We start from the raw sequence: 144,179 nt of genomic DNA on the forward strand, positions 1-144,179 counted from the left end.
TCCAAGTAAACCACAGGCAAATAACTCTACACAGGACCTCAGGACTCAGATCCACCTTAGCTGCTGCTTCACTTAACAACATTTCTACTTCAGGACACTTGGCAGTTGCTCTCATAAAGCTCCTTACACCCAGGTTACTCTTGTGATGCATGTGAAGGAAACTTATTCTCACCAACAATGGTTGAAAAATACCTGTGCTTCCAGATAGGCTGTCAAACACAGCATAACCTCCCTCATCTCACCAGTGGTGGGAGCTGGCAGGAGTTGCTGCATGATCTTTGCAATGAAGAGCAACTACAAGACAGATTCTCTCCCCACTTTTTATTTTTGGTGCTCCATGTCCCAAAACCACACTAATCACAGCATTGCAGAGCTCAGTACAACTACAGGTAAAAGCACGAGCAACAGTACCCTGGTCTGGGTACCTCCCTTCTGGCTGCAGCAACTGTTTTCTGAAGGGAAAGGTCAGCATGGTTTAGGTTTGTAAGTGGTTTGCCATTTACAAAATCCACATCTTCTTGCATATTATATAGCAAGCTGTAACTCACTGGGAGGTGCAAGGGAGCTCCAGCAAGGCCAGCTGTTACACTAGGTATCAGGGAACTCTAAGTTATGGCAGGAAAAACATTTCCTTGTGGAACCCAATATATAAAAAAGTATAATGTGGTGTCTGTACAGGGGAAAACAGAAGCTACATTTCAGCAGTCAGGCTTAATTAGCAAGTTAGTTAAGTGTAACATCAGCCAAACTGTTAATCTCATTCATAACTTTTCTTCACAACTGGAAAGAAAAAATAGAAATCAAAAACTAGACGTGAGATTTTAGAAACTAGAAAAACAGATGGGAATAAAACCAATGGTACCTAAGAGACTACAATACTCTCAACTCCCATGCATCAGCTATAAAGTAAAATATACTTACTAGTGAGTATGTCAAAGAAATAGTGCTTAATATACTTACTACAGGGTATGACAAAGAAATAAACTAACAGTGTTAGCAAGGAGAAAGGGTGTGTGTCTTCAGCCTGTGCTTAGTAGGTACACAGAAAAAAAAAGCAAAATTCCTTGCTGTAGGTAAGTCTGCATGTCTTGCTGAAAATTAATTGTACTCACATTAACAACATTCAAGTGTTAATTTTTTTTCCAAAGCAGGCTTTAGCTATATTAATGAATGGAGTTTTGGTCTTGCAACTACAGGAAAGTGACTTGTTTGAGATCATACCAGGAGGTTTTCACAGAACACTGTATCTGTATTCTGTAATGGGCACATAGATATCCTATACACAGGTATATTTTTATTTACTGGAGGTGCTTTTCAGAGCTTTGTAATACCAATGCTGTTTTCTAGCCACACCAACCATTTAAAAACTAGAAGTTACTTCTCCCGGGAAAAAAACTAGGATTACATCAAAGCATTTCAGTTCCTCACAACAGCACAACAGAACTCTGTGCTTGGTTTCCAATACTAAAATTGTAACATCACAACTTTTTTATAAGAATTAAATGGAAAGAGAAATAAAGGGGGAAGAAAAAGCTTTAGAGTGTTAACTCTCCACGGCAGGAGGAAGCCAGCATGGGCATTGAGCTCAGCACACTCATTCCCTTCTCCCTGCTGAAAGGGACACAAAAAGAACTCTGGCTAAGCATTTATTTTTCTGCTAATGTGAAAGTTTTCTTTTAAAGAGGAAGCAGATTGAACAGAGCACGAGAAAAGAATTTGACTCTGGCTTATTTCCAAAGGGTTTTTTTTTCCTGATGATTCACTGTTATCACTTGTATTCACATTACAACTAGCCTCAAAAAGAAATACCCAAAACCAAAACCAACTTCCCAACACACCCAACAACAACAAAAAAATACACAGCACAAAAGCACTAAGAAATAGAGTCTTTCCTACTGCTAAATTCTGCTAATAAGCTATATAAGAAGAGGATCATGTAAGATAAGAGTGCCTGTGTTCATTCACATTTGAGTAGGAACATTGCTAAGCCTCTATATCTGGAACTTTAGGGCACATCTAAAAATGGTGAACTTCCAAGGTGTTCAACAAAATGGTGGACACCGATTGAAGTTATTTTACTTCAGCTATATAATAAAGTAGAAACCATCTAAATTTCTCTCACATCTAAAATTTTTAAATATTCATTATAGTCTTTCCAGTCTTTCTTTACTTTCAAACAGGAGTTTGTTTAGATGTCCAGAGATGAGACATAACTGCTAATTCTCTGAAAACATGAAAAATAAAAATTTTTATTTGTGGGAAACCTATCACCCTCAGTCCTAGTATCAGTCAGTTGTGAAGCTTATATAGCAATTCACAAACATTCCATTTTTACATGGATATTCAAGCTAAAAAGAGGCAAGGGAAGGCCAAAAGGAGTGCTGGTAGGGTTGCTTTGTTACTGTATGTGACTAAAAGAGAATGAGGATGGTTGCCATAGGCTTCTGTTACTTACACCTCTTGACACAACCTAGCACATAATTTCCTTCTCTGTGCCTGCAGTTACATTAAGAGACGGGAAAGGATATAATGCTAGTTTGAGTTCAAACACAAATCTATAATTTCAGTAACATTTTATATCTGCTTTCAGGAGTAGATGTAAGTTTTGCCTGTAGACATATTCCAAGGGAAAGACTGTACACCAGTAAGTTTCAACACAGCTGGAGATACACTTCAACTGATTTTTTTTCCTAGCCCAAGAGATCAGTACAAAAACTACTAAAGTACTACTAACAGAGACAGATGCAATGCCTTCTTACCCCATCCTGACCATACCATGACTTCCAGTTTATTTTTTTCACATAACAAATTTTCTGCCGTTCTTACAAGAGCTTGATCAATTCTAGCTGGAAGAAAGCTTGTACCAAACAGCAACAAGAGCTGTTTTAATATGACTGCATCTCTTCACTCTAGACGTATTTTCATACAGATTCAATATCCACAACTTTTTGTGTCAGTCACAATAGGGTTCCCAGTTCCCCTTTCATCTTCTATTTTCAGGACTCCTACCTCTAGCACTGATCATTATGTTTTGAGTTCAAACATACAATTCCCCTACCATTTTTCAGGTCCAAAGGGCTTGTGGGGTCTTTAGGAGAACCAGGCTTATTCTTTGGAAGAACAGTGAGACCCAGGCATGCAAGTGCAGTGCTGTCCTCTCTCTCTGGCATTTGCAGCCCCCGCACTCACGTGTATCTACAAAGAAACCCAGCATTATCTGGGTGCTGGTGTTTAGGGTCCCATAGACTGGCCAGCCTCTATTTGACAGTTTTATCTTTTTACTCACTTGCTTTAGAGGCAAAGAATATGAAAGAACAGTAGGCAGTGTTTCCAAAATCTCCCCACTACCTCACACCATTAGCCACGTAAAAGCTGCACGCACAAAAAGGCTGAAGAGAACAAACTGGATGATGCCAGCAGGTCAGTGGGTGACTCTTGCCAAAAGTAGTGTATTACAGATGGTTTCTAAGTCAGCTGAGTTCCCTCACCCTGAAACACTTCAAGTCATTCTTTAACCAGATGCCACCATTTTGCCCTTTTTCATTTCATTTGCCTACCTAAGCAAATTATGATGATACTTTGGTATGTTACCATCTCTGTGATTTTCTCTTCAAAATACATTTTTAGGTTGCTGGCAGACAAAATAAAGGTGTATCAGCACATGAGGCTAGGAAGGAAGAGGGGGGTTTTCAAAGTTAAAATCCAATCCCTACATTAATATAACTGGTTAAGCAGCCAAGTGTCCTGCTCTGCAATGTTTACTGTATTCTTCAGCCTCTGAAGCAGCACTGCCATGCTGGTTAATTTACATATAATGAAAAAAAGTTTAATTGTTAAGGAAGACAAACATTTTTTTCTCAAGATTTGAAGAGACCTAATGCTTCAGTGTTTGGCTTAATTAAAAAGCAAGTGGAATGGGGGAAAAGCAAACAACATATATATTAGTATATACCAGCCTAAAAAAATCTTCTGATAATAAGGAAGTTATGACCAATGTGATCAGTATGTAATATATATTCATTATAAATTATTATATCACGTTAAAAAAGGTTTTTCAAACCTATGCACAGGATCACCTGGCTCTAAAGCTGAGTAGTGAGGAAATGTCAACTCATGCAGCCTTTTTCAATTATAAATTAATAGTCATTCTACATCACATATGAGCTTCATTCTTTTGTTCTTCCTTACACAGTGATACCCTATTTCCATGCATCTTTGGTTGCTGAGGACCTTTTCCTCTCAAGTTTCCTAAACTGCTCCTCATTCACTGCACTTATAAATCATGAGCTTGTTAAAACCTGTTTTTCAGGTCCACATCAACAGCACTTAAGTAACTGTGGTAGAGGGGCTTGGGGAAAGTGATGTATTTAGACACCTCAAAATCATCACATTAAACAAACTAACATCCTACACAATTCATAAATATGAATTTATTCTCACATCACAAGCAGTGTGATGACAGGCACATCTGAAGACAGCTTTTAGGTGAGAGTAACAAGGTGAGGATTTTACCAGTAAAGACTATCTGGGACAGCTCAGTCACTCTGCTGAATCACTTCCTTCCCATTTCCTCTCACTACAGAAGGTTGCAGCTTTTTGTGTAACCTTCTGCCACAGCCTCGTGCAACTCCAGTCTCTAGACCCAGGGCACAAAAGCAGCTCAAGTGTCTTCACCATCAGCATGCAATCAAGGCCCCTCAGGTAATTCTCTGCTCCAGGAAAGAGCTCCTGAGAGGCTACTTAAGAGCTTGTTTGTAAAAGAAGAAATAAATAAGTAAATTTAAATGGCAGACACATTACTCCAACTCATGTCCAAAATTTGATCCTCATCCTTGTCAACTCAGGATGTAGGCATGTGGCTTAAAAAAAAAGTAGAGAAAAAGCACAAGGGTAAAGCACAAAGCACATTTGCCTAGAGCCTCTATTAAAGCCTTAACTAAGCACTCTGTATTTTGACCATCACCACTTAATGACCAGGTACTGAACAATTCACTCCAAGCAGCAGGAATATCAGAGCAAGCCTGATTCAGGAACACGGGGCCAGAGATGGTAAGATGTCCAAGTCCCACTGATCCCCAGATATGATGGGTACAACCAAATCCTTTATTTCACAGTGTAAGTTCACCTGAAAGTGGTAAAATAGCAGTACAGCTCTAACAGGCTTTTCAAAACCAGTTCAGAGACAAGAATATTCTAAAATTGAAAATTTTTATTTTCAAAATAAAGAATTTTGTACAGAACAGTGTAGATCTGAGTAAATCTAAATACAGCAGTCTCTGTAATATAACACAAGGGTCTGCTTTTAGCACAGTACTTTCACACTCTAGCAATCAGAAGGCAAGCCAAGCAATTAGGAGGGGAAAAAAAACCCAACCACTTTTATCTGTCAGAACATGTATTTCTAAAATGAGGTCCTTCTTCACAAAATGTACCTAGGGGGAAGAGCGCTCTCCACACCTCAGATTGCACAGCTATTCACACTATAAAAACAGACTAAGAGAGGACAGGAGATTTTCAATAGGAGAGATGATTTATGAAACAGAACTGCAAGTCTGAGACATAAATATCTGTTGTTTCTAAATTCCTCTCTCCTCCCCTCCCACACACACTGATGCAATTCCCAGAAAGGTATGAACTGTGGATCATTTTGTATACACACAGTGCAAATACTGCACAGGCACAGAAGTGTAAACCCATGATGATTCTTCGACTATTCAACTGTACATTATTTATAGCATTTCGTTCTAAACCTTATACAAAGCTTCCACAGTAGTTTCTGTAACAAAACTAAGCACATTTACACACATTATGGTTCTCTGGATGCAACTTTCATGGCACCTTCTTTTTTACAACAGCGTACAGGAGACCCCTATGTGCTCAGTGTATCAGAATTGTTCAGCTCTGTTTCTGCTGTACTTACATTTCACAAATGTCATGTGAAAGAACCTTCCACAATCACAAAGAGCCAGATACAGAAACATTCATTGCCTGTTTTCCTGATAACCAAACTAAACAAGTTACCACCTTTCATCCACTCAAAGATGGCCAACAGCCACACCAACTGCCACCCCTCTGCTTGACCAAGCCCTGGTCTGGAGGTATCCCTCTTCCTCAGGACCACTGCTGACTCTGCAAAGCAGTTCTGCAGCTGCAGCAGTGACAGGGAAAAGTGAGTCCACCAAAACAGTAATTTAACACATGGAACATTCTGTTTTAGACAGTGGTCACTACACAATGTATACAAGCACATTCCCATCACTGTCACCAGTAGGCAATGCTAGTGCTGTGGAAGCTTTCAGCAGTGGCCTTCTCTCATCTGAGCAAAAACACGAAGTGCCACGTCAAACAGCATCTACTACATTTTTAAATTCAGAGAATCTCCCTTGAAATGGCCTTTTAGTACTCTATAAAACCAAATACTAGTGCTTGGAGACTGCTCAGCTGCGACTTATAGGGCTTCCTTTTTGAACTTAAGAACATGCTGTTGTTTCAGAGAATTCTACAATTCCATTTTATCATGAAGTGCCTGTATTGCAGCAGTTGGCTGCTTTGTTCTGTGGAGAAAACCACCCAAGTTTTCAGAACATCTCTATCTTTTTGTAACCAATTTTGGAGCATAAGTAAACCTGCAGCACAGATTGCTGCATGAGTGGAACTGATGGCTTAAAGCCCCATCTCCCTTCAGGAAGAAAAAAAAGAAGTTACTATAATGAAAAAAAGGACTGATGCTATCTGATTTGACAAGTTGTCTAAAGAGAAAACAATAGCCTGTGGGTGAAGACCTGCATTAAACAACTTTCCCAAGTATGATTTACACTGAAATAAATGAAAGGTTTTTATCCTTTTTTACCCAAAAGGAAAGGGAAGCAGAGAAGGCACTTTGTAATCTCATTTGATTAAACAATTCACTGCAGGCAATAATATTACATTGGTGAAAGAACATGTAATTTAAAGGCAGTCACAGCTTCAGTCTTCCATTCCAAGTTCTTGTTTCAGACTGAAAGGCAAGTAAAAACATGAGTCAGCTTGTAGCAAACACTGAAAACTTTGGACCAATTAGTAGAAGCCCTGACAATACACACTGAGATTGAGAGCTAAAAGGCAGAGTGGATATAAAACTCGTTTCAGGTAAGATCCAGCGTATCAGAAAAATCATAGGGCAAAATCTCAGCTTCTGGAGGCAGCACAGAGTAATCTTGAGATTTACCTGACAAACTAGACTGTGGACATCTTTTCCCTCCCACTTTTTGAGATGCTTACCCCACTTAATGCAACAACATCACTGACAAAATGGCACACTCACCTTTTTAAGTAGGCATGGACATTGTCAAAGCCATGGTACTTGGCCAGATAGACCAGGACACCTGTGGCACATCGGCCATCTCGCTGTCTGCAGAAGCTACAGTTGCAGATTCCACGACATGGGGGGCACCTCCATGTCTACACAGAAGAGAGATGACAAGAAGCCCTTTTAGCTGAGATGGTATGTCAGATGTAACTCAGAACTTAGGAGAGAGCCCTGCTACACACTGAGCTCTGCAGTGAATATCAGCACTGCATAAAGTCATCTAAACCAGTACAAGAGTACAAATTCCTCAGTCTGTAGGGGATTAAGCTCTCCATTGCCTGCCTTGCACATAACCACAGGAAGCATTCCACTCTGTTTTAACTCCTACATCACAGCCCACAGCAGCAGCACTTTGTCCACAATACAGTTCCTTTCCCTAGGGTATTAAGCACTAATGCAGCGATAATACTAAAGAGAACACTATTTTGATGCTCAAACACAAGAATATTTTAGCTGCTGCTCTGTTCTCTTACTTCACTCCTGTAATTAAAACCACAGAAGTAGTAAATACAACAAGCTCTACACAACACAGTTCTGTGATTCAGGGTAAATCAAGCCAGGAGTGCACAATGTACTACAGCACTGTAAGCAGTTGTTAAAACCACTGCTGCCAGCGGCCAATACCCCTGGCTGTGGAAGTCAAGACCAAAAAGCCACCACTGAGCACTGTCCTACCGGGTCCAGCAGTGCTGTTCTGACATCCTCCCCGTATCTGTTGCGCAGGCACGGCCCACAGAACTGGCCCCGCACTCCCACGCAGTCAGGGTTACGACAGTTTGTCTTGGTGTCTACGGTTTTTTGGCGACACTGATGGCAGGTGGATCCCTAGAACACAGGAAAAACAAACAGGACATTTAAGATGGCATTTTAGATAGGAGAAAAAAAGCATTGAAAAAAATCTCTTCGGCAGCAAGCAGTGCTTATCCCGAAACAGAAAGCCACCTTGCAAGTTTGAACCAAGACTGTTTTAACACTGCATCTTCAGTGTCTGGTAATCACTTTCCCTGGGTGGTTATCACTTAGGTATTACAGTTGTTCCAGAGTGAAAGCAAGCTAATTGGCTTGGTAAAAGTCATTCTACAAATTCAGGCAAAAATAAGAAGGGACACTTCAAGATCTTGGACATATTTCTTACAAAAATCACATTCTCTCTCTCTCAGTGACAGGATGTGTATCCTATTTGATGCTAAAACAAACATAGAATAACAAAAAAATGACTTCACAAAGTACACATATCACAAAGCTGGAATATTCTTACCATGGCCCTGTTATACACTTTTTCTCTTGCAGATCCACAGATATTATCCAGCTCTTCTGCTGTTATGTCCTCAACTGGGCGCACAACATGTGGAAAAGCCATGGCACCACGGTGACCCCTCCTGGGAGTACGGGCTTCATGCTGAATAGCAAAGACACAATACTTGCAGTATTAGTTTCAGCAAAAACTACAAAAGCAAGGATCTTCACAGCAATGCTGAAGTCTCAAACACCCATCATATATCCAAGCAAGATATAACACACTTTGTACAGACATATGATCTGGATGCAGCTTTAGCATCTTTACTTGATCTGTCCCCCTCAGGGTGCAGTGATGCTACTGATCTTGCTTCACTCCTGCTGGAGTGCAAGAGGAAGTGGTTTTTCAAGGACAAGGAAGGGGAAATGGAGAGCACATACAAGATGCCTTTTTCTTTTTTTTTTTTTTTTAATTCCTCTAAGGCCATGGCATACTGATAAACCCCATCAACTCTCTATGAATCACTATTTTCTTGAAGGGAAACCTTCATACAAAACCACCCTCACAACCCACAACAGGAGAACTAGATCTTCATACCTCCAGGTATTCATCAGACATCTTTCTTCTTCTCACCAAGATGTATGGGTCATCTTCTTCCTCTTCTGGTACAACAGTAGGAGGACCTTCAATCAAGGACCTGGACCTTGTGTGAGGCCGAGAACTCCGGTCTGGGTTCCTCCTCAAGGCACATTTGGGCAACGAACGCCTTGGAAGTCGCTTTGGTCCCTGCTAATGTTTAAAAGCCCCTAATGAAACAGGTGAAAACACAGATAGCTCCTGACCCTCTACTGAATTCCTCCCCTAAAGATGCCTTCCTCTCGTCTTTTCCAAAGACACGTCTATCCCTGTCCCAGTCTGAAAACCAAAGGTAAGAAGATCCCAACCAAGTTCGCGTTAGGCATTCTGCTAGTCACTGAGAAATAGTCAAAAGCAGCAGAACCTGTGAGGAGCTGCAATTTTCAGCGTTGTTCTAATCTTCATCCAAATTACAAATACATCAGCAGTGAAATTCATTACGCTGCCGATTCACAACCCAGCCTACTTAAAAGACTAAATGCCAGGTGTTTTCAAGGCTCCAAACTCACAGAATATTCAGGTCTGAGCTGCCCTCCCTCATCTCCAGCCTTTGTATAAACACATATTTACACAGCACCTCATTTGGTTTTATTGGCCTGTGGAGACACTTAACCTTTATAAATTAATCTGTTCTGCTGTGTACCATGGCAAATCAAAAGAGAATTACAAAATGAGGATACCTGTTTTAGAAAGCAATATAATTCAAACTGGACTTTGATTTGCACAGTTTATTAAATTTTTACATTGAGAATCCTGCTTTGTAATGTCAGAATTTGACTCTTAGAAATCTGAATGCAAATCCAGTAAGTTCATACTCACATGACTGACAGCTGGCAACGATTTTCTCCCACCAAAGATACCAGAAACATTTTGCAACTCAGCCATTAGTTTTGCAAGCTAACAAGAGAAAGAAAAACGAAGCAGAGCTTTAAAAGGGTATTTATGTGCTATTACAGACTACTAGGGCAATTGGCTAAAGTACAATTACTTATAGGAAATGCAGTCATTCTTCAACTCTTTACATTTATGTCTTATTTATGTTTTAGTGACTGTAAGTAATTTGGAAATGCTCAAAACTTATTATGTCGTTAGGCTTACAGCCTATGGATTTTCATATGCCAGTAAAGTATCAGATTTATATTTTAGGAATGCAAATTCATCTTAATGCATTCACACAATTCCCATTACAGTAAATTTAAACAGAGGTCCCCCAAGAGTTGAAAGGGAGGTGGGGGAAAAGGGCCAGTCCACAGGAAGACAGAGTACTTGCCATTGCTTTGTTTTCCTTTATGTTTAAAGCTCTTCTTTCTAAAAACATAGCACCATTTTCTTCAGTGTCAGAGTCTGAATCTAGAGCAGGCATCGGTGTTTCAGGAACAGGTTCCATGCCACTCTTCCTCCTCTCTGATCTTCGAGGTGGAAACTTCATGGCTACTTTCAGAGGAACAGAGCATTTCTGCCCTCTCTGACTGATCTCACTTTCAGCACTCGCATCATTCTCATCTGAATCTGATTCCAATTTCTGTTAACAAACCAAAATGGTAGCATGTAAATCCAGGAGAGTTGCTCTGCAGTTAAATACAGTGGCAACATTTTGTCTAGGAGTAGTTTAAGAGGCTACCTTGCTGAAATCCAGACATGCAGTCCTAGTGTTCTAGTGTATTTTGGAGCAAGAAGAAAGGAGAGGGGACACAGGGATAACAACCTCTCTGGGAGACCTACATGGTTGTGCCAAACACACCAGGAAAGGGAGTGTAGTATTTGCAGCAGTCTTAGCTCTCACTTGTAGGTCTAATAGCAAAACCAGTTTGTGTGTATGGTATGAGAAAGAGAACTCAAAGGGCTCAATTTTGATAGCATTTGGCTGAAAAAAAAGCCAGTTGCAGTATGCAGTTGTCTGCACAAGGTCAAACCCAATTTTGTAAGCTGTCAAGTACAGTCATCTCACCGTATCAATGATAAAAAAGGACATTTCCTTCTAGAGCCAGCCAATGACATAATTATTAATAAAATCCCAGTATTTTCTGATCTTCAAATTCTGATGTCTTGCTTACAAATTTCCCAAGAACCAATGGTTCAGTGAGGACATAAATTATTTAGTTAAAAGCTCATTATGCAATAGGCTTTGATTTTTCTTTTTAGACACAACAAGACAGTCTTACTTTGATCAGCAGTAAGAATGGATATCAAATGGCCATTTTTATTTACACAGGGTTTTTATTAAGCAGGTATGTGATTCTGGTTGCACATTATGTGTAGTTACTGCCTTTTTTTCTATTATCTATTCCAGATTTGTCTCCTCCTTACTCTCTTTACAATTGTGTTTTAACTCAGATGTGATTTCATCCAATTAGCCATTTTTCTTTTCTACTCATTTCTTAGCATGTGCTGAAGTTATGACAAATCTGGCTTTGCCAAATGTGGAACTACTTCAGTTTCTCTTTTGAATATCAACTATTGATCTTTTTAAGCAATAAAACTGATGTAAGGAAAAGCAGGAAGGCAGATTTCACCACCTATGACTATTTCTCTACTGTTGAAAGATGCACAGCGTTCCCTGTGAAGGTCTGACTGCATGTCAAGACACACAGGAATTTTTCTGAGGCTTGCTGCAGTCCATGGGCTAGCCTAACATTTCATATTGAGGAAACCACAAATGCTAGGCTCCAACAGAGTAACATCCAGCAGGGACAGTTTTAAGAGGTATATTTCAAAATACACATGGCAGATTTTTAAAGCTCCATATCGAGTGCTCTTCATGGAGACAAAAAAAAACAACTAAACTTTAGCTACTTTAACTTTTTACTAAATGAAATGATGCTTCCTTCTGAAACACTGAACTTCAAGCTGAAGCTGGCATTACTTTCCAATTAAGAATGTGTAAGAATTTAAATATAAAATAGGAAACAAAAATCAACTGTCTTACCAATGCACCTTGAACCTCATCTTCTGAAAAGCCACAGAAAGATTCATCATCAGAGGCTTCATGAAAAATTTTTGCCAATTCTTCTTTAATATCCGACCTAAATTTGCATTTCTACAAAAAATAAAACAGCCTTTAATTTAAGTAGTATGGAAAATTTTTAACATTTATAAATACAGTACCACCAAATAACTATTTAATAAAGAAAAAAAAAAGTTAAGGCATTTCACAAGTGGTTTTAGAACCACAGCTGTAAATTACCAGGTACATTAGGTGAGGTGACATATCAAAGGCCAGAATTGATAGCTAATCTATTTTCAACAATTACCACCTAGAAGCACAAGTGAAGAGTGAAATGAAATTACAGCATATAGCACAGGTTTATAACTGCTCTACAAAAACATAAGCAGAGCAATTAGTTTTACATTATAAGCTTTACATTTCTGCAATCTTCACTAGTCCAGCACATATGATCTTATTTGTTCTTCTACTGTACTTACTGTATTTGCAAAATTATCAGAACCAAAACTGTCACAACTGTCATCAGAGGATGAGGATGTTTCCATGGGAATCAGTTTCGTATTTCGAAAGGTTGTGAAGTTTCTCCCTCCTGAACGACCTCGGCGCTACAAAAGGACAACAGCAACACCATTAACAAGAGACCTACTGCAGCACGGTAGCTTTTAAGAATATCCTTGTACTGAGGCTTAGGAAGTTTCAACATTTTAGGATGTTTAGCAACCATGAATGCAAGCCAGAAAACAAACATCAGCTTTGAAATAAATCTCAAAGTTAGGAATGACAATAGTTTTTATACTCTGATACAGTTCTGATCATTGTTACAGATCAGTTTCATTCCGTATTTAAGAATACTCTTTTTATACAAACAGGCAAGTGGAAATAAGCATATGAATCATGCCATTCCCTAGTCATCATAGCCAGTGATGGAAAAAAAGTGCAAGTACAAGAAAAGTACCTAGAAATCTACTTTGATTCACTTATTACTTTAAGTTTGAGGTAAACAAACACTCTGCAGCTCTTAAGGAAGGGCCAAAGAATCCTACCCACAGATTTGAAACAAATCCGTTCTAGACAAAGCAGCTTGCAGTTTTGCTCATTTTGCCACCGATTTAGAAGACTTTTTTTTATGGGTTTCAGGTTTTCCTTTCCCGGGAAATGTTTCTGCTGGCAGTGACGCACTGTATCCCCCGAGGCCGGCTGGCACCCTCACTGAGGCGCTGCCCCGGTTAGGAGCGCTGCACGGGCCCACCGCCCGGGCCAAACGCCGGACACACGGGGCTTAAGCAGCAGCGACCCGGGCCAGCCTGGGGCCCTCCGCCCCTCCTCAGCACGGCTCTGCGTGCGGCTTTTCGCCCCGCAGTTCCGCCGAGCACCCGAGCGCGGCCCGGCCGGCCCCGGACACAAAGGGGCGGCGCGCGGTGCCGCCCGCCGCGGCTGAGGGAGCGCGCCCGGAGCCACGCGCGGGCCGGCGGCACCGGGAGGGCCTCAGCATGGAGCAGCCCAGCCCAGGCGGCCCGGGCTAGCCAGGGGCTCGCAAACGCGCCCGTCCCAGCCGGCGCCTCTCCCCGCCCCCGCTAAAATGGTGCCGCCGCGCACACACGCGGCCGGGCCGACCCCTGTGCTCCTTCCCGCCCGTCCCGTCCCTGCCGCGCGGGGCCGCTCCCCACAACACCGCCCCACGACCGGCCCCGCGCCCTCGGCGAGGCGGGGGCGATGGGCACATGGCTCCGGGCCGCCAGCTCCCCGCCGAGCGCGGCTCTCAAGCCGAGTTTCCTACCCCAGTTAGGCGGGCAAGGGCACCGCCATGCACGGGGCGCCCGAGCACCGCGGCGGGGCAGGAGACCCGGAGCTGCCGGCCCGAGTGGTGGGGATGCCCCGACATCCCTCTCCCTGAGGTGCCCAAACTAAAGACCCCCCCCACCCGACCCCACCAGCCTTCCGCAGCACGGCTCAGTCCGGTTTGCCCAGGGTTTCAAGACCCCGGAGCGCCACGAGAGCGGCGGCAAGCGCCACAGCCTCCCCCCCGCTCTCCGTAGCAGCAGCGACCCGCGGCCGGAGGGCGGGCAGCGGCGGCCGCGGGCGCGCTCACCTGCGGGCGCGGCGGGGCCATGCTGGCGGCGGCGGGCGAGCGCGGGAAATGAAGGTTCGCGCCAAAGCGGCCGGACCGCGGGGGGCGGGGCCGGCGGCGCCTTTCCCGCGTTGCCGCCCGCGTCCTGGCAGATGCAGCGCACACCCCCGCGGGGTCGGGCACCGGCGGGGCCCCCTGCGCCCGCCCGCCCGCCTCTGCTAAGGAGCTCGTCAGGTCTCCCGGGATGCCCCCGAAGGGACCACTGAGGAGGCCCCCTTTATTTTTTTTTCTATTCGCGGTGTAGGCTTTGTGGAGCTGCAAGGGCCTGGCCTGTGGCGCGAAAAGCTCCCGGGCGGAACGTGGCGGGACTCGGCTGCAGAAGGGGGGCGGGCGCCGGGGGCCGCGCCCCTGCCCTGCCGGAGCCAGCTGGGAACCATCCGTGTTTTTTAGCTCTCCTTTTTTTGGTTTTAAATAATTTTATATGCCAAACCTAGGTTGGCTACACTCTGAAATAAACTCCCTAAACCTGGCAGTTTTCAAGGGCGGTGGGGCTTATCCACGAAATAAAGCCAAGGGTCCGCGTGCTGGCTGCCCCAGCAGTGCCCGCAGCCGGCACCGCCTGCCAAGCAGCGTGGTACGAGCGCAGTGCCAGAACAGCCGCCCGCAGCGCAGGCTGCCCGCAGTCCCGCGGGGAATGGGGGATCACTCTCCAGGGCCCCTCAGATCAGCGTTAGGAGACTCAAGATCCGCCGCCCCTGCTCCTCGGGTAACAGCAGTTGAACAGAATTTTACAGAGAAGTTGGCTGCCTTGCCCTCTGAAATCACAATACTATTTGAAGACAGGCCAGAAGAAAATAGATCAGTCATTTTAAACCATTTTTGGTAACATGTATAATAGCACATTAAATCAAGTACAGCCCTTAAGCACAGCAAAATAACAGCTACGTGGTATTTGGCAGCAATAGTAACGGGAGAAGCCCTGAAGAAGCTGTGTGGGATTTGTGGCCCTGGTGTTCGCTATAATCCTCTGTTTATGCTGTGGTTTGAGCAGGGCTGGATAGCAGTGCAAGTGTTGCTGCTCAGCATTTCCAGGTGCCTCCCTGGCAGCAGGCGAGTCCCGCTGCAATCAGCGGGAGGCGGGAGGCCGCGTGCAGGTGCAGACCTGTGCCCGTGTAAGGCAAACCAGGAATCATCCCTGAGCCAAAGCCTCTAAATAGCCTACAGCACAATAGGGTACAAGAGCCCTCACGGAGGTGTTCTGTTTTCCGTGGGCATTATTCTTCCTGCACGTGCTGCAGTCTGTCGTGTAAAAGAATCTCCATTTTAAATAAGCCCATAATTACACACTTACCTGCACTGCTGGCTTCTCAGCACACACAAAAGCAGATGAACTAAACCAGTTCTCCAGAGACCAGACCACACTCCATTCCTCTAAATCCACATTAGTGGAGGATTGCCACCCACCTGGCTTCCAGACAAGACAGCTCAGTTGGGAAGAGGGGAAATGTTTTTTGAATTTTGATGTACTTTTACTTCTTTCAGAAAAAGATATCTACAAATACCAGTTTACTTGCATGGAAGAAGAGATTCAGTTTATGAACAGTAAAAGCCCTTAACATCACAATTATCAGAATTTTACTAGAGAAGTAGCCAACCTTCACAGCTTTCAAGAGCATCATATGAAATGTTATGGAGTGCTGATGGCACTAACTAAAGCAGAACTTCAGACTGCAGTTACTTGTCCATTTAATGCTTAATGCAAACAGCATTCTTCCAATCTTCAAACTACATATGTACTCAAATGGCTTTCAAATTAATAGGCCAGAGCAGAGACTTTGTGGGGAATCTAGACAGGATATTTCGTGAACTGTATTGTCAGGGTTTTTTTCAATATGTGAAAAATAATTATTTTATTGAAAAATGTGTATATCAGCTCACATGATGACTGGGGAGAAGAGCTTAGGACAGGGCAAAGAGAAATGGGATGTAGTATTTTACAGATGACTGGGGAGAAGAGCTTAGGACAGGGAAAAGATAAATGGGATGTATGTGAAGGGCAGAGGCTTCCCTTCCTACAGCACACAGCAAAGGTACCAGAAAATTAAGGTCTCTGACTCAGGAGATGGTGGTTGTGACCTGTGACACTGTGATCTCCCCTGTTTTCACCTTCACAGCCTGCATGCTCCCGCTCTGCCCTGCAGGGCCCAGGTGCCCTCGGTGGATGGACACCGCAATCTTACCAACTGGCTTTACCATGATGGAAAAGTTTTTCTGTGTTTGTCAAGACATAGGCCGCACCACTGTCCTACATCTAGCTATTAACAGTAGCTAAAGACATGCAAAGCTGAACATTGCATTTTCAGCCACACTTAAGTTAGGTTAACATGAGTGGGGGAAAACATCCCTGCCTGTTCAGTCCCCCAGTCTGCAGCCTGTCCAGTGCTACCAGCAAGCTCTTCCCTCAGAGCTCACATGTCAGCAAAGATCATCTGGAGTGTTTTATCAGGTGTTTTCAAGAAAATAATCTGTTAAGGTCTCTCTGTCTTTGAAATGAGCTGTCACTACGTGGTAGCAGCCCTTGGAAGACCTGCTAGGGGAACAGGCTGGAATCATGGAGGGACATGCAGTAGATTGTGTGCAACACTTTCTGCATTTATCTGGGGGAAGCAAAGTTGTTGACATGTCAGGAGCTTCAAGCAGCAGCAAGAACATTGACCTCCAACAATAGCTCCATTGTCAGAAACTATAGCTGTGACCTTTAGTCTGCTGGGACAAAGGACAAGTGCTGTCCTCCATGTCACCCCACGGATTTCGGCTGTTGGCATTGTAACACAGCTTTTCTCTCTGGAGGCAGGACTCCTGCTGCCCTGTCCCTGGCTCTCCTACACACTTCCTATCTTAACTAGACTCAACACTCTTTATGCTCCTTTCCCCCCTTTTTTTTTCTTTAATTGAAGCAATACATTTTTACCTGCTGCTGTGAATGAGTGTTTTAGGGCACTCAAAGAATCCCTGGCAAAGGTACCAGCAAAAGTATGTTTAATATCAAATTGAAAGCTTGACAAAGTTCATTGGCAAGGTTCACTCTACTATTTACTAGATGGTTAAAGCACACAGAGAAAAATTATACTGAAGTCTAAAATCAATCTAAAACTAAAATCAACCAAAAATATCTACATGGAAAAAGGGTAAGGCTGAGAAAGAGTAAGGATAAAAAAGAGTAAGGGAGACCCTCCCATGGAGTCACTAGGTTCAGAATGGACTTCCTTGCCAAACTTAGCCCCACACTTGAAAAATGGCTTAGGCCTAAAAGTTTTAATGGCACTTAAACTTACACAGCACTTTTTTAAAGTGCTTAAAAATATTCTTATAGAATTTACTGTAGCACAACAGTAACTCAGTAATAGGCATAACTTACTTACAATTCTAAAGTACTTAAGAATCTAGGAGGGCAACATTGCTAGTACATCTGCTATGGCATACTCACACACAGACCCAAAGGACTACATACAAGGTATATACATTTGAAAAATTCCCTTTGAATTCATCAAAGTACTCACATCAGATGCCTTCCTCATCTTTCTCTCTGCATCTTCTCAGTGGGCAAAGGGTTGAATCTCGAGGAGTGGGGGTAGCCCAGGGCCCATTGCTGGTGACGGGCAGTGGTCCCCCAAGTATGGCAAACAGGAGAGTTGGCTGGCTCTGAGAGGCCCCACTCAGGGACAGGTGCTGGTCACAGCTGCAGTCCAGGAGGGCCCAAAGGGTCTCACTTAGGACTGCTCTTTATAGGCTCACAAAAGAGTTGGTTTTAGTCATAGTAATTTTCCATCCTGGCCACAATTTGGGTTGGTAATTTTCTTTAAAGGTGTGGTGACAAAAATCTTGTTCCACTTGGGCTTTTATTCAGGCAAGAATAATCAGTTTTCATTAAAAAACCAGCCTCACTACAAAACATAAGCTCCTGTGAGCAGGCAGTGTTTCTGATAAGCTCAAGAAGAGCTTAGCCCAGGTGGTTTTTGTCAAGGCCAAGGCTTAATGAGTATTTCTGAAATCACAGTATGGCCCAAGGGTGGGGATGCACCACCACACCTGCCTAAAATAGCATGTGAATACACCAGTTAATGTTTGTGTGATGCTAGTATTTATTGTGATGAGATTTGTGCAGTGACACATGTTTATAGATGCAAGCATTTAAGAGGAAAGGGAGAGTTTGGATTCTCATGGCCACAGAGTACCCACAGTATAATGCAGTAACACATATCTTAGGTCCATAGAAAAAAAATATTGCAGCCACTAATGACAGTAATTAAAAATTTCTGTAAGAGCTGTCCAATCACCTCTTCATCTGAGAAAATTATAGTGTGTTATTGAAACCATTAGTGCAATAAAATGAAGCTAAAAAACATTTTGCATTAAAATAATCAGACATTGATTTATGATGTAAATTGTAAATCTGTAACCTATAACACACACTAATTGTTTTTCTCTCTCCTGTAAGGTGTGTTTCTTGAAAAGATCTGATCAAGCATACCTATTTGTTCACATGTCACCCTCCAGTACCTCACACTACTATACAAGACATAATAAGGTGTATAATCAGGTAACCTGCTATTGATTGCAATCCAGAAAGGACACACTTGTTGTTACACAGAAGCAGGAGGATAGCCACTTTTGGAGATTTAATTACAGCTAGATCTCTACATATTTATGGAATACCTTTTTAATGTAAATACTTCAACACTATGCTCTGATAGCCAGAATCAGATTTTGTAAAATAAATATAAGTTTAAATATATAACATATACAATCAGTTTCTAGTAAGACCAACTGTACCAGCTCCATAAAATACCTCCACAATGCAATTAGTATCTTTTTCCTTTTTTCTCTCTCCAAGGAGAAATAGATTTTCTCCTTTTAATTTATCAGGCTTGTATCTCCTTGTGCTTTGCTGTGATTTTCTTGTTAGCAAAGGCTGGGTGCCAATGCATCCTGCACGTTGAATTGAAGGTGGTCATGTCCAATCCTATCTGATACCGTGTTTCTTTGAAACAAACTGGCAAGACCACAAAAATTGAAAGAATAAGAAAAGGAAAACCAAAGGAATAATACAAGTCAGTGTCAGAAAAAGTGCAGTTGATACTACATCTATTGGTGCATTAAAAGAATGGCTGAAATGTGGTCATTGTTGATAGAAACCTTAATGGTTATTCCAAAGTTAAGTCATAGCAGATCATTTGGAGCCTAGAACATTATGATGCACATTATGGGAATGTAATTACAATGCTCATTTGATTATCCTGTAGCCATTCCACAAAATGCATAGCAAAAAATGTTGATCGAAAGTAGCTGCTTTAGATATGCAGTAGTCACTTTCAAAAGTGCAAGATCCCAGCCCTTTCATTGCTGGCCTTTGATTTTTATTTTCCTTTGAAAACACAAATTACATTAAGTCACATCATAAAGAAATCACTTACAAAATATTCTGCAAATGTATAGCTGTGGAAAACAGAAGGCTATCAGGAAGTAACCAAAATACTTACTGTTGTCTGGTTTTTTGCCCTTTTATAGAAGCTTTGCCACTGCCTTTTTGCAAGTGTTGGTTTGCATTGCCTTCAGCAAGATGTGGTTGCTGGGAGAGGATGAGAGTGAGAGGAGAGGTGGTGGCACAACCTCCTCCCCAGGGATCCCTCTCCCCAGGCAGCTTTCCCAGGAGGGAGGGAGTGAGTAGAAAGCCTCCCTCAGGGCTCGTTAGTGCCTGCCAGAGGTCCCTGGGGCACAGCTCAAGTTCTCAAGCCCTTGGGATTTTTTCCACAGCATGAGGGAAATGCCCTCTTTGCTGCAGGGAGCCCTCACCTTGCCTGCTAAGGCAGGAAAAGGAATGTAAGTGTTGAGCCCCAGGTACAGTAAGCCACTGCATTCTACACAGCACAATGTCCGTGTCTCCACCCGCCAGCCCCTGCTGCCGGAGCTGCCCGGGAGGAGTCCAGGAGAGGTCCGGGAGCTGCCCGGGAGGGGACCGGGAGGTGTCCGGAGGTGTCCCGGAGGAGGCTGTGGCCCCGGGCAGGGGCTGTGGGCAGCCGCAGGGAAGGGCTGGTGGCTGTAGCCCTAGTTTGCCTTTTCTCCAGGGGGACACTGCCTGCCGGCGCCATTCCTCTGTCCTCTGAGTTGTTAATCTCAAATGCCCTGTATTTACGTTCACTCAAACGTGATCTTGGCAGACCCTTATTAGTGTTATTGCCTTAATAGACTTCTCCTCTCTAACCTCTAAATTTTTGTGACAAACTGGCTTGAACTGCTAAGCATGGCAATTCATTAGATAAGAATATTATGTAAAAACCCTTCTATGGTGGACACATATACAGAAAATAATTCTGTCAGATGTAATTTTCAGAGGTAGCACAGCTATTTGATTCCATTTAGTGACATGAGATGCCAGGAGGTCTCTCAGTTTGGGGTTTTTCCACATTTATATAAGTCACTGCCCATCTTTCCCAGCCTAAAGTAATAATAATAATTATTATTATTATTACTATGTCAAAGTGCATTCTGTAGCACAATCAAAAAACTCAATTGTATATATTTGATGTACAGTCCAATGTTCTTGGCAGCAAGTCTGCAAGTTACAGAAAGTCTTAAAATACATGGGGTTTGATCCTGAGCAGCATCAGCTGAGCTAAAGAGCAGGACAGAGGTGAGGGTGGCATGGCTGGGGGCTGTTCTCAGTGAGGCAACCTCTGCTGGTCAGCATGCTGTCGCACATGGCCAACTGCTAGAAAATAATCTGTGGGAGCAGATAAGATAGAGCAAAACTGCAGTAGCCAGTTTTTTCTTTAAAAAGGAAACCATGTCCAAAATTACCCATCCCCATTTCACAGCAAGAAAGCAGGTTCTCATGGGGCATTAGCTCAGTCAGGGCAGAGCTGGGGGGAGGCACAAATGGGCACTCTCCCCTCCCAGCTGAACGGGGACTTGCCCTGGCTGTATGTACACAAAGCAGCCTGTGTTTGCAGGCCTGGGCAGGGTTTTTGCTCCAGTGAGTCTCATATTCACGTGCTGCCCTGCTTAGCAGCAGGGTTTCATAGGAGCTTGAACTGCCAGCTGGTTCGTAGCACAGCAGCACACCTCTGACCTGCAAGCCACAGGGAACAGGCGCCTGGAGAGTGCAATGCCACCAAAGCTGCTGGTCTGGCTGTCCCTCCCTCCAGGGAGCAGCTCCCCAGGACACCTTCTCCTGATGGCAATGGCAGGAACCCCAGTGCTGCCAGGGAAACCTGTGTTATCAAGCCAATAAAAAACAGGGTCAGACCCAGCACTGGGCCACCGAGCTGAAGAAGAATGATTGCTACCCTCAGTGGTAGGTGACTCTCCATCCTCCTGTTGTTTTTCCCTATATTTTTAAAGACATCCTTAGGTATATGGGAAAGACAAAAAAAACCCAAAAAAACCCGAAAAAAACCCCCCAAAACCCCACACACTGAAAAAAACTGAACCACGTATCTTGTTGGCAGAAAAAGAAAGAAGTCTTTTTGCTCATGCTATGAAGACATCAGCTGTGGAGGTAAAGCCTGTAAAATTTCAGAAAACCAAGGACCATGATGCTGAGGTTCACCTGCTCTTCCTGTGTGAACTGAGCACTGCTTACTCCCTCTCAACCCACCCGCAGGGTCAAGAACCAATTGCAGGGGAGAGATGCTGCTGTTCACCCTGAAACTTTCCTGCTGATGTCTGGCATCCAGGGAGAGCTTGGCAGCTCTTGTGATTCCCACAAGATCCAGAGTAAAATGCTGCTGAATGAACAGAAAACTCTGTGTAAGCTCTGACAGCAAGTTTCACATTGGGGAAAACAAAAATGAAAAGAAAATCTGATTTTGTAAATATTCTCTCAATTGGACGCAAATACTCACTCACTTTGGACGTCCAGTTCGGAATCTGCCTTCATGAGCTCTTTGCTGTTTTTCATCATCCATTCCAGCAGGCATCTCAGAGCTCGCTTCTTACAGTTCAGAGCATTTTAAACCCTGGAAGAGGAAAATGCAGTACCTTTTGGGGATTAAGGAAACATCAACATCCAAGCATGGAGATATGAAGCCCAAGAGGAAGAAAAGCCAAGAAACCAAGGGGCAGCTCTATAGCAGTGGTATTTTGTGCCACTTGCAGTCAGCCATGGAGGGAGGGCATGGCAGCTGAAGCACTGCCAAGGATATGTGTGTGGATGGAGGACAGTGTGTCCAGCTCCTGGCATGCAAATCTCGACATACTGGTACTTCAATACAATTGCCTTTAACAGACTTGTAAGAAAACCCTAAGTGAACATAACCCAAAGAGCATTTTCTGAGGTGTAGTTGCCCAAGACAGTCTGATTTTACACATTGCTGTGCATGATCTTCTAGCTGCATGTTAGTAAAACATGAAAAAAGGAGGCTCAGCTTTGTAAAGTACTGGGGGTATGTCTGAAAATGTAAGCACATTTTTATTTGTAATGAATTATCATCAAGATGGGGAGTAGCTGCCTTAAAAGTGATAAAAAACAAGACAGAAAACTAAATCTTGCTAATTTTTTTTCACAAGTTCACTCACTGTTGCTTTAACCAGCAATGCTGGTACAGCAAAAGGATTTCTAATCAGTCACTAATGCATGATTGTTTAATTTTAATGGGCATGATCAATACCATCCGCTCCTTCTTTAAATGCTAATGAACACTTTAATACAACAGATGTGGACAAACAGTACATTGCAGATTAAAATTAGGCACAGCATTAAATAGCTCACAAACAGCAGAGGAATCCTGCTGGACATCTTGATGAACAACCACAGGCAGCTGATAATTCTTGGAACTGCCACCACCAGCCCACAGTATCTCAGGCTTGTACAACTACACCACCATCCTGATCACCCTAGAAGAGAAAGGTGCCTTTCCAAACTCTTGCAATTTCTTTCTTAGGATTTGTGCAGGCCCAACTGTGATTCCTGAGATGCATATCCAAATTTTAGTAGCACAAGCACATTCCTAGCAGCTACTCTCAGTTACTATTAGTTGGTATCTTCCGGCCCATTTTGGTCATGGCAAGAAATGTCAGGGAAGGATCCCCAACCTAGACAAAATCCCAGTCCCCTGCTTGTGACAGAGGAACATCCAGTGCTAGGTTGTCCGTGTCCCTCAAATTAGTGGTCAGGCTCAGTGAACCAGGGTCAGAAGCTGGGTTACTAACTAGCTTTCAGCCGGTTTGAAGCCACAAGAAAATGGCAAACGTTGTTACCAAAGGATATCACATGTAGCTGAATTCACTTCAAGGTAAAGCTTCTATTTTTTCTGCTTTTAACTGTTGTCAGAGGAAAAGGCTCTTGAGTGACAGAAATCCAAATCCTGATACTTGGTATCATTTGTGTCTTGCTCCATTGGTTTTGGTGGATCTGTGCTGAATTAATGAAATGTGAGTCCCAGTTCACTCTGGTAGGTATTGGAAACTCACCCCAGGGCTCAGCCCTCACTGGGGCTGGTGGCAGTCAGAGGAAGAAGAGCTGCATGTACCCACAGGAGTGGCCTTTGTGTGGAGCAGGGAGTTTCCATGTCCTTTAGGACACGCCGTGACAGGGCTATGGTGACAGCCCCTCACCCTGAGCAGGTGACATGCCAGCACTGCTCACCATGGTGTGCCTGCAAGGGATGGGTGCTGTGCAGCATCCTGTTCAAAGGCATCTCTAATTTACAGTTCCTTGGCTTTCAGAGGGTACCATGCATTGCTTTGGGTTCAGCTTCCTTTATCTGTTTCTTCCTTTTATTCTCTCTTGCATCTTGTGAAACCCAAACTTTTTTTTCTCCTTTTTAATTGTGTGAAATCAACTTGGAGTGAAAAGGCCACGAAGAAACTTTCTGACGCCAACTGAGTCTAAGCTGAGTCTTTGTTCTCAGCAGAGCTAAAGACCACATTAATCAGAAACTTTGCTGACCTTGTCTTTACTACCTGAATACTGAAAGACAAAAGCGACACAGTCTGGCCACATTTAAAAATTCAATTAAAAAATACCAGCTGCACAGGGATAAATATTATTATAGACCTCAGTGGGGTTAGTTGTAACTATGATAAAGGCAATCCCTTCTTCTCACTCTATTTTAATTTTTTTTCCCCCAAAAGAATAAAGCCTAGTTTTTGATTCTTCTTCTGATTAAGACAACTGTGTACGTGACAGGGTGTCTCAGTGGTGTTGGGTAACTAATGCTGGGGCTTTTAATAAGGAACAAAGTAAGAAATTCCTGAGAAAGGATGGCAAGCTGAAAGTGGAGAAGTGAAGCTACTAAAGTGGGCCTGAAGAAAAAAGTTCTTGTGTCCCTTTTTTTCAGACTATGCTGAAATATGTAACTATTCCTATAGCCCTGGCAGAAGGAGACTAGCCAAGGGGTGAAAGGACCCTGCTTAGAGCTGGACTCAGCATCTAGAAGCAAAGTGAGGTGAGGAGAGAGGTAACAGCACAACTCTCCCAAGGATGAAACTGAGAGCCTTTCATTGTGGCACCTGGCTGTGCCTTATGGATTTTATTTTTGAAATATTAAGCAAATGAGTGGATATCCAGTCAGCTGAGAACACGAGCAGCCAAACACAGGGAAGAAACCCAAATTGCAACCCTTGGTGCTGACAGTGACAGGAGGAGAGGTGGCACTCTCCCTGTCCGCTGGCAGGCCCCAGCCAGGTGGGTACCGGCTTCCGTGCAGCAAATTAAATAGGAGCAGGCATGTCTTCTCTAGGTTGAACGTTCAGTTAAATAAAGGGCCAAATTCCACTCAGAACATCCTCCGGCCCCGCCAGCTCCCCCTGGCTCTCTCCTTTCCCGGCTTGCCGGCGGCCTGCCTGTGGGGTTTCCTGGCGTGCTGCACCTTTATCCACCCGCCCTCGCTGGCTCTGCTCTCCCCTTCGCCCCTCCTGGGCTCGCTGTCACCCTGTGGGGGCATGCCAGGGATGGCCGAGGGCTGCGGAGGGGCGCGGGGGTACCTGCGGTGCTGGGAGGCCGGGGGGGCCGCCGGCAGAGCAGTCCTGCTGGGTCTGGCCGAGTGCCGCGGGGGCCCCGGGGAGCCGGTCCCGCTGCGCCGCCCGTCCGAGGAGCTGCGGGAGGCGGCGCGCTGCGAGGCGGCCCTGCCCGGGCCCGCAGGCCTGTCCCTCTCCGAAGGCGTGTCCGAGGCCGTGCTGGAGGCGCTGCTGCCTTTTGAGTTCAAGTGCAGATTGGAAAGGTTTCTCATCAAGCTGTGTGACAGGGGAGAGGAATTCCTCGAGTGGCTGATGGATGTGAGCTGCTGCGTGACGGGAGCGCGCGTCCTCCTGACGGCAGCGGCGTAGGAGTCCTGGCTGCGCAGGTAGGGCAGGTAGTGCGTGACCGTGCTGGGGCTGTGCGGGTGGCCGTGCTGCAGGGAGATGGCTTTTGCCAGCTGCTGCATGCGCAGTGTCTGCATCCACTGACTGTCGGTGCCTGGCGAGGGAATGCAAACACAGTCAGCTTTCTGTGAATCCATGGAAAACCGTCCTCAGGTTTACCGAAGGTGTGAGGTTAGGTACCAGCGTTTCTCTCGGGAACCACCCTTCCCTCCCAGCCTAGCATCAAAAAGTCCTAGATTTGAGTATGTTTCAATGTTATGGTTGAACATAATGTTGGGCTTTTAAAATAGCAAGTGATACAAATATTTCTGATGCCACTGCATAGATTACGGAGCTTAGACTAGAAGGCAGGTACCAAGCCATCCACTTGGCTGTTCAGGTGGGTTCCCACCCCAAAGTGCCTTCTGGTCATTTGAACCCAACCTGGTTTTAAACATGCCCTGTGATGCTCTTGGCAACCTCAGCAGATTTCTCCTCAGCTTTCGTTAGAAAGGAGCCTGGAGACCTCTGGAGCTGACACAGGTCACCCCAAGGTACCAGCACTGCTGCAACGTTGCCTTCCAGCTGCACCTCTCCATCTGCCACAGTCCTGCTGTTCGCAGCCCAGCACAGGGAGGAAGCAGTGCAGAGCCAGTGCAATTCCCAGCTGCGGCAGCCACATTCACCTCCTCTGGCTCCAACTTGTTTTCAAACTGCTACACACCATAAAAACCAGAGCTACTTTAGTTGTTGTTGCTACTACAAATTCAGAATTCAATCCACTTTGCATCCAGCTTCATGCAGAAAATTGTACGTGGCAAAGCCAGTGAGGCATTAGGCTTCAGCCAGGCTGGCTCAGACAGTGCATAACTGTGAGCAACTCAGGGTATTACAGTTCCCTCTACACCTACTGTCACAGCCCTGGGGCTGTAACAAAAGTTGTAGCTTTCAGAGATCACACTGAAGTGGTTTTGAAAGTCAGTCCTGTGGTTTCCATGAAAGCCTTTAGCAAATACAATAGCTGTAAATTTTCCATTTGAACTGCAAAGGCTGCCTGGTTTGCTACTTTGTGGGTAGAGCAGAGAACAGGAATTCCTCTTATCTGAGGCCACAGCTCTGGCCAAAGACCCATGGGGAGCAGCTAAAATAATTTTGTTCTAGAGAGATTTGAATTATTTGTCCTTAAAGATTGCTAATATCATTCCAACAAGAAAGCATAACCCTCTCTGCCTCTCACTGGAACACTTCATTGACCATGGGGAGTTTTGTGGGAGCTGGATAGCAGCTCTGTCCTCATTAGGATTTCTCCTGTTAAAATGTAATGGATGATCTCTTCCACTCCTCTTTTTCCCAGACTTTGTTTGAATCCAAAGAGATTTAAATCACTTCAACTTATTGTCAAGTATGTCAAAAGGAAACTGTCTTCCCTGTCATAGTGTGTATGACAGTGACACAGCAGATAGCTCCACCTGCACTTAGAGGTGAACCTCCTTTCACAGAAAGACAGATGGGAATTGCCTCCTCTGCTTCTTAACCTCCTTGAAAGTCATGGTTTCAAAAGAAACATACATGCCAAAATGTACTTGCTAGACACTATTGCCTCTGCCATTCCCCCGTGCCCTCCGACCAGGGCTGTGGATGTAAATCACAGACCTCATAAACCTGGAAACAGCAGGCTCAGGACTCAACTTTGGATCTTCATTTGTTATCAACACTCAGGTGGCCATCACATGTGCTATGGGACTAGTGCTGATGTACCTGAACAAGGGGCTCCCTGCAGGCTGTTCAGCCAACAGCAGCTGCCAGCCCAGGATCCAGCTGCCCAGCAAGGATCTCCCAGTGTGCCCTGTGGGGCTGGGAGAAGGGGCTTCTCCTTCATGTGGCCTCTGAGCCACCAACTCTGTACACTGAGTTATGTGCTCTGTGTGGTAGCCCACAGAGGTAGTTATTTTAGCCTATTAGACAGGTATTACCCTTACCTTTGTGGTTGGATTTGGAGGTCTTTTAAACCTGGGATAGGTGGTCTGGTAAAGAAGACAGGCCAGAAGGTTTGCTAGAGCTGAGGCACAGCTTTCATGCTGGCTGGTAACCCACCTCCTTTGAACAGTGCCTATTCAATTGGCTGCTGACAAAACATTAGTGCTTCCATGTAACTCCTCCAGTGTGCCAAAGGGACAGACAAGCTCTCCCACCACTCACTGAAAAAAAAGCAACCATTTCGGTTTTCAGCGGCTGAGCCAACCTGTGAAGATACACACCACACTTGGTATGGCTGCAGGGCTCCTCGCCCCAAACCAGGGTAACCTCTGTCTTCAAAGCTAATCTGGAGTAAAGATGTATCTTATAGGACGTGTTCTAGGTTTCATTTGCATTATAAAATGTAATTGTGTTGCAAATAGATCACAATTGCTCAGGAATAAGCACACCCGTGCTAGATGTGTCTGCAGTCCAAACCCAGCACCCTCAATTCACAGGGCCATTCTTCTACAGTTGCCAGTAGTGTACAAAATTGAGAAATTCCTCCTCTGCTCACTGGTGTCTTGTTCCAGCTCCTGTACTGCCCCTTGGCTGTCCCAACCCAAACATTTCTGCAGCCCTACCATGAACTCAAAGACAAAAACAGCTTGGCTAACAAACATCTTTACAAAAACAACAGCAGGTCTTAAAGGCAGAACTGTGCTAGAGTCAACTGAGGTGAGTGTGAGTCTGTCAGCAGCATAAATTTATTAGGAAATGAAAACTGCATTGTAGAGCCCACTGCATTATTAAACGTATCTCACTGAACAAATTAAGCCCCAGAAGCCATAACAAACACCATTCCAGAAGTCAGACAATGATGAGCCAGGGCTGGCTCAAATGGGCAAGCTGAGCTGTGGAAGAAGAATGCTGTGGGAAGATTTCCACAATTCCTCAGAGAAGAGCAGGATGTCAGGATCACTTGTGTCTGCCAGGCTGGCAGTATTGTACTTGTCAAAATAGCGTATCATCCGCAGGGGACTTTTTGTTTCTGAGGCTACAGCCTCAGTATGTGTGTCCCCCTGCAAGAGCACTGGCCAGAGCAAGAGCACCCACACATCTCTAACAGGAGGTGCCCTTTATCCAAGCACAACATCTGTGCAAAGCTGTGTGCTGGATGGCTGGCCAAAGCACTCAGGTTGAGTGTGAGCTTATCACCATGGACTACTTCCAGCCTGCTTCCTATAGGAGCATACAGGGCATCCCCCTTACCCTTCAGAGACAGGTAACAGGCAGTTCTAGGGGGAAAAATGGATCTGATGACCCCCAACGTAAGCAAGTTAATCAGAGACATCAGGACTGGAGGCAGCCTGCACTGCAATGATCATGCATTGGTAGTGCTTGCAGTCCTGAGGGACATGGGGCAGGTAGTTAGGCTCATGAATTTTAGGAAAACAGACTTCCAGCTCAAGGACATACTTAAAAGGATCCCCTGGTGACAAGGGAGTGGAATAGAGCTGACAGATTTTTAAGGAAGTCTTCCATAGAGTGCAAGAGCTCTCCAGGAGCCCAAGAAATTGGGCAAAGTACTCGAGAGCCTGGTGTGTCTGGGTAGGGAGGTACTGGTAGAAGTAAGGGGAAAGAAGAAAATGCACAGGAGGTGGAAACAAGGACAGGTAGCTTGGGAAGAGTATAGACATGAAGGTTGGTTGTGTAGGGATGTAATGAGAAAGGGCAAAACAAAACTGGAACTGAACCTGGCAAGGGATGCAAAGAATAACAAGAAGGGTTTCAGCTATGTTAACAAAATAAGTTCAAAGAAGGTGTACCCCCCTGATAAACAGCACTGGAAAACTGGTAAACAACAGATGGGGAGAAGACTTCATCTCAATCTTCAATATCAGCCTCTCTTCCCACACCTATCAAGTCAATGGACAGCAGGATGAGGACTGGGGAAACAAAATGCCTCCTGATCTTAACATCAGTGGACAAGGGAAGAGCTACAGATGTTACTTTTCTGGACTTCTGAAAAGCCTTTGACATGATCTCCCCCCCCAGTATCCTTCTCTGTAAATTGGGCAGAGATGGATTTGATGGGTGGACTATTAGGATAAGGAATTGGTTGAGTGGTTGCACCCAGAGGCCAACAGCTCAGAGTCCTGCTGTACATCAGTGACAAGTGGTGTCCCTGAGGGGTCCATATTGGACCAGTGCTATTTATTATCTTCATCACTGACATACAGAGGGATTGAGTGCACCCTCAGTACACCTGCAGGTGACTCCAAGCTGAGTGGGGTGGTTGACATGCATTGACATTTTGCTGTTCTCCCCATGTATGCCCTGCCCATGTCAGCAATGAAGTTCACACATGCTGACTTACCCGAGTCAGATCTGCTCCGTGAATTCCCCTCCGAATTGGGGAGCGAGGTCTGTATCAAGAGCTGCACTGCCTCAACCTCATCCTGCGCCTTGAACTTGCTCCAGCAGATAGCTTGGATGTGCCTCGTGCTTTTGGGAGCTCTAACATCACTCTGCTCAGGAAGGACACAAGTGTGAGGATGTAACAACAAACAACACACTAAGCTCTCCTATGAGGGAACTTCCACTAGGGCCTGGGAGGCAGCAGTTGTTTCAATACAGAGCCTGTTTTTCAAAACCACTTAGCTAGTTCTCAAATATTTTTAGACTCTAGATAATTTTGGCTGCTACTTGTGATTATGCTAAAAATGTGGTAGTGAATAACTGCTTCAATTCTTGTACCCTGCGGAGGAAAGATCTGAAGGCCTTCCTCTAAAACACAAAAATACATTTTACTAGTTCTACTAAAGAGGATCAAATGTGCACTGCTGGCTGCTAAAAGAGGTAGGACAAAGGTATTTTTGCAGGGGGACCCCCGACAAAATTTTCCTGGAGTATCCTTCAGTTTGCTGTTAAGGACCTATGACTCCTGTGAGAAACTTCAGCCTGAAAGAAAACTACTTCTTCACTTCTGAGAAAAGCAAGCAAGGTGCAGGATTTCCCCATTGCTCCATCACTGCCTGAATGCTTGTTCAGGACAGAGCTGGAATCTCATTTATTAACCTTCTTCTGACATGCAGAGTTAGTCTTCATAAAATCAGTACTGTAAGTAACGGCAAACTTTTTTCACAAAGCTAATTTCTATCACATCAAATTGTATTCTGGGTTTTATTCTATTTTATTCTTGATTTCTCTTTTTTTTTCTTCTGTTGCTTCTCTACTCTCCTAATTAGCACAACATTGAAAAGAGAAAAAAACAGCTTCTTTAAATAATGCAAACAACACTGACCATTACACTTCAAGCAAAAGGAGTTTTCACCCTTGGGAAGAAGAGCCATCCCAGGCAGCAGTCTGAGGCCATTGTCTCTGTAAACTTCATTCAGCTTTTGCTCTGAACTTTATATTTTACAACTAATTACAGGCTGCTGAGAACTTGATTATAGGATATAACAAAGCCAGAGGATGTTATTTCCACACCTCCTGTGTAGGTTTTGTCTTGGATCAACTATTTTATTTGTTTCTAAAAGCTTACCTCATATGTAACAACACATTCTACAGACTGGTGCTCTTCTATGCCCACAATCCATTTCTCCATTACAAACGGTGGCTGGAAAAAACATGGTGGGAGTTTTATAAGGTGCTCTTCATCTCCCAACTTGTTTCTAAATGACCCAAAGGGATTTACTACATTTGCCTCTTTTCATTCATTCCTATATTGTTAATATCAATACTTTCCTTAAAATTCTGTGAGACGAAGCAATATATTTTTTAAATATTTACTTTCTGGTTTACAAAAGGAAACTGAGAAGAGTTTTCCATATATAAAACACAGCAGATGAGACAACATGGAATATTTTCAGGGGGACATGAACCTTTTTCAGTTTTGTGTGTGTACACTTTTGGTTCTGCTAGATTTACAGAGGGAAACAAGAACAAATATCTAGAGATTCTCAAAGCAAGAACAAATATCTAGAGATTCTCAAAGATATTTATTGACAAATACAAAAATGTTGAAGTATGTGAAAAGTTAATGTCACTGTACCTAGTTGTTAGTTTATTTACCGTCATGCCTTTTTAAAGGAAAAATTGAAATGTCTAAGATTAAAATTAGACAGAAAACTAATGATAATAAAAAAACCCAATAATAATAATAATAACAAAAAAATTACAAGTGTTGTTCTAGAAGTCACTAACTATAAAAACAGTGTTAGCATTAATTAAATATTAGAATATTTTTTGGCAAATACACCTATATCACATTTTCCTTAAAATTCTGACTGTTGACAATATGCTTTTCATTTTTTCCTTTAGAAAAAAAATGGCTATAAGTTTCACCCCCAATTTTGCCACAGAAATTCACAGTTAAAAGCACTCAAGAGTTTGGGTGTTTTTACCACTACACATTAGAGCAGCATTCTAATTGGCAATCAAGCTGTATATTTTTTCAGTTAGAAATTTATTTTGTTAGCTATTATCAAGTGGAGCATATTAATAAAAACAAACAATTAAAATAATAGCTAACAAAATGCCCTCTGCATCAACAAAACTTCTGTTCCTTAGGGAAAAGCAGTCTAAATGCTTACTGGTAAATATTTACAGGCAGGTTCTGACACAGGGTAAAATGCTCAGTGACAATGAATTGCAGATGTTCAGTGCTGTACTGTCTGCGATGGGTTTCAGTCTTTGCAATCTACCGGTGCATGAAAGAGAGAGTTTTAGAACCAGACAAAAGTTCTAAAACCGCAAAAAAAAAAAAAAAAAAAAAAAAAAAAAAAAAGAAAGAGAGGAAAAAAACCAACAAAACCCCCCAGACAAATTGCATGAGGTTTCTGGAACATTTAAATTGGTTTCTTCTCTTGAAAAACTGACAAACCCCCCCCAGACAAATTGCATGAGGTTTCTGGAACATTTAAATTGGTTTCTTCTCTTGAAAAATAAAGCAATTTTTGGAACATTCTTTTCATTAAAAGGGGCAATAAATTCAGAGGATATAACATGGAATTAATAGAAGAAAATATAAATTAGTTCCTTCTCTTATTTGTCTATTGTAAACATTATTGTCAGCTTAAAGGAGAACCAAAATACCTAACTCCTATTATGATACAATTCTATTTAAAATGTGCATTTTATTTAAAAGCTGTCAAGAGATTGAGCTTCTGCAAGCACAAAAGTCGACTGCTGTGGTATTTTAATGTCTTTGTTTGAGATCTGTGAATTCGTGGAAGCTTTAAGGCTGTAAATACCTTTGTCATCTTTAAAATCTCTACATCAGGTAGGTTAGTGTTGAATGTCACATCTTTTATGTAGGTTATTGCAATTTCATCCCCGTCCATCTCCATGTACATTTTCCATTTACAATCCTATGAATAATAAAAAAAAGAGTGCTGGATTGTTAGAATACAAATAGGAAAAGAAAACCCAACAACAAAACCCAAAATGAAACAAAACTGAAAGCCGAAACAACCGAAATCTAATCCTCAATATATGAAGGGAAGAAATAACCCAGCGAGAAAGTTAAGGGACATATAGATATTTTATACATGTTTGCAGTACAGTGTTGATAATGGAAAGCTCTCAGTCTTCTTGTTCCCTCTTCTCTCGGCTCACCCTGTGAGGCAGCTGCCACCTTGACAGGTCTGGGTGTCTTCCGAGGTGTGGTGTCCCTGAATGGCCTCACCCGGACAGACAGCCTGCTGGAGCAGGTGGCCTGGGAGCTCTGCACAGCCCAGGGCACTGGAGGGATGGGAGCCATCACCGGGGGTCACAGTCAGAGCTGGCAGCCAGGCACAAGGACATTGTCTCAGTGAACTCAGGAATGAACAACCAAAGTCTGTGCAACACCTTCAAGATAATCACTCAAACATTGGGCAAAGGATGAGCTTGTTATCACAGCTCAGTTATGTCAGATACTGAGAGCCCAGCGAGGCACTGAGCATCCTCAACTTCTGCTTGCTTCCAAGTGCATTATTAATTATAAAGAAGCTCAGCTAAGAAAATAATCACAGTGAGTCTAATAAACCACAGCAATAAAAGGTATCCTTAAACAATCCCCTGAGCTGAACAGTGACAACTGGCAGCATCCTGCAGGACATCTCACATGGACTGAGTGCTGGAGCTGGGGTTCGTGTCTGTGGCCAGGGAGGCTCCCATGGAGGACCAGAGACTGCCTGTCCATGGTGCAAACCAGCCAACATTTGCTGGTCTGCCTGGAAGGTGCTTTGGGGATGAGATACTGTGCACTGAGATACTGGGGGTGAGTGCAGTGCACATAGCTCCTCCAAAACTCAGTCCCCTGAAGCACCACTCTGCCACTGAAGCAGTGTCTCCACCTCCATACAGGAAGGAGAGAATCTTCCCTTCACAAAGACAGAAGCTCCTCCAGATGTGCCAGGGGTTCAGGGGTCTGTGTCTGCCACATGCCGCCTGTAAGGCAGGTGTGGGCTTCAGCTCTTGGAGAAGGCAGACTTCACCTTGGTTTTGCTCAGAAAATGCCAAAACTTTCAGTGGGGACGACTACATGCCACCTGTAAGGCACGTGCTTCAGTGCTTGGAGAAGGCAGTCTTCACCTTGGTTTTGCTCAGAAAATGCCAAAACTTTCAGTGGGGACGCAGATGGACACTCGGGGCCACAGGCTTGTGTAAGTACTTATTTGCACAGACAAATATACAGCAGCCTAAAAAAAAGGTTTGCACAGGTGATTATCTGTGGTGTTTGTGCGTATGTCTCTCATAAGTGTAACGCAGGAGCTCAGCCCTCAGAAGGCTCAAAGCTTTCCATCACACATTGAATTGGCAATTCTAAATGAAAACTAAAATATAATAATTTCTTGCAATAAGAAATTATGTTTATGGCAGCATTTGGCCCTGTGTGTCCATCTGTCCGCTTTGAAAGCTTCCACATTTTACAGACAGAGAGGCCATGTGAGTTGGTTTTCGCACTGTCCTGGTGCGACTTTGAGTGATGGGAACTGCAGTTCAGTGGTCAGGGCACCAACCAAGCCTCAGAGGCACCAAGGCCTGTTTCCAGTTCTGCTACTGGCTTCCTGTGCAACTTGCTCAGGTGCTGAAGTCACCCAGTGCCTCCATTTCTTAATCACAGACTGTATCTCCTTGCACGTCTGTTTCCTGTCCTGTTTTTTACATTTGTGAGCTGACCCAGGGCAATGCCTGTCCTTCCCAGGCAGGTTCAGCACTCTACACAGGCTCTGACACGAGGAGGGCACGTGCTTTGAAACAGAACAGCAACAGCACAGCAAACTGTCTCTGACTCCTCCTCATCTCTCAAACTGTGCTCCTCTCCCTGCCCCAATGTTCTTGTTGCCAGACTTTTTTTCAGGAGATTCATGCTAGTGCAAATCAAACCTGAGGTTAGAGACAAGATGCTTGATGACATTTCTAAGTACTACAAAAACACCTGAGCCAAGAAAAGAAAAAAAATCAACATAAAGTATTATCCTCCAGCTAGTTCAGCACATCTCCTGCTATTGCTCAATAATAGCAGTGGCAAGCACTTGAGAGCTAGAGCTGCACCTTGTGCCAGGGCTCCCATGCCCTCCTGACTCGGGATTTTGTGCTGTGCAGACTAGATCTGACAAATATAATCTCATTTTAATAAACAAAATCAATCAACCAACCACCTCTAGAGAAAAGCTATGTACATCCAGAGTCTGACGGGGTGTGGGCACTGCCACTGTCTGTCCCCTTGCCAGATCCGCTGCACAGGCAGGATCCCTCTCCACGCAGTCATGGATCAAATTGCCCCATGCAGGGCTGGATGCCTGGGGCCTGCACAAACACTGCCTTCCCCAGCTCTGAACTGCATCTTCAGAAAAACACACACTCTCCTGTCCCTCAAATCCAGGCCCCAAACCTTTGGTCCTCTTTGGAGCCCTCTCCAGCCACTCTGTGCAGATACCAAGACACCATACTAGGATACCCTCAAAAATACTTGTCTCATTTTATTTGGAAAGCTTTTCATTTTGTGTTATTAGAAAATCATTACTGTGAAGGGAGAATGAGAGAGAGAGAAGGAGCAGATAAAGGAGAGTGAGTGGCAAGGGGATGTTGGGAAGGCAGGAAGGAAGGCAGGAAGGAAGAAGGCAGCAGGCAGGTGACTTTAGAATCAAGGCACTTAGGAAATATCTAATATCAGTAGGTGGTTACTTGTCTTACAGACCTAGTAACCATTCTGTTCAACCACACAGTAAATAATACAAGATTTTTGTGCTGTAGAAAGAAAGGGACATATTTCCCTGTTTTCTAATGGAGTTTCAGATTCTTATAATAGGAGATGCTCATCCATTGAAGCAAAAATTTGGCTAGAAAAAGCAAGCATATGAATTTCAGTTCTTTGATGAACTGTAGCCATATGACTTCTAAGATCAAAACTACATTTAGTGCCAGGCATATGTGGGAAAATAATTTGGAAATGGCTTATTCAAAGAGTCTCATTGATAGATATGCTTACACAAGTCCTTCAAAGGGACATCCCTGGATATCTTGTCATTCAAGCATTAAAATACTCCCAATATCTACCTGCTTGATTTTGATCTAAATAAAAAAAATTCAGCTTTTTGTTTTAAAAAAATTATCTAGAACTGAAAGGCACAATCTGCAAAACTTTGTGCAAAAACATTTCCAAATAACACTTTGACAAAGCAAATAAATCAACAGCCTCTGAAAATTACTGTGCAAAAGAAAAGAAAACCACACATGTATTTGAGCTGCTTCTTCTCAGCTTTGAAACAGAAAGTAAGAACACTTTAAAAATTAAGTCTCCAGCTTACTGTGGTGACAATACTCCTTTAACCCCATATGCGTTTATGTCTGCAAAAAAAACCTGAAAGGGAAATGAAAAAGATCAGGCACAGGCTCTAAACAGCAAACACATATCCTGCAATAACAGCTTAAAACCTTTGCTAGGGAGGCACTTCATTTTTCAAGGGGGCCCAAATCAAGGATTCGTTTTAAAATCAGTGGTTGCAATAAACTTTTTTTTTGTTTTTTAAAGATTGAAATAAAAATGGAAATGGCATTGTAGCAGATAACTGGATATTAGAAGAAAGCAAGATGTAGCGCAGGATGAAACAAACAAGAAAAAAAATGTTGGCCATGCTGATACTAAAAGTAGTAGCATGTTGATGATTTAGGTCCCCAGAAGCTCCTTTACATTCTTAGCTATTATCTATCTCAGCTGCTGAAACCTGCTGTTTTAAAGGCATTAGAGTTGAACATCTAGTGACAGCACTTGGGTTATTTATCATTATGTATCACCCTGCTACACTATATTTTATTATACTGGATTTAAAGGAAGATAACACAATTATGGTTAATTTGCTTCTCTTCTTTATATGTATAGTGTCATGACCCACCACAGCTTTGTCCCATGAGATATTTTTAACCAAAAAGAAATCCACAAGAAACTCTCCCTAAAAATTCCATTAATAACCTCTTGTAGCATGTATAGGTTGCAGGGTCTGGAACTAAGAATGTTTTAATCTCTTCAGCAAAACAATGTCTCATAATGATGTACAGGACTATTGCTGCACTGATGAAGAATCATACATAATTCAGCACCTTTCACTTGGCACCACTGTGATATCCTCATTAGCAGTGGCTCACAGTGGCTGTCAGATGGTGTCCATGCGAATGCAGGCATTATATTGTCTTTGAGATGTGCAGCTGCTTCCATGACACTGCCAGTATATAAAAACATGACGCCAGTTTGTTTTATTTAGTGCTAAACCTTCCAGTTTGTAAAAACAAGGCTGACACAGAGCCTGACATGAGGCAGTGAAAATAATTAGCTCTCATTTTCTCAGCCTCCTATTTCCTTCTCCCCGCTGTGTTCTCTTTCCACTAAACCACCACATGTCAGTCGAAATGGGAGGCAATTAGTGGGCTCATTTCAGTCCCCACAACTGTGCTGAAAAGAAAGTATTTATGATGGCACAATGAACAGCTGAAAGATTAAATAACATTTGCCTTTTGAAAAGAAAATGACTTCTAGCTAAATGGGCAATTTTTGATTATTCTCAAACAAGCTTAGAGTAGTTGGTTTTTAAAATACAAGAAAGGAAAATGAGTCATTTTTAGGTGAAAGAATCAAATAAAACTTGACACAGTAATGCAAATAACTGATGTTTTATTGCAAAATATGTAAATGTGTTATACCCTTAACAATGGCTGGTGTCTCAGGTCAGGGCAGGCTGCTGCCAGCCAGGCTCCAGCAAGAGAAGGTGGCTCCACCGCTGGTTTTGTTTCAGCTGTGCAGGCAGAAAAAAAGAGGGGCGGAGGGGAGGCCTTGCGAGAGAGATGGTCTTAAAATGCACAGAAACAAAGCAAGAGGAAGATATATTTATGTTATCAGTTGCCTGGGTGCCTCCTCCGAGCTGGAGCCCTTACTCCCCTGCAAGGCAACAGGCAGTGACTGGCTGCAGCTTCGCCTGCAGAAGCATGAGTCCCTTAACAGTTACGCAGAGCAGCCAGCACTACCAAAAATATCTGTCCCCTGGCAGCTCCCTTCAACATCCAGGGCTCTGGAGCACTGTGCACAGCACAGTGGCACATAATGGTAAATACCAGGCACTGCTGTGTGTGCCCCAAGAACAGGGGCTGGCAGCAGGCAAGGCGAGAGCTCGGTGATACCCCAGCATTTACCAAAAGCTGCCCCTGCCATGTGATCAGGAGCAAACGGGGGTGTTGCGGTCGTAGGCATCATCCACATGAGCAGCCTGCTTGCAACAGTGGGATGGTAAAGGTGGAAGCATGGAAAAAGAGTCCCTTCTCTAAGGGCTGCATGGGTGCCCTCCTGCACTGTCCTCCAGTGGCATTTCCTGTGGACTACTTGTTGGGACAACGTGCTGAAGCCATGCAGACACCCTGTCCCCACTGCAGCACGTGGAGTGACTGCTCAACTCTGGGACTTGTAGCTCTGCAGGACATCAGCTGAGGGAACAAAGGTGCTCAAGAGTTTGGGTAAGGCATGGCAGGATCACTGTTCTGCTGGGAACAAAGGCTTCTCTTCCAGGCTTTTGTCTGGATAGCACATGCCAAGCCTACAGATCACTGGGAACCTGTCTGCTTCTGCAGACCAATCTGCAGTATGTGAGAGATACGTGTGGAAGGCAGAAAGTTAATTCAGTGGCCAAGACATAAAAATAATCTTTAGATTAAAAAGTCTAGAAAGTCAAGTGCACAAAATACCTACCTGAAAAGTCTGTGTCTCTTCAGGACTAATGAATAATTTCTAATAGGAATCCCTGGTCTAGCACTGCCTACACAAGGATTTTTCAAGGTCTTGGCTTGAGTTTGATTTCAGTTACACATGGATGCTACAGCTGGAGCAATCCCAGTGGAGATGATGGAGTTATACCAGCTCCACCTCACACAAAACAATACATGGTCCTGAAAAGAGTCTTTGGAAGAAAATACCATGAGCTCAGATCACTTGCACTGATTCACATTCTTAGCAGACTACAATATTCTGTTCTTAATGGTGGTGGCAATATTTTAATGTGGCTGAGGTTTTATTTTACAGATTAGGTAATTTTTTGTGTTCCCTCAGTGACTACTTGATAGAATAGGAACAAATCTATGAAAATAGCACACAAACACAGCTACTCTGATTCTCGCATTACCTATTAGTCTTTAGTACTGAAAGCATTGTGCTTTGACATGGAATTAAAGAGGGAGGATTTAGAAGATGAGGTTTTGAGATAAGGACAAATAACCCCATGTTAGAAAGTCAAGGTACCTGTGGTTATTTTGCAAAGGAAGGGTTAGATAAAACCAATTCCTCCTCCATTTTTACTTACTGAAGTGGGTTAAAATACATACAGAGGATGGAGAATATAAATGACTGAAAAATTGTAGAACTGAAATTTCAAATGTTATACCACGGCTCTTGCTTTATTTTTAAGAAAGTAAAGAAAGAATTTATGAGCATTGATATAGTGGGAGGGTGGGGAGGAACAAGCAGCAGAAATGGTCTCAAGCACTTGTGAAACTGCATTCCAGTTACAACTATTTGAGTACTGTTTTTTCTTGTAGTGCCTGCATTTTGCTGGCCTGGGCTTCTCCACATGAAGAGCTGGTCACAATGTCACTTTAAAGTAGCCTTAATAGTATATTACCTTTGCCACTACACATTTAAATAATAGCATTAAAATATATCTCAGTTTGGATATTCAAGGCTAGAAAATAGTTCACACAGTTAGCAGATGGCTTTGAAGAGGCTCTGCTCCTTACCTTGTCAAATGGAGGGAGAGGTAAGTAGGGAAAAATCAGGTGGAATGGTGAGCCAACTTCAAGGCTTTGTGTTTGGATATAGGTCAAATTGTGCCACTCTCGGTAAAAAATGAAAACATTCAATGGCATAGTGAAATCTGCCCTTTTGAGGACCAAAACTAAAGAATGCATCAATAGAAGGCAAAAAGACTGTAAGGCATCCTTCTCAAGGGGTTTGGTGATTCATCAGTGTGGAGCCGACATAGCTCAGGCACCTTTCTCTGATTGGGAAATTTTAATGAGCCATCTAGGATGAGAAATCCATTGAAAATTCCCCCTGCAGTCCTGCAAATCAGCTCAAGCCACAACTGACAGGGTTTGTTGTTTTACTCGCTATCTTGGACTTAATTGGTGGTCCCCTGCTTTTTTTTTTTTATTTGTGGTGGGGCAGGGGGAAGGTCTAAATCTATCACCTTTCAGCTCATTGGGAACTGTGTACAGAAAGGTCATGAAAAGGCAGTGAATGGAAGTAACCACATAACTTGAAGTACAAGAGTTGGAAAAGAAACCTCTAAAAACCAGGTTAGCTTTGCAGTGCTCACTCCTGATGCATTCAGAGAGCACAAAGGTCAACTGAGCTTTTATCGCCTCCAAAGATGCAGCTAAAAAAGGAAGGAAACTGTAATGAAATGACTGCATCTGTCAGCTGGTGGAAACCAACATAATCCCACTACAAGATGCAGTTTAAATTAGATAAAAAATATGGGGCTGGTAAAGCTGTTTACTGGGAAGTCAATGTTTCATTCAGCATACAGAAAAGGCTGAACATTCAAATGCTGTCCTGAAGCACATCCAGCAGGACCCTTGCTAAAAGGCACTGCCATTCCTAAGGCCCTTAACTTTCTGCCTGCTGACGAAGAAAGGTGTGCTGGCTGTGCTGATGGGGCATGGTGCAGTGCCCAGGAGGGGACACCTATGCCCTGAGGAACCATCTTCACACCACAGATGGTGCTGTGCTCTTACCAGCCAAACACATCCAAATTAACTGGCACCCCTGAAATAGTTTCTGGGTCCTGGACCAGCTTCTCCAGCACTTTTATATCTGGTGGTATTGCTGTATGTCATGATGCACTCCATGGCTGCACCCACTCCACAGCTTTAGTTTGGACCTGGGGGCTTTTGTCCTCTGTGTCCATCCTGTCCTGTGCTTGGGCACAGCCACCTCCAGTGACATGGATGGCTTGATTCCAGGTGCAACTGCACTGCAATAACTAAAGGGAAGTCGGCTCGGAGACCAGCACAGAGCCAGCCTGGTGTAAAACCTCCCAGTATGACCTGTTCTCCTTACAGAGCCCTTCCTGCTGCACTGCACCACCTCCCAGCTGAGCCTAATAACCTCTCTCACTGTACACAAGTCTAGCAGCCAACACACCACCCAGGGAACACACACCCTCAATGTGTAACCTAGATTTGAGCTTATTGCCTCTTTTTCCTCATGATTAAAACAGGAGAAATGCTTCTTAGTTAGGCAGCTGGTTATAGGGACTGATTAGGGTAAAGTTCCTTTGAGAAATTTATTTTTAAACTGATGTAGGCCAGCTTTTTAGCTATAAAGATGGTGGAAGGTATGATCCCAAGTGCTTCTGCTGACCCAGTTTTACAGGAACAGACACCACTCTTTTACAAAAATGAGACAATAAAAGAAGTTTAAACCCTTCAATCCCGGTTTTCACCCTTTTCCCACTTCATTTTGGAACAAATCTAGATGGCAGCTCAAAGCAGCCTCTAGGGGAGCCAGAAGATTATGCAGGAGTTTTGAAAGAAGCAAGCTAACCAAATTTCCTATACAGTTTGTACCACACCAGTCTTTGTTAATGTTAAGTTTAATGCAAATTACTTGCCCATGTTGGCCCTAGCACCCTGCCCAAAAGCTCAAACAATCTGCTCCTTCCAGTTCACTTTTTCAAACTGGCTCTGCTGTAACGTCTTTAAAGGCAGGTACAAATTCATGTGTAGATCTCAGACAGATGTTTCCAGCCCAGACATATTCAGGTGACAAACTGTGCATTCCCTGGGACCTTAGGAATGGCATCACTAAGCACACGGGGTGCTGCAGCCAGGCAGCTGACAGGGAAGGCATGCCTGGCATGCAACCACAGCTTCAGAGGGAATGGCTTTCTTAGAAAAGGGCCCAACAGCACACAGAGCACACAGGACCAATTAGGAGCTCACAGGGAAGGCAGGACCAAATAAAAAAGGTTGTCAGAAGCCTGCAGAGGTTATGTCAACACTACACAGGCCCACAGAACTAACTCTGCCCTCTGATAACAATTCAGCTTCTGTCCCATAGACTTTGCAGACAGTCTCATTGGCACGTTTTGCTGTCATGGCTAAAACATCTACTCATCTTCACACTTAAGGAGGCATTAGTATAACATGAATTTCTCTCCAGTCTGCAGAGGTCTGTTTGCTTTTTCTCTTGCTCTTTCCTGTGGGTGGTGGCCCAACTCCCTGCACTATGGCTCACAGTCCATATTGGAAATGGAAGGGAGATATGAGTTTTTTCATGGACTTTTAGTTCCTTCAAGAGTTAGTTGTACATGGGAGAGAAAAATGCACACCTACAAAAAACCAGCTGTAGAACTGCATAGGCAACATGCATTCAAGACTACTGAGACAGTCTAAGTAATTCATATAGTGATAAAGAAGATTTTTATAGGAAAAAGAAGTACTCAGGATAAAAGAAACAAACTAATAAAGGAAATCTCCAGACAAAAAGCTTTTTAAAATTGATGAAATTATTGCAGTATGAGTACAAGTTCCTACTAAGTTCAAACCTAAATGCTTTCTCTGCAAGCACCACCAAGTACAGAAATCAAGAGACTTCTGCAAACAATATGCCCTGAAAGCAAACAGCCAGATAGCACAAGATGAAAGTCAGCCTCCCACAAGTTTAGGGTGGACACACAATGCAGATTTATCAAATACAAAAGGAAACAAATCCTGCTGTCACAACCCCTGACTCTAGCTCAGAAATGCTTTGCACACCATTTTCACATAGATGATTAATTCTAAAACCCTTGAATTCAGAGTCCATGGCAAGCTGGACAAAGCAAACAAAAAACATGGGACAAACCTCACCCATGAGAAAAAAACAATGTGGTGGAAATCCTTTGCTGGAACATCTGGAATCATCAACCCTCCTGTTACACAGGGTGTAACGAGAGATCCTTGGACCAGCTCGGCTTGGAGCTGAGGTTTGATTAGGATGTGGCACGCTGGCAATTGCTGGAGCACAGCAGTTTTGTGCAATGTGCTCCAACCACCCCTCCCTCCTTCCACAGTACCATGAGGGCACACAGTCCACCAGGACCAGTCCTGCCCAGGCAGCAGGCATGCATACCATGTATTCTCCAAACTCCTCTTGGTTGCATAAAACAGTTACCTCCTTTCTGCTGACAAAAAAGGAAATCTGCCCACCAACATCAGGCATATGCCACTGCTCAACTATCAGTGGATTTTTTTTTAAATAAATGAATTACCATTTCACACCCATTGGGATAAAAGGAACAAAATGAAATCCCAAATTACAAAAATTACAAATTGAAAAATAGTTCACAGGGAACAAAAGCTTTCAGCCAAAACTTTCTGTGCCATTCTTTTCTTCCTTGCCTGTTCTGGGGGTAAGTTCTTCATCACTGATGCAGCCCCATTTGCCACCTTGACGTTTAGTCAGCACTTTCCAAAACAAGAGAATTCTCATGCAAATTTATCTTTTGTGTCCAGAACATACTGGATCCTCTGGGTAGGGACTCTTAACCAAACCATCTGATCTAGCACTCCCAGCTTACCTTTGGACCGTTTCCCGGCTTCAAGTGATAACCAAAAACAAGTTCAAGATTCACTACTTTCTCTATGCTTTCTTCAGCTCCACCTGCAGAATCCTGCCAAAAAAACCAGGCAAAGGTGAGAATTCACATCTACCATAACCCACTGGGAGACAGGAGCACACCCTTTGGTGGCAGAAAGGATTTGCCTTTCAGGTGTCACAAGTCTGGCAGGCAGCAGAAAGGAGACATCACACTCCAAGAGGGGCAAAGGCTTCTGCATGGGTTTAGGGCTGGCAACTTAGTGGATGGCAACTGGGAGATGCTGTACACTTTCTGCTCCTGGCTGAGCTGCTCTGGCACAGTGTGCTGTCCCTGCGAACGCTGTGACAGCCTCTGCCAGTGGAATTGCAGCTGGCACAGCAAAGCAGAGCAGCAATGCTCTTCATTTTCCCCTCCAGGGAACAGAGTTCTGCTATATGAAAATTTGCTTTACGTGGATTTCACTCTATCGCTGTGCAATAAATTATGACTAAAAAAGATACTTCAGGATTTGGGGTCTAGAATTCCTTGGTTAGCTTACTGAATTAAATAAGGCAAATATCTGCTCTAGCAACACCAAAGTTCCCAAACACCCTCTCCCTTTTGCATGGGTCTTATTACTGATTATCAGAAAACTAACGGGTTAACGTAAGGGTGGCAAGACACAAAATCATCCATTCATCCTTCCCTCCTACAGCATTAGCAAACTGGGGAATTATGGGCTTATTCTGGACCAGGGGTCTGCTGTTCTTCAGTGGTGACCAGTTGGTGGCAGCAGTTTGGAGGAATGACTCTTCAAAGTAGTTTCTGATTAATGACAGCAAGCACATTGCAACCAGTTGTCGTTTAATTTAATTCTACTGGCTCCATGATACAAACTTAGAACTTCCCTGAAAACAATTTCTATTATCTTATTATTTGTTCTGATGTGACCCATTGCTGCTGTTGACTCTCCACATTTGTTACAACCCTCTGTAGAACTGCAACCTTACCCTCCATTGAATGGGGTTAAGTTGAGACATCAGAACAGTGAAATATTCATACCAGCATGAGTAGCACGTCTTATATCAACAGTGAGACTTGCCTTAATTAATGGTGGAAAATGAAATAGATTTAGGTAGTCATGGGTTAACTTCTCGATAGCAGTCTAGAAAAAAAAAATCAACAAAACCAGATGGGAGTTATTTAGTATCTCATCCTGCAAATACAAGCATGAAAAACAGCACAACCCCACACGCCCTCTGTTTTCCACTGTGGATACATTAGAGCATGTGAGAAGAGTTTAAAATATAGCCCTGTGGTAGATTGGGCCTGGTTTGTATTCAGAATCAGATCTGATTAATCAGAAAAATAAATGTTCAGGGGGCTTGTTTTTGTTGTTTTTATTTATGCTCAAATCAACCCAGGAAGCTGAGATCTTTCATTTTGGACATTATTGACTTCATTAAGTTTCAATAATTTTCCCTGTAGGCAATATAAATTAAATATATCAGTAATGGTGTGTGGCCATGGATAAAATGGCTGATGAGCAAAAGGGGAATAAATCTGTGTGACTTACAAAGCTAAATTTGTAGGACCAGCAATTACAATACAAGTATCTCTTTACTAGCAAATTGGGCTCTAAAATGATTGAGACTCTACAGAATTATAGACGCTGCTTTTATAGAATCCCTTTTCCAAAGCTGACTGCCAGAAAACTCTCTCGTGTGGCTACAGTACTAATACATTACTGCTGTCATGATCACATTTTCCAGACCGTGATTTTTTTAACTCATTACAAACATTAGACATTTAAAACACTGTTTAAAAGCAAAGTTCTAAGAGCAAAGAAACCTGTCAGTCAGCTTTAAAGTTGTCCAACTGAGTTTTGCTAGTCTAAATATGCTTTACGGTATAAATGAGATGTGGAAATGGAGAAGCTGAGATTTCAGTTCAAATAACTGTTTTGTATCTGTTTCTCCTTCAGCTAAAGAGAGTTCTCTCTGAAGATTCCCAAGTTTTTCTGCTGGGAGAATGGCCCTCCTAGGTGAAGATGCAGCAGTACTGCTGTCCAGCTCACAAGAAAACCAAGAACTACAGAACAGTATAAAGACCACAGCACATTTTCATGCCTCAAAAAATGCTCAGGTTGCTTTGAGTTCTAGATGCATATGAAACTATAATTCTGTTTATTTTAGATACCAAATATGTTCTCTATTTAGCTTTGAACTTTTTTGTTGCTAATACTACTGAAACTCCATAGACTCCATAATATTCACACTATAACTTACTGTAACATGCAATATATGCTGATAATACCTTTAAATGGATGATGTGTCCTCTGGAAACAATTCCCATCTCCTTTAAATCCTCTTCTTCTAGAAGAAGCAATTGCTTCCCAGTGATATGATGTTCCTTAAACAAGCTAGCATAGACACTCATTTCACCAGAAGCATCGCCTTAAGATAAAAGAGGTTATTCAGAAATCCACATGGCACATTATTGGAGGGGGGAAAATGAACAAATGTATATTAGTGCATAAATGCGAGCATGAAAGGACATACGAGTAGCTTTTACCTTTTCTAGTAAGTTGTTGCATCCAGAAAAACTGCAAAAAAGAGGAATCAATCTTGAAGTTCAAATTATCAAAATTTTGTATTACAGTTATTTGGAGTTCACAAGTAATTATCTTTTATAAAACAAAATTTAAAATACTTCTCACTTTGGGATAAAGGACTTGGGATTCACCAATGCAAGTGATTACTTCTTGGGCAGCTTTCCCAAACTGCCTTCCATTTTGCAGCCCCCTTTCTCAGTTTATTGTCATGAAGAACTGAAATGACCAAAGCTGAAGCTGAGAAATGTCATGTGCTAAAAGAGCTGAAGTGAAGGAGCCAGATCTTTTATGGTTTTTGTACTGGCTTTCCAGACAGTCCTTTGGGAAATGTCAGCCAAACAACCCCATGATGCATAAGACACAAAGGGAGTGCTTGATAGGACATTAACATAATTTTGACACATCACTATGTCAGAGATAAATCACTGATGTGTCTTGTTTAGCCTTTTAACTGAATAAAAAGGTATAAAGTACTCAATGCCGTTATTTTATATGAAAGAGAGATTCCACACCCCCTAAAAAGCCCTAAACTTTTTTTCAGTTAATTGCCATCCAGGTGGCAATGGGATAAAACTATAAAACATTTGAGCTTATCCTGTCCAGGATCAGGTCACTGGGCACTTCCACATTCCTTAAACAAGGACCCAGGAATTCCCTCCTGGCTGCTCTCAGTTCCCAGCTCCCACTATTTTCTGGACACTGGAGAATGTGGCTGTTTTATGAAGGTAATTCAAATCCTTAATTTGCTTCTGGTCATTTTCAGGACTTTCTGGGACACAAGTTTCACCAAACAAACAGCAGTAAAATCTCACCTAGATTTTCTGATCTGGCCTTCCCTCCCACCACGCCCACTGTAATTTGTCAGAGAGCTCCAGCATCACCAGCCTGGCCACATTAACACAAAATACTCACCACATCTTCCTCGGTCCACGCACAAATATCAAAGGAGGGCAGCAACTGTGTGAGAGATACGAATTGAAAAGAAAACCATCTGACCATTTTCCTCCCCTCCACCCAAATTTTACTTTGGTGGCTGATACTATTCTGTTCCTTTTCCCCTGCAAAGTGCAGGACTTTAGCTGCAACTCATATTGATGTACTAAACCACTGGATTCACACTGATTGTGGGCTGGCTCCAACAGCGTGTTGGCAGTGTTAAATCGATCCTGTCCCTCTCTGCAGATAAAATTACCAGCAGATCTTCAACAAAAACAACTTAGGAAGCAAAAGTAAACCATCTGATGGCAAGGGACTCTATCTGCCTCTCCTCTTGGTTCTGACACTATAGGAAGGTTTTTCCTATGGCTTTGGTCTGCAATGAAAATAATGCTGGCATTAGGACTCCCTCCCAGATGATGGATACTTTCTGCAAAAGGAAGGAAAACTTTCACTGGACAGCAGTGAAAACAGAATTTGGAGTCTGGCCACTGCAGACTGTCTTCCCACCCACGTACAGACAAGTCTCTCTTGCTTTCTGCCACTGCTGTGTAACGACTCCTGTAAGGCTGGAGGAGTGCAGCACTTCCCAGCCTCCTACACTTTGTTGGATGCAAGATGGTGTTAGCTCTTGAAGCACTAGGAACCCACGGAGGAATGGCTGCGTTAAATGAAATTCTGGGATGATTTGAAAACTGACAGAGGAGAAGATGTCACTGTAATAGTGATTGTCATTTTACTCATTCAAGTGTATTGTATCTAAAGTGTCATCCTCTTGGCATTTTTATTCAGCTTAAGGGGTTACCATTAATTGTTGTAGATCTGTATTTCGACAGTCAGCGTCTCCCAGAAGCTCAATATCATGATGTAGTTGCAAACTTTTTGATGTAGATAACAGTGATTTATGAGACACTCAGCTCAGTTACACCCGAGCCCCCATGGCTTTGTCGCCTCCTTCAGAGAGCCCTGCCACCCCCAGGGTCCCCAGACCCCACCCACCAGCCAAGCATGTCCCCATGGCAGGCCCTCACCCCGGCACCTCCAGCTGCACACTGAGTGACCTGGGCAGAACACTGTGGGGCAAGAGTAGTGCTGGGGGCAACACTAAAGGACAAGGACAAGGGAGGGCAAGTGGCAATAATGAACACACTCAGCAGTTGTTCTGAGAGTTGTGCCTTTTGTAGGTACTTAGAGTCAAACTGGCTGGTGCTGCAGCAGGAGCCTGGTACAATGATTTGTACAACTGAAAAATTTACTGCAGAAGTCCAATAATGCATTTTTAGATGTACAGTTTTTTCTGCTTCCTTCTGGTTATATTTAAACCAGAAGTGGCAGAATAGTTCTGTATTATTTCTCTCTTGTCTTTTTTTCTTAATGGGAGAATAAAGGAGAAACGTCACACAGTTAGTAATACAGAAAAGTGACTTAAACCAGCAGGCAATAAGAAACTTTTTGGAACGCTAGTGTTTTACACAGTGACACAAATGCATAAAATTTACTGTCAAAATGTTTATTGCAAAATAGAAGTTTGGAACAAAAGAGAAGCAAGGGAAAAGTTCACACCAAAGGAAAGTTTATGACACCAATTGAGGAAATTGAATACATTGTATGATTTCTTTTTGTTTGTTTGCTTTGGTTTTACACTGGAAAATCGAATCCACAGTGTGAATAAAACAAGACATGATATGTCAAGTGCAATAAAGAGAATAACTGACACTGCAAGATTTTACCACACACAAGTGTAACATTGCATGTTCCACACAAATGATATATTCAGTTTACAGCACAAGAGTCTTGGCATAGGCATTGCGCTCAGCTTTGCTTTTTCAGAAGGGAGAATGAAGTTTTCTAACATTGTGAAAATATTTTCTATTCAAATTCCATCAGTTCAAACCTGAAGTGTAAATAGCATCGACTCCTACTATTCAGTACAAAACTTCTTCAGTAGTGCAAAAGCAAGAAATGCAGTGGACTATATCTGACTTTAAAAGGCATATGAGTATTTAGCACACAATATAAAATGTTAAAAGAAAGTCATTGGTTCTATAGTTTTAAAATTAAATCTTCACACATCAGAAATCTCTGTGCAGATTTTACAGTGTACACTAAGTTGAAGCCTGGGGGAAAGGGGAAAGGTCTCTCCTCCAGATTCCTACCAGTGCATTTTAAGGGCTGTGAAAATTACTAAATGAACTTACTTTTTCTACCTGAACATTCTACATAGGACTGTAGTTAAAACCTCTGTCAAGTCAGAGGTCCTATTAAAAACCTGTAAAAGCTGCCTGATTACAGATAAAGGAAGTACACCACTAAAAACACACAGTAACACTGCTCAATACTTAACAGCTATATGCACACTACAGATCTATTGCTACTGCTGAGAGCAATACCCATCATTACTGCATCAGATATTTAACTCAGAATAAACACTTTAAAACCCAGAAGGAAAGGGAATCAACATCTAAGGAAACCTCTGGAATGATAAGCAAATGACAAGCCATGAACATGACTGTGTGACAAGAGGCGACGCCAGACCTCACCTCCAGAAAGCCCTTCCAGTCCAGAGGGGACGAGCTCCTTGTCAGGGAGCACACAACGGCTGGCAATGCAGCACACCCACACTGTACCCTAAGGCACTTGCTACTCCAAGAAATTAGTGATGACATTGTCACAAAAATGACTAGATCAACAGTTTTCCTTCAGTAATCCCATTTCCGTATTTTTTCACCACTGCTAAGGAAAGAAAAGGAGTTGGGAGTTGGACATCCTGTCTTGGTCCCAGCTGACCATTAAGCAAGCCAAAAGTCAATCCTCCCCATTCTTCTCTGAGGCCATTTACCCACCTAAGTTAATGTTTGCAGCACAGCAGCCTGGTAAATATGCCAAGTTCAGGCCTGGTTCTTACCTTTCCCCTCCATCAAATGCAGTGATATTTTTTTACTACAAATACCTTCAGGCTTTATGGAAGCCAGAGGAAATTGGGAACCCAAAAGGCCTGGCAGGGCCTATTGAGCTGAGAGGTGTACAAGGCACAGGAAGGCTTTTGGTGGCTTGTTTGGGCTTTGGCCCAGAGCAGCCAGAGAAATGCCTTCTGGGTTTGGTTAATGCTTTCATTAGCTGACACAAAATGTGGCTGTGGACTGCTGTGGAGATTTGTATAACCTGAGGATGAGACAGGTAGAAGATGGACTTGGATACACTGCAGAGCAAAATCAGGTGTGGAAGACGAAATACTCTGCCCTCCTCCAACCACCATACCTGCCCACCAGAGCCACTTTTCAAAGCCCTTATCTAGTGAGAAGCGTTTCAGAGGCAGAAACAACACAGCTTGATTCTCACATATGATAACTGGCTTGTAAACTGGAGACAACTAGTGCGAAACTCATCAGAGGAAAGTAAAAATGCAATTAATACCACTGCTTTTTTAGTAAGCATAGCCAATATTCGAAGTATAATACTATCTCAACTGCATCAGAAGAATTTGTCACGTTATCACCTTATCTACAATTCAGAGATCACCTTTGCTACTTTAAATGCATGGGGAAGTTTTAGAAGAACTTGAACTTTTCCTTAATATAGTCTCATTTGCTTTGAGAAACAACATGGGGGACAAAGGTGAAGGGGGAAAAAATCCATCTTGCTTCGTTAAAAAATATTGAACCAAGTAGGTAGAAATCACTACAAGCACATTACCACATTCTGATGATATCTGCTGATATAAGTTACAACACTTGGGTAAGCACAAAACCTTGAAGACAGACTTAAACCTTGTGATGTTGCAGCAATGAATATCTGTGTCATACTACTTAAAAACTATTTTTATTTCTGTAAAGATTAAGGAGTTAATTTACAAATTCACTTAAAACCTACACAAACATAAATGTGCATGAAGTGCTCCAAGATTGTCAAACACCAAAAAGTGCAAAATATCAATGCTAGGAACAGATTTTTTGGGGTTTTTGAATTAGACATTTACTGAACCAAATTTTGTTTTCAGTTGTACATCCCTACACTGCTTCTGTGATAATTTATGCACAATGATACACATCTTGAGACCTAAAGTGCACATATTATGTTACACAAATCCATCAAATTTCGCTGAGTGCAAAGTGGCAGTGACAAAAATAGTGTCATTGCTGTGGGGTGTTAGCAGACGTAGACTTACAAAAATAGTACAAATCTACACTGGAAAAGGCTATTTGTTCTTATATCCATTCCATTATTTGCCCTTCCAACTCTCTTTTTCTTTCAAAAATCAGGTCACTTTGATGGACCTAAGAAGTCATCCACACATGAGCCAAGAGTTTCTCTTTGGGATACTTTGAACATTTACTGCATCATTTAAATGATAATTTGATAATGAGAAAAGCTTCCAGATACAAGAGGGTTAAGTTCAAGTCAACAGGTTTGGGAGTGTTTGGAAGAAGGTTAAATGCCATCCTGCAGGAACTAAGATCCCGTGCAAAGCGAACGGAGCAGGCCAGCCTGAGCACAGCACTTGCAGGTGACTGGATCAGTGCTGATGCTTAAGGATAAAACAATTCTTTCTTTCTCACAACCCAAAGAGGTGCCCACTCTAGAAAAACTTCTTCAAAGAACTTTGCTTTGTTGAGTGAACAGGTAATGATTTCAGGCCTGCTGTTATCTAACGTATCCATTTTTCTCTAAGCTATCCACAAAACACCATAATATATAGGTTAGAGCTGTGTAACAGGCAAGCCTATAATTAAAGAAGCCACTCAAAAACAGAAGTTTTATAAAAGAAACCCTTCCAGTAATTGAGAATGGAATTTTGATGGCTTATTCCCACTACTGCTGAACTACACAATAACATCTTTCTTTTGAAATGCTGCCCTTCCTCCTTGGCAAATATTTTACAACATCTTCCTTTCTAACCTGCATCTGTGTTTGCACTGGTTTCCCTCCCTCCTTCTGCATCACCACTAAAGGGGTCATCAGGAGAAACATCCTCTCTGCTCTCAACCTAAGTGCCTGGCAGGCAATTATTGCAGCAGACTGTTAGACACTGAGTTTTATGGTAAGCTGTAACAGCAGTTGACAATACTTTGAAAGTAATGTGGCTGCAAAAAACACTTATGCAGAGTCTAGTAAATGTTCCTGACATTACTGCCAGATTCTACTACGGAGAATTTCATACAAGCCACGGTAGTAGGGCCCAAGCTGAAATGTCACAGTGGCTTCTCTTTATCCTTTCCCAAGGATGGCACACACTGTTTAGCAGATACAATAGAATCAAAATTTACAAACACCGATTTTTGCTCTCAGGTACAAGAATAAGTCCATCAAAGTTAATGAGGCTTCATGGATTCACATCAACATAACTGAAAATTAGCTTCTAGATCACAATATCTGATAATAGATGCAGAGGTCTGATTGCAGTTTACTTTGCTAGAGTGAATTATACACACATGCACATACACGTGAGGGGGAAAAAAAAGAACATTTATAGAAATCATCTACTAATAAGGATTATCTGAGCTCTGCTGCTATTTCATTTTTAAACTATATATATATATATAACTAACCCCTCTCTCCCTCCCCAAGCTTCTCTGTTCCTAGAAACTTATTAGTGACTTCCCACAATGCTGCCTTGAAAAAGGCTTTAAATTAAGAAACACAGCAAACCTCTTCACTACAACAGTAAGAAAGAATGGATGTAGAAAATAGCAAATCTGGAAGTACAAGCATATGCATATGACTGACAATTAAAGGGGTAAGGAAAATGACAAAAAACACGAAAGAAAAATTTGAAGTACATTAATGGCATTAATGGCATTGAAGTTTCTCCCAGTGTTTCCAGATCTTAAATTTATCAAGCCACAGTTTCTGTAATCAGGCACTAGGAATTACAGATATAATGATAAAATAATAATAATCTCAATTAGTTTGGAAAGTTTAGTTCCAAATTTCATCAAAGCAGAAATAAGTCAGCACAATCTAAACAAAAACAACATATCTTTCTACATACAAATATGCTCAGCCTGGTAAATATCTTTTCATTGTTGTTTGTTTTTTGTTCTTTTACAGGATTTAAACAGACCAAACTGACAGGATTCTTGTTCTAAAACTTTATTGTTTTACTTTGCTAAAACGATTTCAGGGTTAACTCTACAACTTATTTCATTCGCTGCTATCATCTGTGTCATCAAAATCATCATCATCATCATCATCGTCATCTGACCAGTCGAATTCACTGAAACCCAAAGCCATGTTGATTTTCTTCCCTTTTCTCATAGAGGTGGTTTTAGAAGAATTCTTTTTGGCTTGCATGTTTATCTGCATTCCAGAATGCAGGACAGATCCTGCTTTGTTCAGAGAGAAGATATCCCCAAAGCCCGTCATCATCAAGGCCTTCAGACTTTGGTTCATGCCAGCTACCTCCCCGTTACTTGTTGCTGTGATCTGACATGACATCTCTGCACTGTTTGACTCCTCTGTTTTAGATTCAAAGTAAGACTCCTGAGACATTCTTGCAGCAAGAGGTAAGAAAAACTATTTAAAAGGAGGAAAGGACAGAGCAAAAGTGAAAGTTAGAACCAATTTAAAAATCAAGGAAAAAGACACCACCAGATTAGTCAGCAATCAACAGAAAGCATATGATTAGTGAATCTAAACATGGAGGTCGAGTAAGAATTCATTAAAACAGATAGCATCCTTCTGGGGTCATTGTTCTTAAACCAAAATGCAAAATCACTGAGTGGCATGGCAAGAACCACAGGGAACAGAGCTTTCATGACAAAAGAAGGTTCAAACTCTTCAATCCTTCATTTTGTACAGCACAAAACAGAATATGACATTTCCCAACAAGGAAGACTCGTTCCAAGGCAATTGGAGCTGCTTAATTCAACCTTTCAGGATTGAAGAATAAATCAGGTTAGGACAAGAGAAGCCAAACAAACTCTGCAGTTTGATGCAGAAACAGCAGCCCCTAAATATAAGAAAGCAGCAGCAGACTGGTTTTGAGTGTATGCTCAAAAGGAGAGAAAGGGTAACCCTGCAACAGCCACAATCAGAAATGAGTCTCACACCAATGCAAAGGACAGGAGAACTGGCCTCCACCCTGCACCTGCACCAGCACCACACCTTCAGAAGCCATCCCAGGGACAAGCAGGCAGGGGAAGAGGGGTGGTTTTGGTCAGCTTGGCAGCTTCTTCAGCTTTTTTTTTTCCTTTAGTCGTATCAAGAGACATCTGTCAGTTGCTTGTACATCATATTAAATTTCCGCTAATCTTCACCTACAGATAATGGCATTCTCCTGACCCAGTCTGTTTGTAGTAACAAATGAAATATGCCCTCTTCAGGTTAATGATTAATGCCTCTTGAGAGTGGCCAGGCTAGTAACCTGTGACAGGTTTGCCTGGGCTTCACAGGGAATGAAAACTCAGGAGTTTCACCTTAAATTAAACTACCTACTTGTCTTGGGGTGTCAAACCGAGACACTACTAAAACAACAGCAAAGGTGCTGTGTGTGAACATCTGCACTAGCACTTCTTTCCATAGCATTTGTAAAACTACCTACCCAAAATTCATAGGTTTTCATATATTTTTTAACCTAATCAGAAAACTGACTGAAGAGTCGATGGCAGTTGATCAAAAGAAGTTACAGGGGTGATTATGGTGATGCCCTGCTTTTGTAACAGAAGAGGCTTCATGGCCAGGGTTGCTCAAAGAGTACCCATTTCTTGGTAAAACCACTTACATTGACTTATTTTCTATCATTAAAAAAGACAGCATCTGTCTTCTGTTCCACTTGAGCTTTCCCTACTTACTAAGACTATTTGCATTGTGGTTAAGTAAAGTTAGTGATCAGGGTTTAAGAAACAAAAATAAAACAAAGAAGTTGGGATGATGGGGTGCCCTAAGTAGTCTTCATGCATCCTATTGCTATGTGATGAAAGAACCTGCAGCTAAGCTTCTGTACACGTGGCTGTACAAAAACCTCCATCAACAGCCTCCTAGCTGGATCAAGGATCAGCAAAAGCTCTTCCTGATAAAAAGAAGAAATCTTTCAAAAAAAGACCTAGCACACACACTTCATTGCCAGGTATAGTCACTTTAGATCCACGGAAGAGCATCCTGGACATATGGGAAAAATTCCCTGCAAAAATCAACAAAGCTGCAAATCAGCTTTCCACTGAAATACCTATCTGGGTCACTGACTGTTCAATGTCTGAGAGTGGGTAAGCTGTGAATGGCTCATTTTGCAAGTTATAATCACATTACTTCCTCCATATTTTGTCATCTCGTTATCTGGAGAATTTAGAGTTTGTTGGGATGGGAGATGCCTTTAGTGACACTCTTATCAGAAGCCCTTAGAAATGGCTAGGGTCCACCAGTCTCTCTAAATTCCATGGTTAAATGATCACCTGCAGGTACAGGGCATCATAGGTGATATATGGATTTCATGTCTTCTCACTGTCTTCCTCTAATAAGATGTTCATCTGAGCTACATATACTACCATCACAAAGTCAAATATTCTTTCAAGAGAAGTCTCCCATTCCATGGCAACTATGGATATATTTTACTCCACCAAATGCTCCTGATTCCCTTGTGCTAGAGGCTTTTTGAGATCCACACAAAGGAATTTGCAGAGATCAGACTCAAAGGTGTCTGTTGTATAAGATGCAGCAGAAATAGGGTCAAATCCTATTGAGCAGGGAGAAATGCACAGAAGTATTTCTAAATATTTGCCTCATCCTTCCCTCATGCTGAAGCGTGTGAAGCTATACTTTACTATTTGGAGCAGGAGCAGCCTGCCACTCACAGTTACCTACGATGCAGGATGAAGCTTCTACCAATCCTTCTACCAATCCTACAACAGCTTCACCAATCCTGGAGAATCAAGTGGCAGAGACAGCTTCGCTGTTCTCCTGTCACTTGGTTTAAGTTTCTACTCCTGCACACCACTGCTGGCCTCTGGTCTTTGCTGCAGAGACAAGTGAAAAGGTGACTGCAGAACACAGAGCAGGGACAAGAGTACCAGCTAAGACACAATGAGAACTAGTTTTGACTAAGAACCAGGTTTCTGCCTAGTGGGAACTCTAAGATGTGTCACAGTTCTAGCTGCCATATCTTTACTCCTGCTTTTACAGTCAAGGTAATTTAAAGTCAAGCACTGAAGCTCCCTGTTGTAACCCTCTAGTTTGATGCTGCTGAGCAGACACTGCTTGAACTAATGGAGGGAGACAGATGCCTGACTCCCAAGGATTACAGCTTGCAAACAGAATGTTCAAAGATATTTTGCAAATGACTTACAGCTATGAATTTACAATATAGTTGTACATGCAACCAGTGCTACAAAGAAAACCCAATCTTGCTTGAAAAAGCCCTTTTTTTTGCCAGTATATCCAATTATTTCCAATAAAAGGGCTCTTTAAAAAATACATTCTGTGTAACAGCTCACTTAAGATGTATGGAAAAAACAAACCTATATTTGTCTATTAGAAGAAATTGCACCTAAATGCAATAGGACAGTTGGGTTAATGCTATGCAGAAAGACAGTTCATGCTTAGCACAATAGGCCTTAGCACAATGCTTTATTCTTGCAGCAACGCCAGCTCTAAGTGAAAAGTACAAGTCATAAGCAACTACAGCATAAAAAACCCTAGGGCCTTGCTGGTGAAAAGGTTTGCTCATTAAGGCTGTGTCTCATGCTGTGCTCAGGATAGAGGATGGCCCACAGCTCAGTTACTGGAATATGGCAAGTGTTAAAGCAGGCATAGAGATATCTACTGAAAACATACAGAATCTGCACACAGGAAAACATTTATACTCTGTGATTTCACTGCTGCATGTTCACAGCTGGAACATAAATGCAACTTCATTCAAAGAACAGCAATAAGCGATGCCTTAAAAAAAAGTCATATGTAAATGGGTCTGGCTGGAATCAAGGTTATTAGTAAGAAAAAATTGTGCACAAGAAAAATCATATGCTACTGCAATCTCAGTTTGGTATTTGTCTTAGCTAGTGCTTTAAAAACAAGTAGGTATCACAGTATTTTTTAGCAACTCTGTTGTAATGTCTCGCCATGCACTAACCCTGTGGTCCTCCCTCTGCCAATCAGTGGTTGAAGAGCATAGCATTTCATCAAGAAATTCAAGATAATGCAAGAAAGTTTTTTTGTTCAATTTACTAATATAAATGTGGGAATTCTACCAGCTGGTAACTGGCCAGTCAAAGTTATGTTAACTATAATTATGAACAAAATCTTAAATTAATACTTCAAATTTTGACCCCATTTTCACAGCACTGGAGTTTGCTTCTTCTCAAAGAAAAAGAATAGAATAAAAAAAAATCTGCGTAAATTTCACAACATGCCTTCTGGAAGATACAAATGATTCTTACATTTTAAGACCAAATCCTACATTCCATAAAGTCTACAACTTTCTAGTTGAAAAAAGAATTTATTGAATGTAAACAATTTTTAAAGCTGAGAACTCTAAATAAATCAATGGGACACTATTTAAAATGTCCATGTCACAATATGAACTATCAGTAATATGTGGTATGGAATGTATGAAATACATAGATTAAATTAAAAAAAATATATTGTTATCTGGAGTGATGCAATAAAATTGGCCCAGAGGAGCAACTAAGACCAGGAACACTATTTCCTTAGTATGTCTTGAGATTTACATAGACAAAGCTCCAAATACTTCTGACACAAGATGAAAGGTTGAATTATTGTCTACTTACAGGAGTATTTGATTGTTCAGTTAACTTCTGCTCCCACATCTTCAAACGTCTCTCCCGCTCCTTTAGTTCCTGCTCTTTAAAGCTCAGATCACGCTCCAGTTTCTTTAGTCTCTCTAAGGTTGCCTCAATTTCACATCTGCACGGAGACAATTTGTTACGTCCTGTCTTTTCCTGACAGATATAAATTGTTCATAATTCCCACCTGAATGTTAATTAAATGTGAAAGGCTGAAAAGTACAATACTAACTCAAGCAGTTCATTTAATTACCAAATGCAAAGTCTTTCACAGCTTTAGGAACAAATGGTAATGTTTATACTTCAGACCATAATACCTTCAGTTGAAGAAAAATAACATTTAAAAGAGTAAAATACCATATAACAGAAACATTTTTAAAATGAAAATGCCTTCTTTCCCCCCAACATCAAGAAACATGATCTGATCCATAAAGAAACTGCATTAAGAACTGTTAATGGGACAAGCATTAACAACACAATACAGGCACTCCAAGAAGCCCATTTGTCTGGTTTCTAACTTGGCTATGAATACTACTTGGACTTACACTCAAAATGCACAGAAGCATTTTGTAGGGGAATGTTTTCCCCACTTACCTTCCTATTTCTTTAGGTGAAGATACAAAAGCAAAAATACAAACTGTGATATGAGCCAGCCCTGCAAGTGGTTACAAATACAAGGTTCTCAAGTTTGGAACAGCTGTGAGAAGGCTTTGGCTAACTTTTTTCCACTTCTCACCATATTTGCAAAGTTATGAAAATCAGGAAGGGCAGGAAATGAAAGCAGTACTCTAAGAAAGTTGCAGATACCATCTTTATTTGGTTTCACTGCACATACTTCCCTTAATAAAGTAGTTTCCTTTGACATACTTTCTGATGGACAGTATATTTTAAACACATGAACTGAACTGCTCTTAGAAAAGAGTTTAACAAGTTTTGCACCACACAAATACACAGAAGGTGAACAACAATTCTGTCACCAAATTCAGACATATATTTTGCTTGTGGAGTAAAAAAAAGAAAAATCTCCTATTAGTATCAGAGGTTGTACCTGCATTTAACATTTCTGTGCCTTTTTGGGAGACTGTGCACTGCCTGCCACTTGTATTCTGACAGTTGTGGGAAGAGTCAATCACAGTGTTCTGCTTTTCTCCTTGAAAAAGCGAGCTCTTAAGAAGACAAGAAATCCTAAAAAGAGCTCCGAAGATAGCTATTTGGACTCTGCAAGGTTAAATATTCTGCTTAAACTTCCACGTTATTTTTTGTGTTTTAACACACTGTGAACAAAACATGCTCCTTCTGATGTTTTCAAAAAGAAAGCAGAAGGACTAACAGAGTTAGCTGTCATTTCTATTTGGGGTGGAGACTTGTTTCTGTAAATCTCCTGTCCCGGCATGGAATGATTAAACTCTTCTCCACTAAAAAAGTTCAGCCTCTCAGTGTGGGAAAATAGCATACCCAAAGAGTCTAAGCAAATCAAATAATATAAATATTCCAAATTCTATGGATTTCTCATTTTTATAAGACATCTCTGACAGACAGCATTGCTTAAAAAGTACAGTGAAAGGATTCAGAGGTCGAATAACCAGAAAATCCCACTGCAATCTTTACCACCATGCTTAATTCTACTGCAGAAATCAGCCACCTGGGGGCAAAGGCATTTATCACACTTGAGTCCTGCTGAATGAGCTGTTCTGTGTAGTGGTCAGAACAAATACCACTTGTAATTATTGTGCTTCAGATTTCAAGAAAAATTCTCTATCATATTTAGGCATGCATAAATTAAGACTGATCCCTGTGCTGGGTAGAAAGAGGTCACACATCATAATAAAGAGACAACAAGGGAACAAACTAAAAGGCACTGGACCAAAGGTCAGAAAGCGACTCGTCCCCAGACACCCATATCCCTCAGAAACCCCTTCTGTCAGGTGCAGCACATACTATGCTATCTGCTGTGGAAACTACAGAGCAATTTGAGGGCAGTTGCAAGCACTGCTTTTCTTAGTTTGTCTCTCATCATCGCTGCTACTTACACACAACTCTATAATTTTTTAAATATGTAAATTACATTCTCTTTTTAAATAATATTATGCGCTAGGGGAGTCCTGGTAACAATAGTTTTCTCTATGTCAAAAGTCTATTTTGCACTGTAATTATCTCCCTTCATTAGACAGAAACTTCTCTTAAAATAAAAGGTTAGTCTGCAAAAACAGTTGCATTCTGAAAAATAATTCCACTGCATAATGAAACTGTGTAATTAAAGAGAAAGCTACTGTACATTGCCCAGTTAATGAGTCTTACTCCATAAATGAAGCAGCTTGAAACATTATACATGGCAGGACATGTGGATTTGTTTGCTTCTGTAGTTCTGCAGTGTGAGTTTACTGGTTTTTCTAGAATAGTTTCATTCTGTGACACTGAAGAACAAATACTAATACATTACTAGAAACTATAATGATAAACATTTGCAGATTAAAAACAATGACTGGCATTTCTTTATGTGTCTTGAATTGCTACTAATACACTAATGTAAGTATCACTAATAAACTATTTTCATCATTGGAGCAGCCACTTGTGGGGAGAGGATGGAAGGAGAGATGCAGTTAGTACATATGACTAAATGCAGACAATAGGATCTCTCACTGAATTGGAACATCATTACTCCTACAATAATTTTTTCTGACTGTAGTACAAGTGCCTTGAGAAAGGGCTCCAAGAAGATCACAGAATATGAATTTAAACACAGGGCCTATGCAACTAGACCTATGCCACCCAGGCATAAGGCAATGCCCCTATATTATTAATAACAGAAAATGTGCTGAACGTGTGTGGAGCAGTTAGGAAAAAAGACACTGAATTATTTTAAGGAAATACAGAACAAGCAGATCAAAATGTGATATTAATATAAAAATGAATACCAGAAAATGTTGCAAATAAGATCCCATTATGTAGATAAGTCAAAGCATCATTTGTGTTATGAACTCCAGCAGTCATGTATAGACTCAGCCCACTCCCAGTTTTCATGCCAGCCAGTCAGTGATACTGAAGACTCCAGTTACTTGCTGTTACAGCTACAATTTTGGCATGTCTATACAAAAAAGACCTCAGCTTGCTTTTTTTTTAAGAGTGGGGAAAAACACAATCCAGCTTATCTGAGCTTTGATTTGCTTTGGTAAGTGCAGAATCCTTGTGAAAGTACAGTATCTGGATCATTAATTTGGACGTCCCTCAAAGGAACAAGCACAATTTTTGCTTTTCCCAAGCCCACCCTTCTCCAGGGCTCCGATATACAGGCTTCATTAAAATTCTCTATTTTGTGGTAATACATATCATACTTTCCCTACGCTGGTTTCACTATTTCTTTGCAAATCACTATGGGATGGGATAAAAAAAAAGGAAAAAAAAAAGAAAAAAAATTAGTAAAAACAAAGATTTTTCAACGCAGAAGTTAAAATACATTAAACTAATGTGCTAAGTTGTTTTTAGTAACAAATTTAAGTCTCTTTTAGTTTATCCTTCAGGATCACTTAATGCATCTTTCATATATTTCAGGTGGCAAATTTTTGGCATACTTTCTGTTTATTTGACTAAACATTCATGAAAGCTTCCACACAGATATGGCTTTCGCATCAGGGCAGGAAGCTGTTACCAGAATCTGGATAGGAGAGCACCCCTCCAGCTTCCAAACAAGTGCCCACATGATTTGTGCTCTTTCTGAACACTGTGTTTTCATTTCAGCTCAATTCAAAAATCATCTTTGGTCTCAGGCAAATCATGTCCCATCATGAATTTTTATTTTCTCTCTCATATTTCCTTGTCTCTAAGTAATTTATTCTTCCAGAAAAAATGTCACATTTATTTTTAACACAAGTCTCCATGGTAAGTTTTTTCATCACTTGATAGTACCAAAGAGCTTTTTGTTGCTACATGCCTTTTCATTAACACCTTTTCAGACATTCCTCGCCTGAGAAATTTAGGTGTATCAAAACAAAATTTCCAAGAAATACTTGGGCAACTTGAGTCACACTTCAAGAAACAAACTGATTAAGTAAAACACTGTTTGTTACCAAATGTCAGCTAGTACAGTTTTTATTTTCCTATACTGGCAAGTTTTAAGTAGTTATTTGCTTTCCCTAAAGGCAATTGAGTACCTGCCCATCTTTCAAATAAGTATTTTTAATATAAGAACCCTCTCACTAGGATGTACTTTTTTCCCCAACCCTCCTTGTGTTCTGTCTGCTGTCAAACACACAGTATGACGCTCAGAGTCTGCACAAATGGCGCGCAGCCCCCGCGGCGCGGCCGAGGCGGGCGGGCCCGGCCCGCGCTATTTATACCCCGCCGTGTGACCGGGGGCGTCCCAGGCACGGCTCAGTTTTTCCACTCGCCCCACTGAAAATCTACGTCTTGCCTTTCCTTGGAAGGCAGCGGAAGAAGCGCGGGATTGCCGGGCTTGACGCGAGCTCCATTTCCATGCGCTCCTCCCCATCCTCCACCCCGTCCCGGTTTCTTCGATGCAGGGAGTCTTTCGGTATTTGTGCTCCCTGCTTATTTGGCATAGAGTCAACGCTTCTTAATATAGACCGAGGCACGATCATCTGCAAAAATCATCTCCCTGTGCAGATCTGTTTTCAATATTCCATCTCAAACAGAAGGCTGTACTGGGCAACCAGCAAGTTTTTTAACCCACAAATAAGCCTCAGGGACAGGTTTATGAAGTTTTGGCATATTCCAAAAAAGAGGCTGGAAGTTTTACTGCAAAACTGTAATGTAATAAAAGTGTCTCAAATCTCATCTCCATTTATAATCACTTACGAATAACAATTACAATCAGCAATAGCTAAAATCATATGCTCGAGCAATGCTGGAACACTGTAAAAAACAGGACTGGCATGGGCATGTGCTGGATGTGTGAACACAGCTGACACAAAGGAGAGAACACATTAAAAATGGCAGAATGCATAAAAGTGAGGACAAATAGAGGCTTGACTTGGAAGGTGGGGTTTTTAGGCCCCTTATCTTTTTTTGTTTTAATATTAACAACACTTTCTATGAAAATGGCATCAAACCTACATGTTATCTCAGTTCTTTTGCCCTCACACTACTGACTGAAACCTTGTAATCGGTTTTAAGATGTGAATAATAAAACCATAAATATCGTGATGCCTAAACCACTGTAATAATAAATATAGGGTACAGCTAAGTGCATTGGCTCCTAATACAAGTTTCACAACATTCTGGGCATTCCTGAAAAACAACAAGGTAAGCTATGTTCTAAAAATACTTCAAGCACACATATTTTCTACCAGTACATCACTGGAGTCTGATGTCTTTCTGAAAAAAACACTCATACCATTTCAATGTAAAACCACCACATCATGTCATCCTGGGAGGAAGAAAACTTACCTCCACTCTGCCTTGTTATGCAGGAATGAGTTACACTGGTCTGGAAGGTTGCTGTCATTTGACATAGATTCCAGGATTGAAATAATCTGCTTGAAAGATGGTCTTTTCTGAAGAAAAAAATAAAACCCAAACAGAGCATTAGTATTCATATAAAACCACTAAAACTATCTGCAGGAATTTTTCAACTGAAACCCCACAATTAGCAGGAATTGCCACACTTCTTTCTGACCACAGCATCCTACAAGAGAACTGTAAATCTGTAAATGATTTCTTTTTATTCTTCCATTAAAGTTTGAGAAGAGTTGCACAGGCTAGTAGGACTCAAGCCTTAGCTTAGTCTCCCATGTCTACTAGTAAAGCAGTATTAAACATTAGAATCATCAAATCATCTAAATTCTTAATTTGAAAGAATAATTTTTCTCAAGCTAAGAGAGAAAATGCTTCCACATAGAGAAGGCTGGACCATCAGCAACTGGTAATTATACAGATGGTCTTTTACAGGTATTAACATCAACTCTTTGGTGTATGAACAAGCCATTTAGCTGCCTATCAAAAACAGGTTTCTGGCTGCAGTTCCCCTCTTGCAGAGGAGATACTTTCAGAAATAGTCTCAGCTACTTCAGGGGCAGGCAGGGAAGAAGTGAAGATTGATATTAGGGAAGGATGTCTTGCCTGGCAGCTAAGCTCATGTTAGTGGACTCTGTGCCCTTCTGTCCTGGGCTCATTTACTGAACTTTCTGTTCCAGGGTTCTCCATCCAAGACTCACCGTGCTCACAAGTCAGAAAAACCAGTTAAAATTTCTCTGTGTTTTTGGTTTTGTTTTGGTTTTTTTTTTTCACTTTTCCCTTAGTCTCAAGGGGAAGCCATAAAGTAGGATAATAACTGAAAACTGAAAAAGCCAGTTAAATGTGTTTCTTGAAAGAGCACTGACTCTGTTAGTCTGTTTGACAGACCCCAGACAAGGTTGAGACAAAAGGTTGAAACAAAATGTAGATACATAATAAGGGGATGATGCACATTCTCTCTCTACTGTGCCTTTAATTATACCATTTCTGCTAAAATTACAGATGCCGCAATTAAAACGTGCATTTTAATTTGGGAGCACAAAAACAATTAGGAACAATGCTGAGGTGTCTCTCTTAGGAAGATCCAAGTGATTTCCACATTATAAAAGACAGACAATTTCTTTATTTTAAATGTCAAACAGCATGAAAAAGTGTCAAATGCGTAACAAAAAAAGAGACAAGCTCTGTTATACTGTAATGCTGCACTCTTCGGCTGTAACTGGAGGCTTTGTCTGTCATTTTTTGGTCCACCTCCATGATTTCAGGCAATGGGCAGTTCAGGGAGCTACACAGATTTTCTTTGCCACAGACACGCTCACCCCAGCACAAGTGCTCATGCAATTTGTTCCCCAGCCCAGCACGAGAGAGTGGCAAACTGGGCACGCAGAGCTCCACAGCAACAGGTCCCGGTTAAGAGGCACACTGCCTGCACTGGTGACAGGACCCCTGTCACCTTGTATGGAACCCAGCAGGGCCACCCTGCCTTTACAGGGGGCTGGGGAGGCTGCTGTCCTCCCCTCCATGTGCATGATGGTGCTGGACGTGCCACAGCTGAGCAGATCCTCTGAACACACCCTGGGAAGAGCCCAAACTTCCCCGGTCAGGAGTCGACCACACAAAATCCATCTGTGGTACCACCACCACTGACTCCAGTTTTGGGGCAGAGAACCTTTGACTGGCCTTCACACCCTTTTTGTTGCTACAGCTGCATCTCTTGTAAGCACACCAGTGGATGTGAACTGTTGAAGGGATTCAAGGGCCTCCCAAATGGTGAGGAAGCTGCCAGACAGGAGATAGTGGCTCCCTGCAATTCACCAGGGTGCTGCAAGTGCTATGCATTGTCCAACAGACTGGCAGGTACATAATGTGCCTATACAAAACCAATTCCATTTTCACGAAGACAACAAGGGCAAACATTCCCATGCTGCATTATCTACAATATTTTATGGACTATTCAGGTTAATTTACAAAACACATCTATGAGTTTTTCTTGGTCCTTTTTTCTCAGGTGTATACTGGGAAGTATAGGGCAGGGCTGACACTAAGTGAGCACAGTCCGCTCTACGATCAGGCTTGCCTGGAGTAACCAGAGGGGAAACAATGACAGAACAGGGCTTTTACTAAGGGCAGGCAAAAGGATCAACCAACTGATTTGGGAGAAGCAGCAACAATCACGTGGTGGGTCCTGTGCTACAGGCAAAGGGGCTGCAGAGCTGGTGCAACTGGAGCTGGAACAAATGCAGAGTCACGCAGTAATGTCAAAGTACTGTACATCTCTGGCTGTGCAAATTCTGTAAACAGCCAGCAGTCACCCTGCCAGCTTTGCAGCTGCCAGATTTACAGGCAGCAGCTTTGCATGGAGACAAACCTGACAGGAAGGCACAACACTGTCACATGGGTTTTGTTGATTTCTTGACCCTAGGAAAGGATAATTTCAGATTTAATAAATGCACTCTAAATGCAGAGTGGTACCTTGGCTGAAACTGGCAAGAAGTGATTTGGGAAACTGGGAGCCTGAGCTGAGAAACTTTAAAAAAAAAAAAATCTTCTTTTCAGTTGGTAACTGCTTAGCACTTTCTAGAAAGCCCTTATAAGGGATTCTTAAAATATCAAGGCATGAGTCGCCTTTGAAAACTGTTTCCCTTTATATCTGTGATGTCTCATACTGAAATCTTTAAAATATATGCCCCTCTAGAAATAATTCTGGCTCATGTTTTCATTGTTTTCTTCCACTCAGTATTTCTTACTGAATAGGTCTCCATAAAACCAGGATATTTAATCTATTTGTCTTTCATTTTTTGTTTCTTCTCTGTTCCCAGATTTCTGATTTCCATTAAAATACTCTATAATTTATAAACATCTTTGATGTGGAGAGAAACTGAAGGAACAGATGAAATGAGAAAGAATTATTCACTTACAACTCAAAAGCAAATAACCCCAGTAAACAAAGACATCAGTGATGAGCAACCTTGTTTCTAACAATTACCTAATACCCAAGCAAAGCTTGGTAGAAATTTTAAGGTGTGAACTGTTTGCTTCAACTAGCAGTTTAAACTGCATAAAGACTGCCATTCCAAGTATCACGTGGAGCACTACAGATATTTTTCTCCATGTGTGAAGAAATTCTTAAGAATTCAAAGCAACATTAATAACTCTGTCTGTGCCCATGAAGAAATTATGGTGTGAGCAGTGTCTGACACTCCAGCTGCTCTGCAGCAGCTCTCCAAGTGTATTCCTTAGCCCCACCATAAATGCATATCCCTCATTTCTCAGGGGTAAGCCACCAAAAGTTACCTCATGCTTTCTGTGAGCTAGAAGTATGCACCTTAGCAACTGCTTTTGAGCAGCTGACATACTCAAGCTCACCCCTGCTTGACCTTCAGTAACTTGTTCATGCATCAACGATCTGATTTTCTAAAGCTAATCCTGGCAAAAAGGGAATGCTACACAGAGCCGTATTTCAGAGGAGCGTGCTCCATCTTTTGGCTCATGCAGGCCACACAGCCCTTTATCAAAGCATTCTGAGAGCTCTAAGTAGCAAACCTTTCCCAGCACGTGACTGAATAAGTCAGTCACATGTCCAAATTGTGACCACAGATTACTCCATTTCAGTCATGTGAACAAAGCTGTAATTGCCTAACAGAAGAAGAGCTGCATGAGAAAAACTAGCGAAGAGCAGACTGTCAGAAAAACCCCATCTCACATGAGATTCACAGTTGCATGACTTCTGGGAATAATGTCTCCAGGAACCAGCCCACACTCAGATAAATTACTCTATCAGACAGAACTCAGCCTGATAGTTAAGCATCATTCTTTTACAACATGAAAATCCCTCCCTCTCCTCGAGAAACAGTAACAGTCTTTTGGACACTTATGGATGAGGCTCGAACAAGGCAGACTGAGCTGATATAGTATGTGACAACTACAGAAAAGAAGTTCCAATAATTCTTATTCTGAGGCCTTTGGTAGTGATGCTGACACTTAGGAGCAGTTAGTAAAGATAAGCAGTCGGCACTGAAAGTCCTCTTCAGTAATTACTGACCTAGAACTTAAGCAGCCTACTTGTAGATTCAAAAACTTCAAGCATTTTTCTCCCCTCTCTTCTGTGGGGAGGATACAAGGAATTATTAAGAGAATGGCAATTATATGTGTCTTCATGTGGAAATCACATGTTGACAGATCTCAGTCTTCCAGATCCATTCTGTAGGAAAGCAACCCCCTGCTTTTAAAAGAGAGACCAAAAATGCATATTTCCTTTCTCATATTATTCTTCTATGGTGATAAATTCTAGTTTAGAGCACCTAATGTTCTCATTTGTCTTGGAATTAATATTGGTCTCTGTGAAGTAGTAGCTAACTTTTTTTTAAGTTTAAAGAAATGAAGTTCTTCCTGGTGCCTTGACTTGAAAAAAAGAGCACAATTTCCTTTGCTTAACTATTCTTTAATATCTCAAATATTTTCATAGGCAAAGGAAATTGATGTTAATCCTTGGTACTAAAGTTAGCATGCCCACAGGCTCTTTTCAGCCTGTTTCATGTACAGTAGGATGGTCACAAAGTCCATTTAAAGAAGGTAACTCTCATAATCTACAATAGCTTTTACTGTCTAAATAATTATTCAATCCCTTCCTTGTAGCAGCAGATTAACAGTAATAATGGTGCAGCTCTTTTAACTTTTTATTCTGTTTTCATGGTTAAACAGCACTGCTATTATCATATTATTACAGTACAATCATTATAAAGCTCACCATTCAAGCCCTAAGGGAACAGATTAGGAAAGGTTTAATGTTAATTTAGAATGTGTTGCTGCTGCTCCTACCCATGTTTTATGGATTAATTTATTCTTTACTTATGCTTGTGTTTTCAACACCAGTAAGGCACAGAACTGGACCTTAAGATTTGTATTTCATAACACGATGCTCATATATATCCAAGAGGGATTAAGTATTAACCTTTGAAAGAAAATATAAAACCCACAATTTTTCCACTTGCTCCAAAATCACTACATTTTTGCCATCTTACCATATTCCCTGTCATTGTCTTTAGTAGTTACAAAGTTAGCAGCATAGTAACTCCTGATTAAAAGGGAGAGAGAGAGTTTTTTAGGTATAAATATATAAACACACTAAAAAAACACAACAGTCCTGGGCATCTTTGTCAAGAAATGTGTCAATGGTGTCAGCTCAGACTTGTCTCCCAAAAAATGCTAATGCGCTTTGCAAAACAAGATTGGGGTGGTGGTACAGAAATCAAACACACATTTAATTACCTTTGAATCAGCATCCCAACATTGGTGCATCAGTTCTGCAAAACTTCTGGGACAACTGCTTGGAATGGTTAATCTCTAATGGAAAGAAAATGTACCAGTTACTGGAAGCATTTCCCTTTAAGCTGCTACTAAACAATTTCCTATGAGACCAATAGACTTCAAAGAACAAAAGCACACTCTCTTTTAAACATAATATAAAAAATGTGGAGACATATTAGAAAGAAAAATCAAAATTACTACCACTAGCAAGAAACACAATTTTTAATAGAACTATAAGAAAGTAACATGTCAAATGCACAAATGGAGTTCCTTAAAAAAGCTGAGAGAAGAAGCAAAATCAAGACAAACAGCTTTTAATACTAAAACATAATCATTTGTGGAGGTTACTGCGTAGTACTTTAAGTTGCTTGTCATTTAGCCATAATGTACAGCCTGCCTTAATTCCTTTCTCCCACATAAATGATCTAGCTGTAAAATACTATAATCACTTTTGACACACAAATAGCTGAAATATAGATTACATTAAGTGAGTTAAAAAGAGTTAAGTGAAGCTCAACATGACACAAGAGATGTTTCATGAGCCTGTGGTCAGAAGGATTAACGAGGACATGCAGATCTCAGAAAGTACTCACAGAGCACAGTGAACTCATAAATATTTCCTAATGACTGAAGACAAGGAGTTGCTGGTTATAGCCAGGACCACTGACTACAGAGAATTAGTTTGCAGCTAGTTTGGTTCCATTTGCTGAGAGTTTTAAATTAGAAGATTTTTACATTAACAGCCTGCCTCCAGACTGGAAACCCTAAAAGCATATCCTTTCTCACGTGCACACACACAGATACTGAAGCCTCTCCAGCTGACTGCACATGCTTCCAACATTACACACTGAAGGAGATCCCTCTGCTCTCACTGAAGCTGTTACCTGACTTCAGATGTTTCATATTATATAAATAATTTTTTAAGTTAGATAGGAAACCTCAGTGAAAGTGAGTCCAAATGTAAGCAGAGGGGTCAAGCTGGAAAAGGGGTTCTTGTCCTCTAAGAGGCAAGAACCAGGTATTACATTCCTGTTCAGACTATCCTCTCAGGAAGACCCTTTCATCTGCCCTACTATTGTCATTTCAGAAGCAAAGCAGAGCAAGTTATGGGACTCTGTGCCGTTACATTACTGCAGTGTAACCTGCAAAACCTTAAAAGACACAGCAGCCAAAAGTAAGAGTTAAATTCTGCTCCAAAAAGCATCTGAACCCTCTAAGAACTGGAAACATGAGACACAGAGGCAGGGCACTGCAGAAGTCTGATTATTAATGTCATAACTTAATGTGCAAGGGTTTCTGTGGAAGAAGTACACAGAAATTTGTACAATGCATAAATAAGTTGCACTGGTGCCTGATCTCTAATTGAGTCATTGGCCTAAAAATACACTGGCTAGTCTTGCTACAGAATTGTCTGTAACCCTCAGTGTTCCAGGAGGTGGACAATCAGTAGCAATCACCACTTGTCTCACTTGTGAAGAATGTCACCTACATAATATGTAATATAGAGGTAGAAGGATCTAAATGTCATATTATAATAAAGAACACATTTCTCAGTGGCAATTTATTATGAAATCATGTCTAGCATAACCTGAACTCACATGCTTTGCTTTTCATAAAAAAATGGCTTAAAAAAAATCTCTACCAGAATAAAAATAACAGTGTGAAATTATGCATAGTGTCAAAGGAGATCCATACAGACACATCAGAATCCCTACTCCATTTGCTGGCCTCAGGCTTTACAAAGGGGATTTTTCACCTTATGCAATTATGCTTTGGCCTCAATCCCTCACTGATTTTAACAAAAGACTTGCAATCCAAAAAATGGAGGAGTAGCTCAACTGTTGTGGATTGGGACCATGCAATCCCACTGATATCAACAGACTGAACTGAGAGCAGAACCTGACCCTTACACTTGTTTTGGGACATGGAAAACTAAGAAAAGTGGCACAATCTGAGCTTATGCTGCACATGTTACCCATGTCATGGCCAGAAAAAATTAAAAGTATGCAATGTCCTCTAAGCTCCTTCACAGCCCTCTAAGAAAAATGGTAGCAACAGGCTAGTGGTACCTGACAGACAAAGAGCTAGCTCTGAGAATGCCACCCCTTAGGTTTCTTCAGCCATTAGTAAAATAGTCACGTCTACATTTTGTTCACGCTGTGTTTTATGCGATTCCTTGCTCTGGAAAACTGTAGAGAAATGTGTGTTGTACTCATGGACATGTTTCAGCATGTGACTACATCTCTTTACAACACTCCCAATGCGACTCTGTACCCCTTACATAAAACTGCATGTGGTGGGCACAAGAGCCAAATACTCTTGATGGAAGGCTTTATGGTTCCTCCTTCAAAATTATGTGTAAGGCTTTTCCTGGACTAGGAGAAAGAGTGTCTTTGTGCCCCCTGCTCTGATAAATGCAGTAGAAGACCACATTCACAATCTTCACACTGTTAGTGTAGCATTTCCAACTAACTGGTATATCACAGCGTCACTCACTGGAATTAATCCAGTCCTCAAAAAGAAGAAAAAAAGAGAGAGGGAAAAAAAACACCAACAAAAAACATTAAACTAAGAGGAGGAAACCTAACTCCTGTGTTTAACTCTGAAGCATTTTGAGAAACAGTTTATGTAGAATAATAGAAATCTGTATTGTACAGCCGGTGCCTCGCCATTGTAATGTTTCCCAAGCTTCCGCTGTGTCTAGATAGAGGAGGTTTCATCTTTGTGGAGGATTTCCATGCTTGTCTGTGTGTGGTACAGTCACAACTTTAAATGTTTTTTAAATGTAGTTACTGTCTTTGATATCAAGGGACTATGTGTTCAGATATACGCTCACATGTCCAACTAACTGAAAGCCTCAATTTGTGAGAAGAAGAAAAGCGAGGCTGGGGACACTGTACAAACGGTGTTTACACCACTGAAGTGCTTTTGAAATGGAAAGACTCTGCATGAGGAGGCTTGCAGCTATGCCACAGCCTTGCCGATACCAGTGAGGAGCTCATCTTCAATGTAGTGTTGAACGTAGGTGGCAAAACTGTAATTTCTCTCTTTTTTTAAAACTATTTTTTCTTCTTTTATTTTTGAAATTTTCATCTAAGCGGCAGTTTCTTGTACTATAGTGACTCCTGCTGGGAGAGTTAAGTTGAAGTAGCTGAAGGTCTCTTACAGATATATCAACTCCCGGCCAGTAAAAAGATGTCCTAAACGCAGGAGATGGAGTTAAACTGTTCCCCTACCTTGGACGCAATGGCTTCTTTCATCACTAAGAACAAACCCCTAGGTTTTACAATTGAGACTGAGAAACTAGTACAGTACTTGTACAATTTTTGATCTACAGCATCACGACGTGAAGCTGCAACAATTAGATGTAAAGGGTCCATTCATGAGGAATAACATCACTTTGACCCTTTGTGTTAGCTCCTACTGCTAATCTTTCCATACGCGTGAACTTACTTTCAATTTGAAGAAGATGAAAAAGTCTTTTGCAAAACCCCAATACTGTTTTCTGATCTATGTACCTGAATGTAGAAACGTAGTCTTACCTCGTTTTTTTCCACTACAAGCCAAGCTACTTGTAATCCTTCCAAGCCTTTAAAGGGGACCTCCCTTGTTAGCATCTCCCAGAGAACCTGGAAGAGAAAAAAAGAAAAGAATTTTTATTTCTGTACTTTGTATTTTAAATACATTATTAAACCTTGATACAGCTCTATTCTGTATCCAATTACCAGGCAACCAGTTTTCATTTGCAGGAACTTGGACCAGTGTTTGTGTGCAAGATCCTCTCACAAAATTAATTTGAATGTTTCTGCTTTTTCCTCTACAGAAAAGCCAAGATGAAAAAACTAGGTTGCTTTTTTACTATCTTTGTACACAATAAAGTTCACATTTGGCAACTGGCACTTGGGAAGACAACGCTCTTCCTCTCCTTCTCAGCTCCAACTAGGCATATCTTTGCTTTGTAGTAATTTTTCATTTAAAAATATTTCTATGCGATTGCAACCAGTGAATATGATCCAAAAGGTATTTAGCTTCTTTGATATGCCTATAAAAATACAATTTTGCAATCAAAACTGTAATTGTTTATCTCCAAGTATGTGATCGTATTAAACTAAGCAATATACAGCATATAAAAAATTACTCTCTTCTCCCTGAGTTTTTATAGACATGCTGTCCTTAGATAGAGAAAGATCTCCTAGTTTTGCATGCTTTTAGCCTTTTGGTAACACAGTATCCAAGAATCTGAGCTACTCTGTAGAAAAGAGTTTGGCATCATCAAAAAGGCTTCAAGTCAATGAATCCAACTTGTTTTTATGCCATTGGGACAATATATTGGTATTCAACCAAATTAATAGCACTTGGTACCTTCACTTTTATATGTCTCCCTTTTTTTTTAACAGCAAAACTTTCATATACACATGTTGTTGTAAATATCTACAAACTTTCTTCTGCTCATATATCAAGTGTAACAACAACAACAAAGAATCTTTAATGCAGGATTTGCCACAATGCATTAAGATCCTTATACAAGTCTCTATATCCTCACTGTTTGGGTTAGTGCCCAGGTTTATTCCAGCTGCACCATTCTGACTGGATTGTGGACAGCTATGAAGATAATGAAAAAGCAAATGGAACAATATTGACAGATGGAGGGCAAGCAAAAAAATGCATTGAAGCAGAGTTGGGCCTTTAATCAAGTGAACAGGGTACTCCAACAATAGACCTATTTGAATAATTCTGCTTAAGTCAGAAGACTGATTAGTAAAGGTAAGGGTATCTTGGAAAAAGAAGAACAGTTTTTCTGAGAATTAGAAATATATGGGGAGAACTATCACAGACCTATTCAATTACCCTGTTAGCCTCAGTTCAATCCTTTCAGAAGGAAAAAAAGGCACCTCAATTGTAACTCAAATTATCTCCTCTCTACTGGTAGAGAAAAAAAATTAATTGTGAGGGAAGGAAAAAAAAAATTACCAGTCCCATGTACTTAAGACAAAAAAAGCAGTGTATAAAACAGTCAGTTTAAAACAAAGGTTCCTGGACCAAATCAAACGTGGCTGAGCAGCCTTGCAGAACAACTTCATCTGTTGGGAGTGTGCCATGAAACTACAGAGGAAAAATCTCAAGTTTGCACATCAGATAGAGCAGTATCTAAATAACCTTCCAAGTAAAGAACATAATGAAATACATTTTAAATGTCTTCAAGAGCCTTGAGCTGGAAAACTACTGCTGTGCTATCTTTCTTTCAGAAGACTGTAAATTTTAAGAGCTGTCTTGTTTCATTCATGCACATATGTTTGTGCAGAACATTTTGCACCGAATTCCTTTATCATGACACCTTTAGTGTTTATTTCCACTGCCCAAACAGATCACTGCCTCCCTAAACCAACAGTGCTAGCTAAAAACTCTTCCAAGACTGCACACAGTTGAAGAGGAAAACAGCAATTTGACACAATATGAAGGATTGTTCTTGATGCCTTCATTTTACTAATAAATCAAAGTAAAAGATACAAAAGTGGGATGTTGGAAACCTTTGCATTTACTTACACGGGTTTAGAAAATTTTTTAACAACAATGCAATTTTCATATTCAGGCCAAATGTATTGAGAAAGCCTTTCCTTCCAACGTGACGTGTCTCTATGTTCAGCTTTACAGGAGTTTCAACCCCTTCTCATGGACTAGCTACCCTGAATCATCAGCTAAGGTTAATGACCACATCAGCAGTCTTTTAAAAAGCATTCTCACTTGCCTCTTCCTGTCCCCAGGGTGATTCAGCAGCAGACAAGGACCTCAGCCTAACTTACCCCAGCCTCTCTATTGTGAGGCACTCTCTGTTTATTTTCAGAATTGGCACCCCAGCTCACTTCATACGGACATTATTTTATCTTTCCATTCTGGTGTATAATCTGATTGAGACTGACATGGTTCACTTCCCCTCCCACCTGTGATGGTGAGCATCACCTGCTTTCCCAATCACATCACATCTCTGTGATGATGGACAGCAGGTGCTCACAGAGAAGCCAACTGCCAAGCTAGAAACAGTTATGAAAAACAAAGTAAGGCAAAGTAATATAGTGCAGTAAGCTGCAGCCTCTGAAGATGCTGGACTCAGTTTTGCATATAGAGGAAGAGAAAGGAGAGATAAATGTATGAATGTTCACCCTGTACACAAACCTGATGCTTAGAAATATGTGGTCTTCAGAAAAAGCTCACACATTTACATGTCAGCTCAGCTGTGCTTTCAATTCCTATCCTCTCAATTATGTGACAACAACCCAAAGGAAAAACTAAACCCACAACACCTCTACCCCATCCCCTGTCCCCCCACTGATGCAAAGCCAACAAAGATTCAAAGAGCCATTTGGATAGGGGAGCATCCAAGTAAGTAATCTGAGGAAAACAAAACACACTGAACACCTTCGCTGCTGAAAAAAAAATGCTTTGTCTGGCAGGAAACTGTTCACAGACAATGGTCAGGAACCACAGTTAGCAGAGGTACAGCATAAGCATTAGCATTGCACTCACAGAGGTACTGCCCTTAGGCATGAAAATTAGGTCTGTCTTCTCTGCATTGATCCAACTGCAGTTAGAGATCGCATCATTCTTTTCAAGTAGGGATAACCCCTGGAGCTGGCCAACATTCCCTCTATAAATAACATATGTTCTCATAACTAAAGCAGTGTTTGAACAGCTGCTACATTTAATGGCAGTCTCTAGGCCACCAATAGCCAATTAATCGTTTTACTTATTTGTTCTTGTAAGTGATAAAATAATTCAACTACATCGGATGAGCTTTCTGTGATTAAATACATTTATATTGATACACAAACAGACACTGTGGTGCACTACAAACAGTTCTGCCAGGATAATATATTCTGAGCATATGTCTTCATGATTTTGAACAGCTTTTAGAGTGACACTGTCATTCCACATACACTTTCCTATCTGGCAGAGATAGCAAGGAATGACAGAGATGGCAAGGAATAATTTTTGAGCAACACACAGTGACATACAAGTCAGCTTCAGGGTTGATCACTTGTTACACTTGGTTTTAGTTGTTTAGATTACAGACTTGGAAATGGATCAGAAAGGGGAACTACAGCACGGCTGAAGGAAAGTGTAAGGTCTGTCTTTGTGTGGTAATAGGTTCTCCTTGAAAATTTAGCTTTAGCATTTTATGACAGTATTATAAATTATTGACTATGTATCTCAGAGAATACATAGGCCTGTTTAACCACCCATGAAAGGCAGGACAAGCTAATCTAAACATTAGCTACAAACACGTATACAACTGTTCACAAAAAGGAAAATTCATTTCAGCTGAGAAGCAGCTCAGACCTATGAGGCTGCAGAAAGACTTCAACATTTCATGGAAAAAAGCTCTTGCACAGCTTAAGCGGAGTATCTAAAATCACAGATGGGTTTGTAGAAAGAAAAGACTGTCAGATAAAAAAATAGAAGAAAGGAAATTAAAGACAACCACGGGAAAGATGACAAACACTGCAAATGAAATATCTATTCCTAGCATCTTACTAGTTTACATTTGAAAGGATTCTGTTCTTTGTTAAGAGGACTTTAACTGAAGTAAAGCAGATTTGTCTCTCTAGCACAAAAGCTGCTGGCAAGTGTTATGCTTCAAAAAGGGATTCTTTACATTTTGTTTTTATAGATGATAATAACTTAAAGAGACAAAAATACCCTTTCTCAGATTCCTTGTTTTCAGACCCCTAGCTACTTCCCTGGTAGTTATAACACTTGTTATAGGGAGATTCCAACTTTCAGTGTTATATTCAGGCCATTTCATGCTGGTATAACCCCTTAATATTAGTTATTTCAGAAACAGAGAACTTGGCCACTGCCATTCTTCATTTCTACCTGTCTATCTCCTCTGAAAATGATGGTGTTCCAAGACTAGAGTTATAAAAAGAATAATTACTTCTAAGTGCTTATGAATTCATAAGCTTCTACCCACAGTACAACACATTAATTTAAAAACAATATATAAAAAATCATGGGTCATTACTAAACATTCTAAAGTAGCACTACATACCCACAACAATGTAAAAGAACTCTGGTAACACTGAACTGTTTTCATAAGGAGGATAGTTCAGTTTTACCTCCAAGCACAGAACTGTCAAAGGAACCTGACTTTTTCAATGAGGTAAAATAAACTTTTCACAACAGTTCCCAAGGCACTGCTAATACTTGACATGATAAGATATTAAACAATTTCCTACCTTCTCCCACTTTGAAAACATTACCTTAATGTTTTGAAAACATTACCTTAGTTCAAACTAGGATGACTATGTGAGAAGTCTGAACTATAAAACCATGTCTGGAATTTTTTCTCTAACATTGTTGTTCAGTTTTGAAACTGCAATGTTCCCCTTCACTGGACAATATGTGATTGCTTCCAGTAACAGTTTACATTAATATTTACATTTGTTAGCTTTTGTTCTCTTACTCTTTGTGACCTAGTTCAGTTAAGCAAGCAAGGATTTTGAATCTGACAGTATAGGCTCCTTGCAAACTTTCACTGATAAGTGATGTCACATCATGTCTCAAAAATTCTTCTCACTATAAACAACTGTTTGGCAAAAAGTTTAAGTCACCCTCCACTGAGACAGCAGCCATAGGTGCTAGCTTAAAACCACAATGCCTCCCTCACATCTACCTCTTCCCATTCCTCAAAGAGAAAGAGACAATACTTGGCAGGTAATGAAGAATTTCTCATTCTGCCACCCACTGCTGAATCCAAACAGAAAAATGGTTAATGAACCAATATGCATGCAAACTAGAGCTCCACTTCCTTTTCTTTGCCCCCAAAGGAAATACTCTTTACTGTCCTCTTCCAGAGAGAGGCTATGGGGTTAGGCACACAGATGCGACCAGCAGGGCTATTTCTAGCCTACTTGGTATTGCAGAGAATAACTAAACTAGAATTTAACTGTGGACAGAGTAAAGAAATTCACATTACCGAATACAAAAACCTGACATTCTTATGAACTATACCTGATTCCCCACCCTTCAGTAAAGCAGTGCTGGGCTTCTATAGTTTCAGATGGGGTCTATTCTCACAGATAAGTGATAGCAGTGTGTAGCTATGATATCTTATGAGAAATCCTCTGCTAGGATTTTTTCTTTCCTGAGGAAAGAAAGAGGAGCGCTCAGCTCCTCAGGACAGGAAAAATCCTAGCAGAGGATTTCTCATAAGATATCATAGCTACAGCAGTGTCTTTTAAACAATTGAGCAAAAGAGCAGTTGCTTTTTAATTAAAATCAGTGATACTCTATTTTGGGGAAAGCGCAATGCTAATGTTACCCCCCTATTACGAGACAAACTTTTTCTCTTTGGTTCCACAAAAACAAAAAAACACAAGCAGAGATTCATGATGCTTTCAGTAGCTCCTGAAAGCCTTTGGACATATGCTGAATAATTGTGGCACTTCCTACACTGGCATGCTGCTAATCTAATCAGATGCTACTAAACATGCAAGATGCTATGTTCTTCCTATCATTTTCAAGCATGTCATTATAAATGATGCGCCAGTCTTAGAAGAAACTGCGGTGTTTCTTGTTGCTCTTATTTAGAATTGCTGTAGTTGCAGCATGTGAATTCTGTCACACGGACAAACTGCCACAATGCACAGTGAGATGAGGCACTCACCACTCCGTACGAGTACGTGTCACATGTTTCAGACACTGGAAGACTCTGAATAACTTCTGGGGCCATCCATGGGAAAGTGCCCACTAATGACATGTGTGTTGTATGGGAGTGGAATCTTGAGGCACCAAAATCACAGATCTGGCAAAAATAAATAAAATATTAAACTGGTATAATGAGTACTTCTGCATTCATCAGACATGGAAACATCCAGTCAAGCAGCAATATCCCTCTACAAATAATTAAAGTGTTCATACCTTTAACACACCATCAGCAGCTATAACAACTGAAAATGAAAAAAAACAAAAGGTTACAAGAATGCAAAAAGCAAGCCCAGTACATTTTTATAGCAAAATACTTCATTTTTCAATAAGACAAATGACCCTAAGGTGAGCCAGCATCTGAATGTGCACACCTGTCCTGGTGTCATTGAGAAGCTGACAGAACATCTGCTGAATATCTGCAAGTCTCTGAACAAATGCAAAACCTTTCAGGCATTACTGAGTTAAAAGACAGCAACGCAGATGAACATCATTTTCCCCAGAACAGTTAGGTTCAACAAGAGGCTCTCTGAAAGAGTCATTAATAAAAGAAGAAAAGCTTCAACCGAGGTGAGACCTGGATGTTTCTTGACTATTACACATTATTGAAATCTTTGCATTATTAAAATCTGTGCCTCTCCTATCCCACCACTAGTAGTAGAAGTTTCATCTAAAAGGCAATGTTCAGCAATTTCAGAAACTACTGTCAACTGCTAAGTACAGACTTCACACTGAATATGTATGACTCAAAAGCCTGAATATCTGTCAAACCTCAAAAAAAGCCACAATCAAGACAAGATTTTCTGATAAGAAATAATAGGCTTATCCAGTCTATTGTGTCTGGTGTCTGCCAGCCTTTCCTGGTATTCAACCTTTCCAGATAGAAAGAAGTAAGGAGTGCACAGGCAGTATCTGAAGGCTTCATCAGCTTTCATGGCCAGTCATGGCCAGCAAGACACAAGTTGGAAGAGCCTTCTCCACAGTGCTCTAGATGATGCCAGGTCTGTAAGGAACTTCAGACAGGCTCAGGATGGGGAGGAGGAAATCAGCTTTTCTGTGCCTCAGCAAGTGCAGCTTTGATGACAACCAAGGTATTAGTTCTGCTTGTTCAAAAAGCTCAGGCACAGATTTAAATGCCACATTAACAGGTAACAGTAAATGCAGAGCATTTCAAGAGTTTTGCTGCTTTACCATTCCTGGACTTCAGGTCCCTGTGGATAACTTTGACTGGAGCTTCCATGTGTAAATAGTGCATTCCTACACAAAGGAAAGGAACAATCTGGTTAGACAGGCTGAGCAGGGCCACCACATTTCTGCAGTCATGATTCCTGGTTCCCACTAGTTGTACTCATTACAAGTTGCCATACCTGTGTGCCATACTGATGTGCTGAAGGAGAACCAAAGCTTCCCATCATCCTTGAGTAAAAAGAACTAACCAAAGCTCACGTGTCCCTCAGAGCATCTATTTGGATATGCTAATGGTTTTTAACAACATATGTAGTTATTTTCTCTAAATATATAGTTAAGGAGATGTCTCTAAATGATTAAGCCAGATATGAATTTACTTTTTTTTTATTAGTTTACACTGATTCTTGTGTGGTCAGTCACGGAGAACACAAAGGATGGAACAGCTTATTCTTCATTATTATATGAAGAGTTTCAGTATGTTTGCTGAGAATAAGTCCTTAGCTTCTTTAAATGCTCCAAATCAAATCAAATGTAAGGTCAATTACACACTTTATCTCATAATTACACGACATCAGCAAAATTATCCTCTTGGGACTTAGGGGTACACCAGAACTGCCTCATCACAGAAGCTATTTTCACTCCAGAATATTTTTGGATTCATAATAAACAAGGAATGTATTAAAAAGAACAGTGAATGGGTTTTGCTTCTTTTATTTATAGATGTTTGATTTGTTTTGTTACCATCTCAATAAGAAAGACTAGGAAGGTTTTCCTGCCCAAGGAAGCTGTACATTTGCTGGCTGTGTAGGGCAGTATATGCCACTCTTGTTGCTTACCTTTAGCTATGTCAGTGGCCCAGGTCATGATATGATCCATATCCATCTCTTCACTTTTGTTACTATTAATGTAATCAAACAGTGAGCCAGCAGAAGCATACTCTGTTAAAAAAAAAGCAACAAACAAGACATTTAAAAACATTGCACCTAACTTGAAAGACATAATAGAAACTCTGCCAGTTCCAGAAAGCAGTCCTCTGGCTTAATGACAAAGCATTTGGGTTCAACAGCCCAATATTATTACCAGTATAGTAGGAGAGTTTATCTGATTATCCCAATGCAGACATAAGCTACTACTAACAAAAAATGAAAAAACACACAAAAAAGTGTAATCATATAGAAAAACAGGCATTAAAATGAAAAGGCATTAGAAAGGTCTAGCATCAAGAATGATCAGGCAAAGCAGTTCAAATTCCAGAGTAAAAGGTTGTGCATGCTCCTTGGTCAGGACAAGCAAATGCTTCTCTTAATTTCCTATAACTGCACCTACAGAATCCCACAGCAGGATTCTGGGGTACAAACAAGGGCAATTGGGGCCCACTGGTGTTTGGAACTTTGGCAGAAGGAATCCAGTCTGACTGTCAGAGTTGTGGGGCTTAAAGCAGGAATAACAAGCTAGTTAGCCCTACACATATTTAGGAGTGAAACTGGAGACAACTCAAATCTCTACAGTACTACTTTCATATAACCTAAAATTGTTACTTTTTTAAACAGTGAATAAGCCACTCTTGATGAGAAGAACAATTAACACATGAGTTTGGCAATATCAGACTCATCTCATTGTTTCCAAAATCACAGAATACTCCCCACTGGTAAGCAGTACTGTGTATAAATTATGCCCCATAAAAAACCCACAATTTTTCCTTTTATTTTTTTAAGTAAAGCCACATGCTAAATATATAATGTTCTGTTACAAACAAAGAGTTTGCAAGTAGAAAGTTTCCTATTTCCCCATGGAGAAACAGAACAGCAGATCAAATAATTTGTTCATGAAAAAACAGAAGGATGAAACCAGAAGCCTAACCCTGAGATAAGCAGGACAGATTTTCTAGTGCTGCAGGTGACCTGCAGCAGTTTAAAGCCTGTAGCTCTTCTGCTTGGCATTTATTAATATGAAATATTAATAGAAATAAGTTTTATCTTATTTAGAATTCATTCATGTTTCACCAAAAACACAACAGGAGGTTTGCAAGATGAAACAGCTGATACATTTTCTTTTATCTGTTTGCAATGACAGGGAAGACAGATGCCACCCAGTGCAGCAAAAGTAGCACAAAGACCAGGGGGATACGAGGAGCAACTTAAACCTTTTGTCCCTCTCTCCCAAGGCTATTCAATGTGCTTCTCAGGCAGAATTTAGAACCTACCTAGAAGACTCTCAAAATCTTCATATTATTTCAAAGCAGCCACAAAATCACTGCCTTTAAGACTATAAAATGTGTCTGAATTTTGTTGTTAATAATAATATTAATCAATGATTGGTACATGATAGTGTAAATGCATACAAAAATTTCCATTGTGCCTAACCAAAGAAATCAAAAACACTGGGAGATCACTGCGTGGGGAAGGAAACTGAGACCAAACTGAATCTGCAGCCTAGAATGTGGCAGGTCAGATGGGAAGACTCCAGTGCTAAATGAAAGAGGGAGAAAATAGCAAGTCCTTTGAAAGTAAACACTCAAGTGCAAGTCAGCTTTGGATCACTGCTGCACAACCTCCCACTGCAAGGACAGACGTGTTGCTTCTGATGTCACCGAGAGAGGAGTAAACTGCTGACCTGCACATTTCCACAATTAAAACAGAAGCTTTTTTTACCCATGATGTCATTATCTGTCTTATAAATGGATTCTTCAGGAACAGGTTGGCTGCATGCTTTGCATGCCTTTACAATGCATAATTCGATCCATCAGGGTCAAGGGACAACTCAGCTCCTTCAGCCCTTTGCCACTTTGTGTGAACAGAGGCAAGTAAGCTTCACTCAACAATGCCCCACTGTTAGTATTTCTTTATCTATTTATAAATATATATTTCTAAAAATATATTTCTAAATATATTTATTGTGCCACAGATATTTACTAGGAGCTTGTGGATTTGGAAAGCATATTGCAAGGACAGTTTTGCAAATAATGGAAAAGAAACATTTGCTTTAGAAAGAAAAGCTCTGATTGCCTTCCCGGACCCACCCTGTGATGTGGTGGCATACATATGGTTCTGTGCATTGGGGGCACAAGCTCTGAGAACCTTTTGGTATGAGGGTGCTGTGACCAAAAGCCATATCTGAAAGCTACATATTGAGAGATGGCCAGTAACATCTAGAGTGATGGGATCCATGACAGCAGCTCACAAGGCAGCAGGATGAGCTGGAACACTGACATACATCCAAGGAGGAAAACATATTTTTAATTCCACATGAGATATTACATGCAGCTAATGCTCAGTATATGCTAGTACTTGGCTGAATGCTCTCATCTCCATCACTCTGAAGAAACACTAATTTCTCAAGATTTCTTCTTATTTGGGATTTTCTCTCTCAAGAAACGAATCTCTGACTAAACACAGGATTGTCTGCAACACTGAAGGCCATCCAGAAGATCACAAAGTGAAAACCCCTCTAAAAGACATTTGAAATGTAATTAACATTTCTTTTATCAGTAGCCATTCTCTCATTTGAAAATGGTGTGGGGAAATGGAGCCTTGCCTCCATTCCAATCCACAGGACTCCAGTCTCCTTAGAAGTTGCAGGGAGAATCAACAGTTTGCTAAGAAACCCCCAAACCTCTTTCTTCTTTAGCCAGGTGTGATCAGAGTTCCCTGTGGAACAAATCTGTTGAACTACACACCTTAGTCTCTTTCTCACAGGCAGCTAAAGAGTCCCCATTCTCAACAGCACAGTGAATTACTTCAGTTGCTGTCTGTCCTGTGACTGGTAAGCAGGTTATATGCCCTCCAAACACTGACAAGATCAACCTGAGGTTTTCTGATCTAGACATCATCCCAGGTCATTGATTACACCTCTCCTTTGCTACTCTGCTTGCTGGTTTACACTTACATTAAAAAGGATAGTAAAATTACATTGCTTGATTTATTGGCTTTCTATTAATTTTATTGCTTTCAGAAGGAATTCAAATTCCTGTCTATATGCCATCATCAGTGCATTTCTAAGTGGTGCAGACTGTGGTCACCCATGCACCTCTGGAATGCTGTCTGCCACACCATGACCTCCAGTAGGCTGATACTCCTGGGTAAGCAAAGCTCCCCATGCCCTGAAATGTGCTGCATTTCAGATTACACTGCCATCTGCTGTGATAAGCAGAAGTCTAAGAGGCAGGTAGAAATAACTGAATTTTCACAAGTTCTGACCACCAACCAACAAAAACCTGACTTGCAGTGACTCAAATTTGTGTTAGATTGTGCCACATGCAAAAGACTACCCTTCACACTGAGCTTTGAAAGTTAGAGACATGCCAAAACATGCCTCCTAATCCACGCTTTCATGGGTTTTATCTCTCCAAACATTTGTTTGAGCAGTTGGGAAATGTCTTTGCTTTGGGTTTACTTTCTACTCCTATCTTACGTTGTTTGTCCCATACAGGAAAGGGAGAAAATTCTATATCTGGACCATCTCCCAGGATAAGAGCAGGAAGCTTAAAATGGTGATAGGAAAAAAACCCCCCATCAACAAAATACCACAACAATAACACAAAAAGCAACTTCCGCATAATTCTAGGAATATCAAAACAAACAAAACCTAGTTTCCTATGTATAAAGAGAGCTGTCTTACAATGCCTTATTAACCCTTGACCCTATTTCAAGCTCTTCCCATTGGGAACCTCACAATGCAAATTCTCCTACTTTCAGTGCAGGCAGAACTCATGGGGCAGCTTGGCTCTGAGCAGACACCCAGCCCGCCTTCCTCACAGAACCAGCCAGAACTTGTATCATGAGAACCTCTACTTTTGTGACACACCAATTAGAATGAGAAAGCAATTCTCCAAACAGGGTAAGAGAACACAGTGAAGGTACTGTTTAAAGGAGTCCTGCATTTGGGCACTAAGAACACCCTAGGCCTCACCTGCCCCCATGCTGCCTCCAGCTATGCTCCCAGACACGTTCCCACCTCCTGCACTCCCAATCACATTGAGGCAGGTAGTGCCAAGCACTCTTAACATTTAAAGAAAACCAGAACAATTAATGAAACACTGCAATTGAGTAACACTGAAGATAACCTTGTAACATTGCAACTTTACAGAGTCGAGAAAAAGGTCAGACAAAAATCCTTACCTGTAACTATGCCATAATTTGGAGGTTCAATGACAGCTCCATAGAACTGAATGATGTTTTTGTGACTGAGCACACTGAGTATTTCTGCCTGTTGAAAACAAACAAATAAACAAACAAGTTAGACAATTCAGAATGGTTCGTTTACTATGATAGCTTATTTCATACCCCACTGCATATACACATATACAGCATGTTATGTGCATATATATAAGCACACACATATCTAGGAAAGACTGTTCACAAATGCTTGGCATTTGAAAACCTAGTGAGAAAGTTTGGCAGATTAATGCTTTGTATGTTTGGGGGGGTGGGAAAAATAGATGTGAGACTATTCTTTCATGGCCAAGGCACTGATGTAGGAAGTTAAGTCTCTGGAAAAACTGAAGATCTTGGAGAACTTTGTTCCAAGAAAGATGTGGGATTTTTGGCACAGCAGCAGCAGTCCGATCCAGAGTTTGTGTTTATGCACAAAGTACCATGGGTTCAGCGAGTCCAGCACTCCAGGCTGTTACAGCATACCATGCACACAGAGCTCCATCCAATGTTTACTGGAAATGTGGAATTTCCAGGCATGCGCTGTGGAGTCTGATTAAATACACAGAGCAAGCATGCTTGAGATTGCCAAATAGCCAGCAGTGCAGCTGAAATTGCTCCTCAAAGCAGACTACAGATCTTTGGCAATTCTGGATAAATACACAAAACCTTCAAATTCAACTTGAACAATGCTGCTGGGTTTGAGCAAGAGACTGTAAGACAATGAGACTGCATCCACAGAAATTTACACATATAAGCCCTGCAGTTTCTGAGAAAAAAGGTCATGTATTTCCAGGAAGGTCTCTCAACAGTTTCACCTCTGCAGTGCATCAAAACAAATATTTAACAGATTTCAGACATGTTTTTATACAAATATACATATTATGCAAATACAGATATGTACTACTTTATATTTTTCTTCACAGTAATGCTTTAAGACTTTAATGTTAACTCTACACCATGCAAGAGCATCTAACAAAAACAAGATCACAATAAACTCCCCAGAACTTATCAAAAGTATCTGACAGATCCCTTCACAGATCCTTTGACTTGCAGTGGGAGTGTTGCTGTTTGCCCACAGGTGAGTCTTCACACATGTTCTCAGATATGTGATCAAATAATTTATTTTATGGACTTGTAGGTAAGTCAGTCTGCAGTATGATTTGCTGAAAACAGCATACATTTTAAAAGGTAATTTTCTGGTATTGTGAAAAAAGATTACTCACTTGATGGTAATACTGTTTTTCTTGTTGGGCAGGCTAAGCAGCATGAGGAGTTACTGTAACCTAAGTTAAGCTCAAAGCTATAGTTAGGATTTAATTGCATATGTGTAAATGTCTGAGCATTAGCTAAAGTCTTCAAAACTGTGCTGAAGTTACTCAAAAAAGTCTTTAAGCAACAACAGCAAAAAACTGAGTCATCTAATGCCTTCATCTGTAATTATGCACATAAGCACATGTATCTTGGTACCACCTACAAAACACAGGCCAAACAAATATTGGTTTGCTATAGCTCTAAATTTATTAGAATAGCAGCAGCTGATGCACTATGGGTTTCTGCATAAAAACTGCTATAGCCTTCCTGTTTGCTGTGAATCTAAAAGGCCACAAAATAATTTAAATGGCAGCTATCTAAGCAAATGTGGGAAGATTCACCTGCAGGTAAACAGCAACACTCAAGACTCAGCCAGTCAGGGGATCTGCCAGCAGAAGGAGCTCTGCCCTACAACTGCAGCCCCACATCCTCCCAAGACAAGCAACTCTTGCAGTAGCACAAGTCATGAGTTATACTCCAACCTCCTTCCCTAGGCTGGAGGATGCAGATGACCACTGAGTAAATCTCCATCTCAGAAACTGTTGTATTATGTTTGTATATTCCTTAGGAAATATTCAATTGGGCCTTCAATTCTCTAATTCCTACCAGCATTACTGCCAGATTACCAGGAGACCTCACTCTCCTTGACTGGCTATCTAAATATTCTGATGAGAGACAGGAATAACACAAACAGTTAGAAAACCTATCTAAACCACCTTTTCATTAACACCTTGGTAAGAGGAATGGAATAAAACCATCTTGTGAAATACTTAAAATACACCACATCTTCAAAGCTGTGAGCATGCCATCTGTTATGGTGTTTAAAATACAAGTACTTACAGGTCATTAGAATTAAACTGATGGGTCTCATATTTAATTTTCCAATAGCATAATATATTTAGGCCCTGGCTATAAAACAAGTACTTGATGAATCTTTTCGGAGAATGATTAAAAATGCCCCACGATTAACAAATCCAAGTTCCATAGCTCCCTATCCTGCCACAGCTATGTGCAGAACCCAGTGACTGCTCTCCAGCTCACACAAGATGCTGCTGGATGCAGTGAAAGCACATCAGAGTCAGTGGACAACAGGAGGGGCTGCACTGCAGCAAACCCCTGACCAACCAATCACCCAGTGCTACCATGACAGGGACTGCAATCAAAATATGAGGATGAGGCCAAGAAGATGAGTACTTCACTGCCACAGGCACAGACACACAGCGCTTTTATCACTTGGAAATGCAAAAAAATATTTTTAAGATTATCTTATTTATGTTATATACACTCAGATCACACTACAGAACTACGACAAAATGCTGTGTCGACCACAGCTAATACCATAACCTTCACACTGATGTTCATACTCTAATCTTTTAACAGATTTAACAGATACCAATGCAAGCTTCTATCTAAGAAATCCAGAGAAGCACCTTCTAAATGCCCACGGATATGACAATGAAGAATTGTGGGGTAAAAAAATTTCCAGCTTTTCCTAAGGACCATTATATTACAAAGAAATCCTCTCTAAATACTTTTAATCACTATACTGTTGTTAGCACTACTGATTCTAGACTATTCCTTTCATGTTTTGTTCTCTTCTGTTGCTGTGATCAGCTGTGAACTGTATTAGCCAATTTAAAGACTCTTATTCCTTACAGTGAGAATCAGATGCAAGCCAGTTCATATCTTTGAAGCTTTTGTACTATCTTTGACAAGAAGGTGCCATATTTCAATGAAAATTACTTTCAGATAGCAAATTACAAAGCAGTGGTTAAAGACTGGTATTTCAAAGGTCCCTTAGACACTAACAAGAATATTTAGAATAACCTTTAAGCATCAAAACTGTACTTTAATCCAAAATTCCTAAATGCTTGGAAGGAAATCCTGTCATGCACCTACCTGTCTACAAGCTGTTGAAGAAGTCAGCCCTTGCTGGCTTGGGCATGACAATGACACTCTTCCCTCAGTAAAGCTGCTATCTATCTCATGCAAGTTAAATGAGCACCACTTCTTAAATAGTGAAGACAAGCAACAAGTATTCAACTACTTCATTACATTAGTTTTTTATGTGAAAGACGGAATTTTTTTTTGAAGGTTGGATTGAAGCAGAACAAGTGTCAGTTCAGCTGAATGAAAGACATCCAAACACATAAATACAAACTCCCTGGACATAACACAGACACACAGTCACACAAGGTAACTGCAACAGAGTTGAATATTATGCTTAGTGCCTTGATAAGCTTAGTAACAGCCTGTTACTGACCACCAAACTATACTAAAATTGTTCATACTGCACTTACATCCCAGGTATGGATGAAATTACGTTCCTCTCTTGAGTCCTGCTGAAGGGATTACAGACTGCACAACATTTCTTAAAGGCAAAGGGATTCAGATTTCTAAACAAACCTAATCCACTGCTTACATAATTCAAATACTGCAAAATCCAAGGTCAGAACAAATTACATTGAAAACTTTTTCATTTAATTCTCACTTACTGGCTTACTGTAAATCAAGCCAATTCATAAAACAATCACAGTGTAAGAGTTTGGCATTCAGGTAATCCCTAAGTGTACAAACAGTGTAATTGTGTCCTCTGAACCATGGTATGGATCACAGTGTTTAACAGGTAATTTGGTTTTATGCCTGTTTAATCTCTACTTACTGACATATGTGAAAATGACAGTTACATCATCTAAGACTGACATCACCCCAGAGCTGCTTGTAGACCCACTAGCACTGCTCTTAACCTTGTAGTACAAACAACCATGCATGAATAACCATATCTTCAGGTGCTTCAGCAGGTAAAAACAAGGTCCTCCTCCAGCTCTTGTCTGTTCAGCAATAGCTGGACAGAAATCACAACACAAATTCTAAGCACAGCCAGCAGCAGATGAGGGGACAAAGCAAGCTGCCTGGACAGCGTGGTCTCATTATGAGCAGCACAAGCCTGAGCTCACCAGGATGACCCAAGCCCTCACTTGTTTTTGCTCTGCCTTGTACCAGCGCAGCAAAAGCAGCAAGTGCAGTTCAGCTCTAACGAGGTCTTCAAGGTCAGTGCTGACTGCAGATGTGGGCAGTGGCCACCTGATGCTGAGCTGGCATTACTTGGGAATCAGACAAGGCCACATCGTCAGATCTTTAATTGCAGCCGCAAAGACTGTAAGGATGTGGACGGAGGCACTTTGCGTACAGCTGTGTTGTTGCTTGCCAGCTACTCATAGCAGCTGCAGCTGCTCTTGTTAGAGCTCCCTATCCCAAGGCAGTTAAAGTTAGCAAAGACCAAACAACTCAGCATATTTCAGTTACTCTGGTTCTCCGTGGAAATATATTAGAAATTTGTTACGCTCACACTTGTAGTCAAGAGAAGTGATCAAGGGTTTGGGCAGTCTGCTCCAGCAGCACAGCTGGAACTGCAAAAGGACACCTGTTCACAGAGTTTTTCAGTACCAAAAGGTTTTTTTTGCATGGGTCCAGACAAACTGAGCCCAAAGCAACTCTTCCAACCCAACCACCACTTCTTCCAGGTGCTTTTGGAACAGCTGACTGGAAAGAGTAAAGTATCTTTCCACCCTGGTCTGAGCACACCGGTTTGGGATTAACAGAGGAAATAGCTGCAGCCCCTTGTGAGACCATTGCATCACCTGTTAGTAAATCAGGGAACCACACAGCAAGTGGCACCTTCACTCCATGCAAAATTACAGAGTTATACAAGTTAGCTATTTAATCTGATTAATACAACCTCCTTAACTGCCTTATAATATATATTATTACATTGTGCAAAAGTTCGGCTATTTAATTTTCCAGAGAACTGTTTGCCATGTTTATTAAGGAGATATTTAGACACACTTAAGGCAGCTTTAGAAATATTTTTTTTTCCAAAGTCTTGTAGCATTTTAAAGGCTTTGACCTTTGTCATGCTCTTGGGAGAGTTGCAACTTAGCTGCTCTCAGGGGGTTTTGCAGTCTAATACAAGGGCAGCTGGAAGAGGCCAGCTGATGCTTCAGTAAAATCATTTCTATTAGTGAAAATCACATACAAAAAAGATACAGAATGCTAACACATATAAATCCTACACCTTTATTGCTACACTCCTGCTCAGAAATATATCCAGTCCATGTCCATTTCCAGTGTCTCATGAATCCTTTCCTGTGAATTTACTGATGTCTAATAAAGGATGACACCTCTTGTGTTTCTCTAGGTCAACAAGCCCAAAATATAATTTTGAAATAAAATATCATCATGAAATAAAAGCACAGCATCTGTCATTGCTAACAAATTATCTTCTCAATATGCAATAAGGGGATACTTAGAGAATTTCAGAAACGTAAAATTATTACCAAGAATTATATAGCAGTGATGTTAAGTAATTATTACAGTTTTGAACACAGAAAAGAAAATTGTGCAGATACAAAATAAAAATTTAGGACTTTGCCTACTGATTTGTCTGTTCCCATAAAGTTTTCTACAGAAAAATATATAAACAAGAATTTTGTGCTTTGGGGGCCCAAATAACAGGCAAAGGATACTGATTGTCCAGTTCAGAGAATTTTTGTTAAATCTATTAAATAGTCTTTAATACTAACAATGCGAGAGGAAAATCACATGGACATGGCAAAGCCAAAGAATCCTCAATGAGACTTTTTACCTGCAAATAAGCAGTTACCAAGTGCTTTAAGTGCTGGGCACACTCCCAGCATATATGTGCTACTATCTCTTCCTGTAGGCAATCATAGTTTTAAAACTATGGTTGGCATGGCACTTCAAAGAATCCTCAATGAGACTTTTTGCCTGCAAATAAGCAGTTACCAAGTGCTTCAATGGGCACACTCCCAGCATATTTGTGCTACTATCTCTTCCTGTAGGCAATCATAGTTTTAAAACTATGGTTGGCATGGCACTTAAAGCTGGATGAGCTTGGGCTTCTTTTCTAGTGTTCATTTAGATGATAACTTATCCAAAAAAAAGCTGGTTTCTATAGGCCATTTACATGTTAGAACTGTCAGCACTTATGCCTTACAACACAGTCTCTATATTCAGGCTGTATTAGGAAACAGTATCTTGTTTCTTAAACCACAGAGAAAAGAGTTAAATTACATTCCCAGATTGATGTCACCAGCATTTCTGTAAATAACAGAATTAAATTCTCATAAGTACATCTACAATGACATACAAAATTTGTACTTTGAAGCATTTTGATTGAGCAAATCTTTCAAAGCACCAAATCTGCATCCAAAATTATGTCCTACGCTATTACAAATCCCAGAGACTAAAAGTGGAAATGTACAGGAAACTAATAAATTCTTATTGCTGTATAATCATTTTACCATTATTTTAAATCCACTGGTGTATATCACCAGATATTGTGATAGAAACATACACTTTAAATACATTTTATTGATTCTAAGGTTACAATTCTAAGGTTACAAGATTTTTCTTGAAGAAAGAAAATGCACATTACCAAGACAGCTCATTTGTGTTAAACTATCATAATGTACCACAGATAAGGAATATGGACATAAATTTATTGTATTCTGTTCTAGGCTCACCACGTCTTCTGAAATTTACTCTAAAATAATTAATTTGCATCATGCAACACCATAGGATTTGTTAGTAGTAAAATGCATTGGATATTGACCATTTGAAAAGAAAACCAAGTTTTATACTCTAGCATAGTTCTTTATAGCAACCTTTGCACAGAACTTGGTACATTATGTATAATTTGATGGCTAGAGGATTAAAAGTACTATCTAGCAAATTCAGAATGTGCCTGTCAAAACACTGCAAAGGCTTGCTCAGCCCATGAAAAGCAGGCTGGTCCCGCTAAAAATCACAGGGGCTTTGTCCTTGTGATGTGGCAGCAGAGCCTCTGCGTTGTGCAGTAGGAGGGAATGAGACCAAGCTAACTGGCTCAATCCTCCCTCTGACCTCCGGCAGTACAATGACCGTGTGGAGCCCACACAGCACTAACTAAAAAATTGCAGAATCATGGTGTTTTCCCCATGAGGAGGGTTAAAAATCTGCTGTCTGTGAGAGAAGAGGCTGCTAACAGATTGACAAAACTAAGCAGAGGCACTTTCTGCAGAAAATTCTTACAGAATGGTTAGTAAGCTTGAAAAAATTCTATGTTACGTTTACACTGTCATTTACAAAAAAATCCAAACAAACAAAACACAAACAAAGGTTGTAGAAAAACAACGTTACATTTACACTGTCATTTACAAAAAATCCAAACAAACAAAACACAAACAAAGGTTGTAGAAAAACAACTAATTTTTCAGACAGATTTCAAGTAGAAATATACCCATAGACTGTTACATTTTGCAGCATACAACGTGAGATTGTGTGAGCATTTAATAAAAAGGTATCTGATAAAGGCAGATCTGTCAAGAAGCAGCTTAGTTTGGATTTCACTGCTGTTATTCACATAAAGCAAAAGCTTTCAAAGCATGCATAAACTATGTATTGTACTGGTGTAAGAGTTTAGAAATGAGCAATGTCCACAATATTTGCAATTTTTAATTCAGGCGGATTTGGAGTACTGAGCTGCCTCCAGCAGCAAAGCAACACCAGCAATTGAGTCAGAAACAATGGATGAGTGGACTAAGCAGCAGGGCTGAAATACCTGAGCTCCCATTGAGCTCTTTATTTTCAGCAATCATAATTTCTCTTTTCAATGCTGGGAAATTTCCAAGTTACTCACAATCACTTTGAAGACAAACTGGCTTTGAATATGGAGAACAGTAACAAAATCCTCAACATTCCCAAAATACAAGAGAATAATAAAACTTGAAACTTTGACTCCTGGCATACTCCCCAGGTGAGAAGATATGGCTAACATGCAATTCAGGGATCATTCCAGATCCAGCAAATGGAAAAACAGCCAAGGAAATTATTTCTGAGATCAAAGTCACTGTAGGTTTCATAAGCACCTTGTTGGAAAGGCATTTTGGTATAAAAGTGATGGGCAAAACTAATCCACCCTCAAGGAGCCATGGCCATATGTACATAACTAGAGCAGTGATTTTTCTGAGCTCTGCAGGGTATTTGTAAGGAATCTCAATAAGACAACCTAGAACAAATCAAATCTCATTGTACAGGCTTTTGCTGAACAATTAGCATAGACTGCAACAGAGACAGCAACAGTACTTATGCATCCTGATCCACTCCTCTAAAGAAGCAATGAAGTATTTTTTCCATCTTAATCATGAAAACTGCAATTTAACCACAAGGGAAAAAAATCACCATGCTCTTGATGAACACTCACTTAAAGCCTGTCTTAGAATGGATAAATCAAACCTACTATAGCTAATGACAGGGACAACACTTGATGGGAATCCCTCTTACTGGAATCCTACTGAATGTTATAATTCCAGAAAATGTAACTCAACCAGGCAGCTTGACCTCACCCTTATGAAAAAAACACACTTCACAAGATGTGTTATATATACCTGTTATATGCTAACAGCACACCACAAGGTTTTGTTTTCCACATGGGCTGCTGAAGCTCAGCACAAGGCTCTCCCCAGCTGTCACTCAAAACTGAGCTGCCCCTGCAGAAAAGGTATGAATAGTTCCCTACCTGGAGTCCACCTAACTTACAAAAGCTTTCAAACAGAAATTACAGCTGTGACCAGCAGCCATAAAAAGAAAGCAAAGTAGTTGCCAACTACAGATGTTGGCACTCTGCTGAAGTGAATGAGAGTCCTCCACACGAGAGGCATTTTTACCTACCAAAGCACAACCTCACAAATCTGAAGTTTTCAGGAAAATGGGCTGTCTCCATTATCTGAATGATACACATCACGGTTTTATGTGAAACTGTCCAAAACATCCAGCATGAATTATGGTGAATTCTAGCTGCTTTTCAGAAAAGTCACTCTTCTTTGTCAAAGACTGGAAATTGTATTTTACTTAGAAACTTGGTTCAAATGCTACTTCTATTGGGTAGCCATGGTCAAAAAACAAAGAGAAAAAAACTAGACAAAACTCATCAAATTTTAAGCTTTCATCTTTATGAAACATGGACCCTGTGTTTATTTTTTTCTTGGGATTCTTCATTCTGCCTTTATGGTAGCTCAATCTTTTTTCCATTAGAACTAAAAAATTTCAAGCAGAACAATGGTTAAGATAAAAAACTTGGAGAAAACCCAGCAATATTTAAAAAATGCTTTTAGTGTCATACATCAACATTTATTAGTATTACTCTACTACATATTTCTGACATGTAACTTCAGCTTTTCCCTTACTTTTCTGTGATGAATTTCTTGTGCAAAGAACTCCCTGTCTTATCTAGGTGTCTTTATAGCTCTTGGCTTACACAGATGGCAATAACAGCTATTTCATTTCTAATCCTTGTTATATAGGAATACAAATGGGCAGCCTCAAAATACAATTTTTAAAAGTTAATAACTTGAATACCAGTATCTCTGAACTCTGTAGGAAGAGGAAATCCAGAAGAACTTATCTAGAAGACTGAGACTACAGACTGAGCTACAAAGGCAGTTGCTTTGGGTCATGCAGACCTACAAAGAGCAGAGAACTCACAGGGGTCTTGTACCACTACAGGATATCAAATTAAGTCAACAGTCTCTTTTCTCATTGCTCTTCTCCATTGAAACAACAATATCTCTAGTCAGTTCCTTCCCCAAATTACAGAAGAACATCCAGAGGTACTGTAACCACCACACATCTCTGTACTTACTAATATGAGAGGAACATCACACATACTTAATGGGGAATGGATAACATTTAAAAGGCCAGTTACAAAATGAAGATCATCTATTCTGTGGTTACAAAACCACTGACCTGCACTACTTCCCCCATTGCATTGCACTGTGCTTGCTGAAGACCTGCAGTAATGAAGCACAGAGGAAGTAGGAACTGTATATCTATGGGACCACAGGAACTTTCAGGACCAGGGTCACATGCAGAGTCCAACAAAACCTCTCTCCTGGGCTGTACCTAAAGAGCTGAAAAGAAGGCATCATGCTGCAGCTAATGACAATTCCAATCTGCATCTGAGTACAGCAGAGAGAATTTGCATCTCTTCCTATTCCAGCAATGCCCATAGTCTTTGCATAACTACTAACTTGGAGCATAAATCCATGCTTGGATTTATGCTCCAAGCATGACAAGGATTGGATTAGCAAAGTTCAATACAATGAACTGAGCTCACAAGCTGGGTCCAGGTTCCAGGAGCTCCATGACATTTTGGTGGCACAAAGTTTTGGTGGCACAAAACATTCAAATCTGCAACAGGTCCTTTAGCGTGGAAGAATAACAACATCACATATACCACAGCTTCACATTTTCCAGTGCCTGACATACCCAAACCCTTGCCTAAGAAAATTACTCTTATCAATCAGACAAGCAGATGTAATTTTCCACGCCCACCTTCAGGTCAAGCAAGGCTGGAGCAAATGACTTCTCCATTCTCCAACCAAGCAAAATCATCCTCTAGTAAAGTTTTGCTGCCTGAGACACAACTCTCTAGAAGACACAGCAATAACTCTTTTCCATCCTGTCACAGCTATACAGCTATGCAACATTTCCCTTCCCTTTCTACACATGCAGCCACTGTGCTGTGCACTTTATTTGCAACACCACTGGCCTCCTGAAGATGTTTACTTCTAGGAGACAATTCCCTTATTCCAGGTAAAGTCCTTCCTTCTGCCTGGGAAGAGAGGGAGAAAAAAAACCAAACCCCAGTAGTGGCAGGAAAAAAAGGAGCTAGAGAAGCATTCCTCCTTCTCTTCAAGAAGTGTCTTCCAGAAGTTGTTTGTGTCTCACGATTGGCACAGAGTGTTACTATAAAGACGGTTTGGTCGATTCCATACATGCAGAACGCTGTCATAATCCTCCTGCCTTTTTTCCTTCTTGAGTTTGAATTGTTGCACTTTGAAGAGTTTTTAGATCTCTCCTCAAGGTCAATTTTATCAATTATCTCTGTCTTTACCAAATCTGGATAAATTACTGTAGTTAGCTCTGAGGGGAGAATGTGACCATTTTGAGGTCACTATTGTGCAGAGCGAGTGTGATGGTCTTGCATATTACTGCAAACCTTGCAAATATTATTTTTAAATATTTAAACCATTAATTAGTCCATATTGTATCCTCAGGGACAGCACCAGAGATCTTAAGCCTTTTGAAGTGTCCTGCATCTTTTCATGTGTCCTCACTGTTTAGTTTAGACTAGCATACCTTTATTATTGTGTATGTACAAAAAGAAACCACAAGGTGTAACAGTCTTTTGAAAATATTGCTTTTTTGTTCAAAGTCTCTACTGAATTCAGAATTTTGATGGATTGAAGTAAATGGTGGTGCTAGAATAATACTAAAGTTTTAGAATTCAGATTGCAATTCTTCCAAATGTATATTTTAAGATACACAGTTTCTTTAAAATGCGAGGAAGCAAAATTCCTCATAAAAGCTGTGTACACAGAGGGGTTTTCACAACAATGAACAGCCTAATCAGGGTGAAGAATCCTCAACTGAAAGCTCACAAAGAAATCCCTCTATCCTTTCTCCATTTTTTCAATTCTACTTTTCTCGATAGGGGTGTCTCACCAGAGAACCTGAAGAGTGAAAGATTTAAGTATAGGACTGAAATCCATCAAACCCAGGCTTGTGGTCCAAACCCAAGCAGCTGTCAAACCCAGAGATAGGAATGTATGCTCACTTCTGCCTAATAAAATTTGAATCAAACACTTTGCATCTGATTCTCCATGTGAGCTTTTATGCAAACTTCTAAAGTGCAAGGAATCCTGGGGTGGAAGAGCTATTCTGAGAGCTTTCACATAGTTCATGTAATTAGGGAAACCACTTCCTTTGATTGTAAGTGTTCAAAACAGCTGAATTTCTCCTTTCAAAGGACTCTATGATTTGGGTCATCTCTTTTACTTGCTCTTTCATGTTTCTCAAGATGAGAGGTGAGACTGTAAAGCACATTATTTAGAAAAAAAAAAGATTCCACTTTTTGTTTTATGGATTGAACTCTGACTATTCAAACGCTTGTCATTTGGAAATCTATCTTTCTTTCCCTCCCCCTGTTTCCTTCCTTTTCTGATAAGCCCTTCAGTGGCTCAAGCGAGTATAGCCCAAAACGCCAATTTAAACCTAAGGGAAAGCTGAAATATGGTACATAAAGGAAAAGGGACTCTCATTTTCCTTTGTGTGGCTGTGGTTGAATATGTAATTATAAAGGAGCTCTAGCTGCAGGATCTCAGTCCCCATGTCACATTTACTTTTCAAATGGTTCTAAACATTGACCAAGCAAAAAGGCAGAAATACAGATTTTTAGAAGACAAACAAAGCAGCTGCCCTGTCTTTGAAGTGGGTTTGCAGGTTCTTCATTTCTCAGAAAGGGAGCTCGGGTCACAGCTTCAAGGCAATGACCATGTCACCAGAGCTAACAGCTGATGCCAATGTTGCTACAGAATCAAGTGTCACTCGCCCTGAATTTCTTGAGTCAGGCACCCTGTTAGTGCTGTTACTTCACATTCATCTCACTAACAGCTGAAACAGGCAGTGAATATCCTGCTTCTCACAGTACAGCACAGAATCATACCGGTGAAAAGGCAGATTTCTTACTGCAGGTTTCAAATTTATTAAGTAAAACCAGAACGCTTGTTGATCCTAGGAGGACTGAACTTTATTCCCAGTCAGTAAAAGATTGCAGGACTCCTTCCAGCATTATAGCACTTACAGGGAATCGGTCTGCAATGGGAACAGAGTAAACCATTGGGAACACAGTGCCAGAAACCACATTACTGCCAACTTCTGCACACAGCAGATGAGACATTGGCTTGGAGAGATGACTTTACAATAAAGACTTTGGTACAAATACAAAAACAACTGAGAACTCAAAAGTTAAGAGCAGAACTCCAAAATGTGTGATCCTTTCGAGGGGGGTCTGGATCTTGCATTTGCCTTTAGTGCTCTCACAAACTCTTACAGGGGTAATAGCAAGGCAACATCCTAAAGAAAGAGGAATTCAACAGCTCCAAATTGTAGCTATCTGTTGCTTGATACTTACATCACACACAGCACCCTCAGCATACACAGACATATCACAGAGAAATCAAAAAGCCTTTTCCTTGGTTTAGGAGATTAAACGTACACAGCTCACAAAAAAGGAAACCCACCAATCATAACTTATAAGCCTTCATGTTTCAAAGGTTTGCCTCAAATGCATCTAACATTACTACAATTAAAGTTGTTACAAGATTCGACAAGAAGTGATTTCTACACCTTTTCCCCCCTCTACTTTCACACAGGTATGCATGACACTTTCTCAGCTGTACGATTCTTCCAAGAGGAAAAGATAACCTCTCAGTAAATATCATTCATTTGCTCAAGGGTGCAACAACTAGTAGATTTTAACAAGTTTCCAGAGCAACCTACTCATGTCTCCGATTCTACCTCTGCCAGATAATAATTTGCAGAGTGCCTCAGCTTTCACTGAAAGGCTGCCACCCGCTCAGCCTGCATGCCTGTCTTTTGGTTTTCCCACCTTCCGAGAGCAACTTGGTACAAGCAACTTCATCTCATCTTCTGGTGTCTACCAAGAGCTTCCTCACTTGTCCTATAAAAAGCTCAAGGCATTTTACAAGCTACTTATTTTTGATGTGGCTACTGGTAAATCAGGTGCCCAACACACAAAACCTATAGCTATTTGGTCAGTCATGTATATCATAATGCAATTTTTTTCTCCCTTTCCTTCACCATTTAGCCACTAGAAACCTCAGTTTTCAGGAGTTTTGGAGTAAAAAAAATAAGCAACCAGAGGCAGAAGATAAGTGGGGAGGTGTGTGGCATTGCTCCCCTCCAATGACATCCAAGGGCCAGGCCCTATTTTGCCAAGGAGGAACATCCATAGGAGCCCCCTCCAGTGCACAAGACACCCAGTTTCCCCATGGAGCCGACTTTCTTAAATAGAAATTATGCAGAATGCAGATTCTCTAAACATTAGTCTAATAAACAAACACGTATTTGCAACTAGGATTCTTCCCCAGTGCCTGAATTGCAACAGATGAAACATTTAAAAAGAGAAACAGGGCAGTTTGGAGGCACTTGAATCAGAAGCACAGCTCTGTGTTTGCCCTTGCTGGCTTTGTCTGCCTTGTGTGTAAGTACAATTAACTGAGTATAAGAGAAAGAGTTAATGTTGAAGCTGTTCTCTAGGCTCCTCTGCAGCCTCCAGCTAACATAAACACATCTGAATGTTTCCCTGTGACTGTTTACATTGTCCTCTTAAAAAGGAAACTTTCTCTATCAGCACCTTAGTAATTGGAAATAGGTAAATATGAAATAACTTTTACAGTCTTATTTGTGTCATTGCAATTAAAAAGATTGATTCTGATGCTTGCATCCAAGTTAGGATATATTTTCTCTTTTATTCACCTCTGTTTTCAGTGAAATCTTGTGCTCCAGACCCTTACACAACTGACATGCAGCCAGTTTAAAATTAAGGACTAAAAAACAAAAAAAGAAGGAAGTAAAGTAGGGCCTATCTACTTCTATAGAGCATTTTACTGCCCTCTTAAAAGCACAAAACATGTTGTTCAAAATTCCATTACCACCATAAGTGTGGCAGGTAGTTTGGGCACCCAGCCAGGGAGTGCAGCCCCCATGCTCAGCTTTGAATACTCCTGTGGAGAATGGCCTCCAGGAGATGAATGGTCCCAGACTCAGATCACATCAGCTCCAGCACAGGTCTCTGACTTCATCTGAACCATCACACAGGCATGCAACAGCCTAGAAACTGCCAGATTCAAATACTTCCACTCACCTAAGAGCTACTCTGGCAAAATCAGAAACAATCTGTCACTCTGTATGCTGCAGTCAGTGCAAGTTATTTAATCAGCATCCCCAGGAATTGCAACACCAACAAATTTCCATGTGGGTCACAGACATTTAAATTGTCAGCTGTCCCTCAAAGCACATAAGACTCAAACATGCAATCACTTATCATCTCTCAAGTTACCACTCACCTGTTATTCTGATTTGCTACCTGTAACACTGTTTTAAGAAAACCATATAATTAAATAAATGTTTACATAAGTCTAACTTGAACCAACACTCAATTACTTGAGCATGCAACAGCCTAAAACAGCACTTTGAGAAAAAAGGATTTCTTCTGTATCCATGGGATTTCCACAGCAAAGCTTCAGGACAGCTTAAATATCCAAAAATACCGTTTTGCAGTTAATCGCTTCAACAGAAGCTCAGGGTCAGAAAATGTCGTGGGAGGGGAAACAAAAGAGCTGCCATTTGATGTCAAGGGTTGCTGGCATAAAAAAATAAGCAACACAACCTCTCCTCCAAATTATAAGTAACAACCGAGTGCATGCAAAAAGAAGACTGAAACAGAAGAAACATATCTAGAGAAAAATGAAAAATAAAATTTAAAAAAATAAAATAAAAATAAAACAGGCAAAAAACCCACACAGAAAAAGCCCAAAATAAAGAAACAAACAAAATAAATCACCCTAGGAAAAATGCCCTTAATTGCAACTCAATACCTACTGGAAATGTGAACAGCCCACTGTCAAACAAAAACTTGCAATTGACAGAATAATTTTTAAGGCAATATGCAATGGAATTAAACTAATTACAAAAGTAAAGAATATTTAATAATATCCTAACAGGCTGCATGTTGTGGACAGCAAAGAGGATAAGGAAGAGTGTTTTCTAAACAATCAGACATTTCCTCTCTATTCTAAACAACATTTATTCATAATTTATAGGAAACCAGCACAAAAACTTGTTCACTTGCAGATGTTGCACCTTCTGAAAACAAAAACCCAAAAACCCCACTGAAATTGAAGAATAATTGGAGATAACTAAGATAAAAGGGTCCAAGAGATATCCTAGAGATATTCCTAACCCGGGCATCAGGCACACAGTAATTTCCTGTGACTCACATGACTCAACCAAGCTGTACCTCCATTCCTAATGAGCAGCACATGCAAGGTAATTTCACTTCTCACTTACAAAGTTTAAGGCAGTTCAAAAGACAAGCAAAAGGAAGCAACAGACATACCTGGTGCATCTTAACTTAATAATTTATCTGTTAATCAAATTTGTTTATGTAGCAATGGTTCAACACTGGCCACGGCAAGAGGACATGTGCACTTGTCCCTTTACAATTTTAGTATAAAAACTAGTGGTCTACACCACTGACAGTTATTTATGTCTCCATTGATTCAAAATAACTTTTGAAGCCACATACTGCCAGTGTGGGCCCTGACACACCAGTTTCACTGAAGATGATGTCCATATCAATTTAACCACAAAGCTGGCTTGATTTAAAAAAACGTGCATATAAAAGCCAGTGTAAGAATCTCAAATTAAGTTGGTCAAAAAAAACCAGTAAACCACACAACTTGTACTACAAATACTCACTATTTATATGAGACAACTCTCAAGTTGTTACTCATTTAATGAAAAACTTGGTATAAAAACGTGAGTAAAAAATCCACTACAATCAAATGTAACAAAATACAGACAAATTATTTTCTGTGTCTGATTCCTGTGTTCCCAAGATTGTTTTAGGAGGGAGAGACACAGGAATGAAGTTCCTTAAAACAGACAAAATGAAACTAAAGCCTGCTCTAGGCAAGAACAATTGTATTCTGGCATCTTTCATTATACTGTATGGGGTTTGGTCAATATTTTGGTTGCAACACATATGCCATGACACAAAGTCTTATCCAAAGCATGCACTAACAAAATCTCATGCAGTGACTTCCTTGATTCCTGGAAATATAAAATTCATTTAGGAAATACAGTCCTCCAGAAAATTACCCCTTGAGCAAAGCCAAGAATAGGGCAAACAAAGAATCAGTCAGATTCATTGCAGAAGTCTGTCCTATCCAAAATTATTTATTCTGCAAGATACAGAATACACAACAGCTGGAGCATCCGAAGCAATTTTGACAACTTCCAGTCTATAGAGGGTTCTAAGTATCCTCTTGATACCTTTTGAGAATACCCTAGTCAGCACCAAGAGGAGTGCTCTAAGCCAATTCCTTTACCAAAATATATAAAAAAACCCAAACAGAAAACTTTGCAAAATAACCACTCTGTAAAACAGAAATGAAGACATTTTAAGACACTCCTCTGGTATAATAAATACAGTTTTGTCTCCTTCTAGCAGCTAACAACACATAGCAGTAAACCTGAAAAGATGTTGTAGCCAGGTGAAGGTCAGTCTCTTCTCCCAGCAATTAGTAACAGGACAATAGGACAAGAGGACAGAGACTTAAACTGCACCAGGGAAGGTTTAAGCTGGACATCAGGATGAAGTTTTTCACAGAAAGGGTGACTAAGTATTGCAATGGGCTGGCCATAGAGGTGGTGGAGTCACCACCCTTGGAGGCATTTCAGGAAAGACCAGGTGTGGCAGTCAATGCCACGGTCTAGTTGATAAGGTGGTGTCAGGTCATAGATTGGACTCAATGATTTAAATAATCCAATCTAGTTGATTCTGTGACTCTGTTTTTCTTTCAATTAATATGGGGCTGGATGGGTTCCCATGAGATCACTTACTGTGAACTTTGTAATTTCTCAGTATAGGTGCAGATATCCCTGGAAAGTTCATATGTTCAATTCCTACGCCCTGCATAACTTCCACAGCACACACTCTAAGTCCTCTCTCAGTGTTCATCACTCTCAATACTTGCTGACTCAGACCTGAGAGAGGTAAGGGAGTAGAAGCTCCTAGAAAGAGCTAATAAAATATTAATAGAGCATTGAAATTGCCCTTCATTACAGTCAGGACCCAGTGTGGAGAGTCATTCTAGGCTGGCACCAGAGCACCCATACCAGCTACAAACTACGAAGAATAAGAACATCTCCTATTTTTAGTCCTGTCAGGGCTAAAGTATCAATTTCAGTTTGTTTTGTTTTGCTTTTACTCTGTTGTTTTTCTCTTGTTACTGTTGCAAATCATTGCCAGTCCTTATTCTCATGACCCACATAAAAATCATCACATGCTCTCTTTTAGCACTACAAATGTGAATGAGGTAAGCCCAGTGACATGCATGTGATTATACTTAACTCATCTCCTTCAGAAGGTACAAGCCCAATCTATGCCTTCTGGACAGTCCTTTCCAGAAGTGGATCATAAAGATCAAAAAAGTGAACAAGCTGCATTATATGCCATATGAAAATTGTTATGAAGCATTAAAATATCCCCTAAAGCTTACAACACACGTATTACATACAAGAAACCCTGACAACATAAAATTAATTCCATGTTAGTCAGACTCCAGGCAATACAGCATCAAAACCAGAGAAAGCATGTCTTTATTTTTAAGTCTCATAAAACTCAAATGCACTACAGACACGACTGAACAAAGCATGCATAGTTAATGCCGCTCTTCTTAACTTCTTCCATCCACAAGTTAGTTCTGTTAGTTCACCAGAATATTTAAGTATTTCCCAGTAAGATTACAATTATATTTTAGTGGGTTTTTTCCCCACCACTCTCCTGTAGTTTGCACAGACCACTGCCAGCATTTTGAACAAGTCCAGGAACATATGTACTGCATGAAATCAAGTAATCTTATACCCAAGTAAAGTGGTTGTAATGGCTGAAGCAATACTGCTGCCCATCAATAGCATGGAGACAGCATGGACCATGGAGTACTTTCAAAGACCTGAGGTATTAAAATTAAATTCAAATTTCAGGTGAAATTCCAGCAGTAATAAACCTCCTGGTGAAGAACTCCACACACCAGCTGCCAACAAATTGCCACCAGAGGCACAGCCCTCAAAAGCAATGACAAATAACAGGTAAACTTCAGAGATGGGCAATCAAAGGAGGTGAGTGCTCTTCAATGAAAAGCAATCGTGGCAAGTCATAAAACAACATTTGTAACACTTGAGCAGTTATCTGCTTGAGATAATGGAGTCAAAAGAACTGCTAACTAATTGCAGAATAAGGCCCCTGGCCCCGATCTCTCCCATTCATTTCAGTGGGAGCCAAATTGCAGGTTTATCTAATAATTCATATAAATCCCTCACAAAAATGCTAAATGACTTCTGTAGTAGTAGATGTACAATTTTCTTCAGGGAGAGGACACAATTATCACTCAGGGCAAAAGGACAGATCCTGCTACAGGTGGCATTTTTACTCTGCCACATGCATCATAAACATCATGCTGACAGCTTAATTTTCTATAAAACAATTCACTAGGAACTCCTGTTTACTACTTTAAACCTAAAACCACTATAGTGGTTGCACTAGACAGTAAAATGGCAACTTAATTTTTTTTTTTGCTGCTATTGAATCACTCGGGCCACATTCCTATGATTTACTTAATCAGCACAATTCTTGTCCAGTCTGATATTCTAACCAAGACCTTGCAGCATATATATATTTTTTTTCCTAGCAGACCTGTTATGGTGTATTTTTTCACATATACACACATCTCTTCCCATAAAGTTGTATTTTACTGCCTGTCTAAAAAGAGTTAATGCCTTGCAGAGGTATTTCTCAGATCTCCAAGAGGTTCAAAGCAATCTGTCTAAGCAACACTCTTCCAAGTATTTGTAAGTTTTTCTAAGCACATATTCTAGTATGCTGTGCTGGAACAAAAATTGGTTTGTTTCACATGTTAGAACTTGTTAGCCCTTTGGCTAATATAAAACCTTCATGATCTTTGCTGGTTGTGATTGGCTTGTTTAATAAAATGACACATAGATACAACATATTTGCAGAATGATACCACAGCTCTGTTGACTTGGCTTGCTTCCTCGGACTTGGCTAGCATGAAATGCCTCTGAGCAAGTTTTTCACAACTCTCCTCTGTTTTCCCTCTAATCAGTTGTTATGGATTATTGGCAGCAGTTAACAGAAATACAAGACATGCAGTCATGGAGATAAAAGGACACTTCCTTCCAAATAAACTAGAAAGAGTAAAATCTCAGATTATGCCAAGCTGGAAGGGACCCGCAAATATCATCAAATCCAACTTTCAGCCTCACGCAAGACCATCCCTAAGAGTGCCTGAGAGCACTGTCCAAATGCACAGAATAATTAGTTTTCTGGACTAAATGCATCCAAGTACCTACTAAACACAGATACACAAGAGTTACGGCAAGTTATTTCCGTATTGATATCAGGAGAGTCATTAATTCACCACGACTTCAGTGCAGTTCAGTCACAGACATTCATTACTGTAATCACTACAGATGAAGGTGCTGCATATATAAGCATGTGAGAACCATTAGGGTCAGAAGACCTTTTGGTCACCAAGCTGGCTTCTGGTACAGCACAGGCCACTATACTTCAGCAAAATGCTCCTGCATTGAGCTCAACAGCTTGACAAAAACAATTGTCTAAAGACATCTCAATGAGAAGACAGATGAAAAGGTCCCTCCATCTTCACTCCTTTCATTTGTAGTCTGTGCCAAGTGTTACTCATCCTCACTCCTGATAATTTGTGCTTTTCTTTCCATTTTAATTTTTCTGGCTACAGATTCCAAGCACTAGTTCTTGCAATAACTTTACGCACTAGATTAAACTATCCCATCATTTTCTCCATATGAAAATGCAATTTTTGTATGTAAGCTCTTACTTTTTTAATTCTCTAAGGTTGTTGGCAGAAAAGTTCTGCCAAAGCTTGTCAGACTTACTTAAGGCATCACCACTTGCCTCTCCACTGCCTTTCCAGAAAACTTTCAAGAGAAAGTGCCCATACCAAGCTGTTCCCATAACCGGTCTGGTTTAGTTTAAGTTGTGAATTATAACCAGTTCAAAGAAAAATAAACAAATTTTTGGTGATGGAAGGCACTTGCTCTCCTGTCAACTCATCCTGATGGGTGATATTCATCACCCCCTCTTGACACCCCCCCTCTCAGTAACTTTCCACTTGGTGTTTTGCAGATTCTCCTGGGCTGCTCTTACAGTTCATTGACACTCTTTTAAACAGAACAGACCCACATATGGCTAACAACAATTTTCCCAGTGCTACATACCAAGATAAAACACACCTGGTTGCTAGAAATTACTTTATCCTGATTTGCATATGACAAACAATTAACTGAATTTGCCTAACTGCACCATGATATGAGCTCTTACTGAGCTGCAAGTCTTCATTAATCCCTAAATAAATCCTTACATTATAATAAGCTCTTTCTGGCATATGGTTTCCTTTTCCTACTACACAACCTGCGTTCCTTGCTACTCCAAGCTGAACTTGTGTTGCACCATCTTAAAAAATTTATTTTTGTTGAAAGGTCCAACTGTGTCAAGTAATACACAGGATTTTCCTTCCTCCATCCTTTCCCATTTCATTAAGTTTTATGACATCACAAGGCATCCTAATATTGTTTTTAAATTTACTTTCAAAAATGTTTTAAGTACATAACACCAGGTTTAGCACACATACAGGAGGATACATAGCATAAATTTTAGTTTTCATACATCTTTTGATATTAACAAATAGTAGAAGTAAAGAGAACAGCACAAACTGACATTGGACAGAATGTATAAATTTTCCAGAGTCCTACAAAAATCTTGAGATCCTTTTACATTATTTTAGACAGCAACATGCTTAATCATGATCAAACATGCTTATTACATCACTAAGCATGACACAATCATGGCAGCTCGGCTGCGGCCGCAGTGGATGAACTTTGGTGTCTGATTATTTACTAAGTCTATTATGCCTAGCACTGCTCTGCTGTCCTCCAGTTGGTAACTGTCTTCCTACAGCAGTCTGAGGAGATTGTATACAAGTTACATTTAGTCTTGATGGAACAACAGTCCAGTGACTCTGCTGTCCACCACTACGCTGGGCTGTGCTCACTGCTCCATCAGTGGTGCTGACCAGCAGGCAGACTGGAGCACTGTGAGGACCACTTACATCACATCTCTGCTGAAACTGTACAAAGCTGAGCTGTCAAATGGACGGACTTTTAGGCAAATTTTAAAAGCTTTAAAAAAAAAAACCCAAACAACAAACCAACCTTAGCTGGTAAAGGTACAGTTAGCTAATTCTGCCTTTTCCCCCAGTTTTGCCAAGGACTCATCCGCCTTTCCAGGTCACAAGACAGCCCAAGGGAAGGTGACTGGCAGAACAGTTAGGGTTAAAACTACCTCGTTGCAAAACCAAGCTATGACTATATGGCTATGACTAACTAGAAGCTAGTGGAGCCCTAGATCAAAATCTTCATCAGGCAGGGAAGAGACAACTCTAAGCCTGTAGTGAATATAGAGATGTGAACCACAGAGCAGACGTCAAGAGGACAAAATGGAATCAGGTAATGACAGGGACACCACCTCTTCCTATCTAGTAACATGCTGGTGGTATCAACAGGAAATTAGTAGCTCCACAGGTACAGCAAGCTCTCCTCAGGCCAGGTAAAGGAGAATTGCAAAACAAAAAAAGTAGGCAACAACAGTGAAGGGTTAAACAACAGTGCTTTGAAACAGTCCCCCTTGGCTTGGACTGCTCATTATGTCCTTACTGTAACATCATGGCTTACGGAGTTTTGTAATTAAACAAACAAAAATCCCAAGGTAGTTTGCCTACATTACCTAGAGGACAGAAAACACTAGAAAAGAATTTCTGTTGTTACCATAGCAGACAAAGTGAATGAAAAGTAAACTTTTACCTCTTTTTCTATTTTGAGCAGCTTCTTTACTGCCACCTCCTTGTCCTGAGAAATCCATCGTGCTCGGTAGACACTCCCAAAACTCCCTCCACCGCAGTTCTCAAAAAACTGCAAGTCATCAAATTTAATTTGCACAAATGAAGCACTGGTAGACGACATCTCATAATGACAAAATATACCACAGCAAAACCTGTGAAGAGAAAAGCTTTTATTAATGCACATGCTCCAAGGATGAATGGACTTTCTTACCCATGCTCAGTCACCCCAAAATCAGAATCATAAGCACACTACAGTAAAATCCACAGGCCACAGCAGGAAAAGAGACTGAGAATGTGCATTCCAACAGGGAGTGCTAAAGTTTGCATAATTTTCACAATCTGGAGCTGGGGGACAGAAACAACTAACAGCATTCCTCAGAGCACTCCCGACGTTTCCCGAACACCTTGGAAGCAGCTCTGCAAGAGGCAGGCCCGTGGCCGCCTTCCCGGCGGACAGAGAGGAAGCTCGCTGGGCTCCGGGTGGCCTGCCCGCTGCGGCACGCCGGGCACTGCCGGCCCGATGCCCCGCACGGAGCAGCAGCAGCGGGGCCCCGCGGGCCGCCGCACCCGCGCACGCACCGCGCTGCACGGAGCGCTTCGTGCACGGATGTGGAAAAACCTGGCCGTGGTAAATCTCTCTTCCTGAGTGACTCAGTTCTGTTTGCACGTTGTAACAAAGCGCAAGTACAGGGTAATTCATCTGGGTTACATTATGTGAAATTCTGCAGCCTGTGCCAAGACTGGTGTCGGCAGTTTCAAGAGATGATCCCAAATCTGCTGACAGAGGAACAGAATGTCCTTCCCCGAGATTTCACGGTGATAAAGCTTATGGCTGTAGCGAATTTCAAGAAACATTATCACCTAAATGCATGAACAATGACTAATTTAGGTTTCTTTTTTTAATGATATAAGATCAGAAAGTTCAGGTCTTTAGTGGGACTGCAGGACATGGCTTACTCCAGAACCATCAACTGCGGGTTCAGTTCAGATGCACCAGCCTAGACAAAGTAGTTTTAATTACCAGCAAAGTGACTATACTTGCAATTAATGACAGTAAATTTATCAGCATAAAATGAGAGATTAGTTTTAATTAAACAAGCAAAGAAAGAAGTGGAGATTTTGGGTTGATGGTGAAAATTACACATCCAATTTCACTGGTAAATTACAGTACCACAATATACTATGTCTTTTGGGAACTTCCATTCCATAGGCTTTTTGACATGAAAGATTATGTGGTGCCAGAGCTGCAAAACACACCTGTGTTAACTCCTTGTAGGGTGACTGCCAGAATCTCTTTATGCCAATCCCTTCTGTAACAAACACAAAGGCATTATTTGCCCCCTGCCTTTCCTGATCGTGTAGCCACTCTGATTAAAATTTTGAGATATCATTTGATCAGAAATTTCTGGCACTATTTGATTGCAGCTATTCTCCAAATGAGAGATGATGATATCAACACTTCTACACACAACGTAACAGAGCCTCCTCTGAAACTGCCTGCTTCATTTTGTACCTCTTGACCACCCATAAAGAGAATGCTGACCAGACCATGACAACTTTACTATGTGTACTGAAGGCTTTTTAGCAAGGAGCAGACTTCAAGCCTTTCACTGACAGCCAGCCTGCAGACCTCCGGAAGAGGGAACACGAATGCCCTCTCCCCAGATCTACAGTCAGAGCAGGGGTTACCAGCAGGATACGAAATAAAGTCCAATGCTTCCAGTGCTCTGAAGCCTCTTCCCCAATACAAGTGCCTGAACTGTCCTGCCGACCTTCTGTTCTTGTTTAAACCTTGTTGCTGTTGCAATTTCCTGCCATCTCATAATCATCTTTTGCACAGCCTGCACACGTTTTCTGTAGAGAAAGCTCGAAGGAAATTGGTCAATCCTACAAACAAAGTGATATTTTAATGTTTTGCTCCTTGCCATTGCTGCTTAATTAGCAGATCTTCAGAAACAAAAGTTCATTTGCATTGTTTACTCTAGCAGTTACTCCAAGTTCATGCTCTGTACATGGTGTCTCAAGCATATGGGACATTTTACAAACAAATAAAACACATGGACTTCCCAACTCAAAAACCTCACAATTTAAGGCCACAGCCCTGCACACATTTATGCACACAGGTAATCACACTCAAGTGAACAATTTCCTTACTGACAACAGAATTAGCTAGAAGAGTGATGTTACTCGCAAAAGCATATGGACCAATTAGACCATAAATTTAACAGGAAGGTGGGAATAGCTGAAAACAGATCATTGCATTTGGGATGGCAGAAGGAAAAGGAAACAAAGTGAAAAGAAAAATACACCCGAGGAAAGAAATTTCTGGGCTTCACTATCTGAATTCAGTAGCTTTGAAGAGCTGTCAAACTATTTAACATTACTGTTCACCCAGAATCGCCAAATCAACCGTACAAACTAGTAAATTATTTGATTTCTGGAAATTACTCTAGCAGAGAATAACACGCACACCAGACACTGGACAAATACAAATGAGTACCTTTTGATGGGTCCTCCTTACTGCTTCAAACTTTATCTCAATTTCCATGCACTCATAATGCAGTGCCTGGCACACAAGCACTTGCAGAAGCTACCATTCATTCTTTAAACACCTTCTCAGTTTGAAATTTACCTACAGCAGTCAACCAGCTGCAGATCACAGGATCACACAGGGAATCAGGTGGCAAGACCTTTGAGATACTGTGTCCAATCCATGACTGAATACTACCATGTCAACTAGACCATGGCACTGAATGCCACATCCAGTCTTTCCTTTAACACCTCCAGGGACAGTGACTCCACCCTGGGCAGTCCATTCCAATGTTTAATCAGCTTTTCTGTGAAGAAATTTCTCCTCATGTCCAGCCTAAAACTCCCCTGATACATCTTCAGACCATGTCCTCTTGTCCTGTCACTGGTTGCCAGGGAGAAGAGGCTCACCTCTGCCTGACCACAACCTCTTTTTAGGTAGTTGTAGAGACACTATAAGGCACCAGCATACAGTAAGTTAATGTTATTTAAAGAATGATTCATTGGTTGGCATCAGGTTGTTCCAGATGCTTTTTTATTCCAGAGAAAGTAGAGGAGATTTACAAGAGACACTCTTTATTTAGAGATCTGTAATTAAAACCAGGCTGCATTAGTTTTCTTTTTCTAGATGAAACAACAGACCTGTTTAAACATTACTCCAATCCATTTTTGGATTCAGGGTAGGTAATCCTCAATTACAAATATCAATCTCTGCATTATGTTTGAGAAAACAACTGTTTAGATTAAAAATTGCAAGTGACAAATCCACACACAGTTATTAACTTGTCATCCTGTTTTAAAGACATTTAACAATCTTAGTTTATAAAACTGGTTAAGAAAAAAAATACATCAGGTATTTCATTAAATTCTATAGTCTTCCACTTGCATCTGAAACAAGCACAGCATTCCAACAACGCGTGGCACTTTTTTCAGCTTACACTTCTGCAGACAGGAGAGCAGCCTGCTGCAACACAGCCTCCAGCCTGGGGCCGTACAGCAACTCCCTGCACACAGCTCAGGAGGGTTTGGCACCCCACCCTCCTTCCCCACTCACAGTTTTGGGCTTGAAATACCATCACTGTGTAGCGGGGAAACACTGCCTCGACTGACTTTGTTGCTTGCTCTCAGTTAAATGAAAACATGACAATTCAGAAACAGTGAATGACAGGTATTTCAGGAAATTATTAAAGTGCTGGTTATTTCAAATATTCCTATGGGATCTGCCTGGGGGTAAAACAATTTTCTCCTTTTCCTGTTTTATTTCTAATAGTTAGCATGAGCTTGTAATCTTGCAGCAACATCTGCATCTTCTCCTGGCTCTTTGTTTTCTACAGTCATTTGTATTTGAGCGTGCTGTTGGAAGCAGTTCATTTCATACCAAAAAGTAGGAGATCTGAGTTGCATTTGGCAGTGTCTAACATCTGAAATTATTGTCTAACAATAGCATGCAACATGTCAAGACTATTACACAGAGTCACTTTGCAGCAAGCGAAGTCACCACATTATGTCAGCACAAGCTCAGTTCAGTACAGCAGTGATGCAGGTGTAGGAAACCATCCAGCATCACTAGCTTCTTGTGATTACAGCTCTTAAGGGGATTAATCCACATGTGGGTCCTGGTCCCACATTTGCTGTTTCCTCTAGACCCCCGCAAGGTGAGGGAACCCCCTCCAGGCACACAGGACCCTGCTGCAGGCTGCCCTGCATCTTAGCACAGCAGCACTGGAAGAACTCAACACATTCACTTCTACCTCCCTGCTCCCTACAAACTGCAATGTAGGGGAAGTGCTGCCATGCCCAACACTCTGCTTTATTCCACATACAAAACAGGAGACACTTCTGTTTGTCATTCAGCTACTGCTCCCAGAGTACAGACAGCTTCCACTTGAGGAACTTAAGAGACAGGAGGGAGGAAATAATTTACAAATTGCACAGTAACTGCAACTCATACTTTGTTTAGTGCGTGGCTGCAAAACTGAAAATTGCATCTCCCATCTTACACGTGCATCTGACGCTGCTCAAGTATTCAATTACTGCAGGAACAGCCTTTGTAATTTATTATGGGAAACAACCATGCAACTCCCTCTGCCCCTCACTTTACTGTGTGCTTCCCCAAAGTAGGATTCAGCGCTTCTTGCAAGAAGGCACACTGCCAACATATTGCCAATAAAGTAGTAGCACACCACACTTGTGCTATCTTAAAATACACAGCTGAATGTGCCAAGTTTCCTTATTTGGCAAAACAGCCCATTTGCTTTCAGGATCTTTGACCATCCATTTTTAGACCCAAATCATCCTTTGTATCCAACAGGGCCTGCAGTCCTTGAGCATACCAACCTGGATTTTTTCAGCAGTATATTTATACAGAGTTTAAAAAAATAGATATTAAAAAAAAAACAGATAAAAATGTCCAACAACACCCCCACCCCTCGAACACCAAAACACGGTTAACCATTATCTTGTCCAAACAGAAAACAGAAAAGGAGTTAGTGACATTGAGCTACAAAAGGTGCTGCAGAAAAAAAGTTTTTATAAATTTAAAAAAAACCCTTAATCATATCATGAGCTGTTGATCGATAAGATGCAAACAAACTCCAAGCATAAATCCAAATTAAATACAGCGTAATCTTCTAATCTCCCAATGACATAAAATAAAGCCAACAACCCTTACAACTCCTAAACTTTCTTAATCAGACTGAGTAGCAGTCCTGCAGATGGTGAGACTGGAGGCATGACTCTGCCTACCTTAGTTACAGACTCAACAACATTTGAGCCTGTCCTTTGTCAGAACCTAAGAATTCTGCATAACTTCCATTAATAACATTTCTAATTTTATTTTAATTTATATAACCATTGCTACAGAAAAATGGCTCAACTCCACCTAAACAGTTTGAGTACTGAGGAAAAGAATGTGTGTCAACGGCAGAGACTGAAGGTTTTTAAGACTTCACATTAAATAAAAAACATTTTATCTCTGAAAACCCCTAAAGTGGTCATTTCACTTACATTATACCTTGTAAGTGATGCCTGCCAGTAGTACACACACAACACTTTGCAAGAAAGCAAGGCAGCTAAGCCTGCATCCAGGCCCACAGTGCAGCTTGGTCCTGCCACAGGCCAGACTGCAGGACCTGGGCCCCAGTTTTGCCCATGTTTCTGTCTTCCCCTCACAGTGAGCCAGGTTCTCCAGGGCTACCATTATTAACACAATGCCACCGGTATGCAAAGCACAATACGGATAGATAAAATAAGTAGGTTTCAGAGGACTTACAATTCCAGGACAAAGTCCTGAAAACATCTAACCACATGCCTCCTGCAGAAAGCTATGATGTTTTCGGGCAGTGACCCAGTTAATCCAGTGCTTTCAAATCATTTCTGCTTCTGGAACTTGGAAAAAGTAATGATCCATGGCTTTCCCGATGGCTCTGTCGCTGAAACTCCCAGCAGAGCATGCTGGATACAGGGTAATACATAGCTCACACACGCGAGCTTAATAAAAGATCATACTGCTGGAAACGAGCTAACTTGAACAAACACAGCAAAACCAAAGAACAACAGCTTACTTTAAAAGAAGAAAAAAAACGGAGGGAATGAAAGTCACACCTCAAATCCCAACCGGGATTTGAGGGACGGATTTTATGCCCAAAACGACAGCAAAACGCAGCAGGTGCGCTGCATTTGAAAGACATTCTGAGGAGCGCAGGGCTGGCAAAGCGCAGCAGCCCCGGGCCGGCCGCCCGTGTCCCGCCGCCCGGCCCCAGCGGCGGCCGCCGCCGGCAGCACCTTTCGCGCGCCGGGCCGTCCTGCCCGGGCGTCGCTCGGCGGGCACCGCTCTGCCCTGCCCTGTCCTGCCCTGTCCTGCCCTGCCCTGCTCTCCCGGCGGGACACGGCTCGTCTCCCGACCCCGTCCCACTGCGCGGCCAAGCGTGGGCGCCGCTGACCACGGGCGCGTTTGGCCAGCGCGGCGGGACCGAGACGACACAAGGTCAGGCCGTGTGCCCGGCCGGCCGCCTCCCTTCGCAGGGTTTCTGAAGTTGCTTCTGCACGGGGAACGTCAAACGCGGAGGGGACACGCACGGCCCGACCCGCCTCCCTCCGCCCAGCCGAATGCGCACCCACCGCGCCGCCGCCCCAAGCGCTGCCTCCGCGGGGGGCGCTTCGCCGTCCTCACCTTTCCCGAGGGGCTCCGGGCTGGCGGGACCCGAGCGGCACCGATCCCGGAGCCGGCGAAGTAGGCTACAAGCGGCGCGACCGCGTCTCCCGCTCCGTCCCCCGCGCTTCCGGTTGGTGCCGGCAGCCGAAGCCGCCGCCGCCCCCGCACCGCCTCGCAGCGGCGCCACCCCGCGCTCCGCGCCGGGCCCCGCGGGGAGAGCGGCCCCTCGGGCTGCGGGGGCGGCGGGACGAGGCGAGCGTGGCCCCTCCGCCCTGGGACACGAGCAGGGGCGCGTGGCCCCTCACGGCCTGTGCACCCTGCTCACACCGGGAGCGCTGTGGTGGGGCTGGCGTGAGGCGAGCGGGACGGAGCATCAGCCTCTCAGAATCACAGAATCGCAGGCTGTACTAAGTTGGAAGGGACTCACAAAGACCATGAAGTCCAACTCCTCACCTTGGACAGGACATCCCCAAGAGCCACACTATGTGCCTGAGAGTGGTGTCCAAACGCTTGATGGACTCTGTCAGGCTTGGTGCTGAGACCACTTCCCTGGGGAGCCTATTCCAGTGCCCAACCCCGCACGGTGTGAAGAGCCTTTTGGCTAATATCTGATCTAAATCTTTCCCTGACACAACCCCAGGCCATTCCCTTGGGTCCTGTCACTGGTCACCACAGAGTGGTGTCAGCCCCTCTGCTTCCCCTCATGAGGAAGTTGTATCTTCAGTGAGGTCTCCCCTCCGTCTCCTCTCCAGGAGGAACAGATCCCGTGCCTTCAGCCTCTCCTCACACAGCTTCCCCTCAAGGCCCTTCACCATCGCTGTTGGCTTCCTTTGGACACTCTCTAAGAGCTTTATAACCTTCTCATATTGTGTCACCCAAAACTGCCCCAACACTTGAGGTAGGCCACCCCAGTGCAGAGCAGAGCGGGACAGTCACATCCCTTGCCTGGCTGGTGTACCTGTGTACTGATGCTGTGCCTGATGTACCCCAGGAGAGGGTTGGCCCTCCTGGCTTGGACTGCCCACTGGGTACTGGCAGAGTGGCTGTTTGCTTGTTGGTCAGCTGTGCCAGACTTGGGAAGAGCCTCTGGACTGAGCAGGGCCTGTTCTGTCAAGTGTTTCCCCTGGACAAGTGCAGCTCAACCACTGCAGGTGGAGGGAGTCCAGGCATGGGGATGCACTGCCATGGCCACAGCTTTGGAAGAACAAGCTTCTTCCTTCCAGGGTTCCTGCTTCTGTGACAGATAGTATGGCTAATTTTTTTTTGATTTTCATCAAAATGACCAGATGAAGGTAAAAAAAAAACTGCTTCTTTTTTTGTGCCATGGGGGCTGGGATGGTGTTTTCCAAGATGCAGCATATTTAAGTCCTGGGTATCACTTGGGATTGCCATGATGCTGTGGGTGAGGGTTTGGACGTCCCAAGGAATAGGAAGGGAGCAGGTTTGCTCCTACAGCCAGTCCTTTTAGGAATATGGAAGAGAAGGACTTGACTGGCAATTGTAACCACCCCCCATCCCTCATACATACTCCCTGGCTGCCCAGGTCAGAAATGAAACAGCCATGCACACTGCTTCTTATCCAAACATTTTAATGGCATTTTCTGCTGTTGCAGAAAACATTTTGCAAATAGAATCATCTTATTACTGTTTCAATAAGACAACTTACTGCTGTCACACTTAAAGGAAGAGACTCAAAAGACTTGGGGAGCAAACTATTTTTCTATTGAGGTAAGCACATTGCATGGCTGTGACAGCACATTTTCTGTATGATACAATTTATCATGCAAGACTCAGTGCCCAGTGCTGCTTTGCTCTGCACTCCCCAGGTCATCTACTGCTGACTGTACACTGAGATTTTATATTCTTTGGAGAACTGCAGCTCCCTGCTCTCTCTCATATTTGACTGTTTTTACATGCATGTACAGATCTGACATATAAAACCAGTTGTGGAGCACAATGATTCACAGAGCTGTGCAGCATCCCACTGAACCATATCCATTAACTGCACATCTCAAAGATGGAGGTATCAAGGTGAATCATGGAGGAACACTTTACTGATTAATGAAATATAATTATTTAATGAAATATCAGAGGCTTCCCCCATGCTGTATTAGTTTGGCACAACTAATACAACATGTGGGAAAGCCTCTCATACCCATTGAATACTAATACCCATTTGAAGTACTAATACTTTCTGTGCTTAAAATAAAACATTTCCCTGAACTATAAAAATAGGAGTAAAGTTCAGCAAGATCTTAAGCACTCAGTGCAGAAAGCATGTGAAGACAGTAAGAAAGTCAAAAAGCAGGCACTGGTGACCCCCTTTTGCCCACCAGATAGGTTCAGTGTTGCCAGGACAAGCAGTGAGGGAGGTGAGCATGCTTTGCCTTCCCCTGGATACTGCAGTTTCAGGCACTTCTTGTCTGATCTGAGAGTGCTTGTGCTTTCTTATGAACTGATATGTAGTGAGACTGGAGAAGCCTCCAGTCAAAGGTGCCACGTTTTAAAGGCACACACAAATGTCAAACACAAGTCACATGAAACTAAGCTCTGGAGGAGGAGAGCTGCCACATACTTAATCTCTTAAATGCTGCAACTGGACTGTTTGTCCTTCCTGCCAGAGGCAATTGCCAATTAGTGAAATGATTTAAAAATCTCTTTGAATGTTAAATCACCTGTTTCATAGCCATTTTCCTTGAGCACATGCATTCAGAGGTCTCTTGCCTACTGTGCTTTGTCTGGGCATTTTTTTCCATGGCTGTGTATCTGTAGAGCAGGGATTTACCATACCTCACTTTAAGCCTTGGTTGCAGGGCCTAAATAAACTATTCTGGTAGCACATGAGAAACGAGGGGGTGATTAATATTTCCTCCTTCAAGAGTAGGAGTGCAGAGTCTGCACCAGACAATGTGTTAGCATGCCACTTGTTTAAATCACATAATTGCACCTGTTCTAGTAGAGGACAAGTAAGAGAAAGCAAAGAAGTCTGCACAAGAACTGTCCAACCCAAACTGTGAAGCTGAAACTATTACAACAAGGTTTTGAGCATGCATTTTGGGCTGGTACTCTTTCTCCCCTCTGGCTAGTGAGACTGGGTATTTTCAAGTTGTTTTTCCATTATCAAGAAAATGAAATAAAAAATAGCTAGAAAAGATCAGAAACCAGTGTAATGGCAATTTCTTAAGTGTATTGGTGTACTGTATAGAACAGTGAGCCAACACATTGGTGGTATGTTTTCCCTTCTTTCTAAGGCAGCAAACTCAAACAGAGAAACTCAAAAGTTACCTCTGGAGAGCTCAATCCTGATCTCAGGCTTCTTCAATTGATATGGGACAGGAAGAAAAAGAAAATATTTAAAAGCTAATAAAAGTTATTGTAAAGCCACAAAATTGGCAAAGGATAAAGGCAGTTCTATCAACTTTTAACTCAATTTTAGGGTTGAAAAGATTCATATGAATTGTCTCTTTACATCTCATTACAGGTTGCGTAATGACATCTCACCACATTTCAACATGGAAAATACAGTGTCATGCATATGTCCAGGTGGTTTAAATCATCCTGCCTGCCAAAAGCACAAGGCACAGCCCTGCCTGTTGAGCCCTGTTCCTGCTCCTGTGCTGCTCACCTCACCTTCTGCCAGCATGGTGTTTGCATGGCTGCACAAGGAATTGGGCTGTGCAGGAGAAGCTGCTGCAGAGAAAACAAATCAGTTTTCACTCAGAGCAGAATGCAGGTCATCAGGCAATTGCATAAAGGCTTGTGCCAGCACAAAGGCAGGGCTGATAAAAGCAGCTGAGAGGGGATGGAGCCTAGAAGTGCTTTTTTAGCAGTGTGGTGGTCTATGGCAGCTTAAACTGTATGTGAAACTCTAGACACTGATAATTTGGAGGTGGACACCTACTCTGTACTTTTCAGTTCTGCTTCAAGACTGGCCCAGAGTTCATCTCAGGCTTAACACAGAAGTTTCTTTGAAGCACGACTGCTTGTTTAGTTGCTATGACTTGCTTCCATTTCTAGCTTAAAAAATTGGCCAGAAAACATGGTGGAAGTCATGCCCGGGATACACTGGGAAGGTTGTGCATGCTGCTGTAGTACATGTAGCACTAGTGTATGTATGCTAGTGTTAATCTAGCTAGTTTGAGCAATGTTAGCTGTAACTACATGGTGTCACTAGGTTTATACCAATTGTTCCACCAGGTTTGTGATCTGGAAGAGGTGAAAAATGACTCACCTGAAAGCCCTCTCTACATTATTTTTGCTTGCTTTCCAGACTGAAATACATGCAGGTATGTCTACACATGCTGCAATCACACACCTCTGCAGTTACACCCCAAAACATAACTAGCAGGATTGGTTTCATGACTAAAAGACAACTTGCATGCCAAAAGACAACTTGCACAACTACTGCTAGCCAAAATAAGCTGCCTTTTCTCTTTTTGGGTGATAGCAAGTGGAAAATCTAAGGAATTGTCTTTGGAATTGGCTCAGAGGCAATCTTGCCATTCCTGGTGTACATGAGGTGGTGAATGTACACCCACAAACACCAGCATGCTGCTACATGCAGTCCCCATGCTCACACAGCCGAGACTATGATTCCTGTTTGCTTCAGCAGCCCAGTCTTTGGTGTCCTGTGGGAAATGGCTTCTTCTAGTCCTTCATGGGAAATGAAGAAAGAGCTTGTACCATCATCCATCTATGCTGTTGTTTTCTTACCTGTTTTCTGGGTTTTTAAAAAAAATTTTAAAGAAGGATTTTATGAAAGTGCCTATATGGTATATTTAACATGAAATTATAAATATACTATTAAATATTAATTGTAAAAGTATTAATAATAAAATTATTTAACATAGACCAGAATGATTAAATCCAGACATGTGACAGCATAAGCTTGTGTGCAATGGGTGTGGATCAAGTACCTGCTTTGTGCACAATGGTTTTCAGAACTGGCATGTTACAGCTTGTACACTGTCTTTTGATCAGGCATCTGTTCAGTGTAAAAAGAACATGTAACTTCTACAAAAATGTCAATATAATTAGTAATGAGATAGCCATGAGATGGCAAAATATTAACAAGAAATCCAATTCTTGATTGTTTTACAAGAATGGTTTTCTTATCTTTTTCTGGCACCACAATTTTTAGCCAATCATTATACTCAGCTGCAATTCACTCACTAGTACTCTGCTCAGCTACCATTTCATGACATACTTTTAATTGTGTATATATATAGCTCATACTCTTTCCTATATTAAATTTTCTGGTCCAATGGACTTAATTTGTTGTTCTAATTTTGGCAGATTTTTCTCTAAAATGTAATACAGTTTAACACTGTTTTCTTTGTTTTAGAGCTGTACTGAATTTATTGTAGCTGTGCCCATTTGTGTTTTCTAACCCACATCACTCCAAGCTCCACAGAAGAAACAGTCCCTTCATTTCTTTCTAAATTTTTTCCCAATAGATTGCTCAGGCACAGAGAGTTTGGGGAGAGGCAGGCACAATTCCACCACCTCTGAGGACCACCAAGGGAAAATAACAACACAGAACTTTTAACAAATTATTTAAAGCATACTATCATATTTTCCTTATTAAAATCATTTATTACCAAACTATTTATGTAATTTACCTTTCTTCTAAAGTAAATGCAGCTACCGGAATAATAAAAATTTTGGCCACCATTGGCAGAGAATTGGTTTGAATTACAAAGAAAATATTAACTTATTTTAATGATCTACTGTAGTGTACAGTAGCTTACATTTTTTGCTACTTACTTAATCCACTGGACATTAATTAGAAACAAATCTGTCTATTGGAGATCTCATATTTTTTCTCTTTGTATTTAGAGATTAAATAAGACTAGAAAATGTCCATAATATTAGACTGCCTCAGAAAAGCCATTACTATAGATAAATCTGTTTAGCTGTATCATCTCAGTCCCTTTTCCTGTGATCCCAAATAAAGGTAATCAACTCCCCCAAAACACAAGCACACTATTAACAGTTTCTAGTTATGACAGGAAGGAAACAAAAATCTCTGTAATCCTATAACTAGTTTCTGGCAACAGTGCTAACTGATGAGGAGCACCACAAAGGAGTTATATGCCAGACAAGAGGAACAGGAGAAACACTAGGGCAGGAATTACAAATGGAAGGAAATGCCGTATTTCAAACAGACACTAGACAGCAACCTGCCAGTACTGCAACCCTCAAGGGTCAGTCCTACAGAGAATGAGGACATCTAAAGAAAACCCAAGGCAAAACTGTCTCTCTGTTATCTGAGAACATCTACAATGCTGCCGACAGTAGTCCTGTGCAGAAATAATGTACACCTGTGAAAAAACACAAAGAGTCGGCAAATACAGATAGCAGGTTCACTTGCTGGCTCGGACAGCATCTGAAGAAAGAACTATTTAAAAACACAAGAGGTGGTGTTATAATGAGGAAACCATGGAGAGCAGAAAGCTTATGATTATTGACAGAAGTTGATTAAGAAATGGATTATTGTCTGTTAGGATGTTGGAATATCTACTGCTACCATTATCCTACGTATCTTTATGTAAATTTCCTTTAATTGAGGTATTCATTTACAATCATTATTTTCATTGGTAATGTGCTTTATTTGCATTTGAAAGCAAAAAGAGGAAAAAAATTAAACACAACTGGCTGACCCCTACCATGTGAGAAAGGGTTTGCTTTTTGTCACTCTGACCCAAATGGATTAGGGCCAGGAAATAAAGGTCAAGCTCTTACCAGTACCCCCATGTGTCACATTTTTATTACATGGAGTTTCCAAGAAAAATATTCCAATTTGCGTCAGTAATTATTCATTCTTTATGCATTATCATGTCAGTTTCTGAGTTTATTTTGTATTCAGAAATTACCTTTGAGTGCCAGGCCTATTAAAAAGCAACCCTTTGTGAAATACCCTTCAGCAGTTAGATGTGATAGATTTTGTAGCTGTACATGCTCTTTTTTCCCTTTTAAGAATTTCCTCTTCTACAGCAGTCCCCCCATCACTCGAGTCATAAACCGCTAAGACCATGGTTGGATTATGCTCCTTTGTGGATTTGCAAGTTGCAGCCTTAGTTGGATGTCTGAGGGCTGTAATAGCTAAAGCAGTGCACAGGGCAGGTAGGGTTGGAGCCACTCTCTCTGTGCTGTTGGACAGCAGGAGGTACAAGCATGCAGCGCCCTGCCCTGCATGCTGCTCTAACACTGACCACAGCGAGAAGCTTGACGTCAGGTTTTAGCCACCAGCTCCATCAGAGAGCTCTGTCCTGTGGGAATTAGTTTGGGGCAGTGCTGCACCTTTCCAAGAGAGGAGGTAGAAAGGTGAAGGTCCCCTCCAGCCCAGGACTTCCCAGCCCCACCACAGTGCAGTGGGGAGACATCTGGGGGTGCCAGGGGTTCCATGGGCATAGCTACAGCTCTAGATGCAGGGCTCCCAAGATAAGCTGCTAAAGAAGTTTCTGGTTTCACAATTTTAATGATAACTTTTTAATCTGGTCATTATTTTCTTTGATTGCTAATACCTTGACCTCTGGTGACAGCTGCTGCTTATGCCTGCTAAACTTTAATGCAGGCTACAGTAAAGAACATTATGATTATTTGAAAAGGTAGAGTGTAATGCATTTCAGATTAACAGTAAAAGAAAAGCTATTGAAGTTAGAGGTTCACTTTGCCATATCACTCTATGCTGCTTTCCTTATTATCAGTACAAAAAATGAAATGAGAATAGCACATCTTTTAATTTCCTTCTACTATTACCTCTTGATTTGCATTCAGAGCTCCCAGAAGAAATACTGCTGAATTCAGAAGTAGTCTATTTAAGCTGCATGGTGTTTAAAAATTGCTGGAAGAGGTTAAGGTGCTCTATATTATGCAGTTGACCTTACTAAGAAGCTGTGTTAACAATTTAGATTTATAATTTTGTTAATTTTTTTTTCCCAAGCAAAATACATTATCTCTTTTTGTACTCCTGAAGGTTAAATCTTTTTATTTCACTCTAACTTATTTTGTAAGATTTCTAAATTATATTTAAACTTCTTGTACTTAAAAGGTTGCTTTGCCCATGTCTCTGAAAGGAAGCATTTTGTTTCTGTCTCTCTTTGTATCAGGTCTGAAGAGACTGTGTGCCCTCACAATATTTTACCTAGGAAGAAAGAACTCAAACCCTCCATCTGCAGAGTCCTGCAAATACATTTGAATTCTTTTATCTGTCACTATTATATCTTTGTGGCTGACTGGGTTTGAACAAGATGTCCGTGGAAAATATTATGAATCCTGCCTTTACCAAACAGTTGTAGCCACCTGGTGTACAGGATTCAAGCTTCCCTGGATTTAACCTTTTCTCCCTGCCTTTGTCACCACTGGGCCTGGTCATTGAGAAATAGAAGAAATCCTAACAAATTAACAATAGTGAAATATGCCAGGGTAGGGAGAGCTGTACTTTAGGCTCTGCAGCCCTAAACAGAGGCGTTTGAGCTCTCTACTGTTGCCTGAGCAAAAAAAGGCCAGTGGTGGAACCCTGTAATGCAGTACATTTTCCAAAATGCCTAAGGTGTCACCATACTGGCTCAGTGGTCCCCAGCAGGGGATATTTATTATGGACATTGCCTCCTGGTCATGTCTCATCTGAAAACTCATCCTACAGTTATGACTCTGCCAGTAAATAAAACAGGACCAGGAGCTCTGGGCTGCGAGGCCAAGCAGCAGGGACCAGCCATATCAGCACTGTATGGCCTGTGACCCTCAGGCACAATCATCCTGGTTAGGATTTAGAACAAGTTTACGTTTGTTCAGCCTGCAATGTGGCAGTGAGGAGGGGGCTCACTGTAGTGTTTATGCAAGTGGGTGTGATGGAGGTGCAGAGCACCTCAGGTCCCACTGGAGGACTGTGGGGGCGGGATGGAGACAGGACAGACAGCTCTGTAGTTTCCCCTGGAAGTGGCCTTGCTGCACGATCCCCCATAAGTAATGGCTGGATAGTCTCCCGCAGAGGTAGCTGGCATGGGCCAAAACCAGACCAAGTGGAGCATCTAAAACAGGGTGGACCATGAGCAGAGCGGTGCTGGGGATTGCCCAACTCCCTGCAGCCAGGCCTGCAGACCTGTCTGAGAGTCAGCAGCAAGGCGGTGCCCTCAGTGAAGCAGGAACAAGTTGTGACTCGCAGCTGTGAGCACAGGCTGAAGTCAGGATGGATGTTTTGACATTTCAGTGTTTCTTGAGTTCCTATTAATTATCCACTCCAGTGCAACATTCGCGTAGACTTCCTACAGCTAGAGCAATATTATTATTGACAGCTGCCTTCCTGTTGTAAAGTCAACACAGGGAGCAAAGGAAGCCCAGGACAGATCCTAGAGCCAGAAGGTAGTTTTATTCATCTAATCTCTAAGTATTTAGGCAGTGATTAGAACCATAGCAACTATCTGAGCCACTTGAATCAATTAGATACAGAGATAGCAACACTTGTTATTTATACAGCACCCTTTATTGGAAAATTAAAAAATGTCAGATACCTGTTTCATTGAGTAGGTAAACTGCATTCATTTGTTGACATGGAGGTGCCATGAAACCTTTCTTTTTATCACTGGGATACAACTACATGAGAGAGACTGTTTGCAACAAATAAGTAAAACAGAAGTTCTAAAGAAAAAAAGAATAAACCAAGGGGACAAAAACATTCTAAATGGATGAAGAATTAGTCTATATGCAGAGCCAGGCCAAAACTTGGCAGATTTATAAACCAGCTAACACAGAAATAAATGAAAGTCCAAACAATAGAGACTAACCTGGAACAAATAAAATAATGAACTCAGAAATGTTACCAATTGATTGCAAAGATAAAAATACCTGTTGAATTAATTGTGTCCCTGTAGTTCATTCTACTGCTTACTTTGCTTCTGGAAAGATTCTGTATCTGAAAAAGCCATATGAAGTATATTCCTCAAAGAGCACAAATGGAAATAAATATTTCTCACTTGAAATGATAAGACACAAATTTGTCTCTATATTATTAGCTGGTTTTCCTCTGAATCATCTTGAACTTCTAGTCAGACAGCAAAGTTAAAATAAATTATTTCATCATGCTGCAGAATGTTTCTTAACTGTGTAATTCTTTCCTTTACAGAAAGCAGGTACCAAGCAGATTGTTGTTCTGTGTCAGCATTTCCCCTGTGACTCTCAACTTTTGCACAATTTATGTTTTGACTAAAAGAATGTAATTATTTTTATAGATAAAAAAATCTGTATGTGTATACTGATTCCACACAGTCCTGCTTAATGCCAAAAATATATGCTCTGCATCTAAAGCAAAATGTAGACTATATCAATGAGGTCATCTCTGAAGCTTAATTATGAGATAATAGTTGTAACTTCTAATTTCAGGCTTAATCAGTTTTATTTCATCCAGCTTCACAGTGCAGAACCAGTGTGAATGCAATAGGAAAGATTTTTGCCATTTCAACATCGTCATTCTCTTGGCATGCGCTTGGCTGCCATCTGGGCTTGCCCAGCAGTAGTACAGCCATCCCCAGGAGGGAAAGGGCACAGGCCAGACCACCTCTCCCCTCATGGCTGCAGGCCCTGGGAGACCTCCCCGTGGTCCTCGAACCCAGAGGTCTCTCAAGTGCCAAGGTCAAGGTCTTGAGCTTGCCAACCTGAGGTAAAATCCTGCCCAAGGTAACTTGTAGTGCTCACTTCAGTGACTGAGCAGGACAAATTAGTTAGATAGCTAAAATTAAGAATATATCCCTTCTTTATTTAAACCCTTCCAATTTAAATGTTTTCTCTTGAGAAACAAGTGAGCTAACGAGACCATGGCGTTGCGTCACTGCCTGCCTGTCATGCCCCGTGGCAGGGATGCATCTGACTGGCTTTAATCTCATCGTCCATCTCTCAGTGCATGAAGGCCAACGGCGGGTTTGAGGCCCAGCAAATGACAAGCCAAGTTTGATATATCAGCCAATTAGTAGCATTGCTATTTATGCAGGAATGAAGCTGAAAGTGCAAATAAGGCCAGTGACTAAACCTTTCCAGCAATTACATTTAATAAGGTACTGCGTGTTATTTACAGAAAAGATAGATCACACAACTTCTACATGTAAATGCACAGAGTGCGAAGACAAAAGCTGTACTCTCAGAACATGCTAAACAAAATAAATAAACCAGAATTATTTTGGCACAATAACTATTACATAAATAAATATTCTAGAACATAATAAATTGACATTTATTTACAGTCTATTGAAAGTGCAAACAATTGGCTGAAAATTAAGATATTTTTAAATGTGTAAGACCAGAAAATGTGTTAACCAGCCACAATTAATTCTAGCTGAAGTTTAAGGTTTTAATGTCCAGGAAAATATTCTCTTGAAATCCATTTGTGCATATTGTGCTCTTTTTGAACCAGTCCTTTGCTACCTTTAATGCTGTTGATTTTTGACAACCTTTCTTTTTAACTGAATTTTGTAAAAACCTGATTGGTAATTTAAAAAGAAGCAAGTAAAATGTAAACACTGATTAATCTATTTATCATTCAAAATATTTTTAGTCCTGTCAGTTTTCTGAAATAGCCACACTGCTTGTAGTAGTAGACAGTATGATTAAGACTGGGAATTTTTCTTAGTATTTGTTGTATTTAAAATGGAGATATTTGTAAGTCGTCTCTGAATGGAACTATACCTTGGACCGCTCTTGAACCTGCATTATTTCATCAGATCCTCCTCTTCTATGGAGGTCACGAGTAGCTGAGCAAGCTAAACTGACAATCAGTTTTGGTCCTGACCTGAAGCATAAATTGTAAAATACAGATTTTTTTAATTAGGGAGAAGAACCCACTACCTACCTTAGAACTGTTATAAGTTTTTGTGCAGTTCCCACTAACTATTCTTTTACCTTTTTTTAAATCTGTATGAGATATCACTTACTACACCTTAAGATGAATTAACAGTTCACAACATGGCCACCGATACACCTACAGTGCATAAATTCTCCTCAGCCAAAGTTCTCCAGCAGGCTGGTACATTGTGCGTTGCCTAAGACCTTATGGTATGTTTTTGCTTGTTTTTGTAGTGGCAGTGCAGTAGCAGAGAAAGTGAAGTTCTTAACAAGTGACCTTGAGAGGATAAAAGATCGTTTCTCATCATTGCTTCAAATGTTTATGCTCGGCGCGGTTCCAGTCGGTGAGACATCTGTGATAAAGTTCTCTGGTTGTCAATCACATTTAATTGCCGCACGTAGCTCCGAACATCCTGATGGTTTTTATTAGCTAGGGCTGCATCAGGATCTGGTGAAAGAGAAATGATGTAGGATTGATACACGTAAATGGACAAATGCCTGAACAAAATGCACAACTCCTTACAAGCTGTCACCGGAAAGACTAGATCCTGGTGAGTTAAAAAGGAAGTATTTAGAAATTGCTCTCTTTGAAACCTTTTTTCCGTATCTGGTGATCTTTCTGGTTACTACCCCCACAAATTAACTTTTCTTTTGGACATCCTTGGCTACATTTACTAAAATTGATGGCCCTTGGTTACAGTTTTACACATCACCTTATCAGTCATTAGCTACACATTATACAGCTAACAAGTACAATTTAAAGCTGCTCATTTGCTTTTGAACCAGCAACTTTCACAGATTCAAAATTATGGAATTGATTAAAGCCTCTTTTTATGCAATATTCTCATTCTAGCTCAGTATTAAATATTTGTCATAATGTAGTGCTTACTGGCTGTCCCATTCAAGCCTCAGAATTTACTACCTGTTTACATTAGTTAACCGCATTATACCTACTCCAGCAGCAGTTATGGAATACTACTGAGCTAAATTCTAAGTATCTTCAGCCCCACAGGGAACAGCTTACAGTGTAATATAACATGTGCTAGGTAATTTAAATTCAACTAAAAATTATACTGAGGCATCTACATTACATTACATATACACATACACAAAAACCATGGAATTTAGATCCGGTAGATCTATATACTGACATTTTGCTATAGTATGTATAATGAAAATCTGCTTCCATTTTTAAGTATGTGGAGGTCTCATCCGTCCTTAATACATCAAAATTAAAGACACAAAGCCAGAAAAACCTGGATTGTGGATGAAAAAAATATCTCTCTTAATTTTCTATAGTTCTACAGAAATTTCTACAGATCTTCTACAGTTAAGCTTTGACTCATATGGAAAGAAACTATTTTTATGAAAATATAGTTTTACATTATTTATTCTGTTGTTTGAGAAAGAGAAAGGGTACTGTGAGTCAAAATGGATGAAGTGCTGAGGAAATGCCCACGTGACTGAGACTGACAGTGCAGCTCGATGGGATGAGACCCACAGAGAAGCCTGTTTGACCATACAGCTCTGTCATCTTCCATGGCCTCAAGGAAGTTCTGGTAATTATACTGACAAACAGGTTTTAAATTCACCGCCTTATGCAGTTATGTCATTTATAAAGGTCATGTCTCCAGACTGGTTTCATATTAAAACAGCATTTATCCAAGCAAGTATTTGTGTGCTGCTGCCTGCTAGACTTATTTCAACCACTTCTGAATCCAGTGTCTAATTTCAACTGGTTCTAATCTGACAGATGGGTAGAGACCTCACAGATATTTAGCACTTTCACATGCACGGAAAAGAGACAGAGGAGAAGGGGTTTATTAGAGCTTCCTGAAGGATATTTTGTCCTGTGAAACATCACAGGATCCAAACATGGAAGAATCACTGGAAAGCAGGCTCTTCAGTTCTGGTACACACAGAATTAGTTGTAATTACTGTAGCTACTGACGATAACGCCGACGGTACAGATGTTGTAATACACTTACTGAAGGATTGGCTCCGGCAGAATTTCACTGTCCTGACAGTGTTGGCAATCATGCGCTGGAAGGAAAAGATGGGATGCAATCAGAGAACAAGCACTGTATTTCATCATCATTCAAACGAAGCACCTAACTGTGCCTGAGTGTGAAGACACATGCCAATAAAAGCAGTCATATGAATGAAAATATAATTTTAATGCTGCTACTTTAATGTATAGGGTGTGATTTGCATTTACACAGGCTTTAAATAAGCATGAGTATAATTTACATGCGCTCAGAGAACTCTTTCCCTTGCTTGAATGCTGTGAACGGCCCTAAGTAAGAATGAAAATCAGCCCCTTCAATGTGCATTTCTTTGATAACATCTTACCTTATTAAAAAGTAAAAGGAACACCATGGAGTATATATATGTTAATTTAAAGACTATCAGCTCCTAACAGCAAGGCCCTTCCTAGAATATATTCAGCAATTAAAGAGCTTTCAGCTTTTATACAAACTTGAGTTTAAAATGCAGTCCTCCTGGAAGCTGACACTGTAAATAAGCACATGAGGGTGACTTCACTGGCACAATGCTTGGTTCACAGCTGAGAAGGCCACTGTCAGTACTGTGGCCTGCAGCCAAGTTTCATAAACAGACCGGTTAAACAGTGTTACTTTGCAAAAGTGTGTCTAACTCAACCTGAAAAGTGGATTCACTTTTGATGGACCCTTCTACTGACAGTTCACCAAAAAGAAGCAGAAGTCACTTCAGTCCTTCTTGGCTGTGCTTCCTCTTCAGCAAAAAACCCCATCATTTCATTCAATTCAGTTTCAATCAATACACTTGCTGGGATAAATCAGATGTTATTTTACAATAGATTTTAAGAAAAGAAATTGTGGTTAGTCATACAGCAAAACATTACTTCTGGACTGTAGAATTTTAACTGGTTTCTGTGATTAGTACCACAGAAATAATATACCCACCAGTATGGTGAAGAACTAGTTGTTCTACATAATGTCAAATAAACTGAAATTTCAGCAGTTAGCTGGATAGTTTGATTCAATCCCTGTTATAAGGACAACATTTGTTTCAGTTTCTTTTGCTTAGGTTAAGAAAAAGCAGAGGAAGGAAATGCTACTTCCTATCAGACTCTAATGTCTGTGTTCCAACACAGTGACATCTTCTAACACGGTACACTCTCACCAGGCTGCTTCATATATTATGGAAATTTTGTGTGAGATTAACAAGCTAGTTAGTCATAAACTCTCACAAAATGGAATTATATATCTCTGACTAGTGAACAAGAAAGCCTGGGGCACATGCTCCTCTAAATTCATTAAAATCTTAAATGAAATCACAATTATAGCCTAAAATGAAAATGTTACAAATGAAATAAGTTTGTGAAATCTCTCATTCCAGAATGGGAAGCACCAATGTAAGACATTCCTTCCACACACAATGGATAATCTCAGTACTATCAAGCATACAAAAATGAGTTGGTTGGTGTAAGAAACACTATTGATATATGACATCCTAAATGTTTGTGGATTACACCTTGTATTAGCAAATGAAACTGATATAAAATCTGTTATTTCTAAAACACATATGGATCTGCTTATGTTGTTCCTAAAGTTATATGTATCTACATGTATAATTCAAGTAAATGTAAATTTCATCCTAATGCAATTTTCCGATCTCTTCAAGCCACTTTTACTATGCAGATTCTCTAAGGCACTCACCTTGCACACATTCTCACAGGTGCTTAGCATTAAGCATGTGAATAAACTTCACTGACTTCAATGGAACCCCTTAAATACTCAAGGTAACTGGGCTGAGCAGAACACACTGCATGTAACAGTGTCAGTTTTTCAGTCTAACCCAATCAAATGGAAGTCAAAACAACACAAGCATATACAAGATGGTTTCACACTTCTATGGCTTCATATTTGGCTCTGTTACGTGATGCTGCTGTTTTGGTTTCTACCAGTTAAAAAAATGCTCATCTACAATAACTATTTCAAGGAGAGATCATAAAGTTGAACTGCACCAGCCAACACAATGAAGTTTCAAGACTGTCTAGCTTCAAAGAAAGCTTTGCTAAGAACACTTCATTTTTAGGAAGACAGCTAGTTTTGCTTGATGTGCTTTCCAGAGGGATTGCTAATACACACCCTAAATTTTTCATACCTATAGTATTTAAGTTTTGAACCCTCATCTCATAATAATCTTTGGAGTTATTATTATTAAGCTTCATATGTGAAAACTTAGATTTATCCAAAAAAATGTTCTTTGGAATAATTTTACTTTTTTCTCTCCTGGGAAGCTTGTTCTCAAAAAAAGCAGAACATCCAGAATAAATACTGTAATGCAGTTCTGTACTGAAAGAAAAATTATGGGTATGTAGTGAAGGTTTTCAAAAAAGTTTTTGCTATTTTCAAATTTGCCATTATGTGGGCTCTTCTAGGCAAGGAAAAATGGAAGTGGCAACAGACTTGTCTGACTTCTGGTTAAAGGCTGAACTGCCTGGTTTCCTTCAGTTGGCTGAAAGACTTCATTTTAAAGGGTTCCTTTGCCTTTTCCTGAGGGTGATGTGATTTTATGTCTGCATTCAGAATTATCCTGGCAATGATGAAATACAAACCAATGAGGAAGCGAGTGTTAAGGCTGAATAAGTGTGACTCAAAGACAGCATCAGAAGCCAATGGGGAGATTCTGAAGCATTATGTATCTTCGAAGAGCTCTTTTCACACTACCTTTTTTCCAAGTGCTGTTCTACTGTCTCATAATGTCTAATCTCCTAACAGTTCCTCTTTGTCAGGTACAAAGTGAACAGAAAAACAGGTTATGAAACAAAGTGAAATTTCCCTTCCCCAGTCTCGTAGACAAGTTAGATTATCTTCTTTTGATGCAAGGAAACTAGAAACATGGACAGAAAAAATGTTCAGATGGAAGTTTAAATGCCTGCTCCTTACAGTTTTTCTTCAAATAGAGGATTACCTCTAGTCAATGCCTGCAAAGATTAACCTATGTTTACTTGCAGTGCTAAGCAAGACCACTATCAAAAAGCCATACAAACCTAAATTTGGATCTTTCTGAAATAGAACCAACTGCATAATATAACAAATAATGGCTACTACCAGCATGCTGTGTATACAAAACAATACCCTTTCAAGTTTTACAGTCTGGAATTGTGGCAGCAGGCCAGCACATTATCTTCTAATCCATTCCAAACCCAGGTTGCTAAATATTATAAATATTCATATATGCTATTGAAAACTACTAAGGGCTTTAGTCACACACTTTTTGCATAATTTTTATGTTCCAAAAATTAAAGAATGTTTGCCCTCTTTTTTGCATATGGATAAGAGTGTGAACTGCCTTTTGTTCATCTCCACAAAACCTGAAAACAAATATGCACGAATTCTCTAATCCTCTTTTTGCACCTGAAGGGTGAAGAGGCTTGACAAAAAGAAGCATCAGTGGTCAGCACCATGGCACTATCTTGTGCTGCCATGGCAGGGCAGCACTTTCAGAGCTTTTTCCTGTCTTCTGCTCCCTCTACAGGTGTCATTCCTGAGATAATGCTGGGTAATGTCATATGGCGAAGGTGCCACAGAAAGTAATCTTTGTTCAGGCTCTCTGATGATTTGAGAAATGGCACTGATAAAGTTCCTAATTAATTACATCTTCTCTTTGTCTATGAATACAGAATTCTGTACTGGCAGTCAGAGTGCAATTAGGCAGTTGAGGTTTGAAAAAAAAATCAGTAAGTGGTCAAGAGTATGAAATACTGCCTGTCCCTAAGGACAGTCATGCTCAGTACTTTCCTCACTTTCCCTGCCTTCTTTCCCTGCCAAGACCTAATTCTAGGAAAGCACTTGTAAATTTTTTCTAAATATGTAGCTATAAAAGCAGTGTCACTTAAATGGCATGTCTTGCCATGTGCTGCAGGTTGTAGGTTATCCTGTATCTGCTAAATCATACAGAGTTTACAGGAGCTGTTACTCCTGGTACTATTTGGGTGCTTGCCTTCACCTGAGAAGAGGGTCATTCTAGATCACAAATTAATTGTGTTTGCAGCCTTCTGCCATCTTTGTATCTTTCACATACTTGCAGCTCTCAAAACCTTCCTCACCTTCCAAACTAAAACTACAGTATTTAAAAAGCTTTAAAAGTTTTGCTCCTCTGTAATAAATACCTCTTCAGTTATTACATAGATGAGTCTTCTGAAGGCACATTTACAACGAACATGTACTGTCAAGTCAAGGGGAGAAGAGATGTGAGAGATGTGGTGGTTTGGTATCATGCCAAACCAAAATGTACATCTGAGCAACACTGTGGTGGAAACAGCTTGCAGCCTCTCCCCGTCAGCTTCTTGCAGTGAGATAATTAAAATACATTCAATACTTCTCTTAAACCATGTCCTGTTTGCTATTGAAGACAAAGCCTTTTACCAAAGACTTACACTACAAAGACCAGTAATTTAGTAATTTTGCCTACTTATTGGCAAATGCATAAATTAAATTTTCCAGTCTGGATTTTAAGGCTTCATGCAATGGCATGAGTAAAGAGCGCAAATACAAAGGCTAAGAGCATACCTATTTCTGACATCTTCAGTACTGTTTACCCACATCTTGTACAAACCAAATGGGTGTGTTTACAAACTTCCCTCTTTACCCATTGCTGTGGCTTTGCCACATGTGGTTACTCTCTTCCCTGGCTAGGTGTCCCTGTCCTCCCACTCCTCACAGCCTCCTCCAGATAAGGCATCTGTGGGGATCAGGAGATGGGGAAAGGGAAGAAAGAGCAGGCAGTCACAAAGGCAGCAGCAGGTAAAGCTCAGCAGTGCTCTGCAGAGTGATGTCCCCTTACTACTGCCAATACCACAGTTCTGTCACTCCACCACTGAAAAGATCAATATATAGGAAAGCATAGCAGAAAAAATTGACTCAGTCTTTTTCTTTGTTAAAGTTGCTAAAAAAGACTGGGCTAATGTGGCTCAACACCATCTGTCTGTTTTTCCCTTCTTCCCCTAGATAATTTTGTTCAATTTGAAAAAAGAACCCAGAGTTTTCAAACACAAGAAAGCTCCTACCAATTTTCTGTGAAAACAGATGGCTGTGGACAAGAGAAAGATTGTGTAAGTGCCCTCTCGTCTCCTTGAGGAAAAAGGCTGCAGTGCAAGTTCCTATGTTATGACAAAAGCCTATTCACACAGAATTCCCCAGCCATGAAGAAACAACACATGCCCCAGCCACGAGGAGAGATCTGAGCAGAGCTCAAGCAGCCATGAAACACAAATGTTTAGGAAACCAGGCCTTGCTGTTTCTGGCACTCAGGGAGCTCCTGGCTCAGACACTGCCTGACAGCTTCTGCATGTTTTAAGATGCATCATTTAATATAAATAATAACAGAAACATTGCAAAACAGGAAAGATTTAAAGGAAGCTGTTTCAGCTGAAGAGATGCCACTAGATCAAACTTCTACTTTTGGCTGCCAGTTACAGGAATAAAGTTGTCAGCAGCACATCAGCTGTCGGGATCAGGGCTCTGTGGTGAGAATGCAGACGCAATGCCAGAGGCTGTTCTCAGTTTCATCACTGGGCTCACATGGGAGTCGGAGGGACCCACCTCCTCCAGTGGCAAGTGGCACCACCAGTGGCTACCACCCAGATATTTTTATTCATAAACTTCAGCAAACATAAAAGGAAACAATCTTCCAAAGAACCAAGATGTTTCAGAAACATCAGTAAGAGTGGCTCCCAGCAATGTTCTAAGGAATCTCCATCTGCTTAGGACAGAACATCGTGCAGCAGAACAAACAGAAACAACAAATGGCAGGACATGATTCCTGTGAGAAAATCTGGTTCCTGCTTTTCTCCTGAAAATGGCAGAGTAACATCACAAAAACACCTTGGGCTTATACTTATTTAAAAGAGAGGAGAATCTACCCGAGAGTTATCTGGCTGAGTGGTCTTGTCTTCACAGTTTAATATCTGGCAATTATGTGTGGATATGACAGTTTTAAGCTTAACACAAGTAGGCGGCAGTGACTGAGGTTTAACAGTAGGCTTTTCTTCTTTGCTTGACCTGATGACACATGCAAAAAGCTAAAAACTGCCAGGTCCACAGTAGGATTAGAACGAATTATGTGGGTGGAATTTGAATACAGGTTGCTCTGAACAGCTACGGGTTGAGAAAGGCAGTAAAAGCACCATAGAAGCATGCAGAAAAGCTAGTGAAGAACAATAAAGATACGAAAGATATACTTGCAGTAAGGCCTGGAGAAAAGGCAGAGTGAGCTTTTAGGTAGAATACCAACTGAAGAAAGGCTTAGAATACTAAAAAAGGAGAATGTTTCCCTTTCCGGTAAGTTGAAGAACATGAGACATAATACTGATTCTATAAAAAATATGCAGCATCAAAAATGCACTAACTGATCTTCACATTCCTCTCCTAATGAAAATGATCAAAACTCAGATTGCTGGTACTACATTCTTGCAGTGTAAAATATTATTTAACACTTTTGGGTGCTACTAGTAAACTCTTCTTCTGGAAGTAACATTCTTTTGAAGATAAGACAATGAGCAGACTAAGGTAAAGAGGGCAGACCTGCAGCAACTTAGATATAGATCAGTTAAAGCTACTAATGGATTCACTCTTGGCCTTGGGAGTGCCAAAATGTGGTACAGAGTGGTGCAGAACTATTCTTAAATGACAAGCCTGTGTTGAACTATGGGAAGTGCTTACAGGAGAGCTCCTCCCTCCCGTAATGGCTTTCACACAAAATGAGGCATAAAGAGCTTGAAGCATGGAGCTCTGAGGCCAGTGGATGTACTGGCTCTTCTAGCTCAGGAGGTGTAAACAGGCCAGGTGAGGTGGAGATGTTGGAGCCAGCCACAGAACCATGGCTATAGCAGTGCAACTGCCATCCATTCTGGTTTGGAGGTGTTCCAACCAAGTCTGAGATCCCTTCTGTGTTCCCCGAAGTATTTACTATCTATACTGTTATTTCTATACCTAATTACAACAGGCAGTGCAGAAAAAAAGTCCTTTTCTGCAGGTAGCAGGCTCAGGGCCTTTGGAAGGAGATGGCAACACAGTCTGCATATGCAATTACAGAATGCCATTATTGCAAAGTGAGGTCAGGCCCTTACTCAGGCATTAGCACTGCCATTTATTTACAAAGTGTCTCATCTTAGTAAAGGGGTATTTTCAACCAAGGACAGATGCTCTCCTGGAGCTGCAGGTTAGAATCTAAGAGAATTCACTCAGTGATGATCACTTGTCTGTGAAGTTTTTAAAAGAGCTTAAAGTATTCCTTTTTTCCCCTCTGCAGTTATCAGGCTCAGAGGGTCAGACAAACGCCTCCACAGTGCAGTGGAAATAACTGGAGTTATGTAACTCCAGTGGAATGGAGTGGTTCTGATTACTGTACTACTAAGAACTAGGTGCCAGAGGAAATATGCTCTAGCATGGCTGCTGAATGGCTGAGAGGAAATGGCCTCAAGTTGTGCCCGGGGAGGTTTGGATTGGATATGAGAAAAAATTTCTTCACTTTAAGGAAGTGGAGTGGAATAGGCTGCGCAGGAAACCAGTGGAATCACTAGGCCTGGAAATGTTCAAAGAGCATGTAGATGTGGTACTCAGGGACAAGGTTTACTGGGGAACCCAGTGGTCCTGGGCTAAGAGTTGGATTCAGGGATCTTGGAGATCTTTTCCAACCTTAGGGATTCTGTGATTCTACTACTGACTGCCAGAGCAGTAAGTCAGGTTTGTTTTGCCTATGCAGATGCCATAGCTGGGTTTGGCTAAGCAGTTTCTCAGATACAGGTGTCATTAACCACACTAATGAGGAACATGACTTTAGCAACCAAGAAAATATCTTCTCACTGCTGAGAAACTCAAGTTTCAGTTGAGACTTCTGCAATGGAAAGTCGCCTGCCTGCAATTTTTGACAATGGTGTTTGAAATTATAACAGCTCAGGTGAAGGACTTATATAAAATTTGAGTATACTCCAGCCTTTTATGATTGATTCTCCTTTCCAGTAGGAAAGCAATCAAGCCACAGACACCTCTTTTCATTTGTGAAGGGAAAGAAGAAATATATGTTGTGCAAGTTCTTTTCAATGCTTTTTTCATTCTCCAAGGAGCAATGCAGAACTATCCCAGCCTGAGGCAGTCCAGGCCTGTTTGAAGAACAGCAGTTAAAATCACAGGTTGGTCCCAAACTGTTAAAAAGTGTCTCTAACAGCTCTGCTTCCTGTCCCTAATGCTCTCTCTCCTAGGAAACATTTTGCCTGTGCATTGCTCAGTGGGCAGTTTATTCTCCACCTCTGTGAAGTTTTCCAGAAAACCAGAGGCCCCAGGCTCTGTGTACAATGCAGGCTATTTTTGCCAGGTCTTGGTCCTGCCTTCATTCTCTCTAGCCCTGAAAGTCACTGTTGAGAAGTTCACTCTTGAAGAGGTGAATAGGGAGGTATTTTAAGTTTCCTTTCAAACATGTCATACATACCATTTTTTCGAAGTTTACTAGATTGTCAGTGAATGTCTTGTTTCCCTCATGAGTAAACGTCATGTCTGTATAGAAAGAAAAAACACATAAAAGCCCATTTCTGAATCTCGGCCATACAAAATAGCAGAATGTTTTATCTACCCTTACAAAAATTGTAGCAGCTGTAAAATAAAAAATTTAGGTTTTAATTTGCAGTATTTCTGAGACTAATAAAATTGAGGTATGATATTCAGATGTACAAAAGCAGTTTGTCTTGTCTCTGTATCATGCTTTTCATAATGGAAAAAGATCATACCTCACACTGAGATTGATTTTTGCTTTTTCTTGCTGCTACTCTTATCCTTCAGATATTTGACAAATACCTTTCAAGTTAATAATTCTGGTAACATCCAAGCTTACCTTTTATAAGCAGTGGCATGAAAGGAATTATTGGAGGGTCCAATTTAGCTACAGTTAGTCTGTAGGCCCTATGGTTTCTTGATGGATCCTTAAAAAAAAAAGAAATCAAATAATTACTAGTATGTATTATTATATGTATCAAGACACTATATGCATTAATTTAGATGTCATGGCATTTATTAAAAACTTTATTTTTTCTTGTGACTCTAAAAGTGCATCTGTAAATTCAGACACCTTTTATCACTCTCCCCAACTGGTTACACAATGAGAATGCAACCACTAAACACAAACATTTTTTCATGCCAAATAGCTAGGTTAGATATGATTACAAAAACATTCTTCATAAAAGAAACCACATCTTTTTTTTCCTCCCTCCTTACAGCTGCAGATCCAGTTTTGCATATGTTGTAGCGGTAAAATGTATTGCATGGAAAAATCCAGGTTGAAATATAGAATTTCCCATATGTACTATTGGAAAACAAGTGATAAAGCTTTTCTGAGTTCCCAGATTAACTTTGAGTGGTACATAAGTTCTCTCAGAGTAGGTTCCTAAGAGTATAATTTATTAGTCATACATACTTGTTTTAGCAGCTCTAAAATGGGATCATAAACTTCTTAAAGTCAAACAAGGACATATAAAATGTTCTGAATCAAGGAATTCAAACCAGAAACTGAATTATCTCAGACTGTGCATAGAATAAGGGATCTATTGCTATTCACCATTAAGCTTTCAAACTCTGCATAGATCTTCTTGAACTTGCTTGGGAGTTTCTGTTAATAAAAACAAAAATAGCAAACCTTAATTAAATCCGATCAGTGCAGTAATTTTACTGTAAATGCTAGTTCCTTCTACAACGCCCTAAGTCAGGAAAGTGCTCTTTTTTTGCCAGATATTTCTAACAATGTGCTAATCTAAAATACAACATGTTTCCTAGCAACCAGATTAAAAATAGAGACGGGACCAGCCATGAAACCTGGATCCTGATTTAAACCCCGACTTGAATTTAGACCTTTGGGATGTTTAGATTCAGATTTTTGTTTGGCTCACATAGCAATCACTGACTTCAGAATATAAGTGGAAATTCATGTGGATGCTTTCAGGACATCCCTGATTGTAGCCTACCTGAAAATACAATTTACACCCAGCTTCTGTAGGGGCAGATCAGTTTAATTATTCATACCTATGATGAACTGCCCTTGCAAACATTCATATTCAGGCCTGGACATTTCCAGGAGATTTTTTTTGCTTATGCTGATGCATTTATTAGTAAAATTCTTGACATGCTCAGCAGCAAAGGTCCTCCATCACTTTCTGGAAATTAATGAATATTTTTTCAGTCCACAATACCTACACAAATAAATAATGGTCAGTTGATCATGCAATGACTGAGATGAAATGGGCTTTACTAAATACTTTCTTTCCCCCTCATGCATAGTATGTTACACAGATTAAATCACTTTACTTTAAAGACAATAAGATATGTTATAAATTGGTTTCAAAGATCACTGTAATTTTTTATGTACCATCAGAACATATCAGTTATTTTTAGTAAGACATTTCTCTGTATTTGCTGAATTTTTCAGACTACTATTAGCAGTGGATAACATTAAAAATTAGTAGAGACTTTATAGTGCAGAAATGATTTTTTGCAATAATTTCTACATTTGAAGTGTGTACCCTAGCAAGCTATTTACACTGCGCCACAGCAAGGGCCTAATTTTTAATGATGTGTGTCAACAACTATGTGCCTAGTTTGCATATGCATGCAGATTAGGTATTTGTGAAGTAAGTGGTATAATTGGACATTTGCACCTGCAAATATCTAATTTCTGCATGGAACTAATGTAAATGCATGATAATATAGAAAAAAAAAATCAGGTCCTGGTATTGTCCGTCTTTAAGTATTTTCTGTATATATCTGGCTAAAAATCAAATTGCAGAAATTCTCTTGTTAAACCAACTGCTCTACAGAACCAGAGTGTGATAACATTTCCATGATCTCAAGTTAATCCTCCACATGTACAAATGATCTGTGTCCCCCTACCAGCTCAGGCTTGGTGCTGATTTCAGATTGCTGTATGTAGTATATACCTTCAATTCCTTCTTCTCTAGTCCTCTACTGTGTCAGCTCTCCCAGCTCCTCTCAGTAGTCACAAATAAAGGGTCATTATTTTGAGAAACTGAAAATTTTTGCCTGTAGCGCTGATTTTATATGATACATGCACTTTTGAAAACAGAACTGGTGTACTCTCAGACATGTTAGTCTGATCTCCTATGTAAGAGCACATTTTTAAAGGTGTACAAATTTTGCTCTCAGTTGCATCAGTCATGCTAATTATTCTGAATTTCTAATGAACAAAATGCATGCACATTTAAATCTGTACTGCTTTTGATAACCAGTATGTTCTTAGTGGTTACACTGTGCTAGACACGGCACCCTTTTTATACACTCATACAAAAGAGCAAAGCACAGAAAAAGGTGGAAGCTCTGAGAATGAAGACCAAACTGCCAGTAAGCATGGAAATGCATGTCAGAGAGAAAACCAGAACTGGTTAGGACAAACCCACATTTTAACAGGGCAACAGGGTCCCTGAGCAGTGGAGAGCAGAAAATAATATGTAAGCACAGGATGAATTGAAGAGAATTATCAGTGGAGTGATCTCAGTGAACCACCAGTAAAGTGAAGGCACACAGAGGCTGGGCTGAACTAAGAGGTTAGCTGGCTAGCCTGCTCATCCTGTTGGGCAGTTTAGCACAGCAACAGAGCTGCTGTTGTCACTCTTGTCAACTCCTGTGAGTATTCAGCACATCCATGGGTGTACTATACTGCCTTACTAATAAATACTGTCAGCCTTAGCTAAGGCTTATGGTCAGGAGCTGAATTAGTAGATCTAGCTTTATCAGTAATAAAGGCTCAATTCATCTTTTTGCTAACTACAAGCACAAGTTCCCCTCAAGCTTCCTGAAATAGGATTTTAGCAAAGACTTACCTCCCAGGTTAATGAGAGACGGCTCACAGCAACATTACTCAGTCCCATAATAATAGCGAAAAAGGAATTCAGATTTTTGTATTCTTTACAGCTGAAACACAAAGGGCGGGGTTTTAAGTTGTACATATCAGTCAGTGCAGTACTTATGACAACCTTAAGAGAGCTGAACCCAGACATCTGGCTTAGAAGGGACTGAATTTAGGCAGTCCTGGCCAGCATGCCTGCAGACACCTCTTCACCAATGTGTTAGCACTTCACCACACTCTGGAGGCTTCTTTCCCTTCCCTCCTAAAATTACTTCCCTTCTTCTGCTTCACTGGGTGCCAGCTTCTGCAAGGACTTCTAGTCTTTGAAGCAATTCTCCACCCAGAAACACAGTCTTGAAACTGGGCTCAATTCATTCCCAAGGAATACCAAAAACAGTGCAAACAAGTGTTTATAACTTCATTTGCTGCAGAACTTGCTGACAGCTCCTGAACAGCTAATGAATGCTTGAAGCTCTCCTTAGGCAATCTTCATTGCAGTTTACACGGCCACTGAGTCTTTTTAAAGGGAGAAGACCAGCTGTCTAGAGATGCCCCATGCCAGTGACCTCTCCTGCAATATAGGATTTCTATTACTTATAGATTCTGGGACTTCTAGTATGTTTCAGGAAAAGAGCAGCCATTTGTTACCAGCTTCATTAAAGAGGTCCTGGGCAAAAGGAGCTCCAGGTCACACTCCATCTCTAATGCAAAGAAGGATTTTGCTATCAGTCAGGAAAAACTGGAACATGTAATTGAGTGCTATGGATGATCCAACATGTCATATGAAGGAGTAAATCCAATCTGATGGGCATAGTCAACACAACTGCTCAGCTGGGTTCAGTGGCTCACTGACTCAATAGAAAGGGGAGAGATAGAACAAAGCCTATCAGAAAAAAAAACCTCACAAAACTGCATCTCACTGGGTTTTTGCAAATAATCTCTTATTTTTCTCAACTATCTGCCAACATCCAATTTCAGCACTTCAGTCTCTGTTTCTTCAGCTGTGAGTGTCTTTCCTTAGGGTTTGGTATTGAGACTCTTGGGGTTTAACATTTCTGTCAGTGTCATGGACAGCGGCACCAAGTGCACCCTCAGCAAGTTTTGCTGATGACACCAAGCTGTGTGGTGCAGTTGACACGCTGGAGAGAAGGGATGCCATCCAGAGGGATTTTGACAGGCTTGAGAGTTGGGACTGTGTGAACCGCATGAAACTCAACAAGACCAAGTGCAAGGTCCTGCACCTGAGTTGGAGCAATCCCAAGCACAAACACAGGCTGAGTGAAGAATGGATTGAGAGCAGCCCTGGGGAGAAGTACTTGGGGGTGCTGGTGGACAAGAATCTTACATGAGCTGATAATATGTACTTGCAGCCTCAAAAGCCAACAATGTCCTGGGCTGCAGCAAAAGCATCATGGCCAGCAGGCCAAGGGAGGTGGCTCTCCCCTTCTGCTCTTATGAGGCCCCACCTGCAAAGCTGTGTCCAGCAGCTCTGGGACTCCAGCATATGAAGAACATGGATCTGCTGGAGTGAGTGTAAAGGAGGACACTGATGTGGTGAGATACTGAACAGCCTGCCCAGAGAAGTTGTGGCTGCCCCATTCCTGGAAGGGATCAAGACCAGGTTGGATGGGGCTTTAAGCAACCTGGTCTAGTGGAAGGTGTTCCTGCCCATGGCAAAGGGATTGGAACTCAATGATCTTTATGGTCCTTTCCAACCCAAACTATTCTATGATTCTGTGATTTACCAAGAAAACTTTAACAAGATTCAATCTATGATTCTCATATTTTTAATTCATCATTGAAGCTCTTAGCTTCTCTGAGGTATCCTCAGCTTCAGACAAAATTAGTACAACCATCTCATCCTACTGACTTCATAATTGCCACATCATCTTATTCTCCTTCATCCATCATCCACATCATTCTATTCTTTCTGTACCTCCATTTTACCAGATTTGGATCTATTGAGTGAGTGAGTCCTTGAGATCTTGGCCTCACTTGTGTCTGCACCATGTGAACACTGAGCATGTGAATAAATGATCTCTCCCATATGCTGGTTTGTCTGTTGGGAGACTGATGCCTTCTCAGATCTTCTGGCAGAGCTGCTCATACAAATTCTCCCACATCAGATTAGTGACAGTGAGCAAGAGTAGAACGGATAAACTGCAATGCTAAAGCTACACCAACTTAATCTACTAGTCCAGGTCAGGGAGTGCCTCATTAGTGGATCTGAGGGGAGATAAAGATGACAGGATGGGCTGTCAGTGATAACCTCTCCCCTAGGCACAAGTAAATCCATAAAGAGATATCTGTCCACGGCCTATGACAGGATTAGGAATAAATTATGGCAGGGTAAAATAATTAGTAACACATAGCACTAGTGCTCAAACAAAGTAGGCGGCTGCAACTGTATCTGCAATATTTAATTTGAATCTATCTTCATATTAAAAAGGAAATATTTTGCCAAATACCCTGTTAAGGACTACAATTTGACAAAGTCTCAGTTAAAACCCATATAGATACATAATGTTCTACCTCAGATAGTCAGTCAATTCTACAAGCTCAGTAAATAAATAGCTCAGTTCCAGATAAAGGACCCTTGTAAGACACTAGAAACAATGCTCCATTGCTCTACTGCATATAAACTCCATGTAAAATGTCAAAAAGTGGATCCTCTAAAGCACCACAATGCACCATAGAGCAGAGGTCCCTCTGCCTCACAGAATGGACTGTACCAGAAAAATCTTCCTGTTAGGATGAATAGCAAACACACACACACACTCCTGTCTCCAAAATAAACATGCATGTGGTTGAAGTCTCTTTGTACTTACACAAGCATATTCATCTTGCCATTTTCTCTATAAACACACATTTCAGAGATTTCTCACAGGCTCCTTGGGCTTATAACATATGCACATGCACAGAAAGAATGATTTTCAAAAACTGAATGAAAGTGTCTGAGTACACTGATACACAAGAAGGCTGCTAAATAGCCTGTGGATATATCTGCAAAGGGGAAATACACACAAACTGCATTTGCGGATATCCATAAGAACATGTGCAAGCACATCCCAGAAGGACTTTCTTATACAATTAATATGGGAAGAACTCACTGTTGGAAATATAGTTCACTTCTTCCCTTTGTCTGAAAGTTTATTCCTACAATAGCTGAAGAAAAGAGATGAACCTGGTAACCTCTACAGCCTTTTCCAGCAGATGCTAAAGCGACACTGGCTCCTGGAACTGAAAGCACATGTGCACAGCACTTGGAGCCAGCACTTGGCCTTGCGCTTGCCTGCACAGACTGGGAGCACACATCAAGGGTGCATGGGGTGGCAGACACAAAATGATGTGCCTTCTGCAATGATATCTGCACCTCAAGCCACAGAACTGAAAAAAGCTTCTCAGTAGCAGTTATCTTTGAAAATGAGTACGTGCAAGGCATCTCGTTACCACCAGTCATGCCTAAGATTAATAGTGCAGCACTGAGCTGCTCTCCCTGAACACTTTTCTAATGAGTCTAGTACTTCTAGGTAGGGTAAAGTTCTCATTAGGTCTCAAGGATCTTCACAGGCAAAACTTCCTCAAAGATATTGCTTCAAGGTCTGGGCTTTTTCTCCTCTCTAACTTCGGTGCACTTTGTGTTTGTTTTAGTGCATGTGTAGCAGCTGTTACCATGGCAGCACTGCACAGAGGGCAGCAGCCTGGCAAAACTTCCCAGCGTCTTTCCAGCAGCTGGAATTAAACCTGCCTCTTGGTTTGTACAGAGGAAAATTTTGTGCTTTGGATTTCTCGGCTTTTAGGAGACAAAGAGGACCCAGCAGAGCAGACTGCTTTTAGCTATTTATTTTTAGCGTTGTAGTGATACCAGAAACATGGAAGTAAACAGGAGGTTGTCAGGCTGTTGTAAATAGCACAAGATTAAACCCATGACTCGGAGGAACTCGCAGGCTAGGGCAGTTTATTAAGGAAATATTTAACTGTAATTTTTAGGATACTTGATTTCAAGTGTTTATGGAAATTAGTATTGTATCTTAATGACCACATTTCAACATTTTCTCATTTCAT

The 144,179-nt window shown here is 41.1% G+C and overlaps 3 protein-coding genes across 14 annotated transcripts in view; all 3 read right to left on the bottom strand.

Annotated features, from left to right (window-relative positions):
- Positions 1–5,202: 5,202 nt before the first annotated feature.
- Positions 5,203–18,755, bottom strand: CDCA7 (cell division cycle associated 7). 2 transcript variants are annotated; one of them, XM_039702453.1, is made up of 10 exons: positions 17,794–18,755; positions 12,645–12,770; positions 12,148–12,258; positions 10,492–10,743; positions 10,041–10,118; positions 9,183–9,374; positions 8,607–8,747; positions 8,024–8,173; positions 7,304–7,440; positions 5,203–6,997 (listed from the first exon to the last, which is right to left on the bottom strand). In XM_039702453.1, exons 1-10 carry the CDS (start codon positions 17,809–17,811, stop codon positions 6,967–6,969), a joined length of 1,236 nt encoding a protein of 411 aa, XP_039558387.1. In that variant the 5' UTR covers positions 17,812–18,755; the 3' UTR covers positions 5,203–6,966. The 2 variants fall into 2 exon arrangements, with proteins under 2 accessions (XP_039558387.1, XP_039558379.1); XM_039702445.1 differs by lacking the exon at positions 17,794–18,755 and adding an exon at positions 14,255–14,488.
- A 3,474-nt stretch (positions 18,756–22,229) lies between these two features.
- MAP3K20 (mitogen-activated protein kinase kinase kinase 20) lies at positions 22,230–114,614 on the bottom strand. 7 transcript variants are annotated; one of them, XM_039701212.1, is made up of 21 exons: positions 108,112–108,352; positions 107,670–107,859; positions 84,696–84,783; positions 80,415–80,516; positions 79,582–79,647; positions 78,607–78,635; positions 78,353–78,490; positions 72,231–72,317; positions 68,650–68,724; positions 63,316–63,422; positions 57,898–58,033; positions 47,156–47,200; positions 46,204–46,234; positions 45,946–46,085; positions 44,732–44,794; positions 43,630–43,722; positions 32,794–32,910; positions 31,083–31,157; positions 29,913–30,063; positions 25,220–25,691; positions 22,230–22,251 (listed from the first exon to the last, which is right to left on the bottom strand). In XM_039701212.1, the coding sequence occupies exons 2-21, from the start codon at positions 107,826–107,828 to the stop codon at positions 22,245–22,247; spliced, it is 2,181 nt and encodes a 726-aa protein (XP_039557146.1). In that variant the 5' UTR covers positions 107,829–107,859; positions 108,112–108,352; the 3' UTR covers positions 22,230–22,244. The 7 variants fall into 7 exon arrangements, with proteins under 7 accessions (XP_039557146.1, XP_039557136.1, XP_039557166.1 ...); XM_039701202.1 differs by lacking the exon at positions 22,230–22,251 and having other exon boundaries at positions 24,737–25,691; positions 108,112–108,354; XM_039701232.1 differs by lacking the exons at positions 22,230–22,251; positions 108,112–108,352 and adding an exon at positions 114,408–114,614 and having other exon boundaries at positions 25,012–25,691.
- Positions 114,615–123,851: 9,237 nt separating this feature from the next.
- The window catches only part of RAPGEF4 (Rap guanine nucleotide exchange factor 4), a 147,870-nt gene continuing 127,542 nt past the window's right edge, over positions 123,852–144,179 (bottom strand). For 4 of the 5 annotated variants that reach the window (XM_039699247.1, XM_039699226.1, XM_039699265.1 and 1 more), the window contains 6 exons: positions 140,089–140,179; positions 137,817–137,867; positions 137,097–137,184; positions 136,698–136,762; positions 128,210–128,264; positions 123,852–126,669 (listed from right to left, as the gene is read on the bottom strand). In XM_039699247.1, coding sequence (XP_039555181.1) covers positions 126,542–126,669; positions 128,210–128,264; positions 136,698–136,762; positions 137,097–137,184; positions 137,817–137,867; positions 140,089–140,179 — 478 coding nt within the window. In that variant the 3' untranslated portion in view covers positions 123,852–126,541. The remainder of the gene's footprint in view (positions 126,670–128,209; positions 128,265–136,697; positions 136,763–137,096; positions 137,185–137,816; positions 137,868–140,088; positions 140,180–144,179) is intronic. The other variant, XM_039699236.1, reaches the window with a different exon arrangement.

This window comes from Passer montanus, unplaced genomic scaffold (assembly GCF_014805655.1).
Source record: "Passer montanus isolate IOZ18808 unplaced genomic scaffold, ASM1480565v1 scaffold1, whole genome shotgun sequence".
NCBI classification, from domain to species: domain Eukaryota; kingdom Metazoa; phylum Chordata; class Aves; order Passeriformes; family Passeridae; genus Passer; species Passer montanus.

What these genes read in the sequence shown, in the direction of transcription:
- CDCA7 (XM_039702445.1), bottom strand. Translation starts at nt 14,275, where the DNA reads ATGGCCCCGCCGCGCCCGCAG. An exon ending in CTGATAATTTTGCAAATACA is followed by an intron (nt 12,259 to 12,644) that starts GTAAGTACAGTA and finishes TATTTTTTGTAG; the next exon opens with AAATGCAAATTTAGGTCGGA. An exon ending in TAAAGGAAAACAAAGCAATG is followed by an intron (nt 10,119 to 10,491) that starts GCAAGTACTCTG and finishes TTCTCTTGTTAG; the next exon opens with CTTGCAAAACTAATGGCTGA.
- MAP3K20 (XM_039701223.1), bottom strand. An exon ending in TGCTCAAAATAGAAAAAGAG is followed by an intron (nt 84,784 to 107,669) that starts GTAAAAGTTTAC and finishes TGTTTTCAACAG; the next exon opens with GCAGAAATACTCAGTGTGCT. An exon ending in ACGGAGCAGATCTGACTCGG is followed by an intron (nt 25,692 to 29,912) that starts GTAAGTCAGCAT and finishes TTCCCTCGCCAG; the next exon opens with GCACCGACAGTCAGTGGATG.